Raw genomic sequence first — 133532 nt, forward strand, 5'->3', positions numbered from 1 at the left:
GTCTTTCAGGGCGTTCGACAGACCCAACCTAAACTGGCACCTTAAGGCAGGGTCATTCCACCGAGAAGCTACGCACCACTTCCTAAAGTCAGAGCAATACTCCTCAACAGGTCTCTTACCCTGACGTAGGGTCACCAGCTGACTCTTGGCAAAGGCAGTCCTGTCAGTCTCGTCATAAATGAGTCCGAGAGCAGAAAAGAAAAGATCAACGGAGGAAAGTTCAGGGGCGTCAGGAGCCAAGGAGAAGGCCCATTCTTGGGGCCCTTCCTGGAGCCGGGACATAATTATACCCACCCACTGGCTCTCAGAACCTGAGGAGTGGGGCTTTAAACGAAAATAGAGCCTACAACTCTCCCGAAAGGAGAGAAAAGTCTTCCGGTCCCCTGAGAACCGGTCAGGCAACTTGAGGTGGAGTTCAAGAGGTGAGGTGAGGGGCACTACCATGGTAGCATCAGGCTGGTTGACCCTCTGAGCCAGGGCCTGGACCTGTAGGGAGAGACCCTGCATTTGCTGAACCAGGGTCTCAAGGGGGTCCATAGTAGTGTGAGGGACCAAGGTAGAGTAGGTATATGGGCTTGTGATTATGTAATGATGGGTGTAAGGAAACAGACAAGTGAGCCCTAATCTACCCGCCACTCAGTCCCTGCCTACTTGCAACGACCCGCCCTAGGCGACGGTGTACAACTGGGCGACGGTCCCTACGCTCAATAAGTGCACGACAGACAAACAGACAAGGGTACTGTAACGGCAGGGGGTAGGGAGACGGACAAGTGAGCCCTAATCTACCCGCCACTCTGTCCCTGCCTACTTGCAACGACCCGCCCTAGGCGACGGGGTACAACTGGGCGGCGGTCCCTGCGCTCAGTAAGTGCACGACAAACACGACAAACATACAAGGAACACAAGCAAGGAAAAGGGGCCGTTGCCCACGGCAACACCGTGAGCAACCAGAGTGGTGAACGAGCCGAGTCAAGCCAGGAGTGTGCGAGGTACAAAACGAAAAGCAGAAGAGTAGTCGGTAAGCCAGGGTCGGTATGGAGCAGGATCAAAAATAGCAGGAGCTGTAGCTGGGCCAGGAACCACAAGGAAGGAAACAAAAGCAATAACAAGCACCGAGGGACAGGAAGTGCAGGCTTAAATAGACCGAGGGCGGGAGCTAGCTGAGTCTGGCCAGGTTACGATAGGCTCTCCCACTCCTAAGCCTGCCAGCCTGAATGGTGGAAGCAGGAGTCAGTCTCAGGGATGTATTCTCAGGTGCTGACTGATTAGTTCTGGGAGTTAACCCAGCAGTGCCTGGCAGATCCTTTACAGTACCCCCCCTTTTATGAGGGGCCACCGGACCCTTTCTAAGTGGACCTGGCTTACTGGGGAAACGCAGGTGGAACCTCCTGACCAATACCCCAGCGTGAACATCCCGGGCGGGTACCCAAGTCCTCTCCTCGGGCCCGTATCCTCTCCAATGGACCAGGTACTGGAGGGAGCCTTGGACCATCTTGCTGTCCACAATCCTGGCCACCTCGAATTCCACCCCCTCCGGGGTGAGGATGGGAACAGGAGGTCTCCTCGAGGGAGCCAAGGACGGGGAGCAGCGTTTGAGGAGGGAGGCATGAAACACGTCGTGTATCCGAAAAGACGGGGGTAACTCCAGCCGGAAGGAGACAGGATTGAGGACCTCAATGACCTTATACGGCCCAATAAACCGGGGAGCAAACTTCTTGGACGGAACCTTGAGACGCAAGTTCCTAGACGACAACCACACCAGATCCCCGACCATAAACAGGGGGTTAGCAGAACGTTTTTTATCAGCCTGAGTTTTTTGTACGCTCTGGGACACCTCTAGGTTTTTCTGAACCTGGGCCCAGACTGTGCACAGTTCCCGATGAACGACCTCTACCTCAGGATTGTTGGAACTACCAGGTGAAACGGAGGAGAACCGTGGATTAAACCCAAAATTACAAAAAAAAGGAGAGACCCCAGACGAGTTACTGACCCGGTTATTAAGGGAAAATTCGGCGAGGGGAATGAAAGAGACCCAATCAAATTGACAGTCAGAGACAAAACACCTTAAGTATTGTTCTAGAGACTGATTAGTCCTCTCCGTTTGGCCATTGGTTTCAGGATGGAAGGCAGAGGAGAAGGACAGATCAATCCCCAACTTCATACAGAAGGCTCTCCAAAACAATGAAACAAATTGTACCCCTCTGTCCGAAACAATATTGACAGGGACCCCATGGAGACGCAGGATGTGTTTGACAAACAAGGTAGCCAACGTTTTGGCGTTGGGTAGTTTCTTGAGGGGCACAAAGTGGCACATCTTACTGAAGCGGTCCACCACCACCCACACCACCGACTTGCCTTGGGATGGAGGCAAATCGGTGATAAAATCCATGGAGATATGTGTCCAAGGTCTCTGGGGAATGGGCAACGAACGCAGTAAGCCCGCTGGTCGGGACCTGGGAGTCTTGGACCTAGCACAAACCTCACAAGCGGCGACGTAGGCCTTAACGTCTTTAGGCAACCCAGGCCACCAATAATTTCTGGTAATGAGGTGTTTGGTACCCAGGATGCCTGGATGGCCAGATAGTGCGGAGTCATGATTTTCCCTAAGTACCCTTAGCCGGAATTGCAGGGGAACAAACAGCTTGTTCTCAGGAAGGTTCCCGGGAGCTGCACCTTGATCAGCAGCAATTTCAGAGACTAAATCAGAATCGATCGAGGAAATGATTATACCTGGAGGCAAAATACAAGCAGGATCTTCCTCCGAAGGAGGGCTGGCCATGAAGCTACGCGACAGTGCATCAGCCTTAATATTTTTAGACCCAGCCCTATAGGTAACCAAAAAATTGAATCTGGTAAAAAATAACGCCCATCGAGCTAGTCTCGGGTTTAGCCTCCGGGCAGATTCTAGGAACACCAGATTCTTGTGGTCGGTAAGGACCGTTACCTGGTGCCTAGCCCCCTCCAGGAAGTGGCGCCACTCTTCAAATGCCCATTTAATGGCTAAGAGTTCGCGGTTGCCAATATCATAGTTACTTTCAGTTGGCGAAAACTTCCTGGAGAAGTAGGCACAGGGGCGGAGATGGGTGAGGGACCTGGTACCCTGGGACAACACAGCCCCCACTCCCACCTCAGATGCGTCAACTTCCACGATAAATGGCTCCATTTGGTTGGGCTGAACCAGCACCGGGGCCGAGACAAAGCACTTCTTAAGGACCTCAAAAGCCTGGACAGCCTCAGGAGGCCAGTGGAGGAGATCAGCACCTTTGCGAGTGAGGTCCGTAAGGGGCTTAGCGATGACCGAGAAGTTAGCAATAAATCTCCTGTAATAATTAGCAAACCCCAAAAAACACTGTAACGCCTTCAGGGAGGCAGGTTGGACCCATTCCGCCACAGCCTGAACCTTGGCGGGGTCCATGCGGAATTCATGAGGAGTGAGGATTTGACCCAAAAATGGAATCTCCTGTACCCCAAACACACATTTTTCGGTTTTGGCAAACAGTTTATTTTCCCGAAGGACCTGGAGCACCTTCCTGACATGCTCCACGTGGGAGGACCAGTCCTTGGAAAACACCAGTATGTCATCAAGGTACACTACCAGAAAAATCCCCAGGTAATTTCTCAAAATCTCATTTATGAAATTCTGGAAGACCGCAGGGGCATTACACAACCCAAAGGGCATGACGAGGTATTCGAAATGGCCTTCGGGCGTGTTAAACGCAGTCTTCCACTCATCCCCCTCTTTGATGCGAATAAGGTTACACGCCCCCCGTAGATCCAATTTAGAAAACCATTGGGCCCCCTGAACCTGATTAAAGAGATCAGGAATCAAAGGAAGGGGATACTGGTTCCTTACCGTGACCTTATTCAGGCTACGGTAGTCAATGCATGGCCTAAGACCACCATCCTTCTTCCCCACGAAGAAGAAGCCAGCACCTACCGGAGAAGAAGAGGGACGAATGTAACCCTTGGCCAGGGATTCCTGGATATACACTCTCATAGCTTCACGTTCGGGACAAGAAAGATTAAATATCCTACCCTTAGGAAGCTTAGCTCCTGGTACCAATTCGATAGCGCAATCGTATTCTCTATGAGGAGGTAACACTTCGGAGGCCTCCCTAGAGAAAACATCAGCGAAGTCCTGAACAAACTCGGGTAGCGTATTCGCCTCCTTAGGGGGAGAAATAGAATTAACAGAAAAACATGACGTACAACATTCATTACCCCATTTGGTTAGCTCCCCAGTATTCCAGTCAAACGTAGGATTATGCAACTGCAACCAGGGAAGACCTAGCACCAAATCGTACGATAATCCCTGCATCAACAGTACAGAGCATTGCTCCAAATGCATGGAGCCAACAAGGAGTTCAAAAACAGGGGTATGCTGTGTAAAATAACCATTAGCAAGAGGAGTGGCGTCGATACCCACTACCGGGACAGGTTTAGGCAAATCAATAAGAGGCATAGCAAGGGACATAGCAAATTCCACAGACATGATATTAGTAGAGGACCCTGAATCCACGAAAGCACTGCCGGTAGCAGACCTACCACCAAAAGAGACCTGAAAGGGAAGCAAGATCTTAGTACGTTTCATATTTACGGGAAATACCTGTGCGCCCAAGTGACCTCCCCGATGATGACTTAGACGCGGAAGTTCTCTGGCTGCAACCTTACGCTTAGGACAGTTGTTCACTTGATGCTTGTCGTCCCCACAGTAGAAGCAGAGACCATTCTTCCTGCGGAATTCTCTACGTTGTTGGGGGGACACGGAGGCCCCGAGTTGCATAGGTATCTCTGAATCTTTCGGGGAGGAACGAAGCAACGGAGCTTCGGGAGGCATCATGGGGGAGTCGGAGGAGAAAACACATAAACGTTCACGTTGTTGTTCCCTGAGACGTCGGTCAAGTCGTATCGCTAAAGCCATAACCTGGTCTAGGGAGTCAGAAGAGGGATAGCTAACTAGCAGGTCTTTCAGGGCATTCGACAGACCCAACCTAAACTGGCACCTTAAGGCAGGGTCATTCCACCGAGAAGCTACGCACCACTTCCGAAAGTCAGAGCAATACTCCTCAACAGGTCTCTTACCCTGACTTAAGGTCACCAGCTGACTCTCGGCAAAGGCAGTCCTGTCAGTCTCGTCATAAATAAGTCCGAGAGCAGAAAAGAAACAATCAACGGAGGAAAGTTCAGGGGCGTCAGGAGCCAAGGAGAAGGCCCACTCTTGGGGCCCTTCCTGGAGCCGGGACATAATTATACCCACCCGCTGGCTCTCAGAACCTGAGGAATGAGGCTTTAAACGAAAGTAAAGCCTACAACTCTCCCGAAAGGAGAGAAAAGTCCTCCGGTCCCCTGAGAACCGGTCGGGCAACTTGAGGTGGGGTTCAAGAGGTGCGGTGCGGGGAACTACCAGGGTAGCATCAGGCTGGTTGACCCTCTGAGCCAGGGCCTGGACCTGTAGGGAGAGACCCTGCATTTGCTGAGCCAGGGTCTCACGGGGATCCATAGTGGTGTCAGGGACCAGGGGTAGACTAGGTATGGGCTTGTTATTATGTAACGGCAGGGGGTAGGGAGACGGACAAGTGAGCCCTAATCTACCCGCCACTCTGTCCCTGCCTACTTGCAACGACCCGCCCTAGGCGACGGGGTACAACTGGGCGGCGGTCCCTGCGCTCAGTAAGTGCACGACAAACACGACAAACATACAAGGAACACAAGCAAGGAAAAGGGCCCGTTGCCCACGGCAACACCGTGAGCAACCAGAGTGGTGAACGAGCCGAGTCAAGCCAGGAGTGTGCGAGGTACAAAACGAAAAGCAGAAGAGTAGTCGGTAAGCCAGGGTCGGTATGGAGCAGGATCAAAAATAGCAGGAGCTGTAGCTGGTCCAGGAACCACAAGGAAGGAAACAAAAGCAATAACAAGCACCGAGGGACAGGAAGTGCAGGCTTAAATAGACCGAGGGCGGGAGCTAGCTGAGTCTGGCCAGGTTACGATAGGCTCTCCCACTCCTAAGCCTGCCAGCCTGAATGGTGGAAGCAGGAGTCAGTCTCAGGGATGTATTCTCAGGTGCTGACTGATTAGTTCTGGGAGTTAACCCCGCAGTGCCTGGCAGATCCTTTACAGGTACACAGAAGCAAGGGAAAAGGGGCAGTTGCCCACGGCAACACCGTGAGCAACAAGAGTGGTGAACGAGCCGAGTCAAACCAGGAGTGTACGAGGTACCAAACGCAGAGCAGGAGAGTAGTGAACAAGACGAGTCAAACCAGGAGTGTACGAGGTACCAAACGCAGAGCAGGAGAGTAGTCAGTAAGCCAGGGTCAATATGAAGCAGGGTCAAATGGTTCAAGAAGCTGCAGCAGGGCCAGGAAACAAAACGAGAAGAATCACAAGCAAGGAGGAACAGGAAAGGCAGGTATAAATAGACAGAGGGTGGGAGCTAGCTCCGTCTGGCCAGGCTGTGATAGGCTCTCCCACTCCTAAGCCTGCCATCCTGAGTGGTAGAGGATGGAGTCAGTCTCACAGACATAGAAGCAGGTGCAGACTGATTACCTATGGGCGTGGATACAGAATCTGTGCCTGGCAGATCCTTAACAGGAGAATTCAAAGGCAGGTATCAGCCGTACAATGTGCCCTGCGTTGAGATGAGAAATATGTATTTACTTCTTATTAAAACATAATGTAGTTCTGTTCTTGAATAATTAAGAAATTCTTGTAATATATAACACAATCTATTTTCACTGCACAGAAAAAAGACCCACCTTGTTTATTAGATAACACATCTTACAGCGAAAACCACATGTGATAAGATTTCTATTTTGGAATATACTGAATTACCAGAATAAAATGAGCTATTGTGGATTCTGAAGAAGGATTTGCCTGATCCCTGTTCATAAAAGATGTCTCAGCTGATGTTGGCCATTATCCAATTGATGTACTTGGACACATCAGTATATACACCGGGCTTATTTTCCTCCGCACAGCCAGATCCCCAGCTTACAATGCCAAATACATTAACTCTATCATCTACTTCACATACCAGAGGTCCTCCTGAGTCTCCCTATAGGGAAAAATGGAAATAAAGTAATTTGTTTATTGTGTTACACTTTTATAGAAGGATATGGAGGACATTTAAGACAACATAGATAAGAGGAACTGAACTGTCCCTTCAAGATTCATGATTTTTTTTAACATAAATGTAAAAAATTTCATATTTGTGCAGAGCTGGTCTCTTTTATTAATATAGCGTTGTTTTTAGCCTACTCCAACTTCATTAACAGTGTGCACCATGATGATGAATTTGTCGCCCACTGTAGAAGGTATACCGGTATTAAATCTCTCCCATTCTGACATTCGTGTTTACAGGGAATGTCTCATGAATTTCATTTATTGGATTTAAATCTGTAGAATGGAACTAATGTAAGTCCTTTTTTTTGTTTAGTATTGTAGACATTACAGCGGGGTGCATACTAAACAACTTTTGACAAGGGACATCAGGGAGACTATGAAAAGTAATGTATGCAGCGTTGCATGAAGCTGCAAGGATTTTTACCATTTTCTCCACCCATTTAAATAGGGCATGACCCAAACCTACGGCATTTGAATCCCAAATAATGCATATAACCCTTATCACATCCCATAATAAATACCATACCCCTAAACAATTACAAACTCACAGACCTCTTAAACCATACCTTTCTACTTTAAGGCTGGATTCAAACGACCTATTTTCAGACGTAAACGAGGCATTTTATGCCTCGATTTACGTCTGAAAATACGGCTCCAATACGTCGGCAAACATCTGCCCATTCATTTGAATGGGTTTGTCGACGTACTGTGCCGATGACCTGTCATTTACGCGTCGCTGTCAAACGACGACACGTAAAAAGGATGGCTCGTCAAAAGAAGTGCAGGACACTTCTTGAGACGTTATTTGAGAAGTTTTTCATTGATTCCAATGAAGAACAGCTCCAAATTACGGCCGTAATTGACGCCTCGCAAAACGCGAGTACATGCAATTACGTCTGAAATTACGGAGCTGTTTTCTCCTGAAAACAGCTCTGTAATTTCAGCCGTAATTGTCCTTATCATGTGCACATACCCTAAGAAGAGAAGTAATGATCCAGCGCTTTAGAAGAATTTTAAAAGGAAACAATGCTCCAAGATTATTTCCGATGATATAAAAATAATTAAAAGTGCATGGGGGTTGTGACAGCAGCCTACGCGTTTCAGACAACACTCTTGTCCATATTCATGGCTCATGTCTATCTGTGATGTGATCAGTCAAGTTTTTATATCCGGTAAGACGGAAAAGGAATTAATCATTTTACACCTGGATTAAGGCGGATTACACTAGGGATCGGCACGTCATCTGCATAAGGTAAGCTAATGAATATATATATACCATATAAACGCTCTTCATAAAGATAGTAGCTTGTCTGTATTCCTAAAATTTAAAATTTACAAAGAATATGCATTTGATCTTAATGTTTTATCTATATATAGCCTAAATTTAACTATTTTAGATTAAATTTATTTAATTTGACAGTCGCATCACAGAAGGCATATAAAAGACAATACAAAGTATGAAGTGCATAGTGACTTTAAAACAACTATTTAAAATTAAAAAAACTATTCTGAAATGATCTAATTATAACAACACTTCCAGATATATAATACAACATGTGTCAATATTATACCCTGTCGAAATTTCATTTGGAAGTCAATTAGAATAAAGTATACATTCACAAAATAGAGGTTTTGATTAATGTAATAGCTCTCTCTATTTGTATAGTTGCATTTTTATATTCTAATAATTAATTGTAACTTTGTTAGAATTTTCTTATAAAGTATGTATAATCAGGGCCAGAACTGCCAGACCGGCCACTGAGCAGTGGGCCGCCTGCTGGCCGTCCAAACGATCATTTTCAGCTCAGGCGGCATGGTACAGCATTTGTAAGGGGGCGGCCGACACAGCAGCTAAGAACTGCCATCCCACTGTAATAGCAGCTGTGGTCTGTGCTGCTATTACTAATCTCCCTGTGTAAAATCTCCCCCTCCGGCCCCCCTTCCCTGCTCTTCACAAAACCTCTCCTCCTCCTGCTGCTGCTGGCGTTACCAGTCGGGACGTGAGGGAGGGGAGGGGAGACTGTCGGCGGGCTCTGTATTGGGCTGTGAGCTAAAGTGCTGGAGAGAAGACCATCACACCATCAACTGCTGAACGCCCTTCACAATTATCCTACATAAAAGTAAGTGCATGTGTGTTTACAATGTGTACTTTAAATGTGTATAATGTGTGCATGAAATGTGCATATTTGTGTCTGTGATGTGTACATGGGTGTGTATATATATATATATATATATATATATAGTGTGTGTGTGTGTGTATAAATAGTGTATGTGATGTGTACATGTCTGTATATATAGTGCATGTGATGTGTGTGCGTGTGTGTGTGTATATAGTGTATGTGAAGTGTACATGTGTGTATATATTGTGTGTGTATATAGTGTGTTTGATGTGTATGTGTGTGTGTGTGTGTGTGTGCGTGCGTGCGTGCGTGCGTGTGTGTGTGTGTGTGTGTGGATATATAAGTGGTGAGCGCTATAGCTGTATTTATTTCACTCATAGTTTAAATACTTCAGATTTTACCAATGGATTCCGTTGTGGTAAGGGCTCGTCCACACGCTTCTGAATTGCTGCGTTTTTTCCGGCAGTAGTAGCATAGTGGATGAGATTTAACAAATCTCACCCACACGCTGCGCAAAATTTCCGAGCCTAAATTAACCTGCGGTGAATAATTTACAGACCGCAGAATGTCAATTCCCGCTACGGAAATTATTCGGAGTTGTGGATGGAAAATACGCAGAATACAGTAGCAGCAAAGTGGGTGATACTTATCAAATCCTATCCACACGCTGCGTAAAATTTCTGACAAGAAGTTTACCTGCGGTGCGTATTTTTTGTACTGCCGCATGTCAATGACTTTTGGTAAAACTGCACGTGCTGCGTGTTGTACTGGACGATGGTTGTTGGTAAAGATCTGATTGTTTGCATTAAAGGCTGTGTAGCCCTTTGTAGTGGATCCTTTTATATATATAAACATATATATATATATATATATATAGATATATATATATATGTATATATATACATATATGTATATATATATATATATATATATATATATATATATATGTATATAGATACATATATGTATATATATATATATATATATATATATATATATATATATATATATATATAAATGTCAGCCAGTGTGTTTTGTGCAACTTTATAATTCGTTTTCATTAAAAAAATCTTTTTACTTTTTGAGATACAGCTGCTCTGTATCCTGTATTCAGAGCAGCTATATCTTACGCTGAATCCTGAACACGTCAGGTGCGTGGGACTGACGGGTTCAGTGTCAGCGTGTCTTGTGTGTCTCTGACACGCAGGTTCTGTCAGGGATCATTACTATGTATATTGTCTGAAAAATATTATCTTCACATATATGTATATACATTTCAGTTCTTTGTGTAATATACTGATATATATAACAAGTTCTTTGTTCATGTCGGACACACCTATGGAAGACATCGCCCCCTGGAATGCAAAGAGGAGTGTGCAGAAGAATGTATTGGAAAACTTATAGGGAGGGGCATGTGTCTTCTCTGTGTGTGTTTCTTTGTTCTGAATAAAGTTCAGTTCCTCCTGGCTGACATTGAAGCTGTACCTCAGACATTTGTGTGGTGTACTTCTCTCCAGGCATGCCTTCAGCTTTCAATTTACAGAGGTGGTTATTCGGTGTGAAATACGGACCTGACATTTGGTGCCGAAACCCGGATCTCACTCGAGGAAAAATCAAAATCCGGACAGTCGACAATCACAGGGTGAAACAGAGGACTCAAAGTTGCCCACTGAAGGAATTTGGTCACCTCCGCAATAACACGGTAAGCGAATTGATTTTATAAATCTTCGTCTTATCTGTGTTAGTGGGCAGTCTTGTGGCGATCTGTAGAACCCTTTTGTTGATTTCCTGGATTATCTCAGGCGACAGAGGTGATATTTTCCGCTGTGAGGTTGAAAACCTGTGAGACCTTAGTCGCGCCCGACTAACCATCCTCTGGGTAATTAGAGTCTAAATAAAAGATTATATAACCGACCAGAGAGCTGCAGACTGTGGAATATTTTAATATTTCCAGCGAGGCCAGAGAGTCTAATTAAATATTTTTATATCCTAGCGAGATGTAATAAATTACATTGCAGACTAGAGATGATACTATTTCGGCGAGACTTAGCGTTGGAGACTGTGAAATTATATTATTTCCTGCCAGACCAAGAGTTGCAGATCGAAAATTGTTATATAAATTACGTGTATAATATGGACTGTTAGAATGGATGGTTTACGGTCCATATTCAAATCAATGGAAATGAATGGAAGTTAGGAATAAGAAAGGTATTGTATGTATTAGAAAACACAGGACCAGCCGACGCCCGGTAATGGTTTCCGTACCTCATGTTGAGTGTGTCCTCATTGTTGGTGGGAAACCACCCCCCCTTCACAGCTGCGCACTGTGTTTCCAATGGGAGAGGCTGCCCCCCCTGCCCCTGATGTGGCCATGCCCGGCCCAACCAAATCAGTATGAAATAATCACCTTGTTAATTTTGTCATTTGTAGTGTTTTTTCTATTTACAGAAGTTCCAGTCTTGTTCACTGATGAAGCAACACGTCATAATATAGAGATGGTGGCCGACAGATTGTACGGTTACAAATTATATGTTTGATGTTTTGAACGTAGATAATTCCTATACAATGGTGTGATGAATGATTGCAGATACGTATGTAGTTTTGCCGGCATTGAAAGTGTTAAGATTGTGAGACTAGAAGTTGTGAGAAATGAGTGTGTGACCCCCCTCCCTCTCCCCTGTAGTGTGCTATGTTTGGTAGGAGGAGGGGGGCTGACTGGGTGCAGTCTGCAGGGCTGATGAGACAAAGGGATTTCAATATGCACTGCTGAGATATATATCAGTAATGTCTACAAACCTAAATAAATTTCTTCTCTTTTGCGCATGCGCTGTTGTTTATAAAAGTTACGATATTTATGTGTTCTGATGTGATCAGATTTCATGTGTTTTGATGTTAATTCAGATGTATTAAACTACAGATACTGTGAGACACGGGGTTTTGAAAATGTATGTGCCCCCACCGTTCCCTATTTATATATACAGTTTTTTGGTTTGCAGTAATTAATGTTATCAGAGATAATATTTTTTTGTTTTATTGAATAACTAACTACAATTGTTTTGTTTTTGATTTCACACATAAATTATGTCATTGTAAAGATCAAATGTATTTTCGTCAGGAAAAAGTCATTTTTGTTTCAGGCTGTTGCACATTACAGGGGGTTAAACTAGTGCCGCACAGATAGAGTGCCAGACTTTGTTATGTTGAGATGTAGTTTTGAACTCTGCTACATTACTTTCGCAGAGTCCACAAAGGGGGGAAGGGTGAAGGAACTGATCAGGTACAATTTTGGTTTGATCAGGTACAATTTTGGTTTGTTTTGAGTTAATTAATTTGGTTTCAGAAGATCTAAAAATGTGTAAGAGACCCCAATGAGTAATCCAGATTAGATGTGTATGAGAGTAACCTACATTTTGAGGTTTTTCTGTGTAGATGGTTGTGTAAGAGACCATCCCCCTCCAGCAAATTTACACAGGAGGCAGAGGTGACGTCACTCACACGAGTCTTTATGGATTTAGATGAGGGAGAAGGCAAAACAAAAATTGTCTGGACATTGTTAATTTGATGTAAAGTTTTTAGGAATGTTTTCTTTTTATTTGTTTTTGTATTAATCAAGTATTTGCAGAACCTGATAAAAGTGAGATTCTCAAAGTGCTCGTGATTATCAGATGAGTGTGGAGAAGTGTATAACATTTGGTTTTATTTTAGAGAATGAAGACGCCACCCCTTTGAGATGTTCTATCTATATGTGACATGGGTTTTTAATGTAAATTTGTAATAAAGAGATATTTTATTATACAATATGTACAAGACAGGATACGAGGCACCAGGTAAATTACCCAGAAACCACTCTCACCTTCTTGTTCATCTCAAGGAGCGGAGCTGGAGGTGCTCGCTGAGGCTTGTAACCTGGCAGAAGGTAAGACGGCCGACATTTACACTGACTCTAGGTACACTTTTGGCATCGCCCACAATTATGGGCCCATTGGTAGTAGGAACTTTATTGGATCATCGGGTAAGCCAATTGAGAGAGCGAGAGAAGACAGACCTGACAACAAGAGTATGTGCGGCCAGGTGTCAGTAAATTGGCTTGTCCCTGGATACAATAATGCCACCACTAGATTTGTAGCAGCCGGCATGATGTGCGCACGGCATGACATAGGTAAAACAGCAAAGGTACCTGTGAAAAGTGCAGCCCGGCCAGATTACCCGTCCCAGCGACTGCAGAACATACAACTACCCGAGGTAGAAGTGTATGACAAAGTGCTCATGTGTGTAGACCTGTTCTCGGGGGGCCTGAAGCCCGGCCTGTATTTTCCCCACTACAGACGTTGTGTGTAAGTGACAGGGGAACAATGTTATCCCAAGTATTGAACTGGTGTTTGTACAATGATAAGATGTCAGCAGTTCTCTAGACATTGTCCCAAGGTTAGTTTGTTTAATAACTGTATTTAACAAGGGTTGTGGGAATATTAAATATTGAGGTTAAGTTTTATGTAAAGTTCTGGACCAGCCTTAGCATTGGACTATTAGAGTCATGCGTCAGATAAAAGGTAAAGAAGCGGAATATTCCCATTAGAAAACATTTTTATTTGTTTATTTTTGTTGTGAAAGGGAAATTTTAGAGCAGAGAATTCTGTGCAGTGTATATGTGTAAGTATAGATATGTATATAAAGAAGAAGAATCAGTTTGTAAGTTTTAGTTACTGACCAGTGTGAACATTTAAAATAAATCTGTCATTGTTAATGTTCTCCTTCAAGTTAATTATCTGATTAAGATCAATTACTGATTAGGCTATGAAAAGCTTGTTCTTCACAGGAAGAGTCCAACTGGGAGCGGAAGGCGTGAGAACCAGATTCTAACAGAATGTGGACGGATAAGGGAAGATGAACCGGTACCACCCAAGGCACTCTTGATGGCTTTTGCATTGATGGTGTATGACCTCACATATGCCCCAAGACTGCAAGGATCGATTTGGTAAGATCTAATTGGTATGTCCCAGGTTTTACAGCTGTCGCTGCTAAATTCTGTTAGAGCTGTTTGATTTGCCTACAGAACAGTCCTGGCAGACCGGTGCCAACCTTATCATACCCGCCTCCCACGAAGAGAACCGACCTTGAGAGGCCTTCCCAGGTAGAACGAACCAGATTAGAGTAAGAAAAATAGGTTTAAGACGCTTGTCAGATAAACATGTGGAATCTGTGTATCTTTCTGTGAGGTGGAGATGTTCCAGGCAATCAGCTGAGATCAAGGTACAAATCCTGCTGAAAGGGTATCACCAAGTCCAAATGAAATGTACCCAATAAGTTACACATCTTCTAGGTGCCCTGTCCATTGTAACAGAGAAGTTTTTCCATATATATATATATATATATAAAGGTGTTTGATGTTGTTTAAGGGCCTGACATTATTGTATGTACTTAGAACAACGTTTATAATGTATGAGGATGATGTTATCACCAGATTAGTATTTATTTTAACAATTGACAAGAGTTGGGGGTCCCCAGAAAGTGCCAGTAAATATGAACTAAAAGACTTTTAACACGATGAACTCCATCACTGAGATGCGGCAGGCGCAGCCTGAGCCAGTACAACGCGTTTATCATGAACTGACGGCAGTGTCACAATTCTAAGCGGCCGCCCAGACAAGTAACTTGCCAGAGGAAGAGTACAGATGCGGAGGGTTTGATAGTCACAATACAACTCCACTAATCCGCCTACGTGGGATCTCACCCCAGGCTCACAACATGCGGTGCTATGTACAGCCTGATCACGTAAACTAAAGGAGACGGTGTCGGACAGATGAGAAGGACCAAACCAAGTCCTGATGACATCAGCAAAGTAAAGACCAAAGACCTGAGTGAATCCGTCAGCAGGATCAAGTGTTTTGATAATTAAGTGACCAGGAGGGGGTAATAATAACTCCCCCACTGGACACCAACGTAGTCTGACTCCACAATTGTGTGGGTTACCCTGAGGGTGACAGTCAGTGAAGAGCAGAAGACAGGAGAAGGAGAAGAAGAAGACGATGGTGTACAGGACTGGCAATGAACTGATGGGACCCGAGACCTGAGGGTGATAGCATGAGATTGGTGATAGCATTATGTTATTAGCTGAAGCCCTATTGTTTATAATGTCTGAGGTTTATAATTATAATGTGTGTAAATATGCCACGGTGCTGCAAATTACAATCTGAGGAGTTTTATGTGAAGGTGTGAGGTGAAGGTCACTGTGCTGCCCATGACCTGTCATATCTGCAGGGGTAAAGTCCCATTAGGACAGTAAGTGACAGTGCGACAATTATTACTGTTAATAAAAATGTAGACCGGATTAATATATATATATATATATATTACAACCAGCAGTGGTTTGTAGATTATATCAAGACAACCATCCTGTATCCAGAGGAGAATAGGGAAAGTTAGGACCACTCCGACACCTTGGAAGTCCAGGTACAAAGGGGGGTTACTCATCAGGAGTAGCTCGTCTCAAGCTGATGAAGAAATCCAAAACCCCTACCCGCCTGGTTCGAGTGGTCAGTGGTAGGTTGCTAGGCAAGACTCAGGGATAGAATAATATTTTTAGGGGGGACTGTCAGGGATCATTACTATGTATATTATCTAAAAAATATTATCCTCACATATATGTATATACATTTCAGTTCTTTGTGTAATATACTGATATATATAACAAGTTCTTTGTTCATGTCGGACACACCTATGGAAGACACCGCCCCCTGGAATGCAAAGAGGAGTGTGCAGAAGAATGTATTGGAAAACTTATAGGGAGGGGCATGTGTCTTCTCTGTGTGTGTTTCTTTGTTCTGAATAAAGTTCAGTTCCTCCTGGCTGACATTGAAGCTGTACCTCAGACATTTGTGTGGTGTACTTCTCTCCAGGCATGCCTTCAGCTTTCAATTTACAGAGGTGGTTATTCGGTGTGAAATACGGACCTGACAGTTCCACCTATAATAGATCACATCTAAGTTACTTAAATGTGATAGATTACAGTTGGATACAGTCGACTACTCTATTGATTCTGCCAAAAAAATGGAAACCTTGCGAAACGGAGACAAACGGAAACCATTAGCAATGGAAGCATTACCATTGAAAGCAATGGTAATGGTAACGGAAAGCTATGGTTTCTGTTTGGTTTCGGTTCGTGGGTTCCACTGATGGAAAGGTCTGACGGAATCCATGAACGGAGTCCCGACGCAGGTTTGAATGAAGCCTAGTTATTACTGTATGATCTATACAGATGATGGAGGGTACTATTTTTTGGGGTATAAGCAAATCCTAGTATATCATTACCATTGTTCAGGTCATACTGGAAGCTGCTAACCTGACTTTGCAAATGATCTCTGTACTGAAATGTATTTGTACAGAGCTTTGTCCTGGTGCTGTATATATGTATAGTTATGGTGTTGTATATATGTACTGAGCTTGGTTATGGTACTGTATATATGTAATGAGCTTTGTTCTGGTGTTGTGTATATGTAATAAGCTTGGTTCTGGTGTAGAGCAGATGGAATTGTTGCAATTCATTGTATGTTTAATCAGAACCTGTCTGGTAGTTTTAACCCCTTGAACCGCCCCCATGTGGTAATACATGACCTGACAATATTACAATACATGACCTGACAATATTGACGGAGCAAGTCATTCTGCCCTGCCAATCAGCGCCGTCGTTTAGCCCCAGCAGACCTGCTCAGAAAAGAGCAGGCCTGCATTGACATAGGATGACGTGCGAACGGGATCGAGGTGAGTATGTAAAGTTGTGTTTTTTTTGGTCTTTTTTTTTCACTTAAAAGTGTGAGCGGCATTATCTACGGGGGGGGCTATATGTGGGCCACAATCTACAGGAGAGGCTATATGTGAGGCACTATCTACAGGTGGGGCCATATGTGGGACACCATATACAGGGGGGCTATATGTGGGGCACCATCTACAAGGGGGGCTATATGTGGGGCACTATATACAAAAAAATGCTCTAGAATAACGAGCATGTACATTATTCTCGTGGAAAAGCAGTGGACTCGTTGGAGTTGGGGCTATCAGGAACTATTCCTCTTTTCATTTACACCTGTTTTAATAAATCTCCCCATGTCTTGTATAGATGAAAGGTGGTCCCATGTACTCCAGCCCAACACTGGTAGCTGCATATGGCCTGCGGTTGGCCTGTGTGCTTAAAAATGCCAGGGCTGATTTTAAGTCCCAGTCCGGCCCTGTGTATAATTATATTATTCCAGATGGTCATTATGGACATAAGATGTAATATTGTATTTTGTATAATCATTATTTTGTAAATCCTGATGCATTTTATGTACTCTCTATTCAATGATCAACGTCAGGAATTTCTGTATGCATCAAGACCAAAAATGGAAGAATCTTGAGCATATATCATATATAAGACCTACATCTTTCTATCCTACAGATAGTAACTGTTCGCTATAGTAGATATTGGAACATATTCAATAGTGGAACATTAATTCTTTGCGGAGATTCAGGCCCCTTGGGTATCTAGTTTTTAAGCTATAGATCCAGAAAGCCTCTCTATCCAAGAATATGATTCCCAGGGGCTTACGAATCAAAAAGATTCCTACTTTCAACTATTCAGAGGAATTCAATGATGATTGGAACTCAATATTAACTGAATGTTCGTTAAATCTGATGAGACTTATCACCAAACATGAAGAGGTTAAAATGTCTGAGTTGCAAACAGACATTAATAAAATAAAGGAACAGCTTAACATTTCTTCTGACCTACCAGAATTCATGGTTCTAGAATTGTGAACCAATAAATATATAGAGCAATTGGAAAAATCAATAACTGAGGTCAAAATTTCAGCGTGATTTACACGACTATGCCAACAACGAAGTGTATGCATGGCACAAACGAGACAGAGCACAGAGAATTAAACCAATATTGAAAAACCGCAAAAAATCCAGAAAACACAATACATGTGTGAACAGGGTAAGCTTCAGTTCCACAGACTTGGACTCAACAGATGGAGGTGTAGATGGACCGGATTGTGAGAAACTGAGAATTCAATATTCATGTGAAACACAACATAGTAACACATATCATGTGTCAAAAAACGGGGCAAGAGAGGTAGGAGGAAACATAATAAAAACTCAGAATATGGAAGAACCACACCGTCTGCGGAATCGCAGGAACTGAACAAAAACTTGGATGTGATTAATCTCTCAGGGACTCACCTCAAACCGGCAGAAATTGAGGTCCTTTCTCTGGGTCTCAACTTTGCACCAAAACAAAATTTTTACAGATTCAGTACATTACTGGATATCAATAAGTTTGTTTGCAATCTTACAGTCAAGAGACACTTTTCAACCATACAGGACCAGAATATCGTGCCTACTGATACAAATTCTGACATAGATTACTGTAATACGAATGAGTATCGATCCCTTATGTTCCAGGAACAAACCACATTATTATACATAATGATCTTTATTTATACAGAACATAAAACATATATCACACATTAAAATCAAGGATGATTGCCACAGTGTGGAAATGTTTGGAAGCCAGACAGGTATAGATCACAGTGTATAAATATAGAGGTATTATACTCAAAAGGATAACATGGAAGGGGACTGAAAAGTCAATTTCAATTAGTATACACAGTCCTAGATCATAGTAGATGGTTGTAAATATAAGGGATAGGGCAGAAATACCTAGCCCATCCACAAACTGGTATAGAGGAAGGTGTATGAGTGACATGTAAGAGTCTTACCCATGGTATGTTATCCTGCTGTCTGGCGTCACACCCGACGCGCGTTTCGGCGGAAAAGCCTTCGTCCGGGGGTGGTGCCAGAGAGCTAAGAGGAGGAATTTATACAGATAGAACACCAATCGCGTACGCAGCTGATAAATAGCCTCATCACTTACAGCTGACCGAAGTAATGAGGCAAGTGACGAGGCATTCGAGACGCCAATCACATCACATGCATGACACATCACAGAGTTCAAGATGAAAAAGGTCAAAAGCCTGCGCGTGCGCAGGCGATGATCGGGACAAAACACAGCCCGCAAGTAGACTGCCTGACCAGCTGACACATCAGAACTGAGCGGTCACATGACCGAATCAGCCGTGGAAGTCACATGATCTGGCGGATGTCAACAAGGAAACATCGGAGCTACAGACAAGTGCGTAGATACACTGCTGTGTATCCCAGTTTCAGAATGTAAATGCATGTGATCGCATTTTGGGAACCATTATATATCATTGTATACAGATATAAAAATACATTTACTATCCCTAATCTTTCCCTATTTCATAATATACAGTGTACATGTGTACATATAAAAACAAAAACAACAATGAATGAATACACAATATATATGAAAGATATATACATATATAAATATATACATATATATATAAATATGTGACAGACAGGTAATGCATTTGCGAAATATATAAATAAATAAGTAATACATAACATACAAAACACATTTACTATGTACAATAGAATAAATTAATCATTACACTATGTGGGTAAAATATGCATATATATATATATAACCATATATAAAGAAATATACACACATACATATCAACACATGCACATAACTTATATTATAAAAACTAAAATTTATTAATATTGTAGATATAAAAATAGTGCTACATCGACCATATATCCAAAAGTATATGATTAAAAATGAAAATAGTGTGTGCAAAGTGAATTGTGAATAATAAATTAAATTAAATTAGTGTATTGACTCCAGTTTTTAGGTTTTTGTTCTTGATATTTTAGGAGTCATAGCTACCTGTTATTTACAGTCATAGGCATCATTGTACGCCCCTCTTTTTCCTTGTCTATACGACATTACTTATGGACACAATTTTAAGGGGAATTTAGGTTGTCCTCCAAATTGGTTGTGTAAACCACATTATTATGTCTGGAAGAATTAGCCGGACAGAAACTCTCTCAAACAGATGTGGCGAAAAAAATTTGCACACCTAACCCTAAGTTCTATCCCATCCAGTCAAGGACTGAGTCTATGGACAAATTTCAATCTGTTATAGAGAGCTACAGATATTATCAGATGTTAGTAAACAGGAGAAGATAAAACACAATATCTCAGCTAGACATAATGCTGCTATTAAATCCCTGCAAGATAATCATGAAATTGATATAAAAATGTAAGACAAGGGAGGCATTATTACGGTAATGGATGCACATATGTATCAAACATAAATTCTCCATCTATTGTCAGATACAGAAATATACAGACGCCTAGATAGTAACCCTACTGATATTTTTTACACTAGCCTAAAGAAATTGTTGAACAAAGGTTTTTTGGGAGGATTGCTAACAAAAAACTGTTTTGATTATATTTTGGTAACATTTACTGTTATTCCCATTATGCATGCTCTTCCCAAAACACATAAGGGTACATATCCTCCACCTATGCACCCTATAGTGTCAGGAATAGGATCCCTCTCCGAGACACTATCCAAATGGTTGGACACACTACTGCAACCACTTGTTCTCAGGGTTCCTGGTCACCTTAGGGATACAAGTGATGTCCTATGTACGTTTTTTAAAGAAACTTGGTCCTCAAAATATACATGGCTTAGCTGTGATGTGGTATCGTTATATACCAGTATACCACATCCAGTGGCCTTGAGGTTGCTGGAACACCATCTCATACAATATAGTGTCTACAGCCATGAACTACAATTATATATATTGGATGTTCTCATTTTTCTTATAACACATAATTATTTTCAGTTCGACGGACAGTTTTATCTCCAGTTAAGGGGAGTGTCAATGGGGGCGAAATTTTCGCCATCATTGGCAAACCTCATCATGGCATGGTGGGAAGAATATACCATCTTCTCAGTAGATAACCCTTACGGTGGCCACGTCCATTGGTGTGGCAGATACATCGATAACCTCCTACTTATATGGGAAGGCGATGTATCTGCCATACCTGGGTTTATAAGATACCTTAATGATAATGATTCTAATCTTATATTTACATATACCCGTTATTGGGACACTATCCAATTTTTGGATCTGGAATTAACAGCACAAGAGGGAATGGTTATCTGTACTAAAACTTACAGAAAGCCGATTACGGGCAATACCATACTGCATACCCAGGGCAGCCATCCAAAACAAACCATTTCTTCAATTCCAGTAGGAGAGATGATTAGAGCAAGAAGAAATTGCAGTAGTGATCATAGTTTCAATTTAGAACAAAAAAATGGACACTTGATAGGGCAAGATCCATAGTAAAATCTAAAGATCGTAAGAAACTGTTATTTGATAAACATCAGTCGCCACATACAATTAAATCAGATGTACCAACTCTGGTCTTGCAGTACAGTGAACAATTCACACAAATCAAACAAATTATAACCAAATATCTTCCAATATTGTCAGATGATGTACATCTTCAATACTGAAACAAGGTTGTCGTGTGGTTTCACGCAGAGCACCAGCACTTGGTAATCTGCTGTCTCCTTCTCTCTTTTCTTCATGCAAAAGTAAAACTACCTGGCTACACCAACAGGGTTTCTATAGGTGTGGGTCCCATCCATGCAAAGTATGCTCATTTACACAACCCAAGAAAGATTTCCATGATTCAGAAAACAGCAAAGTGTTCCCCATTAAATAATACATCAACTGCAACAGTGAATATATTATTTACATCATTGAATGCACTGATTGCAGTTTGATGTATGTGGGATGTACCATTAGGAAATTCCAAACAAGGATTTTGGAAAATCTAGGATATGTTAGGAACACTGCTATCTGTAGCATCTCTAATGTGGCTAGACATTTCATTACAGAACATAATAGGATCTTTCAGAACGTATGCCGTGTTAATAGGTCTATCAGAGGAGGGAATCTTAGACATACTCCTCTGGATAGAGAGGCTTTCTGGATCTATAGCTTAAAAACTAGATACCCAAGGGGCCTGAATCTCTGCAAAGAATTAATGTTCCACTATTGAATATGTTCCAATATCTACTATACCGAACAGTTACTATCTGTAGGATAGACATATGTAGGTTTTCTATATGATATATGCTCAAGATTCTTTATTTTTTGGTCTTGATGCATGCATAAATTCCTGACGTTGATCATTGAATAGAAAGTACATAAAATGCATCAGGATTTACAAAATAATGATTATACAAAATACAATATTACATCTTATGTCCATAATGGCTATCTGGAATAATATAATTATACATACTTTATAAGAAAATTATAACAAAATGACAATTAATTATTAGAATATAAAAATGCAACTATACAACTAGAGAGAGCTATTACATTAATCAAAAACTCTATTTCGTGAATGTATACTTTATTCTAATTGACTTCCAAACGAAATTTCGACAGGGTATAATATTGACACATGTTTCCTTATATATGGAAGTGTTGTTATATTTAGATCATTTCAGAATAGTTTAATTTTAAATAGTTGTTTTAAAGTCACTATGCACTTCATACTTTGTATTGTCTTATATATGCCTTGCGCATTGCCTTCTGTAATGCGACTGTCAAGTTAAATATATATAATCTAAAAGAGTCAAACTTAGGCTACATATAGATAAAAGATTAAGATCAAATGCATATTCTTTGTATACTGTAAATTTTAGGAATACAGACAAGATACTATCTTTATGAAGAACGTTTATATGGTATATATATATTCATTAGCTTACCTTATGCAGATGACGTGCCTGGCAAATTTTTAACAATAAGCCACACCTCTAACCCGTGGGTGTGTATGTCCAGTCCCTGTCCATATACACCAAGTTCCCTTTGTTCCCAACACACAGTATAATTCCTTCAGAGTGCCCCCACACCGTATCATAACCCCATAGTGCCCTCAAACAGTATCATGCCCCTTAGTGACCCATGTAGGGAAGGGTTAATTTTATTTGGTTCGGCCAAGCAGGTAGATGTTATAGATTCCTAAGAGTAAGAGCTCAGAGCATGCATGCACATCACACACTTGTTGATAATAATTGCTCTTACTTATTTTTTTTAAGAATGTCTATTAATTTAAGAGGACCTGTCACTAGGTCATATAGGTTTAACTGGTTAACTGACCTTAATAGCGCTGTCTCCCTTTTTCCAGCGCTGTTTTTCTTTTTTTTCTGTACCCTCCCCTCCCCCCATTCAAGAGACAGGGAGCTAGCTCCACCCTGTTGACTACATCAAATTAACATATAGGGAGCCAACACAACAGTGGACAATATCTCTGGAATGGGGAGGGGTCCAGGAAAAAACAGCGCTGGAATCAGGGAGAAGGCGCTAATCAGGTCAGTTAACCAATTTAACTTATACGACCTAGTGACTAGTCCTCTTTAAAGTTGGGTGGTCTTGAAATTGCTAGAATCTGGGGATTTGACTTGGTTTGTGCTTGGGGAAACTAGAAACTGTCAGGATAATAGCAAACATTGGATAGGAAAAAAAAGCAGCGCTCATCTGAAGCTGCAAGTGTCCGGGACCCCTACTTTCAGCGGAACTTCTGTGTGACATACAACAGCGGGCTCTCCCTAGATAAGGCTGTGTTTACATCAGCGTCGGGTTCCATTTGGGGTTTCCGTTAATCCATTCTGTCAGAAGAACAGATAATTAGAAAGCCGAACAGAAACTAAAGCTTCTGTTTGCAGTACCATTGATTTTAATGGTAATGCTTCCGTTGCAGTTGGTTTCCATTTGTTTCCGTTATGTAAAATGTTCATTTTTTTCACAGAAACTGTAGGGTAGTCGACTACACTATTGTTTCCGTTAAAAAAAAACGAATCTTTACGTAACTGAAACAAATGGAAACCAACTGCAACGGAAGCATTATTAGAGAATAGGAGACCAAACTTTTGTTTCAGCGCTGACTATTTGGAACAGAACGGAAATTTAGATAATGTTCTATTTGGGTATAAATGCACAGTCATGTGATCTTTTATTTGAAGCTCCGGTTCATATTCAGATTTGAAAAGAACTCATATATGTGAATGAAAAAAACCTGTGTTTCCTGAGAGTGTATGATATGAATGGGCCGATTTTTGTTTGTAAGTTTGTTTATATTGTTATATGTCAAGACCTTTAGTTGGCACTAGTGACCTGCTGAAAGACGTTACAAACAGCCAGCCCAAAGGAGGTGATAACAGGTGACAAAGAAGGCGGGACCTTAAAGGTAGGCACATACTGCACTCAGCCCCTTGTGCTCCTCTCCTAACACAAACAAGATCACCTGCCATGACGCCCTAATGTTAAAAAAAAAAAGAGATAAACTTTCGTTCTGAACCCCCAGACGAAGGCATTTGCGCCGAAACGCGCGTTGGGGTGGATCTTAGTTGTGGCTCTTCCCGAACTTTACCATGGGTATGTTAGATCCCCACGATATGCTTTACTAACTCTTCTAACATATCTCTCTTATCCCTTCAATGCATGTTGAATCATTTGCATGCACACTATATGTATGTTGCTCAGTATCTTGTTTGTACACTCATTAAATATTGCTTATTGTTGTGATCTACTAGTCATCATCCTTCATGAAATGCATATATGCTTCTTTAGTACTTTGTGTATGCATTCACTGTGTCCACATTATCTAAAGGCAATATGTTCATATGTGGTATTTACCCCATGATTATATTACGCTGATGGGCCATACTTGTATTTGGTTAAATTTATCATCCTTTTGACTATTTGCATACACTTCATATTACCATTTACAAACTTATGTCATAGTCATTGATTGGTCATCTTACTAGCTTCACATATCATTCTTATTGTAGGGCTAATATATATTTAATTAGCTATCTGTGCATACTTGGGAAATACCTAGTTGAGTTTCCATTTTTTAACTGTTGGTCTATGGATTTTTTATCTCTACTGTACTGTATCTTTCATGTCAATAAAGTATTTTTGTATTTTTCACTACTTTTCTGCTTCTCAGCATCCATCTTTTTTTCGGTTAAAAAAAAGACCATCAATGTTGTAACAGGCAGGGAAAGATTCCTCCTTAGGGTCTGTTCTTTGGCCAACCAGGGAAAGTAGTGGAATCACCTTGGTAAAAGACCATAGGTGATGAGGGGCACAATAATTACCCATACTTCCGTGAATCAGTAGCCTTAGGGCCTCAAAAGATCAGAAAATTGAAGACCTCTACAAATAAGAGACATTTGTATTTCCAGATATTTACATTTCTGTGCTTGTTAGTCCAACACACACACACAGGTTTTTTTATTTTTGTGTCTTTCTTTTTGTTTTAAGTCTAGTCATGACCAAATTGGTTTTCTGTTAGAAGCAACAGGAAAATAAAAGAATCAGTATAAAAGCAGATATCTGTGATAGATAGATAGATAGATAGATAGATAGATAGATAGATAGATAGATAGATAGATAGATAGATAGATAGATAGATAGATAGATAGATAGATAGATACAGTGAAGGAAATAAGTATTTGATCCCTTGCTGATTTTGTAAGTTTGCCCACTGTCAAAGACATGACCAGTCTAGAATTTTTAGGCTAGGTTAATTTTACCAGTGAGAGATAGATTATATTTTTTTAAAAAACAGAAAATCACATAGTCAAAATTATATATATTTATTTGCATTGTGCACAGAGAAATAAGTATTTGATCCCTTTGGCAAACAAGACTTAATACTTGGTGGCAAAACCCTTGTTGGCTAGCACAGCAGTCCGACGTTTTTTGTAGTTGATGATGAGGTTTGCACACATGTTAGATGGAATTTTGGCCCACTCCTCTTTGCAGATCATCTGTAAATCATTAAGATTTCGAGGCTGTCGCTTGGCAACTCAGATCTTCAGCTCCCTCCATAAGTTTTCAATGGGATTAAGGTCTGGAGACTGGCTAGGCCACTCCATGACCTTAATGTGCTTCTTTTTGAGCCACTCCTTTGTTGCCTTGGCTGTATGTTTCGGGTCATTGTCGTGCTGGAAGACCCAGCCACGAGCCATTTTTAATGTCCTGGTGGAGGGAAGGAGGTTGTCACTCAGGATTTGACGGTACATGGCTCCATCCATTCTCCCATTGATGCGGTGAAGTAGTCCTGTGCCCTTAGCAGAGAAACACCCCCAAAACATAATGTTTCCACCTCCATGCTTGACAGTGGGGACGGTGTTCTTTGGGTCATAGGCAGCATTTCTCTTCCTCCAAACACGGCGAGTTGAGCTAATGCCAAAGAGCTCAATTTTAGTCTCATCTGACCACAGCACCTTCTCCCAATCACTCTCAGAATCATCCAGATGTTCATTTTCAAACTTCAGACGGGCCTGTACATGTGCCTTCTTGAGCAGGGGGACCTTGCGGGCACTGCAGGATTTTAATCCATTACGGCGTAATGTGTTACCAATGGTTTTCTTGGTGACTGTGGTCCCAGCTGCCTTGAGATCATTAACAAGTTCCCCCCAGTGTAGTTTTTGAATGAGCTCTCACCTTCCTCAGGATCAAGGATACCCCACACGGTGAGATTTTGCATGGAGCCCCAGATCGATGTCGATTGACAGTCATTTTGTATGTCTTCCATTTTCTTACTATTGCACCAAGAGTTGTCTCCTTCTCACCCAGCGTCTTACTTATGGTTTTGTAGCCCATTCCAGCCTTGTGCAGGTCTATGACCTTGTCCCTGACATCCTTAGAAAGCTCTTTGGTCTTGCTCATGTTGTAGAGGTTAGAGTCAGACTGATTAATTGAGTCTGTGGACAGGAGTCTTTTATACAGGTGACCATTTAAGACAGCTGTCTTTAATGCAGGCACCAAGTTGATTTGGAGCGTGTAACTGGTCTGGAGGAGGCTGAACTCTTAATGGTTGGTAGGGGATCAAATACTTATTTCTCTGTGCACAATGCAAATAAATATATATAATTTTGACTATGTGATTTTCTGTTTTGTTTTTTTATATAATCTATCTCTCACTGGTAAAATTAACCTAGCCTAAAAATTCTAGACTGTTCATGACTTTGACAGTGGGCAAACGTAAAAAATCAGCAAGGGATGAAATACTTATTTCCTGCACTGTAGATAGATAGATAGATAGATAGATAGATAGATAGATAGATAGATAGATAGATAGATAGATAGATAGATAGATAGATAGATAGATAGATAGATAGATAGATAGATAGATATAGGCATATACAGAGTCAGGCAGCACTGGCAGCGTGTGGGTGCAGGCTCTGAGGAACAGACCAAGTTCCAGGTACATACAAATCGAAAAATGAGCAGCAACTCCAAGGATCAAGTGAAAAAATGGGTACTTTAATTCCCGTGCGACGTTTCAGCTCCGTCCACTGGAGCTTTTCTCAAGCTTGAGAAAAGCTCCAGTGGACGGAGCTGAAACGTTGCACGGGCATTAAAGTACCCATTTTTTCACTTGATCCTTGGAGTTGCTGCTCATTTTTCGATTTGTAGATAGATAGATAGATAGATAGATAGATAGATAGATAGATAGATAGATAGATAGATAGATAGATAGATAGATAGATAGATAGATACATAGATAGATAGATAGATAGATAGATAGATAGATAGATAGATAGATAGATAGATAGATAGATAGATAGATAGATAGATAGATAGATAGATAGATAGATAGATGTCTCTATATACGTCTCTATCTTTGCCCCATGAGCCATGGCTGTATAAACACAGCCCTGGCCATTGGAAAATGCCCCAGGTATGACAAGACAAGACAGCTGGCTCCAGCTAGCTGCATTGTCTTGTTTACAACCTGGGATCTTCGATCCTATGTCTCCTACCCAGGGGGTATCACCGCGCCAACAGATGTATGCCAGGTAAGAGTGGTACTATTGTGCCTGCGCCTGGCTCAGAAATTAGCACACCCACTGGGCTTATATAGCCCAGTGCTGGTCCACTGGTTCTGAGACACTCCCCCCACCAACGAAGACATACTCACCGCTCCACCAACGCACCGCTCACCGCTCCACCAACGATCTGGTCTGCTCACCGCACCTCCAATGCTCCACCAACAATCAGACCTCCACCAGCCGTCTCCTCTCTGGCCGGTTGAAGCACTCTCCCCTTGACAACGAGCAGACTAAATATCCTCCCCATCTTCTCCACGTGCAGCAGTAGCTCCACTTAAACCTATCATTCCCTTCTCCCCTAGAAAACGAGCATTCATTAATCCTTACCTCCCCTATACAATATCATACCCTTCTCCCCTTACCTTCCCCTGGACAACGAGCAATAAGCCCTAATTTCCCTGGACAAACCCTTGCCTCCCCTAGCCTACACATTAACACTGCACTATACCTCAACCTCAATAGTGGGGGACACTAGCCCAGTGAACCACACAAAATACCCACCCTTTTACAGGTTGTAAGCTCTTGCAAGGCAGGGCCCTGACTCCTCTTGTGTGAATTGCTAACTCATTTTGTTAGTATGTAATGTCTGATATTTTCTGTACGTGTTCCCTCTGAATTGTAAAGTGTTGCGGAATTATGTTGGTGCTATATAAAGATTATTAGAGTTATTGCTGCTATTATTATTATTATTATTATTATTATTATTATTATTATTATTATATAGGGAAATTTTAGATGTTGCATAGATAAGCCACATGAACTACTTTTGTGTTAAGTCTCTAAATTATGTGTTGTAGGTTGATTAATACAACTAAGAGGCAATTTCCAATGAAAATTATCATCATGACACCCCCATGGTTATGTTTTAACCCCTTAATGACAAGGACAATTTTCATTTTTTTCATATTCGTTTCTTCTCCCCACATTCCAAAACCATTACTTTTTTATTTTTATGAGAGCTTGTTTTTTGTGGGACAAGTTGTAGTTTTTCATGGCACCATTTCATGTACCACATAATGTACTGTGAAACTCCCAAAAATATATTTCTGGGGTGTAATGGGGAAAATACGATGATTTTGCCATTTTTTGGTTGGTTTCGTTTTTACAGAATCCATCAGGTGGTAAAAACTACATTTTCACTCTATTCTATGGGTTAATACGATAATGGCGATACCAAATTTATATATTTTACCACTTTTATAAGTGGTAAAATATACACGGCCTGATCCCACTCAACATGCCGCGGGCATCAGCTGTATATTAACCCCTTTCCTCTTTAGCCACTTTTGACCTTCCTGACAAAGCCTCATATTTCAAATCTGACATGTTTCACTTTATGTGGTAATAACGTCGGAATGCGATTCTGAGACTGTTTTCTCGTGACACATTGGACTTTATGTTACTGGTAAAATTTGCTCGATATGTTCAGTATTTAATTGTGAAAAACACCAAAATGTAGCGAAAAATTACAAAACTTTGCATTTTTCTCAATTCAAATGTATCTGCTTGTAAGACAGGCAGTTATACCACACAAAATTGTTGCTAATTAACATCCCCCATGTGTCTACTTTAGATTGGCATAGCTTTTTGAACATCCTTTTTTTTTTCTCTGACATCACAAGGCTTAGAACTTTAGCAGCAATTTCTCACATTTTCAAGAAAATTTCAAAAGGCTATTTTTACGGGGCCAGTTCAGTTGTGAAGTGGCTTTGAGGGCCTTATATATTAGAAACCCCCAAAAAGTCACCCCATTTTAAAAACGTCACCCCCTCAAAGTATTCAAAACAGCATTTAGAAAATGTCTTAACCCTTTACACATTTCACAGGAATTAAAGAAAAGCAGAGGTGAAATTTACAAATTTCATATTTTTTTGCAGAAATACATTTTTAATACAATTTTTTTTAGAACACAGAAGGTTTTACCAGAGAAATGCAACTCAATATTTGTTGCCCAGTTTCTGCAGTTTTAGGAAATATCCCACATGTGGCCGTAGTGTGCTACTGGACTGAAGCACCGGCCTCAGAAGCAAACGAGCACCTAGTGGATTTTGGGGCCTTATTTTTGTTAGAATATATTTTAGGCACCATGTCAGGTTTGAAGGGCTCTTGCGGTGCCAAAACAGTGAAAATCCCCCAAAAGTGACCCCATCTGGGAAACTACACACATTGAGGAAATTATCTAGCGGTATAGTGAGCATTTTAACCGCACAGGTTTTTTACAGAAATTATTGGAAGTAGGCAGTGAAAATGTAGGTTTAGCAATTTTTTTTCTCATTTCCACAAGGACTAAAGGAGAAAAAGCACCACAAAATTTGTAAAACAATTTCTCCCGAGTAAAACAATACACCACATGTGGTAATAACCGGCTGTTTGAACACACGGCGGGGCTTAGAAGGGAAAGAGCACTATTTGGCTTTTGGAGATCACATTTAGCAGGAATGGTTTGCGGAGGCCAGGTCACATTTGCCCCATAGGAGACAAAACAATGAAATTGCCAAAAAAGTGACTCCATTTAGGAAACTACACCTCTTGAGGAATCCATCTAGGAGTGTAGTCAGCGTTTTGACCCCACAGATGTTTCATAGAATTTATTAGAATTGGGCAGTGAAAATAAAAACAATCCTTTTTCTTCAATAAGACGTAGCTTTAGCGCAAATTTTTTCATTTTCTCAACAAATAAAGCAAAAAAAGAACCCAACATTTGTAAAGCAATTTCTCCCGAGTACGGCAATACCCCATATGTGGTCATGAACTGCTGTTTGGGCAATCGGCAGGGCTCAGAAGGGAAGGACCGCCATTTGGAGTGCAGATGTTGCTGGATTGGTTTCTGGGCGCCTGTTGGCCAAAAATAGTGGAAACCCCCCAGAAGTGACCCAATTTTGGAAACTCCACCCCTCAATGCATTTACCTAGGGGTGTAGTAAGCATTTTAACCCTGCAGGTGTTTTGTAGAAATTAGTGTGCACTCGATGTTGCAGAGTGAAAATAGGATTTTTTTCCATAGATATGCCAATATGTGGTGCCCAGCTTGTGCCACCATAACAAGACAGCTCTCTAATTATTATGCTGGGTTTCCTGGTTTTAGAATCACTCTACATGGGGCACTAATCTTTTGCCTGGACATTTGACCAGGCTCAGGAGTGAAAGCGTCCCATGCGAAATTGAGACCTAATTTGGCGATTTACAAAGTATTGGTTCACAACTGCAAAGGCTCTGATGTGAAATAATAAAAAGGAACCCCTGAGAAGTGACCCCATTATGGAAACTGCACCCCTCAAGGCATTTATTAAGGGGTGTAGTGAGCATTTTCAGCCCACAGGTCTTTTCCATAAATGATTGCACTGCGGATGGTGCAAAGCAAAAATTAATATTTTCCCAAGATATGCCATTCAGTGGCAAATATGTCATGCCCAGCTTATGACGCTGGAGACACACACCCCAAAAATTGTTAAAAGGGTTCTCCCGGGTATGACGATGCCATATATGTGGAAGGAAACTGCTGTTTGGGCACGCTGTATGGTTCAGAGCGGAGGGAGCACCATTTGTCTTTTGGAGTGTGGATTTTGCTTGGTAGTAGATTTGTTTGATTATTGCTGGTGTTTCCATTTATAATGTGGGGGTAAATGTAAGCCGGGCGGAGTATATAAGGGGCATAGTCAGGTGGTATAATAATGGGGTAAAAAAATATTCCGTGCTCGCTCCAGCACAAAAAACCCAACGCGCGTTTCGCAAGAAGGTGCTTCCTCAGGGGGGGATGTGTTGTGTATGTTCTGTAAAATGCTGCCCTTATATATTATCACGTGAAACATGGCGCAGTGTGATGACTGTCGGCGCATCTACCGTGATACAACCAGAAGCGAGGACCGCCCCACTTCCGGCTCCAGGCGCTGGAGCGCACGGAACACTGTCTTTACATCTAAGGGTAAGCTATTGCCATCTGCTATAAACACCGTATCTATGCATTAGCACTATACTTTAATCATTGGTCTATCTCACTCTTCTACCTTATCACTTGACGTACTACACTGTTGTATGGTTTACTAACGTCTTAATATGGGAATCTACTCTATTAGAGTGTATATATGACCATTATTCGGTGATGCAGATACCCACTACACTACACTGTGAGTGTCAGTAATCGCTCCTATTTTTATACTAGGGTCTTGTCCTTTCATTCATTTTTAAACCTTGTTTTGTCATATGTGTCAATAAAATTATATCTTTTACATAATAATGGCTATAAGCTCTTCTTTCTTCTTTGTGGTTGTTCATATATTATGGAGCTGCCTTTGTGGTAAATTATGGGGGGACGCTTCTGTTTGGAACCGTGCCCAGCCCACAGTACTAATGCTCTTGGAGTGCACATATTGATTATAGTTTTTATAGGTACCATTTTTGGATACGTGCGACTTTTTGATCACTTTTTATTCCAATATTTGTAGGGCAAAGTGACCAAAAAACAGAAACTCTGGTAAAGTTTTTTACGTTTTTTTTTTACGCTGTTCACCGCGTGCAATAAATAATATAATATTTTGATACCTCAGGTCGTTACGGTCATGGCGATACCAAATACGTATGGTTTATTGTTCTTTTTCAATAATAAAGGACTTGATAAGAGTAAAAGGGGGATTGTGTTTTATTTTATTACTTGAAACTTTTATTGTTTTCAAACTTTTATTTTTTGCACTTTTTTTTATACTTTTTTTATACTTTTTTTTTACACTTTTTCTCAAGCACCACTAGGGGACTTGAAGGTCCAACTGTCAGATTTATTTTTTTCTAATACATTGTACTACCTACATAGTGCAATGTATTAGATCTGTCAGTCATTCACTGACAGCAAGCCGATTAGGCTTCACCTCCCGGCGGGGCCTAATCGGCTTCCGTAATGGCAGAGCAGGAGACCATTGTGTCTCCTGTTGCCATAGCAGCAGTCGCCAGTCCTGATTGCCTGTCAGGGCTGGCGATCTGCTAGTAACCGCTACGATGCAGAAATCGCTTTCAATTTCTGCATCGATGGGGTTAATGGCAGGGATCGGAGCTAGCTCCGGTTCCTGCCATTACAGGTGCATGTCAGCTGTAACATACAGCTGACTTCCACCGCTGATGACGCCGGATCAGCTCCTGAGCTCCTGAGTGTTAGGCCTCCGGTTGCCATTGCAGCCACCGGAACCCCGGCAATTTCATTGCTGGGGTTCTGATGAGCTGCAAACACCTTAAGTGCAGCACTCGCGTTTGAGCGCTGCACTTAAGGCGTTAATGGCGGGGATCGAAGCTAATTTCGGTCCCCGCCATTACAGCCGGATGTCAGCTGTCAGATACAGCTGAGATCCGGCGATTATGGCACCGACTCAGCTTCTGAGCCGGTGCCAAAGATTTGTCGTAAGTATACGACATTTTGCGGGAAGCACTGGCTTTCCATGAGATATACTTACGACAAATGTCGGGAAGGGGTTAAGAGGTGCCGATGGTTGTCATGGCAGCCTAGGGGGCCTAATGAAGGCCCCCAGGTCTGTCATCCTGGTCCTCCTATGCTGCCCCGTCCAAGAAGCAAAATACACTGGAATACATAAGTCAGTGTTCAGGAAACTCATCTCTTAGCCAGAGTGGAGAGTGGTTACAAAGAGCATCTCTTGCTCTGGAGGACCTGTTCTCTCCTGCATTATAACAGAGAACGTATTTATTTGAATGGGCACTGTGTAATGCTTAGTTTCCCCTGTGGTGGCGCTGCAGGGAAAGAGAACAGTAACTGTCAGGTTTCCCCACAAATTACAGCTGATTGCTGGGGGTCCCAGCAGGTGGACACTTTGTGATCTGCTTATTGTCAAAGGGACCCTTATAACAAGTAAGGATTTCCCAAAGTGGACATCCCCTTTATTCACCAAAGATGTATGTCTATATGAATATAAGGACTAAAGATAAGATCTTGGTATGATATTAAAGCACGAGTGCAGCACTAGTTTAAGTTGGAGAGCAGGATGAAAAGAGTATAGTAGACATAAGTGGCCTGTATAAACTCTGAACATTTTGACTTATTTTTAGGAGGTGTTATGCATCTTAGGCTCTGCTTGGGTCAGACTTTAACAATAACACCCCCAGTTTCTCCTTTAACCCCTTAATGAAAGCCGATTAGCCTTTTCACGGCGGTCATTAATGGGCTTTATTCTACAGCGCCGCTATTCCACGACGCTGCTGTAGAATAACGTAAACAGAGCAGGGAGCCGTCAAATCTCCCTGCTCTCAGCTGCCAGAGGCAGCTGAGGGCTGGGAGCGTCCCTGCTCTGCCGGGTGAGATCGATATTAGTATCGATCTCACCCGTTTAACCCTTCAGATGCGGTGCACAATAGCGTGCACCACATCTGAATGGTTTTGGAGAGAGGGAGGGAGCTCCCTCTCATCCCACCGACACCCGGCGATAAAATCGCCGAGTGTCTGTGTCTTCTATGGCAGCCGGGGGTCTAATAAAGGCCCCCAGGTCTGCCTGGAGCGAATGCCTGCTAGATCATGCCGGAGGCATGACCTAGCAGATGCCTGTCGGTTTTAAACGGACAGGCAGTAATACACTGCAATACAAAAGTTTTGCAGTGTATTATAATAGCGATCGGAGGATAGTGAAGTCCCCTAGTGGGACTAGTATAAAAGTAAAAAAAGTTTAATAAAGTTAATTTAAAAAAAAAGTGAAAAAAAATGCTTACAAAATGCTTTACTATTAAAAAAAACGACAATAAAGCAAAAAAGTCACACATATTTGGTATCGCCGCGTCCGTAACGACCCAGACTATAAAGCTGTTACATTATTTAACCCGCACTGTGAACGCCGTAAAAAATAAAATAAAAAACAATGGAAAAATTGCTGTTTTCTGTTAATCCTGACTTAAAAAAAATGTGATAAAAAGTGATCAAAAAGTCGCATCTACTCTCAAATGGTACAAATAAAAACTGCAAGTCGTCCCGCAAAAAACAAGACCTTATACAGCTATGCCGACGCAAAAATAAAAAAGTTATAGCTCTTCGAATGTGACAATGGAAAAATTAAAAAAATGCCTTGGACATTAGGGCCCAGAATGCAAGCAGGGGGAAGGGGTTAAACAAGGCAGTGTCCCTTTTAGCAGAGCCAGTGTCTCCCTTTAGCAGAGCCAATGATCTGTACAAATCACTTTTGCGGGTTTCCAGGTCACACTAGAGATGCTGCTTTTTTCAGGAGGCACTGCTAAAATAGCATGATATTAGAAATTAAAAAAACTGGTATATTGTTGTGACCAAGTATTATGGTGTATCAGCCATACCAGTATACTGCCTAACCCGATATACAGTGCATACAACCCTACTTCCTCAGACTGTTTCATTGCTTAGCAAGTGTGCCATTTTTCATAGTTATTCAAAATGTTTCTCAAAATGTCCCGCTGGGCGCTGCAGCTGTATCAAAACAGCCGATGAACAACACTTGTTGTTTTGCAATATTATATATAAATAATAGTACCATACAATATTAACATAATATCACCATGCATGACACACATAATAATTCCAATGTCAATGATCAAATAATACTATGTTTACATCAAGGTTTTTTTCCTATGTTTAATGTATATGCCGGGAAAAGCTCACAACAGTTACGTTAATGTAGGCTGTGAGGGATGCCTAACAGTGGCATCCGTCACCCATAGGCTATAATCGTATCGTGTGTTGCAGTGACACTGGTTGCCATGCGATACTGCACTTGATAGAGTAGGGACCCACTTTGAAGAGGTCGCTGTGAAGTGCAAGTGGGCTTATACAGTTTGATCAAAATGTAAACTAATAACCCTATGTTCATACATTTTTTAACCCCTTAGTGTCTAAGCCTGTTTTGGCCTTGTGGACACAGCCGATTTTTGCAAATCTGACATGTGTTACTTTATGTGGTAATAACTCCAGAATGCTTTTGCCTATCCAAGCGATTCTGAGATTGTTTCTCGTGACATGTTGTACTTTATGATGCTGAAAAATTTTTGTCGTAAATTCAATATTTATTTGTAAAAAACACCAAAATTTAGAGAAAATTTGCAAAAATCTGCATTTTTCTAAATTGTAATGTATCTGCTTGTAAAACAGATAGTAATACCACACAAAATAGTTACTAGTTAACATTTCCTATATGTCTACTTTATGTTTGCATCGTGTTTTGAACGTCCTTTTATTTTTCTAGGACGTTACAAGGCTTAGAACTTTAGCTAGAATTTCTTGCATTTCCAAGAAAATTTCAAAAGGCTATTTTTTCAGGGACCAGTTCAGTTCTGAAGTGGCTTTGAGGGCCTTATATATTAGAAAGTGCCCATAAATAACCCCATTTTAAAAACTGCACACCTCAAAGTATTCAAAATAGCATTCAGAAAGTATTTTAACCCTTTAGGCATTTCACAGGAAATAAAGCAAAGTAGAGGTGAAATTTACAAATTTAATTTTTTTTTTATGAAATTCATTTGTAATAATTTTTTTATGTAACACAGAAGGTTTTACGAGAGAAACGCAAATCACTACTTATTACCCAGATTCTGCAGTTTTTAGAAATATCCCACATGTGGCTCTAGTGCGGTAATGGACTGAAACACAGGCCTCCGAAGCGAAGGAGCACCTGGTGGATTTTGGGGCCTCTATTTTATTAGAATATATTTTAGGCACCATGTCAGGTTTGAAGAGGTCTTGTGGTGCCAAAACCGTGGAAAACCCCCAAAAGTGACTCCATTTTGGAAACTACACCCCTCAAGGAATTTTTCAAGAGGTATAGTGAGCATTTTTAGCCCACAGGTTTTTTGCTAAATTTATTGGAACTGGTCTGTGAAAATGAAAATCTACTTTTTTTCTGAAAAAAACATACAATGTTTTCGTTTTTACAAGGAATAAAGGAGAAAAAGCACCCCAACATTTGTAAAGCAATTTCTCCCAATTACAGCAATACCCCATATGTGGTAATAAACTGCTGTTTGGACCCACGGCACGCCTCAGAAGGGAACGAGGGCCATTTGGATTTTGGAGCACAGATTTTGCTGGAATGGTTTTCGGTGCCATGTCGTGTTTGCAAAGTCCTGGAGGCACCATAACAGTAGAAACTCCCCAAAAGTGACCCCATTTTGGAAACTACAACCCTCAAGGAATTTTTCTAGGGCTATAGTTAGCATTTTTACCCTACACAGTTTTTGCTGAATTTATGGGAATTATGCCGTGAAATTGAAAATCTAAACTTTTTCTAATAAAATGTAGTTTTAGCTCAGATTTTCTCATTTTTACAATAGATAAAGGAAAAAAAACACCCCAATATTTGTAAAGCAAACTCTTCTGAGCACAGCAATACCCCATATGTGGTAATAAACTGCTGTTTGGACACATGGCGGAAGTTAGAAAGGACGGAGCGCCATTTGACTTTTGGAGCTCAAGTATTGCTGGAATGGTTTGCGGTCCTATGTCATATTTGCAAAGCCACTGAGGGGCCAAAATAGGGCAAACCCGGCAAAAGTGACCCCATTTGGGAAACTATACCCCTCGTGGAATTTATCTAGCGGTATAGTGAGCATTTTGACCCCACAGTTTTTTTTGCTGAATTATTGGAATTATGCAGTGAAAATGAAAATCTACATTCTTTCCACTAAAATGTTGAATTTTTTTCATTTTCACAAGGAATAAAGGAGAAAAAGCGCCCCAACAATTGTAAACCAATTTCTCCCGAGTACGGTAATACCCCACATGTGGTCATAAACTGCTGCTTGGATACACCACAGGGCTCAGAATGGCAGGAGTGCTACTTGGCATGTAGATTTTGGTTGATTGTTTTTTGGGCGCCATGTCGCATTTGCAGAGCCCCTGAGGTACCCGTACAGTAGAAACCCCTGAGATGTGACTCCATTTTGGAAACTATACCCCTCAGGGTAATCATCTAGGGGTGTACTGAGCATTTTGATCCCACAGGTGTTTCATAGATTGTATTAGAATGAGGCAGTATGAAAATGAAAAATTATTTTTTTTTCCCAAAAATATGTCGTTTTGCACCCAATTTTTTTTCTACAAGGGGTAATAGGAGAAAAAAACACACAGAATTTGTTACCCAATTTCTCCCGAGTACGGCAATACCCCATGTGTGGCCCTAAACTGCTGTTTGAGCACATGGCAGAGCTCAAAATGGAAGGAGTGCCATGTGGCTTTTAGAGCACAGATTTTGCTGGACTGGTGTAGGGGCGCCATATCGCATTTGCAGAACTCCCTTGGGTACCAGAGTAGAGTGTAAAACCCTGAGAAGTGACCCCATTTTGTAAACTACACCCCTCAAGGCATTTATCATTTGCCTGGACATATGACAGGGCTTAGGAGTGAAAGGCGCATGTGAGACCTATTTTGGTGATTTTCGCAGCATTAGCCCACAATGGCAGGGCTCTGGGGTCAAATAGTAAAACAAACCCCCAAGTAGTGACCCCCATTTTGGAAACTGCACCCCTAAAGGCATTTTATTAACGGGTGCAGTGAGCATTTTGACTACACAGGGTTTTTTTTTCTATAATAAATGAATGCTCAGTGGATGGTGCAAAGTGAAAATTGCAAATTTCCACAGGTATGTGCCATTTTAGTGCACAATATTTTGTGCCCAGTTCATGCCACTGAAGACAAATACCTCAAACTGTTAAGCGGGTTCTCCCGGGTATGGCGATGCCATATATGTGGACGTAAACTGCCCGTTGGGCACACTGCAGGGATCAGAAGGGAGGGAGCGCCATTTGACTTTTGGAGCGCAGATTTTGCTTAGTGGTAGTTTTGTTTGGGGTTTTGCTGGTATTTCAGTTTATAATGTGGGGGCATATGTAATCTGTGCGGAGTACATCAGGGGCATAATAAGAGGGTATAATAATGGGGTAAATAAATAATAATTCATAGATATGTGGCCGGTGTCGCACTGATAAATGGTGCCAGATCTTATCCGCTTTTGGAAGACTGCACATTTTGCATCGCCATATTCTGAGAGCCAGAACTTTTTTTTTTCTCCACCAGAGCTGGGTGAGGGCTTATTTGTTGCGGGACAATCTGTAGTTTTCATTGGTACCATTTTGGGGTACATGCGATTTTTTTGATCACTTTGTATTTCATTTTTTTGGCAAGCAAGGTGACCAAAAACCTGCAATTCTGATGTTTTTTATAAAAAAAATGTAAGGCGTTCGCCATGCGCTATTAATGTCAATTTTACTTTATTCTGCGGGTCGGTACGATTACGGCGATACCAGATGTATATAGTTTCTCTTATGCTTAGCAGCGTCTGCACGATAAAATCACTTGTTTCAAATTTATTTTTTGTGTCACCATATTCTGAGAGCCATAACTTTTTTATTTTTCCGTCAAAAAAGCTGCGGGAGGGCTTGTTTTTTGCGGGACGGGCCTCAGTTTTTAATGGTATAATTTTGGGGTACATGCAACTTTTAGATCCCTTTTTTTATTCTGTTTTGCGAGGGGTAGTGACTAACAAACAGCGATTCTGGAATAGTTTTTTATTAAATTTTTTTACGGTGTTCACTGTACGGGTAAAATAGCGTGATATTTTTATAGTTTGGGTCGTTACGGACGCGGTGATACCACATATGTGTCCTTTTTTTCTGTTTTTCTGTTTTTCCTATAATAAAATACTTATTATAGGAAAAAAGGCTGTTAGTGTTTTTTGAAACTTATTTTTTTCATGAAACTTATTTTTTTTTTACTTTTTTACAACATTTTTATTAACTTGTTTTACCTTTTTTTTTGTGTCCCACTAGGGAACTTGAAGACATAAAGCCCTGATCGCTATTCTAATACACTGCACTACCTACATAGTGCAGTGTATTAGAGCTGTCAGCTATTCACTGACAGCAAGCCTGACATCCGCGCCCGTGGCAACCATCGTGGTTGCCGACAGGCTACAAGACACTTCGATGCATCGATCGCGTTGATCGATGCATCGAAGAGGTTAATCGGCCGGATCGGAGCCTAGCTCCGGTCCTGGCCGTTGCAGAGGGGTGCCGGACATCTGATTACTGGCGGTGATAGCGCTGGCTCAAGCTGAGCCAGCACCATCACATGCACTACGTCATGGAGCTGTGATTGGTCAGTCTGCTTTGACTGACCAATCACAGCGATCGCCAGCACAGTTCTGTCACCTTGTCCTTTGACAGGGTGACAGTTTTTAGCCAGGACGCACCGATACGTCCCTGTGCCTTAAAGCACTTCAATGCAGGACGTACCGGTGCGTCCTGGTGCGTTAAGGGGTTAATTTTGCTGAGCCGCAATAGATCAAATATAGCAAAGTGGATGTGCGGTCTAGATTTACTTCTCGCCCATTGCGGATACTATAATCGCGACTGTTTAACACATACGTCATGTACTCTCATGACGCTTTTCATTACCTATTCATTAAATTGATGACATTATAGCCACTGTTAGGCATCAGTTTAACGTATCCGTCACTCAAAGGCTATGATGGCATCCGTTTCATGTCATGAAAAGCTGTTGAACCACTCATGATGTATCCGTTTTATGGATGCTTGTGATGGATGTCATACAGTTGCATATATTACCCATGGGTTACCATGCTAAAAAAAAATTATACGTTTAATGTAAAAAAAAAGTAGTCTACTACGCTATTTCATACTTTTTTATTGGTATTAAACTGACATATAACACCAGACGGAGGCCAAAAGGACACACTTTTGGCATGTGTCCGACATCAGAGTACTATGGACACGTCTAACATGTATGTTAGGAGCTTTCCCGCTGCACACGCCAAACGTAGGGCCAAAATATGATATGAACAGTTTAACTCCAATTGTTCAATGCCAACAAAACAGTGCCAGAGGGTGCTCAAGTAATACTACATGAAAGTGTTAAATACTGCTATAGAAGGCTCGAACATACAATGCTCAAATAATACCTCCAGATAGTGCCCAAAACAGTCATAAAATGCCCAAATATTACCTGCATACAATACCTGAATAATACTACCAAACCACACACATGCACACATGTGTATGCACCATCACTACAAACAGACACACACGTACACAATATATATATATATATATATATATATATATATATACACGCAATCACTACATACATACATACATACATACATACACATACCTCCCAACCATCCCGGATCCAGCGGGACAGTCCCGGTTTCTCAAAATGTCCCGCTGGGTGCTGCAGCTGTATCAAAACAGCTGATCGCTGCTGACAGGCGCCCTGCATGCCAGACGACTGCAGCAGCAAACAGCGTCAGAAGAAGGCAGGAGTCTTGCGGCGGTGTTCTGACTGGGATCGATGCCGGCCCGGGCGTGGACCAGTCCAGTCACCTGACCTGTCAACTGATCTCACCGGGCCGGTATCGACACCAGTGAGACTCCTGCCTTCTTCTGACGGTGAGTGATGTCAAAGCAGAGCGGAGAGTGGCAGCAGTAGGCTACCTCTACCGCTCTCCGCTCTGGCGGCATTACGGCACAAAGTATAAGGGGGTTGTGTGGCACTATGTATAATGGGGAGGGGGGGTTGTGTGGCACTATGTACAAGGGGGAGGGTGGTTGTGTGGCACTATGTATAAGGGGGAGGGGGGTTGTGTGGCACTATGTACAAGGGGGGAGGGGGTTGTGTGGCACTATGTACAAAAGGGGGGCTGTGTGTGGCGCTATCTACAGGGGGGCTATGTGTGGTGCTATCTACAGGGGGGCTGTGTGTGGCGCTATCTACAGAGGGGCTGTGTGTGGCGCTATCTACAGCGGTCTGTGTGTGGAGCTATCTACAGGGGGTCTGTGTGTGGAGCTATCTACAGGGGGGCTGTGTGTGGAGCTATCTACAGGGGGGCTGTGTGTGGAGCTATCTACAGAGGGTTTGTGTGTGGAGCTATCTACAGGGGGTCTGTGTGGGGAGCTATCTACAGGGGGCTGTGTTTGGAGCGATCTACAGGGGGCTATGTGTGGAGCTATCTACAAGGGGGCTCTGTTGGATGATTTTTCCATTGACCGGTAGCAGAGTTACACAACTGGGAAAAAAAATCCCTATCATGTCAATTGAAAAGTCATCAACCACAGGGTCTCCCTCTTGACTTTCATTGTTCTCAGCCTTTTTGTAAAGGATTTGCCCGACACAGGTTCTGTGTCGATGCCCGTGGGCAATCAGTCTGCACTTGCTCCTATGTCTGTGAGACTGACTCCATCTTCCACCACTCAGGATGGCAGGCTTAGGAGTGGGAGGGCCTATCACAGCCTGGCCAGACGGAGCTAGTTCCCGCCCACTGTCTATTTATACCTGCCTTTCCTGTTCCTCCTTTGCCTGTGATTCTTTTATGCTTGTTTCCTGGCTTGCTGCTGCTGCTTGTACTACTGATCCTCTGCTTGTTATTGACCTTGGCTTTCTGACCACTCTCCTGCTCAGCGTTTTGTACCTCGCTCTCCTGGTTTGACTCGGCTCGTTCACCACTCTTGTTGCTCACGGTGTCTCCGTTTCCCTGCTTCTGTGTACCCCTGTCTCTTTTGTCTGTCTTGCACTTACTGAGCGTAGGGACCGTCGCCCAGTTGTACCCCGTTGCTTAGGACGGGTCGTTGCAAGTAGGCAGGGACTGAGTGGCGGGTAGATTAGGGCTCATCTGTGTGTCTCCTTACCCTGTCATTACACTTTTGGTTTGTCCTGCAGCTGCTGCCGCCGTGATGAGCATATGTTATACCCAAGTTAGGAAAAGTAACATAAAAATGATATAACCTGATCCAAAATATTGGTGATATCCATAGTTTTTTTTGTAATTGTAAGTCTAGAAATCCGCAGTGAGAATATGATCTTGTTATTTAAAGAAGGATCTGGCTGTGATTTGATGTGTTTATGCGGGATATTGGGCGTGGTTAGGGGCGTGGCTTAAAATGTCCCTCTTTTCCGAATTCAAAAGTTGGGAGGTATGCATACATACGCGCACACACACTGACTACATGACTTCTCGCAACATGCAGACATGCACATCTTTGCACACTTGCTAAATACTGGCATGAATGCATATGCACATTTGTTACATACAAGCATGCAAACATACGTACGTACGTAGGTACGTACGTACGTACGTACGTACGTACGTACGTACACTACCGTTCAAAAGTTTAGGGTCACTTAGAAATTTCCTTATTTTTTAAAGAAAAGCACAGTTTTTTTCAATGAAGATAACATTAAATTAATCAGAAATACACTCTATACATTGTTAATGTGCTAAATGACTATTCTAGCTGCAAACGTCTGGTTTTTAATGCAATATCTACATTGGTGTATAGAGGCCCATAGAGCAACCATCACTCCAGTGTTCTAATGGTACATTGTGTTTGCTAACTGTGTTAGAAGGCTAATGGATGATTAGAAAACACTTGAAAACCCTTGTGCAATTATGTTAGCACCGCTGTAAGCAGTTTTGCTGTTTAGAGGAGCTATAAAACTGACCTTCCTTTGAGCTAGTTGAGAATCTGGAGCATTACATTTGTGGGTTCGATTAAACTCTCAAAATGGCTAGAAAAAGAGAGCTTTCATGTGAAACTCGACAGTCTATTCTTGTTCTTAGAAATGAAGGCTATTCCATGCGAGAAATTGCCAAGAAACTGAATATTTCCTACAACGGTGTGTACTACTCCCTTCAGAGGACAGCACAAACAGGCTCTAACCAGAGTAGAAAGAGAAGTGGGAGGCCCCGCTGCACAACTGAGCAACAAGACAAGTACATTAGAGTCTCTAGTTTATGAAATAGACGCCTCACAGGTCCTCAACTGGCAGCTTCATTAAATAGTACCCGCAAAACGCCAGTGTCAACGTCTACAGTGAAGAGGTGAATCCGGGATGCTGGCCTTCAGGGCAGAGTGGCAAAGAAAAAGCCATATCTGAGACTGGCTAATAAAAGGAAAAGATTAATATGGGCAAAAGCACACAGACATTGGACAGAGGAAGATTGGAAAAAAGTGTTATGGACAGACGAATCGAAGTTTGAGGTGTTTGGATCACACAGAAGAACATTTGTGAGACGCAGAACAACTGAAAAGATGCTGGAAGAGTGCCTGACGCCATCTGTCAAGCATGGTGGAGGTAATGTGATGGTCTGGGGTTGCTTTGGTGCTCGTAAAGTGGGAGATTTGTACAGGGTAAAAGGAATTTTGAATAAGGAAGGCTATCACTCCATTTTGCAACGCCATGCCATACCCTGTGGACAGCGCTTGATTGGAGCCAATTTCATTCTGCAACAGGACAAAGACCCAAAGCACACCTCCAAATTATGCAAGAACTATTTAGGGAAGAAGCAGGCAGCTGGTATTCTATCTGTAATTGAGTGGCCAGCGCAGTCACCAGATCTCAACCCCATAGAGCTGTTGTGGGAGCAGCTTTACCGTATGGTACGCAAGAAGTGCCCATCAAGCCAATTCAACTTGTGGGAGGGCCTTCTGGAAGAATGGGGTGAAATTTCTCCCGATTACCTGAGCAAATTAACAGCTAGAATGCCAAAGGTCTGCAATGCTGTAATTGCTGCAAATGGAGCATTCTTTGACGAAAGCAAAGTTTGAAGGAGAAAATTATTATTTCAAATAAAAATCATTATTTCTAACCTTGTCAATGTCTTGACTAAATTTTCTAGTCATTTTGCAACTCATTTGATAAATATAAGTGTGAGTTTTCATTGAAAACACAAAATTGTCTGGGTGACCCCAAACTTTTGAACGGTAGAGTACGTACATACTCATTTACACTCACAACAAGCATGCACACATACGCACACTTACTACATGCATACACACATACGCACACTTACTACATACATGCACACTCACTACACAGGAACACACACATATTACATTTTACTACATGTAGGCGCACACATACACTATATACATGTAGACACAGACTACATACAGCCACATGCAAACTCACTACATACAGTCAAAGATACATATATACATACATACTCTCAGTAACTACATACTTGTATACTTGGCACACACATATATACTAGTATATACACTCATGTACACACACAAATAATAGCCCATAATAGAGAAGTGCTCGAGAGCCGTGTGGATAGCGGACATCATGGGGAAATAAATACTGGGATAGGCTGAGGCATTGTAAAGATATATTAGAGTATATTATACACCACATGAAGGATCTTGGGTTGCTGACGTGGCTGATTGGCTGTGATGTGTAATGCTTCCATTCACCCGTCCCAGGTCATGTGTGCAGTGTATACTCCACAGCGACCTATGTAATATCTACACACATACAAGTTGCCTCTGCGTATATCAGACACCCCAAACACCACCCACCCTTTACACCCCACTCCACTATTTTAGCAGATTACGAATTTAGAATCAATTCTCTACATGTGTTTGCGGAATTTGTTTGTTGTTGCAATACAATATTCACATTCGCTTCTATAGGAGTGGGACTGTTAGACAATCCTGCCATGCTTTTGCAAACTTTGTGGGCAACTGCATCATCTCACAGGCACACTGGGTTGCATGCCATTTGGTTAATGCATTTCTATGGATGCAATATTATATAATTGTAATGTTACTTTAGCTTCAATAAAACATACCAAATTCAAATTATTATGGGTCTGAATAAAATGACTTTATTTCGAACCCAACATACACATGATTTACCAGAGACTATGGAAATATTATTTTAATGCACATCTTCACTCACCTGGCATGCATCAACACCCCCTTCTATGAAGCCAGCGCACATCATTCCGGGTAAAATCTTATTACCAAGGACAGAGCGAGACTGGCACTCTGAATTCGGTATAATTGGCACATGAGCTTCCTGCAGAAAAACTGCATAATGTTCCGCTCCTGCAGATACAAAAGAGGTTTCAAGTATGAACACATGCAAAATTCTGTAAGTGCATCATTGCTTTATGGCCAGTGATCTCCTTACTCTCGTACTGATGGCCCCAACCAATGATTTCACAATGTTTTGTGCTTGTTTTGTTGGCCTGTGGTAAACAGGCAGGCTGCACAAACTGTGAGAACTGAGCACAGGTGCCTTTTACATCCTGTAATTTGACTAAAGCTGTAAAAAAAAAGGAGAAAAAAAGGCAAGCGGTCAATACAATGTATCGGACTTCAAATCCCCATTCTATTATCTGTAACAGTTTTATCTAGTTTAGGACAAAGCTCCACTTTAGTAGAGTTCTGAATTGTGAAAATTAAGACCCTGTTCACACGGCAGATTCTGTCGCAATATTGGGCCTCCCATTCCTTTCAATAGAAGGCGGACGCTTCTTTTTCCCGCTAGCTGATTTTTTCAGCTAGCGAACAGAAGATGCGTCCTGCCCGATCTCCGGGCCGTTCTGCCCAAACCTCCCGTTGAAGTGAATGGGCGTCGGATTATGCAACGGATTTTGGATCCGCCGTTGTGAATATAGCCTTAAGAATTGCCATGGTTGCTCATTAGCCACTGTCAGCAGTGTCATTGCCTGGCCATTCATATTGCAACTGCTAACGGCTATAAAGGAACAACCCTGAAAGTTTTAATAGTCATCATAGAAACCTTCACAAAGGTGGAGATTTAAGAAAGTGGGAGAATTAAATACAGTGGAATACCAATAATCCAGCATGTGGGTGATTATCAGGACTTCTGAATTAGTAGGTTGACATAAAGCACTTAAAATAACTTTTACATGATCCAGTGATGATTTATACATATTCATCCTCTTATATTGCCCTACCACCAGAGGTAGTAATGAAAAAAAAAGATAACACAAAAAAAAAAACAACATTTATCTAATATATTTGATTTGATTTCTTCGTGGGGAGAATATGTTTTTCCCTTGTGTGATAAAATTGAATACGATTATCAAAGTGGGTTTTGTTTTGTTTGCCGCTGGATGACACAATTGGGTCTGAGAAAGGTTGAACATCACACACTTTTTGTCAGTGTTTTAAATCACAGTAGAAACCGCCATGCGCTCCAAGCATTTTTAATTGCATTTCTTACATGCTTTATTTGGTGGTGTTTTTAATTTAGCATCATTGTGTACAGATATTTTTTTGGGGCATTTTTTTAAAGTTCTATAGAAAAGCCTATGACAAAAATGCACAAAAACATGGTTTTGCATTTGTATTATGGGCATAAATAAGCACCCGTATCTCTCCCCTCCACTGTGTTTGGCTGCGTGTCACGTGTGTGATCCTGGCGTAACTATGTAACCACTCAGAAGTGCTTTATACACATTTTCTGATGTTTCCAAAGGTTTCAAGAATTGGATTGCCAATCCTGGGTTCTAATAAACCCTCAAACAATTCTGGATTAAAACAGACTTGAAGGGGTTCTCCAGGTTTCCCATTCATTAGCTTCATGGTTCCCTATTTAGCCCTGTTTCTCTTTTTGTATTTTAATATTTAATTAATAGTTATGATATTTCACTACATAAAGTAGCCTTACCGTAATTTCCACTAATCGCACTGGAGGACACTGGCCCCTTAAAAAGTACTTTCTAGCAAAATTCAAACCATATATTCTATATATTCTTTAAGATACATCTTTTCTGTCATATTGCTTTCTACCTGACTCTTTACATCATACCTATATCATGCTGAATTGTTTCCTCAGTATAGGATTCATGAAGAATGTATTTCTGTACTGGGAACATAACAGTCCGCTGATCTGAAGTGTTAAACAGACTCTGTCCTAGCACCACAGTGATCTTCTTCACACTTGGTCTGTAGAAAATGACAGCAAACACTACATCAATATAAACATAACTATCAGCCGTTTGGTGCTGTGGGCATCAAAGTCAGCTTATGCCTTAAACTTGAAGTGGTTGTAAAAAAGAAAGACCTTTATGTCAAATCATAGACTATTTTTACACAGGGCGTATACACTGCGTAAAAGTACACAGTGTATTCGCCGTGGAACACACAGGGAATTAAATCTCCGCTGCGGAAAGACTGCTGGAAAAAAGCTAATACTTACTCCGTTCTTCATTGTCACAGCGACACTTTCTTCTATTTTCCGAGCAGCCGGCTTCCTGGGGTGACGTTGCAGGCTAAGTGACCACTGCAGCCTGTGATTGGCTGTAGCGGTCAGCAGTCACATGAGATAAAAGTCATCCCAGGAGGACGGCCTGGACGGGAAACAGAAGAAAGTGTCGCTATGACAACGGATGACAGCTATCTCTGTATGCACACTTAAACAGGAAAGGCTGTCAATCATTGAGTAGGACCACCTACTGGACTACTAAACCCAAAATGAGCAGAGATTTACATAATTAGGCCACATTCACGTCACGTTTAGGCCTTTCGTCTGAGGTATACATCGGGAGGACGCCCAACATATACCTCAGATGAAAGGCCAAAAGGAACCCACTGTACGGATAAGTTGCCCGGGGACCAGCCCTGGGGAAACTCCTGAAGTCACTGTCCAGATATGGACAGTGACGTCAAGGAACAGTGCTGGAGTCCTCGGACAGAGCGCTAGCTGATGCTCTGCTCTGGATCTCCAGCAACAGGAGACTCCTGATATCACCGTCTATATATGGATAGTGACAAATGAATCGGTACTCTGCCCCAGTGCTGTCAGACAGTGATAATATATGGATAGTGATGACTGGGAGCTCCCCGTGGTATACGTTTAACATATACCTGTGAAGGATGCCATATATTGACATCCGTCACCCATTGGCTCCCATGGTAAAAAATTTATACATGTGGTATACAGTGTTTATTTTTGTAGGATCCCTCAGGATGAAATAGCCTAGTCCAATACGCTATTCCATCCTTCAAAAAAAAGGTATACCAACGTATACCAGCCGGATGGAGGCCAAAAGGACATTCTTTTGGTATCCGTCGGGATAATGGAGCCCTATGAACATGCCTATTGTGTACATCGGGAACTTTCCCGACGTACGCGATAAATGTAGGGCAATAACGTGATGTGAATGGGGCCTTTATTCATTCTACTGAATCTTTTCCCACAAAGCTATATATAAATCTGCTCAGCTCCTCCTACTCTATAACATGCTGCCTATAGGTAGGATTGTGTTTTCAAACTGACAGTTTCCCTTTAAAGATTTTCATTGATCATAATAAGTGATTAAACCGTATTAAACAATTTGTAGCTACAGCCCATGTATTTTGAATTGTCATGGTTGGATAATTTGAGAATGAAATAGGAGCACAATTATGTACTCTTCAGCAAAATAACTCAATGTAGATATGTTTTAAACCTTACCGACGATCTAAACAGTGAGCTGCGGTTAAAACCCAGCAGGAGGAGATAAGAGTCCCACCACAAAAGCTGTTCTCAATATAGATAGCTGCCATGTAAGGATGAGATGCAGGGAGTGCTACCAGTCCACCTACAATACGTGGTGTTATAGATGGACTTTTACGAAATGTCACTCCACAGTCCCCAGGTATTCCTCGTGTGAGGTCCTTATGAGCTTCTGACGTGGCTGGAGTATTGGAGGCGTTGACTGGTATGAATACAATCCGTGTTGTAGGGTTTGGTTTATGGGTTGGTGGAGGTGAAGTAGTAGCTGCAAAGACACAAACATCATTATTTCCTCAAGAGACATGCTACTTTGTCAGAGATAGTCTTTATAAGTTATCTTGGTGAACTTCAGACCGGAGTACAGTTGTCATTTTGGGTTTGATTACTTTAACCCTTTCCCGCCGCAGCCATTTTTCGGATTTTCACTTTTGGTTTTTTCCTCCCCACCTTCCAAAAGCCATAACTCTTTTATTTTTCCATCAATATTGGCGTATGAGGGCTTGTTTTTTGCGGGACAAGTTGTAGATTTTCACAGCACCATTTTTTGTACCATATAATGTAGTGGGAAACGAGTGGGGTGGAATAGGAAAAAAACAGCTATTCCTCAACCTTTTGGGTGGTTTTGTTTTTACGGTGTACACCGTACGGTAAAAACAGCATGTTAGCATTATTCTGCGGGTCAATACGATTACAGTGATACAAAATTTATATAGTTTTCTTTATGTTTTACTACTGTTAAAAATAAAATTTTCGTTTTGTTGCCACATTCTGAGAGCCATAACGTTTTTATTTTTCTGTCGTTTTAGCCATGTGAGGGCTTATTTTTTATGGGGCAAGCTGCAGTTTATATTGGTACCATTTTGGGGTACGTGAGACTTTTTGATCACTTTTTATTTCATTTTTTGTGGGAGAAGAAGGGACCAAAAAACAGCAATTCTGGTGTTTTTAATTTTTTATTTTTTACGGCGTTCACCGTGCGGACTAAATAATGATATGTTGTAATAGTTTAGACTTTACGGACTAATGTATTACAGTATATCACGTTTCTGAGCTTCATAGGAGTACAAAGATGGCGGACCTGGGGGACTTCGTCAGGCCACCAAGCAGCCGTGCCAACCAACGGCTCCCCCCGATCTCGCCGCGGGGGGCTGTTGGGACGTTACAGTGGGTCGCCCCCCTGTTTTTAGTAATTTAAATGGCGCGATCGCTATTGAAAGTGGTATTTAATGGGTTAAACAAGCGGGCTCGCGCTCGACCGGGATCCCGCTCGTATATATACGCGGATGTCGGGAAGGGGTTAACAGTACCCATTAGCTTTGTTTCAGTAAAATACACAGATTGTGGCTAATGCCATCATTCCTTATTCATGATCTTAAAGTGTCTGTTTAGGCTCCTTTGTCTTTCACTTTTCACAGTGTTGGTCATCTTTAGCCTTTCAAACAAGTTTTACAGCAATTCTGACATGACAGCTTTGTTTGACCTATGATTAAAAATGTCACAGCATTCTGTTTTTTTGTTTTACCTGTGCATCCATTGTTCAGTTCTAGGTTTTCATTGGTTCATTGAAACAATTCTGCCATGAGGCAATACCATAAATATAATATCAATATTCTTTGGATTAGACCCTGTATTGTTTAAAGCCTACCTAACTTTTCAGGGGACTTTTCAGAATAAGCTGACATACATGTGTACATGAGGAAAAACACTATTTCTGGTCATTATATGACTTGTATTCTGCATTATCTAGATTTTTTCCCCTCTGAAGATATTATCTCTAATTCTCAGTTTTCCAGCACTGGGGTGACATAGAAGTGTTACCAGCAGCCTAGGTCTTTCTCAATTTGCTCCTGCGCCCTCCTCCTGCAACCCCCTCTCCTCTACATAAGCTTGTATGCAACTCGTCTGTTTGCTGACCCACTCTCTCTCTCTCTGCTCCCGCCTCCTGCTCCCCCTTCCTTATCCATAGACTTATATGCAGTGGATCTGTTTGCTGACTCACTCTCTCTGCTCCCTCCTCCTGCTCCCCCCTCCCCTCTCCATAGACTTTTATGCAGCATATCTGTTTTCTGACACACTCCCTCTATCTGCTCCCTCCTCCTGCTCCCCCCTACCCCCTCAATAGACTTCTATGGGCAGGCAGTAAAGTAACAACCACCCATTTTCTGCATCTCGTCAATTCTGTCTGTAACCAGGGAAAGAATTTGCTTGATAACAGGGGGTGGACCGCAGATTACAGGAAGGGAGACACCTGGTCGTAGTAACTTCACACATAACTTGCATGGATAAAACAACTGAATTCTAACAGTAATTAAATTACAAAGATGACCTATATCAGGTATACTATTAAATTGTCAAAGTTGTTTGAAAGGTTAGTGTCCATTTAATTGTCTAATTTTTGCATTTTATTGTTATATGGCCTGACTTTTCAAATCTTTAACGGACAATTACTAATGGAAAAAGTCGACCAGCGAGGATCTGATGGTCATTTCCACCAGAATGATCCACATGAGGTGAGGAGAGTAATTGTTGCTTAGCAACAGCTCTCACGAGAGTTGTCCTACCTTCAGTAAATGTTGTTACAAGGGGCATTTATATTTTTTAGCCATTACCAATGCTTTTTACAAGGGCATGATCGATCAAGATTAATGATAATTTTATAATTTATTTCTGATATATACGAATTAAACAAACAAAAACATAACATTATTGTCCAGTGTAACACATACACTACCGTTCAAAAGTTTGGGGTCGCCCAGACAATTTTGTGTTTTCCATGAAAACTCACACTTATATTTATCAAATGAGTTGCAAACTGACTAGAAAATATTGTCAAGACATTGAATTTTCTCCTGCAAGCTTTGCTTTCGTCAAAGAATGCTCCATTTGCAGCAATTACAGCATTGCAGACCTTTGGCATTCTAGCTGTTAATTTGCTGAAGTAATCGGGAGAAATTTCACCCCATGCTTCCAGAAGGCCCTCCCACAAGTTGGATTGGCTTGATGGGCACTTCTTGCGTAGCATACGGTCAAGCTGCTCCCACAACAGCTCTATGGGGTTGAGATCTGGGACTGCGCTGGCCACTCCATTACAGATAGAATACCAGCTGCCTGCTTCTTCCCTAAATAGTTCTTGCATAATTTGGAGGTGTGCTTTGGGTCATTGTCCTGTTGTAGGATGAAATTGGCTCCAATCAAGCGCTGTCCACAGGGTATGGCATGGCGTTGCAAAATGGAGTGATAGCCTTCCTTATTCAAAATCCCTTTTACCTTGTACAAATCTCCCACTTTACCAGCACCAAAGCAACCCCAGACCATCACATTACCTCCACCATGCTTGACATATGGCGTCAGGCACTCTTCCAGCATCTTTTCAGTTGTTTTGCATCTCGCAAATGTTCTTCTGTGTGATCCAAACACCTCAAACTTCGATTCGTCTGTCCATAACACTTTTTTCCAATCTTCCTCTGTCCAATGTCTGTGTGCTTTTGCCCATATTTAATCTTTTCCTTTTATTAGCCAGTCTCAGATGTGGCTTTTTCTTTGCCACTTTGCCCTGAAGGCCAGCATCCCGGAGTCGCCTCTTCACTGTAGACGTTGACACTCACGTTTTATGGGTACTATTTAATGAAGCTGCCAGTTGAGTACCTGTGAGGCGTCTGTTTCTCAAACTAGAGACTCTAATGTACTTGTCTTGTTGCTCAGTTGTGCAGCAGGGCCTCCCACTTCTCTTTCTACTCTGGTTAGAGCCTGTTTGTGCTGTCCTCTGAAGGGAGTAGTACACACCGTTGTAGGAAATCTTCAGTTTCTTAGCAATTTCTCGCATAGAATAGCCTTCATTTCTAAGAACAAGAATAGACTGTCGAGTTTCACATGAAAGCTCTCTTTTTCTAGCCATTTTGAGAGTTTAATCGAACCGTCAAATGTAATGCTCCACATTCTCAACTAGCTCAAAGGAAGGTCAGTTTTACAGCTCCTCTAAACAGCAAAACTGTTTACAGCGGTGCTAACATAATTGCACAAGGGTTTTCAAGTGTTTTCTAATCATCCATTAGCCTTCTAACACAGTTAGCAAACACAATGTACCATTAGAACACTGGAGTGATGGTTGCTGGAAATGGGCCTCTATACACCTATGTAGATATTGCATTAAAAACCAGACGTTTGCAGCTAGAATAGTCATTTAGCACATTAACAATGTATAGAGTGTATTTCTGATTAATTTAATGTTATCTTCATTGAAAAAAACTGTGCTTTTCTTGCAAAAATAAGGAAATTTCTAAGTGACCCTAAACTTTTGAATGGTAGTGTACGTAAGTAAATAAGAAAATTCATTGACAGATATTCAGTATAAGCTGTAGATGAGCAGAAACAGGTCACTGTATGCATGGCCGGCCTCTGCAAAATTAACTTTCGGCGCCCCAACCTCATCATAAAAAAAATTGCCGCATATAAAAGTATAATGCCCCCCACAGTATAACGCCCTATATAGTGCCCCACAGCCCCTTTAGTGACCCACATATAGTATAACATTAATATTTAATAATATATTATAACCACTTCAAGGACACAGTATTTTGTCTTTTAATTATGCCCACACAGTATTATGTCCCCCTAAGTGGCGCACACAATATATTGCCCCTACACAGTATAATGTAGGCTTAGTGGCCTCCACACAGTATAATGCCCACTCCCCTGGCTGCCACACACAGCCCCCCCCCCCGTAGATACTGCAGCCCTGTAGATTGTGCCATAACCGCCCAACTCCCTCTTGTAGACAGTGCCATACAGCCCCCACCTTCCCCCTTGTAGATAGTGCCATACAGAGACCCTCACCACCCCCATGTAGACAGTGCCCCCCAAACAAACTAAATTGTACCCACCTAGGCCCCGTTCCCACAATGAACTGAGTTGCTCCACAACACCGACAACGGGATCCTTGTGTAGGCCGGCGTGATCCTGTAGCGCAGTACAGAGTTTCCCAACCTTTTCCCTGGAATAAAAATATATCCTCAGGGCACCCCTATCATAAATTATTTAGAGAAAGACCGAAAACGTCTAAAAACCAGCACTACACTCTTAGGGTATGTTCACACAGCGTTTTTTGTAAGGCAGATTTTGAATTGACAGCGTTATTTGATGGGTTTTGTTTTATGCCGTTGAAGCTAATGCAGAACACGCAGGCAAAAAAGCACTCCAAATAAGCGCCGCAGGTATTTTCTGCCTCCTATTAATTTCAATTGGAGGTCAGAGATGGAAACCACTTGAAGACCATCAGCCCCCCACTCACAGTAAAATGACCATCAGCCCGCCACTCTCACTAAAATGACCATCAGCCCGTCACTCACAGATGCCCCCTGTAGGTAGTGCCACACAGCCCCTTGTAGGTAGTGCCACACAGCCCCCTTGTAGGTAGTGCCACACAGCCCCCTTGTAGGTAGTGCCACACGGCCCCCTTGTAGGTAGTACCACACGGCCCCCTTGTAGGTAGTGCCACACGGCCCCCTTGTAGGTCGTGCCACACAGCCCCCTTGTAGGTCGTGCCACACAGCCCCCTTGTAGGTCATGCCACACAGCCCCCTTGTAGGTTGTGCCACACAGCCCCCTTGTAGGTTGTGCCACACAGCCCCCTTGTAGCTTGTGCCACACAGCACCCTTGTAGGTTGTGCCACACAGCCCCTTTGTAGGTCGTGCCACACAGCCCCCTTGTAGGTCGTGCCACACAGCCCCCTTGTTGGTCGTGCCACACAGCCCCCCGAAGGAAGCGCAATCCCCCTGTGGCCGGAGATTCGCTCCTGGACAGAGCGCTTGATGTCTCTGTCCATATATGGACAGTGACATCAGAGGCAACTCCTGAAGCGGAATCACCAGCCACTGGACTGGGATTCCGCTTCAGGAGTTGCCCCTGATGTCACTGTCCATATATGACATCAAGCACTCAGTCCAGAAGCATAATCCCTTGCCACAGGGGGATTCCGCTCCTTCAAGGAGCTACAGTGGCCATAGTAGATAGCAGAGCAGGGGGATACCTCCCTGCTCTGCTGTAGTGTTAAATAGTATCTGCGTCCTAAGGACACAGATACTATTGAATGTGGCATCGCTACCGGTGTAGCAGCCACAGCGGCTGCTAACAGCGCCGCCGGCCAGGCTGGGGCTCGTCCGACAGGCAACATGGGTGCCCTCATGCCCGTGTCGCCACTAGAAGCCGCTATGGCAGCTGCTGAGTAGCCAGGCGTTTCTGAAACACAAGCGGGGGAAGGGAGCCAGCGCCCCCTTCCACCTGCTGGAGTGATGCGCCCTGTGCAATGGCACAGGTCGCACACCCCTAAAGCCGGCCCTGACTGTATATAACAGTGGGCGACATGGACTTAAATTACATATACTTTTGTCTACTCTACTGTATATACAACAAGTTGCTTTTAGATCAAATGTATTTTATCAGATGTATTCTTGTTCCGCTAAGCCATTTGGCCATTCATCTCCAGTACCTGGTAACTGGTGGCAGGGGGGGATAAGACAATGTTCCCAGCTTATTATTTCCTTCTTCATCGTGAAACACCAGGGTTGTGAATCTCCATCTGGGTTCCTGAGGATTGAGAAAACAATGCAATTAGAGTATTTTATGTCTATAGGTGCCAGTCTGTACACTGATACTATCCTGGTTTCTAGAATACCAGATGGTACCGTGCCAAAGAGGTCATCCTTTAATCAGGGTAGGCATCACTTCACCCAGATGACTTACTGTAGGTACTCTTTATTGACTTTTTTTTACATCTCAACTAAAGTGCCTGGTAGATTAGACTATGAAGCCGGTATAAATGCCAAAATAAACTGCGGTAATAATTCTTAAGTGATTTTCAAAGAAATTGTAATTTCAATAATGAATTAAATGATGAGTCGTGGTAGGGTTTCAAATGAAAGCCTGATAATATAAGTAATCTAACTATAGCGGCTCTCTGCTCTGGACTATAGCGTGTGTTCCTGAGCGGGACATAGGGAATATAGAATATTAGACAACCGCTTAAAAATGGGTCAGCATGGAGAACCCAATGAAATAAATCATCCCAGGGGAAAATAATTTCTTGACTACTCGAAAAATTGGGAATACGTCAATTTGCTTTCATTTGTAATACTTCTGGATGAATTTATCACAATATGATGCTATAGTATAATTTGCTTCTGGTATTACCTGCAATAAGAGTGAGGTCCTAGGCAATGTTTCTGTGCATTCTTCCCACTATACAAAGAAACCTCATGTTGTATGATGTCAGACTCCCAGTTTATGCAGGTTGTTCCTGTTACAGTGACACTTGCTGTGCCCCTGTAGCTGGTGCCATTGCCAAGATAGCAAGTTTCTTTGTGATCTTAAAAGAAAACATTTTCAAGAAAAGTTACAGGCAAACATTGAAGCATGTCATGTATATGCCATGTTAATACTTACCTATTTCACAGTGCTCTCCTGAATATCCCTGGGCACAGCCACAAACCCTATTTTCTTTGTGTTTGATGCAGTGTCCACCATTAAGACATGGGTTGGTAGCACAATCTGTAAATCCAGAGCAGCAGGACATCTTAAAACCTTAATATTTTAACACCGAATTAGTCTATACATTTTTAGATCATAGGGCTAAATGAACACGTTGCGGAATTTGGTGCAGAAAATCTGCATCAAAACCGTAGGTATAAGCAGGTGGTTCTGCAGGTAAAATCTGCATTTATGCGTTTTTAGGTGCATTTTTTACATTTTGATGCGGAAATAGGTGTGTTTTTATGCTGCGGATTTTGGTGCGCTTTTTTTTAACCTAGTCAGATACAATTCGCATTAATTGAGATACGCACCGCAGGTCAATTTACGTGCAGAAAAAAACACGCAACGTGTAGATGAGATTTCTTGAAATCTCATTAACTTTGCTGGTACTGTATTACACCGCGGATTTGCCGCACTGAAATCCGCATGGCAAATCCGCACGTAATACGCCTCGTGTGCATTTTGCCTATAGGGGTGATTGGGTGGCCATGTTCCAACTGCCACTACTTTTATTATACTAAGAGGTAAAAAGCCCTAGCACTAACTGATCTGTGATGTGTTTGCAATGTTGCCTTCCAGCAAGGACCAACATCTGCATGTATGTTTTCCCCGTTTTTCTGTGGGTTTTCTCTGGGAACTCTGGTTTTCTCCCAAACGAAAAAAAAATACTGATAGTTATTTGGCTTCTCATGAAATTGGCCCCAACGTGTTCAGGTGACAAAGCAAAAATTAGATTGAGAGCCCCATTGGGGACAGAACTGATGTGAGTAATGACAATCTCTGTACAGTTCTGCAGAATTTGTGGCTACTATATAAGCAACAGTAACTAAATAAACAGTAAACCTGTCATGTATTGCTGGGCTGTACATAGTTTATATTATTAGTGGTTCACACAAGGCCCCCTGGTCCCAGCTGAGATATAAACTACTGACAGCCAAGGACTCAACCATCAGTGATGCGACCAGGGATGAAATTAAACTTTCTGCTAGGCACTAGGGCCAGGGTATTGTACTATGTCAGTGTCCAACAACCAGTGGTTGAGGTGCCACAAGTGGCTCCATAGCGGTTTGCAGCTATAGAGAGTATTGTAATAGGACCAGGGAAGTCAAAGCATTACTGACAATTAGCTCCAGCGTTAGAACCATATAACCATAAAGCATTACCCTATCACTGGCAGCCAATGCCAGGCTAAGACTAGATTACTGGCACGTATTCAGGACTGCAGAACTAGACTTTCACCAGCAAAATTTAACTGCCAATAGTTGGTATTTTCACACTGACAATATCTTTTTGGATATTTCCATAGTTCTTCTTAGCAATTTGTCCTAAGTTGTAAATGAAGTTGCATGTATTTATTGTAGGCCATTTTAGAGAAGTGACAGACATTTCTTTAAGACATAATGTGGTTTAACACCAACTCGTAAATTGTAATGTTGTTCTCAATCTATAAAATGTTCGGGATCTCTGTACTGTGGTATTTGGTATTGCAATATACTCCTTTCCAACCACTTTTATATCATTTTGTATGTACCACTGAACACTAGTTACCATGTAGGGACCACTGAATATTGTATACCATTATTCATATATAGAACTGTATGCCAGGAGTATGGCACTGAATATATGGCACCCATGGACTGTGCTTTGTTTTTGCTATAGGGTACTCACAGACGAAAGTCAGTGTATATATGTATATATATATATATATATATATATATATATATATATATATTACTAGACACTGTTCACTATATACCACTGGTCGCAAGCAAATGGGCACTGTTAATTCTAGACACCATGAACTGTTTATATTATAAACCTTTGAGTACCCTGGAACACCACAGTATATGTCCGTGGATTACAAGAAATAAATAATAATACTATAGAGTCACCAAGCTCTGTATATACATTCCACCACGGCACTGGATCTAATTTCTTAAACAAATATTAAATGTGCAGGGACAATGTGGCGGTATTGACAGATTGTCTAAGAACTGGGTAGCACCTACTGTATATACTTTCCAGGCAATCCCCAACCACCCACTGACGCAGAATAGACTTGATAGGTTTTTTTTTTCAAAGGATGTTTGCAACTCACGTTTCCCAGTCGTTGTTTTACACACTTTTCCTTTCTCTTGGCAAGTGCATTCTTCCAAATTGGGGGTGATATACCTTAGCCACTTTTCCTTGGGTTCAAAATACGCTTGCAGCTTTTCATCAAAACACTTGTCTAGAAGAAGAAAACATGTTTCTATCAACAAAATTATGTCACCATAGAGCATCTGTCACCAGATAAAGCTTTCATTTTTAGGGCATCTATAAGAGATGTTACTGGATCCATCAGCGCCCACTAGGTGGCCTCATTTTTGGAGAGAGGAGTCAAATGTGTTACACACTCAAAGTAAATTAAAGAAGCAGTCCGGAGTAATTTTATTTCTCCCTCCATTTGTAAACTAGGTTAAGTGAAATGTATTCTCTTACCAGCACTTTATTTTAAAGTTAGTCACCCCGTACAGTGCCATGGTCCTGTCACGTGACCCACAATCTGACGCTGAATCCAACAGCATCTGCTTTCTGGACCAGAAGTCAGTGTCTCGATGCAAGTCTATGAAAGCTTCAATGTGAGTCTTACAGACTGACCTCCAGTCCACACAGCAGACGATGTAGGATTCAGAGAGTCTGAGTGCGGATCACAAGACCAAACGGCGACCACGAACAGAGCGGTTATTAAATTACCCTACTTTTTGACCTAACCTAGTTGACAAATTAATATATTGCCTGTATTGGTCCCAGCGGTCATGTGTGTGGTCACATGATCGTTGGTATGCCAGTAGCAGGAGGTTGAATTCAATGGGGAAATCCCGCAACATATAAGCAGTGTTTACGTAAAGACAATTGACATGCTGCGGAATGAATTTCCGCACCGCAGGTCAATTTCTGAGCGGTATTTCCGCTCAGTATTTACGCAGCACGTGGATGAGATTTGTTTTACCTCATCCACTTTGCTGCTACTGTATTTGTTGCGGATTTACAGTGGAAAAGTATGTTGTAAAGAAAATATAATTACATAATAAAGTCCCCCAAAGGTGTTTTCTGACCTTTGACGGACAGGACATGATTAAAAAAAAAAAAACGAAAGTAAAAAAATAAAATGTGCATAAAAATGATAAAAAAAAGAGACCTGCATTGATCAGAAAAAAAAAAATCACAAATATAACATTGCTAATCCAACAAATAAAAAAGTTATAGCCGTTTACCTAAGGCCTGATTCACATTGAGTTATTTTTCTTCGATAGAAGGTAGTGACTTATCCCAGTGTATAGGCATACAGTGGGATACATTGCCCGAACTACCCAGGCAGACTACTACTTAAAGGGCTTCATAAAGTTGAGCCCCGGCCAGAGCATCGCAAGTGCTCTGGCCGAACACTCCTGTCTTGGGAAAGCCCTTTGAGCTATGGGATCCCGGCATCCTTGGCCAGATCGTCGGCAATGCTCTGGCCAGGAATTACGCTCCTGGAGGAGCCCCTAGCATCACTGTCCATATATGGACAGTGATGTTAGGAACTTTAATATATTGGAATCGCAGGCCAAAGTGTCACTCCTGGAGAATCCCTTGAAGTCACTGTCCATGTAAGGATGGAGTAATGTAAAGCATGTTGCCATTGGAAAGACACTTTATACAAATTCATTACTAAATCTTCAAGAGACAGCTATACTCTTTAAAGAGGTTATCCTCTCTTTGCATATGCCTTGTTAGGGTATTTAAATGTAGGAGAGGAGGGTCCCCAGGGACTGTATGCATATAGCAACATTTAACCCATAAGTCTCCCCTCCCCATACTAAAATTAACATCACACCGACACATAACTCTCTTTTAAAGTGGGGTTGACCCGGGGGTCGGCCACAGCTTTATTAACACAATAAATGTAAATAACAAATTTACCAAATATAAAATGCAATGACCTTAACGTAGGTCAATAACAACCTGTATGCCTGCCTAACCAAGGACATGTAGGTAAATCCCCTTCTACTACCGCCTGCTGTGACATAACACCGTAATACCACATATCTCACCCATACATCATTGTCCAAAACAAACCAATAACCACCGCATTGAGAACCATGTGAAACACATTGTTTCCTCCTCCTTTTTCTTTTTTTTTTTTTTATAAATTTTCAAATTTTTTTTTTTATTTTACTTTTTTTTATGCATTCTCCATTTATTTTCCTTTTTTTTTTTTTTATATCTCCATCCAAATAACCGGAAATATTGAGGCCTCTTTGGTTGCCTTTTTTTTTTTTTTTTTTTTTTTAATCACATACACGTTCCACCACCCCCCAACTAACTCGTACCTTTAGATTAACCATACCTAAGGGAGGGAGGGAGGGAAAATTTCTGACAAAGAGGCCCACTACAGGTAAGCAGCCCCTTATATAACCCCTTCCCATACACTAAAACCGCCCCCTCTCCTCCTCTAACTCCCCCCCTGCCTAAATGACTCACCCCTGTAACAGAGAGGGGGAGGGGAGCCAACTCCTCAGCCTCACTTAATCCCTTCCTTGCAACAGTCCCTGGCTCAGCGGCTAAATGCCTGTGAGCCCCCATGACATTTCTCTAGCCAAACAGATCATCTGAAGATAAATGGGGTGACATCGCAGCCAGATCTCCCTGTCATCCAGTACTTGCTGCTTCATTTATGTGGCCTGGAGAGGCTCCATTTTGCCTTTACTTTGTTGAATGCTGTATAGATGTTTATTTCATTGCTTTACCTGTAGGATTATTGTAATTTGCATACTATCATGTTTGTTTATATTTGTGTAAATTTGTTAAAACGTACAAATTCTGTAAATATTTTGCTAAATTACATGTCAGCATTGTCCGTCTAAGCCCAGGGAAAGGGGAATCCTTCAACCATGGTTCCCTAGAGGTTTCCTCCACAGGGGTTTTTTCCTCTCCTGTGTGCTGGAGGGTGACTCTTCATGAGCCAGGTAATTTACCATTTTCAGTGTAGTCATGTGAATAAAGGTGAGACCATTTAACACCCAATTAAAATGCTTTGTTTCTTTATTTTCTTCATTCTTGGTTTGATTTATTTTGTTTGGGAGTCAGGGTCCCCATATCACATTGCAATAAAGCCAGACATGTGCCTCCCACACAGCCCAATGGCCTACCCTGTGTTTGTATTTTTGCCCCAGTGGTTGCCTCTGCTTGGGTAAATAGAAGAGAGCAGAGACAACAAGCATTACACTTGCCCATTTTTCCTGCCAACACATCAACTTCAAGATCTGACTGTTCACGTGCTGCCTATTATATTGCACTAAAAGAAAAGAGAATTGAGAGCTACATCAATAGACCAGTCAAGCAAATATCGAAGAGGCAATCTCTATGTGGAGCTCAATATCCAACTAATTATCATATCAGAAAAAAAGAGAAAAAGAAAGAGTAAGGGTTGGGCCTAAACCATAAGGCACTCAGATCACATATTTTTAGAAAATATATATTACATTTTTCAAACCACATAATTGAATTGATTACTTAAAAAATACATAAAAAGTGCATTCATGATACTACTACAACCACGTCAATACACACATAGAGTACTGGCCAGTAAGTACAGATCAATATATTACAGTAATATCCCAATTCATGAATACAAATATATAAATAGTTCATAAATCTAATAATTATCTGAGTATTATAGAGAATACAGGAAACATAAATATATAAATTCATACACGATTCATCATCAGATGATACCTAGGCCTACAAGAGATGTGCATCATTTAGGATATTGTCCGATACTTACAATACTGGCTAAAGTGAGTTTATCAGTATAACGGTTCTCACCGGTTTGTTCGTGGATCCTCGGTGTCGTCTGGGAGATTGTGCGTGGAACCCAGGCAACACTTGGCACAGCGGGTAGAGACGGTCGGATGGATAGGCAGAAGTCAGGACAGGCAGCAGAAGTCGTAACGGGTATGGCAGCAATAGGTCAAGGCAGGCGGCAGACGTCGTAAAGGGTATGGCAGCAATAGGTCAAGGCAGGCGGCAGACAAGGATAGTCAAGTTCAAGCAGAGGTCAGTAACGGGAAATCCAGACAAAAGGCAGAAGGAAAGGAAACAGGGATCTAGGGCACAGGGAACTCACGGGGAACTTGGTTGAACTAGCAGGGATGGAAGGGAGGAGGAACCTTAAATAGGAAGTTCTGGGAATTAAGGTGCGCGCTAGCCCTTTAAGGCAGGACGAGTCAGCGCACGCGCCCTCTAGTGACTGCAGCCGCACATCGAGGATGCCGACCGCGGAAGCAGGTAATGGCTGCACTCGCCTGACGCCGTCCAGGGCCAGCAGAGCGTCCGGACCGGGTAAGCGGAGCTCGGGACGAGCAGCTGATGAGGGAGGGCACCGGAACTGGAGCAGAGGCAGTGGGAACGGCGGGGAACGGTGCGGCAGCCGTTACAGTACCCCCCCTTTACGCCCTCTCTTTTTAGGCTTGCTTGGAAACCTTCGCTCAAAGTCCTTGATGAGAGCTGTGGCGTTGATATTCTCCACGGGCTCCCATGATCTCTCCTCAGGGCCATAATCTTTCCAGTCCACTAGGTACCATAATCTCCCACGTGATCGTTTGACATCCAGGATCTATTGAATTTCAAATTCGGCATCAGCCGCTGGTACAGGATGGACCGGTTGAGTATGGTGAGTTTCAGAAGAGAAATGTGGAAGGAATTAGAGATTTTTAGGGACTGAGGAAGGCGAAGTCTGAAAGTTACTGGATTAATTTGTTTAGTTATTTCATAGGGGCCCAGAAACCGAGGAGCTAGCTTGTAACAAGGGGTCTTCAGACATATGTACCGGGTGGACAGCCAGACTTTATCCCCAGGAACTACTATACCTAAATGGAGGACACCAAACAGTTCCCTAGAAGATCACTGGTAAATAACCCTTCATAGTGATGTACGGGCTCTATAGGGAACCGGGCCACAGGCCCATAGTAAGCATGGTGGTAACGGTGAACCCGCTGGATATGCAACACAACCTATAACTTGGAGTCTGACACACGAAAAGGTAAATTTAAAACAATGAAAGTTTATTGATCAAATTAAAATAAACACATATGTTAAAACATAGAGATGATAACCACAAAGGAAAAATGGACAACCAGAACATGTGTCACAGAGCAGCACTGTGTGAACAGGCTGAGCACACCTATGTCAAGTAACAATACATAATACAGAGGTGATATGCAAACAGCCACTGTGTATGAATACAAAGTGCTTGGAGATTAATGCATCAAAGATGTGTACATTTTGTCGTTTCTCTTCTTAATGTATCTAGGACAGCAGTCCATGCACAGTTACAGAGAATAACAAGACATATATACACATCTCAGTGTGTAAGAAAAAACTCTTACCCATCTCCCGGTTAATGTGACTGGCGTCCACCCCGACGCGCGTATCGGCCCGGAAGCCTTCGTCTGGGGGTCAAGGATCATCCAGGATCTATTGAATTTCAAATTCGGCATCAGCCGCTGGTACAGGATGGACCGGTTGAGTATGGTGAGTTTCAGAAGAGAAATGTGGAAGGAATTAGAGATTTTTAGGGACTGAGGAAGGCGAAGTCTGGAAGTTACTGGATTAATTTGTTTAGTTATTTCATAGGGGCCCAGAAACCGAGGAGCTAGCTTGTAACAAGGGGTCTTCAGACATATGTACCGGGTGGACAGCCAGACTTTATCCCCAGGAAAGAGCTGCGGCGGTATCCTGAGTCTTTTACCCGCGTCTCTTTTAAACCTGGCTATGGCTCTGTGGATGGAGTCCTTGGCCATCTGCCAAATCTGTAGAAAGTCACGGCGGACGGTGTTAGGAGCTGGAACCTCAGAAGGCACAGAGACTGGTAGGGGAATTCCTGGGTGCTGGTCGTACACCAAGAAGAAGGGAGAAGAGCGGGTAGATTCCCCCGTATGGTTGTTGTAGGCAAATTCGGCCCATTGAAGCAGACCTGCCCAGTTGTCTTTTCTCGGAGACACGAAATTCCTGAGGAAACCTTCAAGTATTTGGCTTATCCGCTCTACTTGACCATTGGATTGGGGATGGTATGCGGAAGAGATGTCTAATTTGACCTCCAGCAGTTTGCACAAGGCACTTCAGAACTTGGATGTGAACTGAACTCCTCTGTCAGAAATAATGTGCTTAGGAAGACCATGCAGGCGAAAGATGTGCTCGACAAACAGCGTTGCCAGTCTGGAAGATGACGGAAGGCCTGAGAGAGGTACGAAGTGCGCCATCTTGGAAAAGCGATCCACCACAACCCAGATTACGGTACATCCAGCAGAACTAGGCAGATCGGTGATGAAGTCCATGGCAATGTGCAACCAGGGAGAGTCAGGCACAGGCAGGGGGTGCAAAAGGCCAGCAGGTCTTGAATGGGAGACTTTATTTTGAGAGCAAGTGGAGCAGGCAGAAACAAAGTCTTTAGTGTCTTGGGACATGGAAGGCCACCAGTACTGACGACCAATCAAATCGAGAGTCCTTTTGATGCCAGGGTGCCCAGAAACCCTGGAGACATGACCCCTATGCAGAACACAATCCCTTTGTTTCCGGGGTACGTAGGTCTTACCTCTGGGAATGTGTACCACTTCGGCAGGAGCAGCGTTCACAATACGTTTTGTATCTATAATAAACTGGGGGCTGGGCTCTTGGTCTGTGGGGTCAAAACAGCGAGATAAGGCGTCAGCCTTGGTATTCTTTCCAGCAGGTCTGTAATGAAGCTGAAAATCGAATCTGGAGAAGAATAATGCTCACCGAGCTTGATGAGAATTTAGGCGTTGAGCAGTTTGTAAGTATAGGAGGTTTTTATGGTCTGTGTAAATGATGATGGGGTGCCGTGCACCCTCAAGCAGATGTCTCCATTCCTCCAGGGTCAATTTAATAGCTAAAAGTTCCTTATCTCCAATTCCATAATTGACAGAATAGCTCAAACTCCCACAGAAGAAGCATCGACCTCCAGAACGAAGGGTTTGGTGGAATTCGGTCTATGTAGGACTGAGGCAAAAGAGACTGCAACTTTAAGAGCTTGGAATGCGGCTTCGGCCTTCGCGGTCCAGTCTTTAGCATTAACCCCTTTTTTGGTCAGAGCAGAAATAGGAGCCATCATAGAGGAGAAATGAGGAATAAACTGGCGGTAATAATTTGCGAATCCTAGCAGGCGTTGGACCGCTTTGAGTCCTTGCGGACGAGGCAAGTTGAGAATTGAGGACAGCTTGGCTGGATCCATTTGAAGACCCTGGTCGGACATGACATACCCCAAGAAAGGCAGGCTGGTTCTCTCAAAGAGGCATTTTTCTAGCTTGGCAAACAGAGAGTTCTCTTGCAGACGTTGTAACACTTGGCGCACATGCACACGATGGGTTTGAATATTGGGAGAGAAGATTAAAATGTCATCCAGGTATACCACCACACAGCTGTACAACAGATCTCGAAAAATGTAATTAATAAAGGCCTGGAAAACCGCAGGAGCATTACAAAGTCCAAAGGGCATGACGAGGTATTCAAAATGCCCATCACGAGTATTGAAGGTTTTCCATTCGTCTCCCTCGCGGATACGGATGAGATTATAAGCTCCACGAAGGTCTAGTTTGGTGAAGATTTTCGCCCCCTGTAGACGGTCAAAGAGTTCTGAGATCAATGGTAACGGGTACTTGTTCTTTAACGTGATATTGTTTAATCCTCGGTAATCAATACAAGGACGCAGGGAGCCGTCTTTTTTTCCCACAAAGAAAAACCCTGCGCCAGCAGGAGAGGAGGACTTACGGATGAATCCTCTCTCCAGATTTTCTTGGACATACCTAGACATAGCCTCAGTCTCGGGCAAAGACAATGGGTAGACTCTACCTCTGGGAGGCGTGGCGTTGGGGACCAGGTCTATGGCACAGTCGTATGGCCTGTGAGGAGGCAGCGATTCAGCTTGTTGTTTGCAGAAGACATCCGAGAAGCTTTTGTATGGAGTAGGAAGTCCTGCTGAGTTAGATTCTGCAGACTGAGGCATAGGTGGGCGAATAGATAGCGGACAATGTTGGTGACAGAATTCACTCCTGTGGGTAATTTGACCTCCAGTCCAGTCAATAACAGGAGAGTGCTTCTGCAACCATGGTAGACCTAGAAGCAAAGGGTTCAGAGAGTTCTTTAACACATAGAAGGAGATACGTTCCTGGTGCAGCGCCCCTGTTAACAGGAGAATGGGCTCGGTGACGAGATAGATAGTTTCTTGTAGGAGCCTCCCATCTACAGAAGCAATGGACAACGGTTTGGAGAGTCTTTGCACTAGGATTTGGTAGCGATTTACCAAGGACTGTCACAGAAAATTCCCAGCGGATCCGTAATCTAGGAAGGCTGGAACGTCAAAAGTGGTTCCTGCAAAGGACAGCTTCGCTGGTATGGTCATCTTCTGAGAGATGAGGCTAGTCGACGTCAGTCACTGTCCAGGGTGCTGAAAGAGTTAACTGATCGGCAGTTAACTCTTTCAGCCCCCTCGACAGTGAATGGCAATCACAATATCGAGCAACCTGTTAAAAAAAAAAGAAAAAGTTTGTACTTACCGAGAACTTCCCTCCCGGCCGTTGCCTTGGTGACGCGTCCTTGGTGACGCGCCTCTCTTGACATCTGGCCCCACCTCCCTGGATGACGCGGCAGTCTATGTGACCGCTGCAGCCTGTGCTTGGCCTGTGATTGGCTGGAGCTGTCACTTGGACTGAATTGTCATCCCGGGAGGTCAGACTGGATGAAGAAGCAGGCAGTTATCGGTAAGTCAGAACTTCTTTTTTTTTTTACACGTTCATGTATATTGTGATCGGTAGTCACTGTCCAGGGTGCAGAAACAGTTTAACTCTTTCAGCACCCTGGACAGTGACTATCTCCTGACGTCGCGAAGCGGAATTTTTTTTGCCGGGTTCGGTCAAAACGAGTTCGGCCGAACCCGGTGAAGTTCGGTTCGGTTGTCCGGGTTCGCTCATCTCAAAGACACTCCGTTTGGATGTTTGTAAACAGAAAAGCACGTGGTGCTTTTCTGTTTACATTCATCCTTTTGACAGCTCTTGCGCGAATCACGCAGTTCGCACGGAAGTGCTTCCGTGCGGCATGCGTGGTTTTCACGCACCCATTGACTTCAATGGGTGCGTGATGCGTGCAAAACGCCAAAAGAACGGACATGTCGTGACTTTTTTTCAGCGGAGTCACGCTGAGGAAAAATCACGGACATGCCAGCACGGCCCCATAGACACATATAGATCCGTGCAACGCGCGTGCAAATTACGCGCGTTGCACGGACATTTTTCCCGTTCGTCTGAATAAAGCCTTATGCTGACTAATCCAAACCTGTAACTGCCTCTTTGTTTTCCCTACATAGAATTTCATACAGGGACATCTTATAATATAATTGGAGAAAGTAGGACATACGAGGCACTCACCGCAGTAGCAATAAAAAGATTTATTGAGGTTGATCTCGGTCTGTAATCAAGGCTCGACAAAGCGCTTGTAGCATGAAACGATCGTTGGCATCATCCACATCATTACAGACCGAGATCAACCTCAATAAACCTTTTTATTGCCACTGCGGTGAGTGCCTCGTATTTCCTACTTTCTCCAATCAAGTTATACATATGTGCTGTTTTCTACCGATGAGCACCCCACCAGCAACATTTTGACAGCTGTATTTCCACGTGTTTTGAGCCACACAGCTTTCATACGCAGAGACTGTGTTTTTCCCTGCATTGGGGCAGTGCCAGCCTTCTTTCTCTTCCATTTAAATAATCTTATAATATAAACTACCATGCTTGTCCTGGCAAATTCCAAAAGTTTATTACCCCAAAAATGTTTTGCCACTGTGAATCAGAGAAAGTGTTTACTATCAAAACATAGTTGCACATCGAGCAACTGCCACATTTGAACATTCCCATTCAATGGGAGCCAAGCCATAAACGACATGGGGCTTTTCGTCTGTACTCACTTTTTACTAACATGTCTCTTAAATTGGGGGCTCCCTTTGCTACTAAACTGGGACTCTCACCCACTATACTCTTGATATCATCACTTAAAATCAGATGATTCCAATTCTTTCTGAGAATCTGTTGTAAAAACCTCCTAATGGCTCCCAAATTATGTAATGAGTCGTAACCGATTATCAGGGGTCTTTTTTCCTCTAAGAGATATCCTAAATAGGAGGTCCCTACTATTGCCTCCCAATGTTCTCTTAAAGTCCATCTTGACAATCCGTTTGCTATAACCACATTGGGAAAAGTGATCAGAAAACTATCTCTATACAAATCTCCCACGGATTATACCAGCTCCTTCATATCAAGCAGCTATGTCAGTGGCTACTGGCATTTTGGGAAAAATATTCAACCAATACAAATTTTGAGACATTATATGTCTTTCTATCATTGACAGCTTCCCGTATCTTTAGTCAGTTGTAAGAGAACCGATCAACTCACTTTAGCCACTATTGTAGGTATCCGCCGATATTCTAAATGATGCACATCTCTAGTAGTCCTATGTATCATCTGATGATGAATTGTGTATGAATTGATATATTTATGTTTCCTGTATTCGCTATAATACGCAGATAATTATTCGATTTATGAACTATTTACACTCCTCAACTTTGAAATTGCAACACCAAGAAGGAAAAGTTTTGGAATTGTAGAAATCACAGGATCGATAGACATATTAATAATATGCAAGTAATAAAAAAATGGGAACAAAATATTCCAAACAACTTGATTTATTCAATATAGAGTATGAGCTCCACGCGCAGAAATACATGCACTTGCACGCCTTGGCATGCTATCAATGAGGTTATTAATGGTTGTCTGACTAATGTTATGCCACGCTGAATGCACTTGAGCACTTAAATCATCAAGATTGGCTGCTGGCAGCTCCCTTTGCAATTGCCAACCAATGACGTTCCAGATGTGCTCGATAAGAAACAAGCCCAGAGATGCTGCCATGGTAGCATGCTTAGGCCATGAAAGCTGCTCACAGTAGCACAAGCAACATGCGGCCTGGGGTTGTCCTGTTGAAAAATGGCTTCTCGGACACTTTGGAGAAATGACCTAACCACTGGTTCCACAACCAAATTGTTCACCGTGCGGGTTAAATGATATAATAACTTTATAGCTGGGGTCGTTATGTCACATCATCACGCCGGTCTGCACATGCGTCCTGCCGGAGAGGCAGTGTAGCGCACTGTCTGTCGCTGGAACGGGGCAAGGTAAGTACAATTTTATTTTTGTTTTTAAGGAACTGTGTTGCAGTATATACAGGGGGAGGGGGGCTGTGTAGCGCTATATACAAGGCTAGGAGGGGGCTGTGTAGCGCTATATACAGGAGGAGGGGGGCTGTGTAGCGCTATATACAGGGGGAGGGGGGCTGTGTAGCACTATATACAAGGGGAGGAGTGGGGCTGTGTAGCGCTATATACAAGAGTAGAGGGGGGCTGTGTATCACTATATACAAGGGGAAGAGGGGGGCTTTGTAGCGCTATATACAAGGGGAGAGGGGGCAGTGTAGCGCTATATACAAGGGGATGAGGGGGCTGTGTAGCGCTATATACAAGGGGAGGAGGGGGTTGTGTAGTGCTATATACAAGGGGAGAGGGGGGCTGTGTAGCGCTATATACAAGGGGAGGAGAGGGTCTGTGTAGCGCTATATACAGGTGGAGGGGGGCTGTGTAGCGCTATATACAAGGGGAGGAAGGGGTCTGTGTAGAACTATACACAAGGGGAGGAGGGGGGCTGTGTAGCGCTATATACAAGGGGAGAGGGGGACTGTGTAGCACTATATACAAGTGGAGGAGGGAAGCTTTGTAGCGCTATATACAAGGGGAGAGGGGGCTGTGTAGCGCTATATACAAGGGGAGGAGGGGGCTGTGTAGCATTATATACAAGGAGAGAAGGGGCTGTGTGGTGCTATATACAAGAGTAGAGGGGGGCTTTGTAGCGCTATATACAAGGGGAGAGGGGGCAGTGTAGCGCTATATACAAGGGGATGAGGGGGCTGTGTAGCGCTATATACAAGGGGAGGAGGGGGTTGTGTAGTGCTATATACAAGGGGAGAGGGGGGCTGTGTAGCGCTATATACAAGGGGAGGAGAGGGGCTGTGTAGCGCTATATACAGGTGGAGGGGGGCTGTGTAGCGCTATATACAAGGGGAGGAGGGGGTCTGTGTAGAACTATACACAAGGGGAGGAGGGGGGCTGTGTAGCGCTATATACAAGGGGAGAGGGGGACTGTGTAGCACTATATACAAGTGGAGGAGGGAAGCTTTGTAGCGCTATATACAAGGGGAGAGGGGGCTGTGTAGCGCTATATACAAGGGGAGGAGGGGGCTGTGTAGCATTATTTACAAGGAGAGAAGGGGCTGTGTGGTGCTATATACAAGGGGAGGAGCGGGGCTGTGTAGCGCTATATAGATGGGGAGAAGGGGCCTGTGTAGCGCTATATACAAGGGGAGGAGGGGGGATGTGTAGCGTTATATACACGGGGAGGAGGGGGGCTGTGTAGCGCTATATACAAGGGGAGAGGGGGCTGTGTAGCACTATATACAGGTGGAGGGGGGCTGGGTAGCGCTATATACAAGGGGAGGAGGGGTCTGTGTAGAACTATATACAAGGGGAGGAGGGAAGCTTTGTAGCGCTATATGCAAGGGGAGAGGGGGCTGTGTAGCGCTATATACAAGGGGAGGAGGGGGCTGTGTAGCGCTATATACAAGGAGAGAGGGGGCTATATACAAGGAGAGAGGGGGCTGTGTGGTGCTATATACAAGGGGAGGAGGGGGGCTGTGTAGCGCTATATACAAGGGGAGGAGGGGGGATGTGTATCGTTATATCAGAGGCGTAGCTAGGTTCTCCTGCACCCGGGGCAAAGATTCAGATTGGCGTCCCCCCCCCCCCAACTTATTTCCCGACATCTCCTTCCCCCTCGCCATGTTTTCTTTCCCTACCAATCAATGAGATGTAATTTTTTGTTCACAATTTTTATAATGTAACTTGAGTATAAAAGCATTTCTACATTTTACAAGCGATATAGTTCTATAATGTAATTAACATAAAAATAAATTAAAAGAAAATAAATTAAAGAGGCCACACACAGCCCCCTGTAGATAGTGCCACACACAGCCCCCTGTAGATAGCGCCACACAGCCCCTCTCTTGTAGATAGTGCCACACACAGCCCCCTGTAGATAGTGCCACACACAGCCCGTCTCTTGTAGATAGTGCCACACACAGCCCCCTGTAGATAGTGCCACACACAGCCCCCCTTGTAAATAGTGCCACACACAGCCCCCCTTGTAGATAGTGCCACACACAGCCCGCTTCCCCCCTAGTAGATAGCAGCACACACCCCCCCTTGTAGATAGTGCCACACACAGCCCGCTGCCCCTTTGTAAATAGCGCCACACTCCCACCCCTTTTAAATAGCGCCACACTCCCAACCTTTTTAAATAGCGCCACACTGTGAACAGACCGGTGAGCAGTAGCCTACCGCTACCACTCTCCGCTCTGCCTGGTGTGACTTACCGGAGGAGCCGAGGAGGTAATTCGGCGCAGGCAGCGACGGAGTTCCTTCTGACTAGGGTTGGTGACAGCCAGGGCCGGCCTTAGGCTGGATGACGCCCTGTGCGGGACTCTCTATTGCCGCCCCCTACACAAACCAAAAATTAACCACATATATAGATACGCTGGAACATACGCTGGAACATACATAAAGACAGATATTTAGACATACAGGCAATTATACATACACACATTCTGGAATATATACAAATAGGGAAATATATAGACGTACAAACACATATATATACACACACACACCGGCAGATAAATACACAGACCGGAACATATAAAAATACATAAAAGGCACAAATATACAAGCACAAAGACACATTCACAAACAGACCCATATATACCCACACAGGCACATATGTACACAGCACAGATAATGTAGTAGATGTTACCTGCAGTCCTATGTAACACCACAGATAACACAGTGATAACTCTCTGAGTACAGATAATGTAGTAGCCACCGATAACAATGTAGTAGCCACAGATAACACATTGTAGCAGAGCTGAGATTGTAATTTAGCACAATGTGTTATCTGTGGTGTTACATAGGACTGCAGGCAACAGCTACTACATTATCTGTAATCAGAGTTATCACTGTGTTATCTGTGGTGTTACATAGGACTGCAGGTAAGACTACTATCTGTATTTAGAGAGTTATCACTGTGCTATCTGTGGTGTTACATAGGACTGCAGGTAACACTACTATCTGTATTTAGAGAGTTATCACTGTGTTATCTGTGGTGTTACATAGGACTGCAGGTAACACTACGACATTATCTGTACTCAGAGAGATATCACTGTGTTATCTGTGGTGTTACATAGGACTGCAGGGAACATCTACTACATTATCTGTACTGTGTAGCAGAGCTGAGATTGTAATTTAGCACACAGTACAGATAATGTAGTAGATGTTCCCTGCAGTCCTATGTAACACCACAGATAACACAGAGATAACTCTCTGAGTACAGATAATGTAGTATATGTAAGAGACACACACACACACACACACACGTCTCCTTGCTGACAGGTCAGGACGGGCTGTGGGCGGAGCTTCCTCTCTGCTTCTCGACAGAGCACAGGCAGGAAGGCTGCAGCACGGGAGTGGACCTGCCCCTGACCTGAGTCATCTGACCTCATGTCACTGACGTGAGGTCAGGTGACTGGACTGGTCCACTCCTTGGCCGTCACAGACCCCAGTCAGAACGCCGTAATGTCCTGGCTCTTCCTAAGCTGCTGCAGGTGGCCCACATACGGGGCGCCTGTCAGCAGCGATCAGCTGCTCTTCGGCGCCCCCCTATCCGTATCCTCCTGGTTGCGCCCGGGGCACATGCCCCGCCTGCCCCCCCCCCTAGCTACGCCCCTGGTTATATACAAGGGGAGGAGGGGGCTGTGTAGCGCTATATACAAAGGGAGAGGGGGCTGTGTAGCGCTATATACAGGGGGGATTGCTGTGCAGCGCTACATACAAGGGGAGAAGGGGGCTGTGTACCACTATATACAGGGAGGAATTGCTGTGTAGCACTATATACAAGGCGAGGGGGGCTGTGTACCACTATATACACAAGGGGAAGAGGGGGCTATGTAGCACTATATACAAGGGGAGGGGGCTGTATAGTACTATATACACAAAGGGAAGAGGGGGGCTGTGTAGCGCTATATACAAGGGGAAAGGAGGGCTGTGTAGCACTATATACAGGGGGAATTGCTGTGTAGCACTATATACAGGGGGGCTGTGTGGCAGTATCTACAGGAGGCTGTGTGGCACTATCTACAGGGGTCTGTGTGGCACTATCTACAGGGGTCTGTGAGACAGTATCTACAGCATAGCTCCCAACTGTCCCAGATCCGGTGGGACAGTCCCATTTTCTCACCGATGTCCCGGGCGGTCTGCAAAACGTCCCGCTGGGCGCTGCAGCTACATCAAAACAGCTGTGTGTGGCTCTATCTACAGGGGGCTGTGTGTGGAGCTATCTATAGGGGGGCTGTGTGTGGAGCTATCGACAGGGGGGCTGTGTGTGGCGCTATCTACAGTGGGGCTGTGTGTGGAGCTATCTGCAGGCAGCTGTTTGTGGAGCGATCTACAGGGGGGCTGTTTGTGGAGCTATTTACAGGCAGCTGTGTGTGGATCTATCTACAGGGGGGCTGTGTGTGGCGCTATCTACAGGGGGCTGTGTGTGGAGCTATCTACATGAGGGCTATGTGTGGCGCTATGTACAGGGGGCTGGCTGTGTGTGGAGCGTCTGTGTGGCACTATCTATAGGGGCTGTGTGGCAGTATCTACAGGGGGGTCTGCGTGTGGCGCTATCTGCAGGGGGCTGTGTGTGATGCTATCTACAGGGGGTGACACTATTTACAGGGGGATGTGTGTGGCACTATCTACAGGGGCTGTGTGGTCCTATCTACAGGGGCTATGTGGCGTTCTCTACAAGGGGTCTGTGGCACTATCTACAGGGTGTGTGTGTGTGTGTGTGTGTGTGTCGCTATCTACAGGCAGTCTGTGTGGCGCTATCTACAGGGACACTGGTGTAAGAGGGGGATTCTTTCATTGATGCCTATAATTGGTGTTTATAACTGTATATTTTACTGCTGTACTTGTAATATTATATCATTTAACCCCTTAGTGACCAGCCTATTTTAGGCCCTAATGACCAAGCTATTATTTTCTTTTTCTATAGTCCCATTCAAAGAGCTATAACTTTTTTATTTTTCTGTCGACATAGCTGTATGAGTACTTGTTTTTTGCGGGATTAGTTGTAATTTTTAATGGCACCATTTTAGGGTACATATAATTCTTTAATTAACTTTTATTAACTTTTTTTGGGGGGATTAGAAAAAAACCCTGAAATTCCACCATTGTTCTATGCGGTTTAAATTGACGCCGTTCACTGTGCGGCGTAAATAACACGTTACCTTTATTCTATGGGTAGGTACAATTACGATGATACCACATATGTAGAGGTTTTTTATGTTTTACGACTTTTGCACAATAAAAACACGTTTGAACTAAAATTATTTGTTTTTACATCGTCGCGTTCCAAGAGCCGTATTTTTTTTATTTTTAGTCAATATACTGATTTGTTGGGCATGTTTTTTGCAGGACGAGTCGTAGTTTTTATTGGTACTGGTTTGTGGTACATGGAACTTATTCATTTGATTTTTATTATGACTTTTTTGGGGAGCAATGGAAAAAAATAGCAATTTTACCATTTTTTTGAGGGTTTTTTTACGGTATTCACCTTGCGGTTTAAATTACATATTAACTTTATTAATTGAGTCATTACGGTGACGGCGATACCATATATGTGTACTTTTATTTATTTTTTACACTTTTACAAAATAAAACCACTTTTTATGGAAAAAAAATGTTTTTATTTATTTTTTTACTCAAATGTATTTAATAATTTTCATTTCACATTGCTTACTTATTTAAACCTGACAGGCAATCTATTAGGACGTGCCTCTGGCGCGTCCTAATAGGCATATGCCCAGGGCAGACCTGGGGGCTTTTATCAGGCCCGCGGCTGCCATGGCACTCCATCGGAGGCCCTCAATTGCATTTGCTCCCTCCCTCTGTAAACAAGTTAAATGCTGCGGTCGCTATTGACAGCGGCATTTATCGAGTTAAACGGCCCCTATTGAAGTAAACTTCGATCGCGGGCGTTGGAGCAGGACCCCGACTGTCATCAGACAGCTGAACCCCGGCTCCAGCCTGCATTGGAAAACCCATGCAGGACTTAGACTGGGCCGCTGTGAAATGGTGGCGGCCTAACCTAAGGCCCCTTAGTGACCGGCGTATTGGCGGTGTAGCGTCCATGGCCGCGGGCCGTCGGGTATACTCACCTCCCGACGCCCGCAGCCATGGATCCGTGAGCGCTGGTCCCCATCTCCTTCCTAGGAGACGCCAGCGCTCACTTCCGCTCCGTTCTGCTGTGTCCCGTAGGGTGCGCGCGCACGCTCGTGCCCGGCCTTAAACGGCTAGCGCGCTCACAAAGCAAATCATCATCATCATCAACTGCCATGATTTCCTGGTCTATAAGAAGGCCCCAGGCCTTCTGATCCTTGCCTGAGCATTGTTAGTTAATCCCAGTCTGTCTTGCAAATGGTCCCTTAGTGTTTCCCGTTCCAGTTGTTACCCATGCCCTGTTTCCTGTTCCTGTGTCCCGTACTGTTCTTGTTCCTGTGCATACCAGTGTTGAAGTCGTGCCTACTGCACCTGCTGTCGTTTACCACGTCCAGTGTCTTCTGCCACGTCCAGTGTCTTCTGCCACGTCCAGTGTTTTCTGCCACCTCCAGTGTCTTCTGCCACATCAGATACTGCTCGCCACGTCTGGTGCTACCTGCTGCACCGGTCTCCATCCGTGCTGAAGCCACAGCCGCCGTCCGGACTAATTCAGGTACCCAAGCGTTAGTATCTACTATTGACTTTCATATAGACTGTGACCCGGTCAGCTGCCTCTCCGCTACCCTGTGACCGTGACAGGCGGTCACTAAGTGGTTAAAAAAGTAATTTAAAACTAATTTCAAATAAGTTTTCTTATTCTCTTATTTAGACGCTATATTAGCGTTTACTCTTGGTCATCAGATCGCCCACCATTGATGGAGACTTGCCCTGCTCCCTAACTGCCCCGCTCAGGAGCTGCCAAGACTTAGAGGGAACATTGGTCATAAGCCTAGTGACCCTAATAATAGGAGGCAGTAATAGTGGGAGAAGCTAGCCCAGTGAACCCCATTAAATACAAACCCCTTTTACATATGGCGAGCCAGGACCATACTGTTTATTAATTTATGTTTGTATTTTGTACAATAGAATTATGTTATACCGTGAACTAAGATAGGCAGAGAGGCACAGATGGGTAACATATGTACACAGTGTTATGTTATACTGTGCGTCTATACCTTGAAATTTGGACGGGTAGCACAATTTTATTTAAGGTTTAATACAGAATACAATTAAAAACAGCGAACCTAAATTATTATTGTTTTTCTAAAGTATTAATGTTTTATATTTGCCTTGATGCGTGCTGTTCTACGGTGACAATTTGTCGGGCAATCGAGTGGCACAGATCCAAGATTGTTCTGAAGTATCGACATGGTGTTCCTTTGGGTTAAGTCCAGCTGGTCGGGAAAAGGCGTTCCGGTATAAAAAGGACCCTTTTCAAGCAGCGCAGAAGGGACAAGGAGGACAACGCAGACTGAGAAAACTTCAGAGAGTATGAACTTCTACCCACTCAAACATCTTGCAAAACACAGTATATTTAACCCAATTACAACCCACCACATAAAATACAGCAGAGATTCTGTGGTCCACACTTCTGAACGAGGCTTATGCACATAATAAGATGTGTATTAGCAAAAGGAGTGTTTTTAATAAAACATCCTAACGGCTCCACGTGCCCACTAAACTGATCTGTGTTTATGAGGAAATGTGGAAGCCTGAACACTCAGAAGTGAAGAGTGATTCCCCAAATTTTCACCGCCAGTGTAGTGTAATTTGAAGCGGGTTTGTGCTTTGCAGACACAACTGGCAGAGAATGCCCAATCTGGCATTAATAGAGATAAGCAAATTTGCATGCTGCAATCGGAGGTGATAGATTTGAGAAATTATGGTGATGATGTTGATGCACAGCTGACTGAGTCTTATGCTGTGATCAATGCATTTAAAGATATGGCGGCATCTACAGATGCGATCATTGCCAAGTTGAATGATTAGCTTGCTGCTAGGTCACTGTCACGAGGCGGGGTGTGGACCCACTGGGCCGTACCACATAGAAGGATGGCAGCTGGCCAAACAGGTATGGTACAGAGTCTATAGTCCAGAAAAGGGTACCTGAGGCAATGTAGACAGTAGCAAGGAAGGCTCGGCTGGGACCAGGCAGCAGGTAGACATCAGGCGTGGAGTAGTAGAACAGGCGTGGAGATGCAGCACAACACGACAACAACTCAGCACGGCAGTAGACCAGGATGGTACAGATAGCACGGGAAACAGCATACAGGTACGGGGAACAATGGGAAGCTGGAAGACACTTAGGAGGCCATTTGCAAGACAGACTAAGGGAAACAACAACAACACTCAGGCGACGATAAGAAGGGCGTTGACCCTCTTATAGTCCAGGAGTTCATGAGTTGATGATGATGATTTTCAGGAGACAGGCTCGATACCCGGGAATGAGTGCCGGCATCTCACAGGGGGGGGATGCAGCACAGCAGCAGGACGTCCATGGCCGAGGTCATCAAGTGGTAATTTAGATTGACACACCGTTGTCATAGACGGTACAGTATCCCCCCTCTTACACCCCCTCTTCTTGGGACCAGAGCGGGAGAGAAACTTCCTTATGGGGACAGGGGCATCAATGTTCTCCTCTGGCTCCCAAGACCTCTCTTCTGGGCCGAATCCCCTCCAATCCACCAAATAAAACATCCTTCCTCCCACCTTCTTGGTGGCTAGAATCTCCTTTACCTCGAAATTCCCCAACGAACCGCCAGGAGCCACTGCGAAACTAGGAGTCCTAGAGTAGCAGTTCAGGACTAAGGGTTTCAGCAAGGAGACGTGGAAGGAGTTAGGAATCTTGAGTGTAGGAGGCAGCCGCAGCTTGTACGACACCGGGTTAATTTGTAGCAGGATCTCGAAGGGTCCGAGGAACCTGGGAGCAAATTTGCAGGACGGTACCCTCAGCCAGATATTCTTTGAGGACAACCAGACTCTCGTACCTAGAAGAAACTGAGGAGGATCCAGTCTTCTAGTATCTGCTTTTCTCTTCATGCGATCCACCGCCAGCAGAATAGAAGATCGGGTCTGTTGCCATAATTGCAGAAAGTCCCTGAAGGTCGAGTCAGCTGCAGGCACCTGGGACATAGTAGAGTCAGGAAGAGGAATTCGAGGATGTTGGACGTAGACTATGAAGAACGGGCTGGAGGTAGTGGACTCACTAGTATGGTTATTATAGGAGAATTCTGCCCACGGGAACAGCTGCACCCAGTCATCATGTCGTCTGGAAACAAAGTGCTGCAGATAGTTCTCCATAATGTGGTTAATTCTCTCGACTTGCCCACTGGACTGGGGATGAAAATTCTAACTTTACACCAAGGAGACTGCAGAGTGCTCTCCAAAACTTCGAAGTGAACTGGACCCCTCGATCCGAAACAATATGCAGGGGCAAGCCGTGCAGACGAAAGATGTGTTGTATGAAGAGGTCAAGCAGCAGAAGGCAGGTCAGTCAGGGGAACAAAATGAGCCATTTTAGAGAATCGATCCACCACCACCCAGATCACACTGCAACCCAAAGAGAGAGGGAGATCCGTGACAAAGTCCATTGCAACATGCTGCCAGGGGGCATCGGGCAGAGGCAGTGGTTGGAGCAGACCGGCTGGTATGGAGTGGGCAACTTTATTAGCTGCGCATACCATGCATGAGGAGACGAAGTCCCTGACATCTTTGGGCAGCGTGGGCCACCAGAACTGATGGGCAATTAGGTCTTGGGTCTTACGAGTCCCTGCGTGACCTGCCAGCTTGGAGCTGTGACTCCAGTGAAGGATTCTTCCACTGTCTGCCAGACGTACAAAAGTTCTTCCTGGAGGAATGTCTCTAAACTGCAGAGGGTTCACAGAGAAGATGCAGGAAGGATCAATAATATTCTGTGGAGACTCCACAGTATCCTCTGTTTCGATGACCTAGACAAGGCATCGGACCTCACATTCTCGTCGGCAGGTCGGTAGTGGAGTTCGAACCGAAATCGAGCAAAGAATAACGACCACCTGGCTGGACGAGGATTCAACTGGTGAGCCATCTGTAAATAGGTCAGATTCTTGTGATCCGTGAAGACCAGTATAGGGTGGACTGCGCCTTCCAGTAGATGTCTCCACTCCTGCAGGGCCAGCTTGATGGCCAGTAACTCCCGATCCCCAATCGAGTAGTTGCGTTCTGCGGAAGAAAACAGTTTGGAATAGTAGCCACATACCACAGTCTAGAACCTCTCTGGAACAACAGTGCACCTGCACCAACAGAGGAAGTGTCCACCTCTAAAGAAAACTGTAGGGACACATCAGGGTGGTGAAGAATAGAGGCTGACGTGAAGGCTTTTTTCAAGGTCTCAAATGCGGCTTCAGCCTCCGAAGTTCATATTTGTCACGGTCACAGGGTATGTGGACCCACTAGGCCGCTCCGCCATAGCACGGGATACAGGAACAGCACGGGATACAGGAACAGGTAACAGGGCACGGGTAACGACTGGAACGGGAAACACTAAGGGACCATTTACAAGACAGACTTGGGATAACTAACAATGCTCAGGCAAGGATCAGAAGGGCGCGCCCCCTACAGGTCACAGCAGACTGGAGCGGAAGTGAGCGCTGGCATCTCCTAGGAAGGAGATGGGGACCAGCGCTCATGGATCCATGGCTGCGGGTGTCGGGAGGTAAGTAAACCCGACGGCCCGTGGCCATGGACGCTACAATATTTTGGCATTCATACCCTTCTTTGTGAGGGAAGAGATGGGGGCTGTCAAAGACGAGAAGTTGGGAATGAACAGCCGGTAGAAGTTGGCGAATCCCAGGAAGCGTTGTATGGCCCTTAAGCCTTGGAGGCGTGGCCACTCCAGGACAGCCTTTACCTTCTCAGGGTCCATCTTGAGGCCCTGATTGGAGATGATATAACCCAGGGAGGGAAGTGATCTTTTTTCAAACATGCACTTCTCCAGCTTGGCGTAAAGATGATTCTCCCTTAAACAAAGCAACAACTGGCGGACATGACTCTGATGAGTTACTGGATCTCGGGAAAAAATCAAAATGTCATCGAGATTGTTAGGGATCTGCCAGGTACTACGTCTAGGTATACTCCTGGGATTAATCAATCCACACCTGAGGCCAGACCTGTTCGACTGACACCATCTCCCACCAACCAGGGTGGCAGGCTCAGGAGTGGGAGAGCCTATCGCGGCCTGATCAGTCGGAGTTAGCTCCGCCCCCTGTCCTTTATTACCTGCCGTGTTCTCTTCCTCAGTGCTTGTAATTCTTCTGGATTCCTGGCCTCACTGCTGCTTGCTCCAGCCTGCTTCTGCCGTGCTTCTGCCTTGCTGCAGTTCCGCTTAACCTGCTTTGCTTTGCCCCTGGCTTGCTTCCTTCTCCGTGCTCACTTTGGTATACTCCACTTCATCCTGGTCCTGACTACTCATTCACCGCTCCGTTTCCTCGCGGCGTTCCGTGGCTACTGCCCCTTCCCTTGCGTGTTCCCTGTTTGTTCTCCCGTGCACTTAGACAGCGTAGGGACCGCCGCCCAGTTGTACCCCGTCGCCTGGGGCGGGTCGTTGCAAGTAGGCAGGGACAGGGCGGTGGATAGATTAGGGCTCACTTTCCCTTCACCTCCTTCCTGCCATTACATAATTACAAGCCCGACAACGTAGGGAGTTTCGCAGAATGAATGGTCTCTGCTTCTACTGTGGGGACGACAAGCATCTACTGAACACCTGTCCCAGGCGCAAGAATAAACAGCCGGAAAACTTCCGCGCCTAAGTGATCATCGGGGAGGACACTTGGGCGCACAGGTATTTCCTGTTAATGTGAAACGCAATAAGATTTTGCTTCCCTTTCAGGTCTCGTTTGCTGGCCGGTCTGCCACGGGCAGCGCTTTCGTGGATTCTGGCTCATCTGCTAATATCATGTCTGTGGAATTTGCTATGTCTCTAAAGATGCCTTTTATTGATTTACCTTATCCTATCCCTGTAGTAGGTATCGACTCAACTCCCCTTGCTAATGGTTATTTTACTCAGCATACTCCTGTTTTTGAACTCCTTGTTGGCTCCATGCATTTGGAGCAGTGCTCTGTACTGGTGATGCAGGGATTATCGTCTGATCTGGTATTAGGTCTTCCCTGGTTGCAGTTGCATAATCCCACGTTTTATTGGAATACTGGGGATCTCCCCAAATGGGGTAGTGAATGTCTTATGTCATGTCTTTCTGTTAACTCTATTTCTCCCCAGGAGGAGGTAAACACGCTTCCGGAGTTTGTTCAGGACTTCGCCGATGTGTTTTCTAAGGAGGCCTCCAAGGTGTTGCCCCCCCCATAGAGATTACGATTGCGCCATCGATTTGGTGCCTGGTGCCAAGCTTCCTAAGGGTAGGATATTTAATCTTTCATGTCCTGAACGTGAAGCTATGAGGGTGTATATCCAAGAATGCCTGGCCAAGGGTTTCAATCGCCCCTCGACTTCTCCTGTATGTGCTGGTTTCTTCTTCGTGGGGAAGAAGGATGGTGGTCTTAGGCCGTGCATTGATTATCGTAACCTGAATAAGGTCACCGTAAGGAACCAGTACCCACTTCCTTTGATTCCGGATCTTTTTAATCAGGTTCAGGGAGCCCAATGGTTTTCTAAGTTCGATCTACGGGGGGCATATAACCTTATCCGCATCAAAGAGGGGGATGAGTGGAAAACTGCTTTCAACACACCCGAGGGTCATTTCGAATACCTGGTCATGCCCTTTGGGTTGTGTAATGCCCCTGCTGTCTTCCAGAATTTTATTAATTAAATCCTGAGAGATTACCTGGGTAATTTTCTTGTTGTGTACCTTGATGACATACTGGTGTTTTCCAAGGACTGGTCCTCCCACGTGGAGCATGTCAGGAAGGTGCTCCAGGTCCTTCGGGAGAATAATCTGTTTGCTAAGACTGAAAAATGTGTCTTTGGGGTACAGGAGATACCATTTTTAGGGCAAATCCTCACTCCTCATGAATTCCGCATGGACCCTGCCAAGGTTCAGGCTGTGGCGGAATGGGTCCAACCTGCCTCCCTTAAGGCGTTACAGTGTTTTTTAGGGTTCGCCAACTATTACAGGAGATTTATTGCCAACTTCTCGGTCGTCGCTAAGCCTCTTACGGACCTTACTCGCAAGGGTGCTGATGTCCTCCATTGGCCCATTGAGGCCGTCCAGGCCTTTGAGACCCTCAAGAAGTGCTTTATCTCGGCCCCCGTGCTGATTCAGCCCAACCAAGAGGAGCCATTTATTGTGGAGGTTGACGCATCCGAGGTGGGAGTGGGGGCCGTCTTGTCCCAGGGTACCAGCTCCCTCACCCATCTCCGCCCCTGTGCTTACTTCTCTAGGAAGTTTTCGCCCACGGAGAGTAACTATGATATTGGCAACCGCGAACTTCTAGCCATTAAATGGGCTTTTGAAGAGTGGCGGCACTTCCTGGAGGGGGCCAGACACCAGGTAACGGTCCTTACGGATCACAAGAATCTGGTTTTCCTAGAATCGGCCCGGAGGCTTAATCCTAGACAAGCTCGGTGGGCACTATTCTTTACCAGATTTAATTTCTTGGTTACCTATAGGGCTGGGTCCAAGAATATTAAGGCTGATGCTCTGTCACGTAGTTTCATGGCCAATCCTCCTTCCGAGAAGGATCCTGCTTGTATTTTACCCCCTGGTATTATCGTTTCTGCCACGGATTCTGATTTAGCTTCTGATATCGCGGCTGATCAGGGTGCAGCTCCCGGGAACGTCGCTGGGGACAAACTGTTTGTTCCCCTGCAATACCGGCTAAGGGTACTCAGGGAAAACCATGACTCCGCTCTATCTGGTCATCCTGGCATCTTGGGCACCAAACACCTCATTACCAGAAACTATTGGTGGCCTGGGTTGCCTAAAGACGTTAGGGCTTACGTCGCCGCTTGTGAGGTTTGCGCTAGGTCCAAAACCCCTAGGTCCCGACCTGCGGGCCTACTACGTTCCTTGCCCATTCCCCAGAGACCTTGGACCCATATCTCCATGGATTTTATCACCGATTTCATCTCAGGGCAAGTCGGTGGTGTGGGTGGTAGTAGACCGCTTTAGCAAGATGTGCCACTTTGTGCCCCTTAAGAAGCTACCTAACGCCAAGACGTTAGCTTCTTTGTTTGTGAAACACATCCTGCGTCTCCATGGGGTCCCAGTCAATATCGTTTCTGACAGAGGGGTACAATTTGTTTCCTTATTTTGGAGAGCTTTTTGTAAAAGGTTGGAGATTGATCTGTCCTTCTCCTCCGCCTTCCATCCCGAAACTAATGGCCAAACGGAAAGGACTAACCAATCCCTGGAACAATATTTAAGGTGTTTCATCTCTGACTGTCAATTCGATTGGGTCTCATTCCTTCCCCTTGCTGAATTTTCCCTGAATAACCGGGTCAGTAACTCGTCAGGGGTCTCCCCGTTTTTCTGTAATTTCGGGTTTAACCCAAGGTTCTCCTCCGTTTCCCCTGGTTGTTCCAATAATCCTGAGGTAGAGGATGTTCATCGGGAACTGTGCACGGTCTGGGCCCAGGTTCAGAAGAACCTAGAGGCGTCCCAGAGCGCACAAAAGATTCAGGCGGATAGTAGACGTTCTGCTAACCCCCGGTTTGTCGTCGGGGATTTGGTCTGGTTGTCGTCCAGGAACTTGCGCCTTAAGGTCCCGTCCAGGAAGTTTGCTCCCCGATTTATTGGACCTTATAAGATCATTGAAGTCCTCAACCCTGTATCCTTCCGTCTGGAGCTGCCCCCATCCTTTCGCATACATGACGTCTTCCATGCCTCCCTCCTTAAACGCTGCTCCCCGTCCTGGTCCCCCTCGAGGAAACCAGGACAGTAGGATGGTCCAGGGCTCCCTCCAGTACCTGGTCCATTGGAGAGGATACGGGCCGGAGGAGAGGACTTGGGTACCTGCCCGTGATGTTCATGCTGGGGTATTGATCAGGAGGTTCCACTTTCTCTTCCCTACTAAACCGGGTCCTCTTAGTAAGGGTCCGGTGGCCCCTCATAAAAGGGGGAGTACTGTTAGGGATCTGCCAGGTACTACGTCTAGGTATACTACTGGGATTAATCAATCCACACCTGAGGCCAGACCTGTTCGACTGACACCATCTCCCACCAACCAGGGTGGCAGGCTCAGGAGTGGGAGAGCCTATCGCGGCCTGGTCAGTCGGAGTTAGCTCCGCCCCCTGTCCTTTATTACCTGCCGTGTTCTCTTCCTCAGTGCTTGTAATTCTTCTGGATTCCTGGCCTCACTGCTGCTTGCTCCAGCCTGCTTCTGCCGTGCTTCTGCCTTGCTGCAGTTCCGCTTAACCTGCTTTGCTTTGCCTCTGGCTTGCTTCCTTCTCCGTGCTCACTTTGGTATACTCCACTTCATCCTGGTCCTGACTACTCATTCACCGCTCCGTTTCCTCGCGGCGTTCCGTGGCTACTGCCCCTTCCCTTGCCTGTTCCCTGTTTGTTCTCCCGTGCACTTAGTCAGCGTAGGGACCGCCGCCCAGTTGTACCCCGTCGCCTAGGGCGAGTCGTTGCAAGTAGGCAGGGACAGGGCGGTGGGTAGATTAGGGCTCACTTTCCCTTCACCTCCTTCCTGCCATTACAGAGATATACCACAACACAGATATAGAGAAGATCACGAAAAATGTCATTGACAAATTCTTGAAACACTGCGGGGGCACTACACAGGCCGAAGGGCATCACTAGGTATTCGTAATGCCCATCACGAGTATTAAATGCGGTCTTAGACTCGTCACCCTGTCTAATCCGAATCAGGTTGTAGGCCCCCGCAAGTCCAGTTTAGAAAAAAAAATTGCCCCCCGTATGCGATCAAAGAGTTCCAAAATGAAAGGCAAAGGGTACCTGTTCTTTACCGTGATCCGATTGAGGCCTCGGTAGTCAATGCAGGGACGGAGGGATCCATCCTTCTTCATGACAAAGAAGAACGCGGCTCCGGCCGTAGATGAGGATTTACGAATGAAGCCCCTCTCCAGATTCTCCTTAATATAGGTCGACATGGACTGAGTCTCTGGCAGGGAGAGAGGGTATACTCTACCGCGAGGAGGGGATGAATCAGGAACCAAGTAGATCGGACAATAATTGGCACGATGAAGCGGCAAGGTCTCTGCTTCCTCCTTGTCGAAGACATCAGCGAACTGAGAGAAACACGGAGGCAACCTTGCCAATGACTAATGCGGAGAAGGCTGCGGTGGATGGATATTGAACCAGACAGCGGTCGAGACACTTGGAACCCCACTGGGGAACCTCTCCGGAGTTCCAATCCAGGACTGGGGCGTGCAAACGGAGCCAAGGCAAACCCAGCAGCATGGGGTTGACGGCCTTGGGCAGAACAAACAGGGAGATGAGCTCAGTGTGAAGAGCTCCCACTTGAAGTATCAATGGCTTCGTAACGGAAAAAACTGGATCAGGCAAAGGCAGTCCATCTACCGAGGCAACGATCAACGGCCTTTCCAAGCGGACAGTGGGCAACTGGAGAAGATCCACAGGGTCTTGACGGATGAAATTAGCTGCAAGGCCAGAGTCCAGGCAGGCAGACACTGGATGGATCCTCTCGCCAGCGACGATGGTCACGGCAATAAACAGTTTGGAAGAGAGTTCACGATTAATTGCAGTAACGCCCAGGGTTGTCACTCCAACCAAACCTAGGTGTTGGGGTTTTTTGGTTTCTGTGGACGCAGACGCACGACATGGCCAGCGAGGCCGCAATACAGACCAGAGGGGTGTCTGCACTGTTTCTCTTGTATAGACAATTTTAGGCGATCCGCTGTAATCTTGGCGGGTAACCGCTATAGTGAGGTGCCTCACTAGAGTGGTTACCCGCCATGCTTACAGCGCCATCCACACAGGATAAAGCATTGACAAAAGTGCCTGAGGAAGGTCATGGTATTGACCGAAACATTGCACTGTCACTGGCTATAAATAAATTATTTGTTTGGATAAATAACTCCATTTTGGTGTGCATAGTACTTTTTCTCGATTGGATCGGGTTGGGCCCCTACTAATGCACCCACGCCATTACCTAGTGCTATCCGAACCTTGTAGCTAGGATACAGTATACAGGTACGGGGAACACTGGGAAGCTGGAAGACACTTAGGAGACCATTTGCAAGACAGACGAAGGAAAACAACAACAACACTCAGACGAGGATAAGAAGGGCGGTGACCCTCTTATAGTCCAGGAGTTCATGAGTTGATGATGATGATTTTCAGGTGCGCGCGCTTGCCCTTTAAGAGCGGGCACGAGCGCGCGCACCCTCCGGGAGACAGGCTCGATACCCGGAAGTGAGTGCCGGCGCCTCACAGGGGGACGATGCAACACAGCCACGGTCATCAAGGTGTAAGTTAGAACGACAGACCGCGGCGATAGACGTTACAGTCACAATTGGTTACCAGTATGCAAAACATCATAAAGGATTTTTCAAAAATGTTACCGGCCTTGTCTTTTTCACTAAAGTCAAGACCTGATTCCACAGTAAGTTTGCCTTCTACAGGGAAAAAAGGGGGGAGTAGAAAGAGTGATGGATCAGATGTCCCAAATCGTGATCCCATCCAGAAATCTGAAAACAAGAATATTGCCAAAGTGCTACGAAAATGTAATAATTAAAAGTGCATCCCTAGCCATGCAGTAGTTTAGAAGATCATGAACTGTTGACGGCCCTAAGTCCAACAGATCATGTGATAGTAAATGTTTTGCATGAGCTGGCGCAGGCCATATTGCAAATATTTGGGTACCGAGATGCAGAGGAAAAGTGGTCCTGTTCAATGTTTTAATTGTGGTCATGTTTGACATATTGCAAGAAATTGCCACTGCCACGGTATAAGCAACCGTGGAAAGCCTAGTTAAATAGCGATAGAAAATGGTCACATTACATGAAATGGTGGATTTAGGCACAGACAAAATGGCTGTATAAGAGTTTCCCAGCCTTAGGTGCCTCACCATGTGCTGAAGGGTCAAAATGACTAACCACAACTGGGGAGTATAGGTGTGAATTTTAAGTAGGCCATAAATGACATGTTCACAGCCAGGTAAAATCTCTAAGACGCCTGTACTGTGTGTTTGAGGTCTATATTATTTGTGTTTGTAACTAAGGTTTCCCCAGTTATTCTTTTTGTTTTCATTTGGTTCCTATTCAAATTCTATTGTGGTATATTCCTTCTTATCAGTAATATGTATTTATACTATATGGGTGTTGCCCATATTTATAATGCATAATTAAAAAGTAATTCCAGGAAAATAACTGGAGAATCAGCCATTGGATAGCGTTGTATTTGCTTGTTCTGTGAACTAAGATAAGGTAGAGAGGTGCGAACGGGTAAAATAAGTTCATGGTGTAGTGTTATGTTATACTGTGCACCTAGACCTTGAAGTTCAGGCAGGTAATACATTTACATCTATAGTTGCAAAATGTTTTAATTGCGCTCTATTTGGATATAACATTGAAATTGTTATTATACTGTGAACTCAGGTAGAGAGGTGCGGGCAGATAACGTAAGTTCACAGTGTAGTGTAAGGCCCTATTTACACGACAGGGATTCTCGGCTGTGTGATAGACATTCTTTGAACGACCGTCACACGGCCGCAGTGGGAACAATAGACCCCAAATCGGGCCGTCAAAAAATGGAACATGCCCTATTTTGGGCCGTTCTCCAGGCTGCATGACTCCCATAGAAGTCTATGGGGCCGTGTAAAGCACGGCTGTCACTCGGATGTGATCCGAGTGACGGCCGTGCATTATGCCGAAGCTGTGGCCGGGGATTCCACTTCAGGAGAAGTCCCTGATCTCACTGTCCATATATGGACAGTGATGTCAGCCACTTCTCCTGGAGCGGTCCCCTACTCCTGAAGTGGAATCCCTGGCGCTGTGGCTGGTGATTCCGATCCAGGAGAAGTCCCTGACTTCACTGTCCATATATGTGTATATGGTTTTTTATATATATATATATATATATATATTTATATGTACAGTATATTGTCCCATTAGACATAGGTGTGTACACACATTTGCCATGGGGAAAATGCCCCAGGTGTAATGAGACAGAACGGCTCATTTGATCCTCTTCTCTCCTAGCCTTCGGGGGGGAAGCAATAACCAGTGGACACATCCTCTGATACATTCCCATGTCACAGGATGTTTCCATGGCCTGCCCTCCCTGCACTTATTACAACCCCCATTTGCCTTTTCTCTTTCCCTACAGCCTCTTATTGTATTAACCCCTTAGTTACAGGAACAGTTAGAGTCAGATGGGGGAGGGTCACAGAAGTAAGCGTGAGTGAGTGTATTGTATTCTATATGTGTATTTAGGTACGTGGATGGGTACTAGCATAGTATAGGATTGTACGGGTACTGTTAAAGGGAATGTGTTGCTAGCAAAAAAATTTTTTTTTTTAGTTAAACAATTAGTGTGTAGGTGATTAAACATTGTTCTAATTTTTTTTTTTTTTTTTTCACGAGTCAGGAAATATTATAAATTAGATTCTAATTTATAATATTTCCCAGTGCTGGTCACTAGATGGAGCAATTCCCAAAATTGCAGCATTGCATGTGGTAAAGCAACCACATTGCTTTATGCTGCAAAATTGGAAAAAACTCACTCGCCCTAGTGAGCTCTCAGAATCCCCCCCTCCTTTATCCTGGCTAGTGCCGGGAGAAACGAGGGGATTGAACGGTCAAACCTCCTACACTGTGTGTCGCCATTTTTTGAGCTAACACACAGTGTAGTAGGTTTACATACAGTAGTAAACACACACTGAAACACGAACATACATAGAAATAACTTACCTGCTCCAGTCGCCGCCGCTCCGTCCGCTCCGTCTGCTGCCGCTGCTCCAAGTGCACAAGTCCGGAAGCCGCGACCGGAAGTAGTAATCTTACTGTCCGGCCGCGACTTCCGGTCCACAGGAAAATGGCGCCGGACGGCGCACAGTTCAACTTGGACTGTGTGGGAGCGGCGCATGCACCGTTCCCACACAGACGGTGTACACCATAGTGGATGGAACGGGCCCCGTTCGCATTCACTGTGGGACTGTATGTGCCGTATTCCATGTCTGTATGTGTCGTTAATCGAAAAAGTAAAAAAATAAAAAAATGTAAAACACAAACACACAAATAAATATAAAAGTTTTTAATAAAACACTAAAATCAAACTGATATAAAAAAATTTTGGGGGTGACACTGTTCCTTTAATGTGTTGTTGATTTATTGTACCACGTGTAGTGCTAGCATACTTGATACATATTGATAGTTATTACATGTATTGAAGTATACTGATACTATATTGTGAATATATATATTTTGTGTTTACTGTGTTTCATAGCGGAGTGTGATTTTGTGTTAGCAATAAACCTTGCTGTAAAGGATCTGCCAGGCACAGCTTCGGGGTTAACGCCCATAGGTAATCAGTCGGCACCTGAGTCTATGTCTCTGAGACTGACTCCAGCTTCCACCACTCAGGCTGGCAGGCTTAGGAGTGGGAGAGCCTATCGCAGCCTGGCCAGACTCAGCTAGATCCCGCCCTCGGTCTATTTATACCTGCCTTTCCTGTTCCTCCTTTGCTTGTGCTCTTCTCGTGTGGTTTCCTGGCCCAGCTACAGCTTCTGACTAGTTGATCCTGCTCCATACTGACCCTGGCTTACTCACTACTCTCCTGCTCTGCGTTTGGTACCTCGTACACTCCTGGTTTGACTCTGCTCGTTCACCTCTCTTGTTGCTCACGGTGTTGCCGTGGGCAACTGCCCCATTTCCCTTAGCTTTGTGTACCCTTGTCTGTTTGTCTCGTGCACTTACTGAGCGTAGGGACCGCCGCCCAGTTGTACCCCGTCGCCTAGGGCGGGTCGTTGCAAGTAGGCAGGGACAGAGTGGCGGGTAGATTAGGGCTCACTTGTCCGTTTCCCTACCCCTATCATTACACTTGCTTTATTATACACTTGTGTTGTGAATCACCTCACACACACACACTTAGTTAATAAGGCAAATATAAAGCGTAATACAAGGGAAAAGGTAGGAGAGCTAGGCATAACCCTAGTGACCCTACTAAAAGGAGGTAGTAATAGTGGGGGACACTAACTCAGTGAACACCATTAAATAAGAGCCCCTTTTACAATCACTATGCACCATTCTTCCAATCAGTTCAAGGATTCTGTCCCTCTCAGTTTGCGACTAGTGGCGATAACTGGCACGTCGATGAACACCAGGCATCGCACAATCATCCCACACCACTTGACCTAAGGTTTCATGTGGCTAAAAAATTTTGCTTTCAATCTGGCTTTTATGCCACTTCCACGTGCCACAGATTGGAGATAGGTGCTTGAAAATGTGATCACTTGCAGATCTTAGTAATACCTGCTATTTCCTCAGCTTGACAGGCGCCATTGAAAAGAGATAATCAAAGTTATTCACTTCATATATCGGTTGGAGCTCTATTTTCACACGAATAGTGATATTCATGGAAAATCCGCACCAAAATCTTTTTCAAAATCTGCATGTATATATTGGTTTGAGCTCTGTTTTTCTAATAAAGAGCTCCAAATCCCGTGCATAGACATATAGTTAAATTGTAACATTCTGGATAGGTGAGCATAGCCACATACTGTTTTATTATTGTGTCCAATGTAAATACAGTATATAGTTTGCTCCTAAACTCCTCCTAGTGGGGTTTGCAACCAGACAGAATTGTATATCCTTTAACAATAAGGATTTGTCTGCATATAACGGAATTGCCTTGTATTTTCCGTCTGGAATTGCAGACAGAAAATACTCAGCGGAATACAGTAGCAGCAAAGTGGGTATGATTGAACAAATTGTATCCACATGCTGCGGAAAACTTCAGTCCAGAAATTCAGCTGCAGTGCGTAATTTTAGTACCGCAGCATGTTATTACTGCTGCGGAAAGTGGACTGATTTCCAGCGTTTTTCTGATGCACTGCGTGATTTGCTGCGGACATGCTGCAGAATTTCTTACAGGAGCTGAAAATTACATCACAGGAAGAAGAAATAACATCATCACACAGCCCTCCAAAAATGCACACTATTTTCCGCAGTAAAAATTGCATAAAATGGTGCAGATTTTCCGCAGTGGATTGTCTGCTAGTTAATGCGTAAATGCTGCGTACCTTTTCTGCAGCAAATCCGTTACGTGTAAGCAAGCCCTATTTAGCAAATAAGTCAAACTGGTTGAAGCCACTTATAAACTGATCAGAGAAATGCATTGTGAGAAATTTGCTTGTTATTATTGTAATCGCTCTTTAACATCTTCCTGACATTTGACGTACATGTATGTCATAGTGGGGAGTGGGGGTGTTTGTTATTATAAAGTTTTTTGTAATATAGGAAAAATGTGAACAAAGAAAAAAGAAAACATAATTGGTATTGCCGCAGCTTCATTTTAACCATACCTCTCAACCATCCTGGAATCTGCGGGACAGTCCCGGTTTCGGCGCGGTGTCCCTCTGTCCCGTGCATCCGGGGTTATGTCCCGTTGTCAACTGTATCTGCATCCTCAGGACGCAGTTACAGTTGAACCCAATTCTGAAGCAGGGAAACATCAGCTCCCTGCTTCAGAATTAGTTCCTCACCGAGGACTCTCCGGGCACAGCGCTACTTTAAGCGCTGTGCTCGGGGAAGCCCTTGATGTCACTGTCCATATATGGACAGTAACGTCAGTTGCTACTACTACTTGAGCGGAATCCCCGTTGCTGATGATCTGGTCGGGGATTCCGCTCCTTGAGGAAACCGCTGCGGTCACTGTCCATATATGGACATTGACATCAGGGGCTCCTCCTGGAGCCAGAGTCGGCAATGGGGATTCCGCTCAAGGAGTATCCACTGACGTCACAGCCCATATATGGACAGTGACATCAGGGCTTCCCTCTAGGAGCGGAATCCCCGGCCTATGCTCTGGCTGGGAATTCCGCTCATAGCAGTAGTCCCAATGGCACTGTCTACAGGGGGGGTGGCACTATCTTCAAGGGGGTGTGGCACTATCTACATGGACACTGGGCCCTATATAGGGGCACTATCTACAGGGGACACTATGGCGCTATCTACATGGGCACTATCTACATGGGCACTGGCACTAGGGGCAGCTTAGGGGCCATTAAACTGTATGAGGCAGCTATGGGGGGTACCTTTAGGGGTATAAGCTGTATGGGGAGAGCTATGGGGCAATATACTGTATGGGGCAGCTATGGGGGCATTATACTGTATGGTGGCATCTGTGTGGGCATTATACTGTATGGGGCATCTGTGTGGGCATTATACTGTATGGGGCAGCAACGGGGTTTTAAACTGTATGAGGCAGCTATGGGGGTATTATGCTGTATGGAGCAGCTTTGGGGGCATTAAGCTGTATGGGGACAGCTAAGGGGCAATATACTGTATGGGGCAGCTATAGGGACATTATACTGTATGTGGGCATCTGTGTGAGCATTATACTGTATGGAGTAGTTATGTGGGCATTATGCTGCACGGGGGATTTTTTTTGGGCCATTATACTGAATGGGGGCATCTGTATGGGCATTAGACTGTATGGGGGCAACTGTGTGGGCATTATACCGTATGGGGGCATTTGTTTCGGCTTTATACTATATGGGTGCATCTATGGGGCAGTATACTGTATGGTGGCAGCTATGGGGCATTATACTGTGTGGGGGCAGCTTTTTGGTATTATAATGTGTGGGAGGCACTTTGGGAGCATGATAATGTGTGGGGTGAACCGGGTCTGTATGGGCGGTGATTGGGTGAGATTGGAGGCGTGGCTTAAAAGAAAAAAAATGACCACGCTGCGCTCGCCGCATCGATTGTCCCTCTTCGTGATACTTGAAAGTTGGGAGGTATGTTTTAACATCTAAGCTTTTGGAAGGAATTTTCACCTTACCTTTCTTGCAATCCTTGCCTGTGTATGGCTCATTGCATACACAGCTATAACCCCTTAATGATCTTTCACACACACCTCTCGGCTCACATGGGTTGTTCTCACAATGATCTGTAAAAAGAACATGTATTATGGCATTATATTAATGAATAACATCAAATACTTAAAGGCTATGTAAACCTTCTAAAGCGATTTATTATGAACTTAGATGTGATTGGTAACAGCTCGATTTTGCATGTCAGAGCTAAATAAAGCTGCTCTGTTTACTGGATAAAAGGAGCTGTGTCTCAAAAAGTATAAATAATTTTTAATAAAAAATAATTATGAAGTTGCACCAAACACACTGATACACATTTTTATTAAAAAAAACAACACATTTTCAAAGGTATACATAGCCTTTAAAGTTAATATCCACCTTTTATCGTCATGTCGTATTTGGGTCCAAAAGTTTGTGCTTATCATTCCCTTACTATATTTTTATAGCGGTCAGCGCTTAAATTTTCTGAATCAGAGCTCCAAATGCCCTGCAAAGTTATAGATTTAGAACATTTCATGCTGGCTGTCTGAAGGCGCCACTTGTGGGAGCTTACTGCATGCTGTACTGCGTTATTTAGTTCAATGTATAATAGTGTGCTGTAAGCAACTACGCTCCCTCTAGTGGTGGGTGCAGGAAGCCAGCATATCTTGTAAATCAATGTCTATGCTGCGGATTTGAAGCTATGGATCAGAGGAAAAGAGCTCTGACTACTCTAAAGAAATATTAAGAAATTAATCCGAGCAGAATTTGAAACAAAAAAAATGGTATTCAAGAGTGGAAACTTACAAGAGATGGGTCAAATATGTGGTTGAAAGTTACATTGGGCAAAAGACTAGACATACCCTCCCTCCAATGGAACTTTCAATAACACACATCACCGACAAAGAAGGCATTGAAAAAGAAGAGTTGGGTACTTCAGTAAGCTTAACTCTACAGTTATATTTTTTAGTAAGCCTATCTCGGTAGATCTGTTTCCAAGGACTCAAGTGTCTAAATTTTGTGTGTATATCCATACTGACATGAAGGTTTGATTGGAATTAAGCAGAATCCTCCTCCCCCTCATGTAACTCATAGTGTTAAAGCTCAGATTTAGTGCAATATTTGAAAGGGTCCTCATTCTGAACATCCTTGACCTGCAGAAGTGAAGTAAAGTAACATTGTGGTCACTGGTATATTTAATTCCATTACTAACATAATAATCGCTTTGCAAGATTAAAGGAGTTTTCCAGAATTCATGTCTTTGAACTAAATAGAGGTTCTGCTTAAATGGACGCTAACTTTTCAAGCAACTTATACTAATTTCATATTATGCCTGGCTGATATAGATCAACTGTGTAATTTACTTACTGTTAAAATGTAGTTATTTTATTCATGCAAATTCTGTGTAAAGTTGTGAAGGATGGAGTGGACAGAAGTTAATGTTTATAATAATTTTCTTTCTTTAATAAAATATAGACTATAGAGTTGTGTACATAATTGTGATGAAGCAATAGTAATAGGATTAGATAAGTATACGTGGCAAGATGGCCCCTGAACAGGGACTACGCACTAATAAAATAACAAGTCACTTCCTGGTATGAACAAACTATGAACTATGAAGACATATCTAAAGGACCAGATAAGGGTGAACCTATCCAAGGATGACACAAAGTAACAAGAGGCTTACAGTGATACGTGCTTTTATAAAAGTGTGATAACATGTACCCACCCCCAGGAGAAAGGAGATATAGAACAAATGTGTGTAATAAATAAATCAGTGACGCCTGATGCTGAGTGAGGAGCTTTGTACCAGACTCTGTGTGGTGTGATTCCTTTCGTACGAACTCAGCGTATTATCCCTGCCGGTTGAGACTGATTAGTACCCGAACATTTTGGCGCTCGACGTGGGGCCACACTCGAGGGATAAGCCGTGTCCGTGATCGACGACCCCCAGACGCCTCAACATCGAATCACCAGCCACGCTCCCAGGAAGTCTGATCAGCTTCAAATAAAACACGGTAAGGTTAAGTTCATGTTTATGAATATTGGCTCTTATCCGTGTGGGAGAGTGAGCAGGTGATAAGATACCGAGGTATTTGGAGTCGATCCCGGCCACACTCTCAGCGACAGAGAGTTAACCCGCTGTGTGGTTCCAAGAATCATAGTATAGATAGTCGCGTCTCGCCGGCATAGGTGATAAGTATAAGTGTAATAATTTAATTCGTCGCAGGGTATAGGTTGATACCATTAAGTCGACAGAGACAAATAGTCGCAGGGTATAGGTTGATACCATTAAGACGACAGGTGTAAGTGTAATAATTTAATTGGTCGCAGGGTATAGGTTGATACCATTAAGACGACAGGTGTAAGTGTAATAATTTAATTGGTCGCAGGGTATAGGTTGATACCATTAAGACGACAGAGACAGACAGTCAGTTATAATTGTGTTAAAAAAAAATAAAAAAAAAATTGTGTTTTGTGTTCAGAAACATCGAGAATAAGGTTTCATTCTCAGGACGGTGTTAAATATAGAACAGTATGTTTAATGTGTTTAAAACAAAGAGACAGGCAAAGGAATGTGGTTCATTAACCGCAAAAGAGATAGTAGAAAAAAGAGAAGGCAAGAAGAATGTAGAAAATAGTAAGAAAGTTATGCACATAGGTGGCATATTTATAGATGGAAGAATGGGCTGCAGCTCTTAGGGAAAACAAGGGAAGATTAAGTGACGAAGGAAAGTTAGATGAAGCATTAGCTTGGCAAAGAACAGCCATAGCCATAACTAAAGACAAGTTTACTGAGCAAGAAATACGAGACAGAAAGGGTAAAATCATCAAATATGTGTATTACAAAGAACGTGTCCAGCCACCGCCCTATAATGGCGACGGTGGAATTCTAACTTCGTGGGAGTGTCCCAGTTGTGGTTAACAGAACCCGCCCCAAGTTGAATATTGTGTATCATGTCACTTTCCACGCCCCGATCCTCCCATATATGCCACGCCTTCGGCACCACTCCCCGCCCCAGGAGGCCATCTTGGTACACCTAAACCTGTTGTTCCGTTATATCCGGTACTCACACAAGAAGGTGGATTTTATAAGCCCCCTCCGTAGGATGTGGCCACGCCCGGCCCAACCAAATCAGTATGAAATAATCACCTTGTAAATTTTGTCATTTGTAGTGTTTTTTCTATTTACAGAAGTTCCAGTTTTAGTTCACTGATGAAACAACACGTCATCATAATATAGAGATGGTGGCCGTCAGATTGTACGGTTAAACATTAACGTAGATAATTCCTGTACAATGGTGTGATAAATGATTGCAGATACGTATGTTGTTTTGCCGGCATTGAAAGTGTTAAGATTGTGAGAAGCTGCGAGTTTGTGACCTCCCTCCCCCCTAAAGTGTGCTGTGTTTGAGAGGAGGAGGAGGGGGGCTGACTGGGTGCAGTCTGCAGGGCTGATGAGACAGAGGGATCTCAATATGCACTGCTGAGATATATATATATCAGTAATGTCTACAAACCTAAATACATTTCTTCTCTTTTGCGCAAGCGCTGTTGGTTATAAAAGTTACGATATTTATGTGTTATGATGTGATCAGATTTCATGTGTTTTGATGTTAATTCAGATGTATTAAACTACAGATACTGTGAGACACGGGGTTTTGAAAATGTATGTGCCCCCCACCGTTCCCTATTTTTATATACTGTTTATTGGTTTGCAGTAATTAATGTGATCAGAGATAATATTTTCTGTTTTATTGAATAACTAACTACAATTGTTTTGTTTTTGATTTCACACATGAGTTATGTCATTGTAAAGATCAAATGTTTGTCAGGAAAAAGTCATTTTTGTTTCAGGCTGTTGTACATTACAAGGGGTTAAATTAGTGTTATGTTGAGATGTAGTTGTGAACTCTGCTACATCACTCTCGCAGAGTCCACAAAGGGGGGAAGGGTGAAGGAACTGATCAGGTACAATTTTGGTTTATGTGTAAGAGACCATCCCCCTCCAGCAAAGTTACACAGGAGGCGAGGTGACATCACTCACACGAGTCTTTATGGATTTAGATGAGGGAGAAGGCAAAACAAAACTTGTCTGGACATTGTTAATTTGATGTAAAGTTTTTGGGAATGTTTTATTTTTATTTGTTTTTGTATTAATCAAGTATTTGCAGAACCTGATAAAAGTGAGATTCTCAAAGTATTCTGGATTATCAGCTGAATGAGGAGGAGTTGTGTTTGGTAGCGGCTTGTGACACCAATCCATGGAGTACCTCTACGCAAGCATATACTTTGTACTGTACTGAACAAAATGGACATGACACTGCGGTTCTCACACAAAGTCATGGACCACAGCAGAGCCCGATAGTATATTATTCAGCTAGACTAGACCCTGTGGCCCGAGGTTCCCCATCATGTGTGAGAGCTATCATTGCTGTAAATTCAATGTTAAACAAGGCCTCAGATTTGGTCCTGGCATTTCCACCACATGATATATATATTACTGCTATTCTAACTCAAGTACAACCTAAGCATTTGTCCACTGCAAGACATTTGAGATTAACCTGTGCGCTTCTTCTCCCTGAGCAGGTTACTTTACACCGCTGTACTACATTGAACCCAGCTACCTTACTGCCTTTGGAGCAAGGGGGGAGAAGACGTAGGTAAAGTATGGTCACAATTTTTGTCTGAAACTGATGAACATGATTGTATGGCCCTTATGGCCCAGGAAACAGTGGGCTTCGCACATGTAAAAGATACCCCACTCCAAAACCCAGACCTAAATACTCTTTGTGGATGGTTCAAGGTATTTTGTAGAAGGATCTTTTCTTACAGGATATGCAGTAACCACCGAAGATGTAGTCCTAGAAGCAGCCTCCTTACCAGCGTCCCGCTCAGCACAAGAAGCGGAGCTTAAGGCCCTGGCAGCAGCATGCCAACATGCAGAAGGAAAGACAGCAAATATATACACTGACTCTCGATATGCATTTGGGATTGCACACGATTATGGCCCCATATGGAGGGCAAGACAATTTTTGACCTCTGCAGGTACACCTGTAAAGAATGCAGACTTTGTAAAATATTTGATGGCGACCCTGATGTTACCCACAGAAGTAGCAGTAGTAAAGATAAAAGCTCACACTAAGGTGAGTTCACCAGAGACAAAAGGAAATGCCCTGGCAGACGAAGCGGCAAAGCAAGCAGCACAGAAGCTACCCGTGTTAGCAGCCGTATGTCAGATAAAAGATCCAGAGGAAACAAGACCAGCTGTAAGCCCGGAACTACGGCAAAAAACTTCAAGGACAAGCAACAAAAGAAGAAAAAGACAAGTGGACGGCCCAAGGAGCAACGCTACGAAAAGATGGCCTCTGGCAATGCCAGAATAAACTGTGCCTGCCTAAGACAATGTTCCCAATGATGGCCCAGATAACACATGGAGAGACACACCAATAAAAAACGGCAATGATGGACTTGGTAAACAAGGTGTGGTATGCCCCAGGGTTTAGTGTGATGGCCAGCAGTTTTACACAAGGATGCATGATCTGTGCAACACATAATATTGGAAGAACTGTAAAAGTACCACAGAAGCACACACCCAGACCTATATATCCGTTCCAGAGACTGCAGATAGACTATATTCAACTACCCAAAGTTGGTACCTAGGAGTATGTGCTTGTTTGTATTGATCTCTTTTCAGGATGGCCAGAAGCTTTTCCAGTAACCAAAGCTACAGCCGTAGCCACAGCAAAGAAACTGATCAACGAGGTGGTGTGCAGATATGGAGTTCCAGAGGTGATCGAGAGCGACAGAGGAACTCATTTTACGGGTGAAATCATGAACCATGTGTTGTCAGCTCTAGGCATAAGTCAAGCCCTACATACACCATACCATCCACAAAGCAGTGGGAAGGTTGAGAGACTAAATGGGACTCTCAAATTGAAAATCCAAAAAGCAATGGTAGAAAACGGGAAACCATGGACCGAGTGTCTACCATTAGCCTTGTTCTCAGTAAGATACACGCCCACAAAAAGAACAGGTCTCAGCCCATATGAGATCTTATTTGGGTCGGCTCCCAGATTAGGATGTTATTTTCCACAGGTGCTCCAAATGCAGTATGGTAGACTAACAGATTATGTATCAACGCTTGACAAACAATTGACCAAGGTGCATGCACAAGTATTTGCTTCCATTCCAGGTCCTGATTCAGTTGACGTATAAGCTAGAACCAGCAGATTGGGTCGTTGTTAAAAGACACGTGAGGAAAAGTCTAGACCCAAGATTTGATGGTCCTTTTCAAGTCCTACTCGTTACAAGCACCTCAGTGAAGCTCGAAGGAAAGGCAAGCTGGATTCACGCCAGTCATTGTAAAAAGGTTCTTCAGCCAGAAGAATGAAGATCTTTGCGGTTGTTGCGGCGGTTGTTGCGTGTGCTCTTATACAAAAAGGCAGAACTGCTACTCCTGTACACGTAATCAGTACAGAATCACTGGAACAGTTCAGGACAGGGTGGGCGAATGCCACAGTGGATAGAAAGGAGGGTAACTACACATGTAAGGCCAATGCCCCGTGTTATACTACAAATGTGACTACAACCGAAGGGACTTGGAAAAAAGGACCACATGGAGGGACTGTGTACCTTCACATAGACAAAACAGCCAACATTAGCATACAAGAAGAGACGCCGGGGCTGTGGTTTTGTTGTTATGAACCAGATTTACAGTATCGACAGAAATATACAACCAGTAAAAATAGAAACGAAATGATAAATAAGACTTATGAAAGATGCAACAAGGAGAGGCTCAACTCTACGATTGTAATAAAAGAAACTGATGGGATGATATTATGTATGAATAATAGCCAAATAAGAAATAGGAGATATTTTGTATTCTTGATAACAATTTTAAGAGATATTTAGGAGTATTGAATGGTATACAGTTAGAAACCCAAGAGACCATCTCTCAAAATAGTCACATATTTACAAGGGGAAAAAAGAGATCTGAAAGGAAGTTTTGACCCCCATGTGTATATAGATGCTATAGGAGTCCCAAGGGGGGTCCCAGATGAATTCAAGGCCCGGGATCAGGTAGCAGCTTGATTTGAATCATTAATCCCTATGATCACAGCTAACAAAAATGTAGATTGGATAAATTATATCTATTACAACCAGCAACGGTTTGTTAACTATACTAGGGACGCTTTACAAGGTCTAGCTGACCAGTTAGGACCCACATCTACTATGACTTTCCAGAACCGTATGGCCCTTGATATGATACTAGCAGAAAAAGGAGGCGTTTGTGCCATGATAGGTACTACCTGTCGTACTTTTATTCCAGATAACACAGGACCAAACGGCAAAGTAACCATGGCAATCAAACAGATTGTTTCTTTATCCGAGGAATTAAAACGAAATTGAGGTTTCACAGACCCATGGGATCAGTATTTCTCATGGTTAACCGGATGGCAGAAAATTCTGGCCCAAATTGGGATTGTAATCTTAATCTTTCTAGTGCTTTTCGCAGTTATTGCTTGTTGTGTATTACCATGTATGAAGAAATTAATGACTAAAACTATAACTGAAGTAACTCCCACTTTTATGTTTTCTTCAGAAATTGAAGGACTTTTACCAACTCCATCCATGAAAACAACCACCCTTTATCGAGACTATTGTTCTGAAGATGAATAGATAGTGTAGGGTGTGCACCGACTCTTTAAGTCCAGCTACAAAGGGGGGTCTCCTAATAGGGGAGGCTCGTCTCAAACTGGTGAAAAAATCCTTTTACTCCCCTTTCCCAGAGCACGGACACACTTAGGTTAAGAAATGAAGAAAATAATGATAAAAGGGGGGACTGTGAAGGATGGAGTGGACAGAAGTTAATGTTTATAATAATTTTCTTTCTTTAATAAAATATAGACTATAGAGTTGTGTACATAATTGTGATGAAGCAATAGTAATAGGATTAGATAAGTATACGTGGCAAGATGGCCCCTGAACAGGGACTACGCACTAATAAAATAACAAGTCACTTCCTGGTATGAACAAACTATGAACTATGAAGACATATCTAAAGGACCAGATAAGGGTGAACCTATCCAAGGATGACACAAAGTAACAAGAGGCTTACAGTGATACGTGCTTTTATAAAAGTGTGATAACATGTACCCACCCCCAGGAGAAAGGAGATATAGAACAAATGTGTGTAATAAATAAATCAGTGACGCCTGATGCTGAGTGAGGAGCTTTGTACCAGACTCTGTGTGGTGTGATTCCTTTCGTACGAACTCAGCGTATTATCCCTGCCGGTTGAGACTGATTAGTACCCGAACAAAGTTACTGCCACTAAGTGTCTCCCTTTCTGTAATCTGCTGTCCACCCCTTTTGTCAAGCATAATTCCTCCTTAGTTATAGAGCAGAGGAGACTGACTGCAGAAGGTGGGGTGTGACTCTACACAGCCTGCCAATAGAAGTCTACAGAGAAGTGAGGGGGGAGAAGGAAGAAGGAGCAGGGAGAGAAAGACACAGACACGCTGCCCACAGAAGTCTATGGACAGAGAGAGGGGAGGGGAAGCAGGAGTAGGAAGCAGATTGAGAGAAAAAGACACAGACACACTGCCCATAGAAGTCTATGGAGATGGGAGCATGGAGCAGGAGGTGGGAGCAGAAGAAGAAAGAGAAGACACAGTCATGTTGCCCATAGGAGTCTATGGAGAGGGAAGGGGGGCAGCTAAAAACAGAAGCAGGTGTCCAGTTGTTGGAGCTGCGGCCGCTCATAGAGATAACCTGCTGGAACCGTTTAAGGTGCGTAACAACACACCTTCCTTAAGTAACCTCTCTCTAAAAACAAAAAAATAATAATTTATAGCCCACAGATTAGTCCAGTGTAATGCACCAATAGACTAAACATGGCGTCACTCATGTGACCCACTACCTACACATCATGAGCCCCTACTACACATCATGTGACCACTAGTATTCCGTTTACACTGTCCAGGTACATAACAGGTAATTAGTCGTTTATTGAGAAGCAGAAGTTATAAAGTATTTCTACATGTAGCACCATCTTAGAATCATGTCAGTCAGTATCTGTGTAGGAGCAGAGCTTACATTCTTCACCCTGTCTCCTTTGTGTCTGTTGTGAGTGTTATTTCAATCAGTTAACTTTATTAACATCACCTAGAGACAGGCAGTCATGTTATAAAGTACACAGAGACAAGCTTCTAAGTTATATAAGTAAATACACACACACACACAGTGAAGTAGTTGTTCTTCATTATTCCACCATTAGTGCTATTCACTTACCTTATGGATATGTCCTCTATGTGGCCCCAGCGCGTGAACGTCATATAACCGTATTGCTAACTGAATGCGAAGGGTCAAAGGATGTGTGTGGGGGAGGGGTTTCGATAACTGGCGCCATGTTTAGTCCTATTCCGTTAGCCCATGGATGTATAACATAGAACTAATCTGTGGGATATATCATTCTACATGTGTATTACAAATGTCCTATTTTATAAATAAATTCATTATAAAGCTAACAAAAATGTACAACAATATTAAGGCATAAACAATAAAAAAAAATTACCCTGCAGGGCTGTTATTAAGTTAGCATGCTATTTCATGTAGCAGTGTTGACAGCCTTGGGCATCCAGGGCCCAAGCCCAGAATATGTACAACATTTTAGAGGTTCATGACTCCCTTAACACACTGCCAGAAAAACTGATAAAAAGATCTGGTATAAATAAAGCATGGAGCCCACAATACACTCAGTATATAGCTCCTAGTGTGATGGACAACAACTTGTGACATGTAACAGTATTTACAGTCTTCTGTTACAAGGTCCAGGACAGCAGTGCGGCAGCAGTATGGGCAGTTGGCAGTTACCCATAGTAGATGCAATGACTTTTATATAGACAATCCATGCCAGTAATATTTTAGCACTTTACGGCGGAATTAAATGGGTAGCACAATTATTTGGACACGACATGGCAGTATTATTTAATGGGGTATTCCCAACTTAGACATTTATAGGCATATCCACATTCATGGCTTATCCTGTCCCCAAGCACATAACAGCATCATACACTCCTCTGTATAACGCCGACTTGGCCAAAAAGTAAAACACGCCCAGTTGTCCATTGAGAAACTCATTAGCATAAAGCTAAAATAGGTCATAACTCCGTCAAAAATGATCGTTTTTCTAAATAAAAAACACTGCTGTAATCTACATTACAGCGCCGATCACATCATGTACAAGATAGGCCACTTATAATGTGGTGACACAGCCTCTTTAAACATTATATGATACTGAATATAAAGCAGCAGCAAAGTTCTTTTACCCCTGAGGAAGCCACGTTGTGGCGATACGCGTGGGGAGCTTCATACCTTTTATACTTCTCTCTATGGACACTCCATGATGCTTTAGGACATGTTCATTCATACGGTTTGATGTAATATTCTCTTTACCTGTGTCCTTACCATTGTTATCATTATTTGAGGGGTATCTAGGTAGGTCTTTTTCTGGGGTTGTTTGTATTGGGCTGCATATCAGGGCGGCATCCCCCAGTAAGACCAGTTATATCAGCCATTTGCTTTTTTAAGTGATTTTATCATGTTTTTGTGGAGTACTTATTTTCAATAAACATATATGTTTTATCATATCTTCAGTGTCTATAGACTTTTTTGCCATATACATACCTGTGTTTGTACTCTGTCCCTACCTACTGAATATAAAGTAGCAGCAAAGTTCTTTGAGACATTATGATGCATTTTTTATTTTTTTATATACTAGAGTTTCATCATTATCACTGATGATTTCATGGCTGAGGGTCTGTGCCCTGGATATTTTAATACCTTAAAGGGATTGTTCAGTTTAGGAAACCCATTTTAAAATACCCTATTAGGGAATTCTGAGTTAATAGAGGGGGGTTCCTGGTTTATGACCTCATCTCTTGGGCAAACCAGAGGGTGGTTACAAAGAGGTTCTCTCACTTTGGAGGACCTGTTCTCTCCTGCATTACATAGACAACCCATTGATTTGAATGGGCACTGTGTAATGCAGGGGTCTCAAGCACGCGGCCCGCGGGCCGCATGCGGCCCCTGGGGCTGTCATCTGCGGCCCGCGGGACACAGAGCCGCTAGTATCGGCTCTGCTCCGAGACTCTGGAATTCCCTGACATCGCTGTCCACATATGAACAGCGATGTCTGGTGCTTCCCCAGAGCCGGAGTCCCGAGCAGAGCGCTGGTGTCGGCTCTGCTCCGAGACTCTGTGGAATTCCCTGACATCGCTGCCCATATATGCACAGTGTGTCAGGGTCTTGCCCAGAGCGGAGCAGAGCGCTGGTGTCGGCTCTGCTCCTGGACTCTGTGGAATTCCCTGACATCGCTGTCCACATATGAACAGCGATGTCTGGGGCTTCCCCAGAGCCGGAGTCCCGAGCAGAGCGCTGTTGTCGGCTCTGCTCCGGGACTCTGTGGAATTCCCTGACATCGCTGTCCACATATGAACAGCGATGTCTGGGGCTTCCCCAGAGCCGGAGTCCCGAGCAGAGCGCTGGTGTCGGCTCTGCTCCGGGACTCTGTGGAGTTCCCTGACATCGCTGCCCATATATGGACAGTGTGTCAGGGTCTTCCCCAGAGCGGAGTCCCGGGCAGAGCGCTATTATCGGCTCTGCTCCGGGACTCTGGGGAAGCCTCTGACATCGCTGTCCATACATCGACAATGATGTCAGGGGCTTCCCCAGAGCAGGAGTCCCAGTGATGTCAGCAGCACAGTTGGAGTCCCAGGAAGAGCCTACTAGCGCTCTGCCTGGGACTCCAGCTCTGGGCAAGCCCCTGACATCACTGGGGCAGCCTCTACAGAGGGCACTGGGGCAGCCTCTACAGAGGGCACTGGGACAGCCTCTACAGAGGGCACTGGGGCAGCCTCTACAGAGGGCACTGGGGCAGCCTCTACAGAGGGCACTGTGGCAGCCTCTACAGGAGGCACTGTGGCAGCCTCTACAGAGGGCACTGTGGCAGCCTCTACAGAGGGCACTATGGCAGCCTCTACAGAGGGCACTGTGGCAGCCTCTACAGAGGGCACTGTGGCAGCCTCTACAGAGGGCACTGTGGCGTTATCTACAAGTGGGTGTGTGACAGTATCTGAAGAGGACACTGGCATTATCTACAGAGGGCACTGTGGCCTTATCTACAGAGGGCACTGTGGCCTTATCTACAGAGGGCACTGTGGCCTTATCTACAGAGGGCACTGTGGCCTTATCTACAGAGGGCACTGTGGCCTTATCTACAGAGGGCACTGTGGCCTTATCTACAGAGGGCACTGTGGCCTTATCTACAGAGGGCACTGTGGCCTTATCTACAGAGGGCACTGTGGCCTTATCTAGGGGTGTGTTGCATTATCCACAGAGGGCACTGCGGCAGCATCCACAGAGGGCACTGCGGCAGCATCCACAGAGGGCACTGCGGCAGCATCCACAGAGGGCACTGCGGCAGCATCCACAGAGGGCACTGCGGCAGCATCCACAGAGGGCACTGCGGCACTATCTAAAAAGGGGCTGCCCAATCTTGACATGTGTGCTAACTGAGCCGCCGGACTGCATTTAGCGACACTTAAACTGGAAAGCTGGATTGTTGAAATAAACACTTGGAGAAATATTTCAAATTTTAAACCTAGCGGTATTATTATAGTAATGTAGTATTATTATTCTAGTAATATAGTGTTATAGTAGATCAAATAACGAATTGATTAACAATAATTTTGTATTGTATCAAATTTGAAAGTAATGCGGCCCGTCAACTTCCCATTTTTTCTATATGCGGCCCACTTACCCGGCCGAGTTTGAGACCCCTGGTGTAATGGTTAATTGACCCTGTGATGGTGATGGTGCTGCGAGGAAATAGAACAGTTACTGACAGGTTTCCCCACATATTACAACTGATCACTGGGGGTCCCAGCAGGGGGATACTTTGTGATCAGCTTATTGTCAAGAGACCCTTCTAACAAGTAGGGATTGTGCAAAACGCATAAACAATCTCCCTGTTGTCATGTTCCTTTCATGTCAGTTCTGCAAGCAGAACTCAGCTCTCCAGTGTGAGGATCAGCAGAAGAACTGCTCAGACATCAATGGACGTATTGTTTTTCCTCACTCCTGGAGAACACATTCTGTTTTATTTTTATTTTTTGCTTTTTATTTTAGCACATAAAAAGCTACACAGAAGACCATGTGGCCCACATGTCTACAGAATTACATTTTTTGCCAGAAGGTTACATAGTTACATAGTTAGTACGGATGAAAAAAGACGTGTCCATCAAGTTCAACAAGGGATGGGAAAAAGGTAAGGGATTTCTATAGAACTTTGTTTTACCCCAGGTTTAAAAAACAAACAAAAAAAACACTAAAATTAACAAATAAATAAATATAAAAATTACCCATAAGGCATTAACCAATCTTCCCTAAAAAGGAAAAATTCCCTTCTGATCCCAATTGGCAATCCGACTGGATGAACAATCAAACAAGAATTCTACACATTGACATAGGAGCTGATATTTTTGCATTCTAGGAAATTATCTGAGCCTTTTTTGAAGCCATCTACTGTTCCTGCTGTGAATTAATTAATTCTGAAAATGTTATCTTTGTTTTTGGCAATTCATCTTTGTGGGAACATATGTCAACATTAATATGTTTCATAAAGCATCCTTTCAGTTTGAGAAACCTTTAATGAGCCATTTCATAAAATAAAAATAAGTGTATAATACTTAAGATAGAAGCTTTGCAGACTGTAGGCTGCAATAATTACTAAGAGCTCATCTGGAGAAAAAAGCATAATGGAATATTAAGACGCTAATAATAGTACCTGCGACTTTATGACTCTCCACACAGTAGGACCAAAGCTTGTCTTTATCAAAATTCCTTGTGAGGGAGCACCTAAGAGAACAAAAATCTATAATAAAGTATTGAATTATAAGGTATAGCATTGATAAATAGCTGTAAAGAGTAAATTTAGTAAAAAAGTAGTCAGTCAATAGAAAATAATTCCCCGTATAGTCATAGAGGGAATTTATGAAGGACTTTACACCAGCCTTCTGGCTTTAAAATGTTGCAAATTTTGTCACGTACCATAGTCGCGCTAGTGCAACTCTTTAACTTTTTTGCCACTTTTACTCTCTAAATACCAATGCACACAGTCGGATGTATGCGTCATCAGTTTTTCCTGACATATGCATTCAAATGGAAACCCTAACGCATGGTGAAAAGAGCTTAATATAGGCAATGTTATGTTGATTTGTGACAAACCTTATTTCCATAGCAAAGAGACTTTTAGAAACTTTACCAGAAAATATTCTGAAACTTAATTTTAGTCTCAGAATGTCAAGTGGAAAATCCCATGTAAACTTTTTTGAACAAACAGGTTTTGGTACAACAACCATAATACCCACCCATTCATAGTACTCTGGCACAAGACTGATACCTATAGTAGGTGCAGGGGGACATAGATAGCAGTGCTCCAGCAACAAAAAAGTATGTGGGCCACTCTTGACAGAGGTTATTTCTAGCATGTCCTTCAATGTAGTGTCAATTTCGCTGGTGGATTGTTATCCACCAGTAATTATAAGCCACGGCAATCATTCACAGTCCTTACATGTAGAAATCAATGTTATTTTATTTTTAAGATGCCTTGCCTACGGGGCACTGTGCAGCTGTACAGACTGCACACCGGGTATATCCATCTCTGAGTACATAAATCGATGAAACTTTGTTTAGGCTGGATTCACATACTGTATAGCCTTTAGATTATGTTTTGTTTTTTTCATTTTTTTTGTAAGTAAAATGCAGATGTTTGCTGGAAGAATATAGAGAATATGAAGTCCTCAAAAATGCTTTAGGTATGAAGTCTTTGAGAGTGTTGCTAACCTCTAGACCTCTATTTTAAGAAAAATTACACCAAGAACTGCAACAGCTTTTGTAACTTCTATAGTATGTAGCTATTGGCAGTTAAGAAGGGCTTTAAGGGAACCTGTCACCAGCATTTCACCTATTGAACTCTACCCTCGCTGGCCGCTGCTGTCAAAAGTTCATTGTCATTATCCCCCTCGCCTAAACTCCTCCGACCGTAAATAATGGTCTACAAACATTTTGCGCCTTTTATGGTAATATTTTGGCAGTTTCGTTCATCCTCTTCTTATGCCCGCACACCGCCGAAAACTGGCCCACCTTGAATGCCGAAATCTCACCCAAGATAGCGCGCGTGCGCTCGTAATGTGTGGTCTGATACCCTTCCTTGCTTCGTCTGGGCATAACAAGGAATGAAGATATGAGTCTTTTTGACTGAAGATATGACTCTTTTATGCTCATTAGCATACGTCGCAAGAACACTAAAAATTGGAATACTAAAGGTACAGAGCCGACTTAGAAGATAATTAATTATACGTTACATAAAAATGATGTTTCCCCCACTACCACCAGATATTGCTGGTTATTAGGTAAAATGCAGGTTCTCTTTATGCTCCTGAAAATTATTTGATCGAAGGAACAAAATTAGAATAATGGGTCAAAGATTTGTCCAAGTTCACTAAAATTACATAAGTTTGGGCCAAAAACTTAATGTTATTCATCACATACATTCTTTGATCTTTTATCCTAAAGACAAAACATATTTTCACAAAAAATCTATATGGTAACTGACACACAAAAAAAAAAACAAAAAAAAAAACAAGGCAAGCAACATTCTTATGTGAACATAAGCCTTACCATGGCCTGAGTCCATGCTTTCCTTTTTTGATACAAGTGTGGTGCATCATGCGGGCATGGTGAAATGGGAAATGGCACAGCTGCCCGCTCTCTGTCAGAACTGAAGATTGCATAAGGGGATACTGTTGTCATTCTTACAATGAAATAGTACGCAAACATACAGTAAAGGCTTTTTAAGAAGAGGAGATAGAAAAGAATAGGAACAAAATTTGTTACCTAACCCAGATTTCTGTTTCTGTTTTTCTTTGTGTTTCTGAAACAATAAATGTATTTTTACTAATTTAACAGAATTAATAATTGACGGACTGCAAAATAAAATATGGCTCCTGTCGGAAAACCACTGCTTATGTTTTATGTTTTCCCTTTATATTTTCAAAAGGGGTTGTACTATCAGAGCAATCTATTTTCCAAATGCAAAGCCAATGGTCATCAGCTGATCACTACACGTCTGGTATCGTAAACCCTGATCATTTTGGCTTATGCAAATACTTAGGGCAACCCTGCTCATTAAAGAGGTTTTTCCATAAATAAACATTTTTCAACTGCACAAATAAATGTCTGCTCGCTGGGGGTCTGACCAATAGGACCCCCGACGATTACGAGAATGTGGTTCATCGAATTCCCAGTGTGAATGGAACAGTAGGGGGTAAGCGTAGCCACCGCTCCATTCACTTTCTATAGCACTGACGGAGATAGCCAAACGCGCTACCCCTTCATTTACACAAGGGACTCCGGTACCCAGCAGGATGACCCCAGTGATCGGACATTTATCACCTATCCAGTAGATAGGTGCTAAACATTGTTTATGAGAATACCCTTTTTACACATAAATACATGGAATTCAATAACCTATAAATACCCAAATATTCTTCATATACATACCTAATATTTGCATTGGGCGTTCATAAGCTGATAAGTATGAATTAGCAATAAAGTTAGGTTTTATACAAATAGCGCTTAAAAAGGGACCTGTCATATGATTGGACAGTGTCACAATGTGTAGGGACACGCCCCTTTGACAAAGGAAATGGTAACACCCAGTTGTCAATTTATTTATACATTTCACAGTGCAATGCTCTGACTCTGACACTGTCCAATTAGCTCTGAGAGTTTCTGACTGTGCAGCGACACACTTTACTAATAAGGAGAATAGTAACGCCCAAGTGTCAATTTGTTCATACATTTCAGGAGGAGTAACAGAGGAACGACGCAATTTCTAAGGAGGGATCCTTTCCGAATTTTAATTTTATGGGGAAGGCAAATATTCACTAAAACATACATGTCAGAAGAGCTGACAAGTCCGCTCCAATCATTTTATAATCATAATTAATGCAACTTACTAATGTACAATTAAGCATAATTTCCAAGAACTCTGCTTGATGTCAATGAATGGAGATATCCTTGTTTACTTTCAGAGAAAGTTTGCTCCAATTGTATACAGTCTAGGCAATCCTCTGTGAACCAAATGTATTAGTAGAATATAACTCTCCTGCCCTGATTGTTTACACAATGTATGTAAAGTGTTCGGTGTAAAATCTACATATACATCCGCACTACATAAACTTTGGCAGGTAAATACAGTATGTTGTTGGTATATTGTTGCCTTAGACTTTGTTCACATCTGCGTCAGGACTCCGTTCATGGGTTCCATCTGAGCTTTCCGTCAGGGGAAGCCATGAACGAAACCCTGACTGAAACAAACGGAAACCATAGGTTTCCATTTGCATCAGTATTGATGTCAATGGTGATGGATCCGATCCAAATGGTGTCTGTTTGTCATCGTTGTTTAAGGGTTCCGTAGTGGACTGCGCTATTCATTCCGTCAAAAAGATGGAACCCTTGAACAATGGTGACAAACGGAAACCATTTGCACTGGATCCGTCACCATTGAAATCAATGGTGATGCAAACGGAAACATTGAGTTCCATTCATGGGTTCTCCTGATGGAAAGCTCCGACGGAACCCCTGAATGGAGCCCTGGCGCAGATGTTATCAAAGCCTTAACTGTACTGAAAAGTGCATTCGACTCAATGGCAGATGTATTTTACTGTCTAGGCATACAGTTCGATATGTCTGGGATAAACGTTCAGTGGACCGTTTGAATATGTATCAGTGTCAGATATATGTAAATTTGGCATAAGCACCAAGCCTTTACAAAACTTTTCAATATTGTATGACCAGTCTGCGTGGCGGTTGTTTCGATTAGAAAATGCTGCACGCATGTTATAAATTTTGCACACATTTGTAACACATTAGACCATGTCCCAAAACACCCTGAGACCTGTAGAAAAGTTAAAAAAGGTTGAAGCATGTGTTTCAAATTGATGAAGCAACTGGACCCATTTTTTTTTTTTGCTGTCCGTTTTCAAATTTCTAAAGTGCATGTAACAGATTGTGCGGCAAAAATTTTTTTGCCAGACCATTGGACACGTTGCAGAAGGGTTTTCTGCAGAGAAGTGTGCACCAAATATATACCCATGCAATGCTTTAGTGAATTTGGAAATTCAGAAAGTTACACTTTTTGAAAATGTGTCCTAATGTCTATTAAAACTTGACCCCTAGTTGTATCAAACATTGTATCCGTCCGGACAACCCCTTCATAAGTTTCTTGCCTACATTTAGGCTGCGCTTTCCCTTTTGCTACCGTGGTTCTGCATTTAGAATATAATATTCATGTGGTTTCTTAACCTCATATTTCACCATGTTTGACATCGAGCAGTAGGCTGTTGTTTAGGTTGTTTATGTGTATTTCCTCCTGCAAATATGAAAAGGTGCGTGTCTGTAAAACTATCTGTTTGCTCTAATCATAAGTGTCATTGTTTAAAATATTAGGAAACATGAGATAAAATTGCGATGGTGGTGCCAGTATCCAAGTCAGTGGCTACAAGTCTAACAAGTCTAACATTTCTAGAAGCCGAGGGACTTAACAAACCTGCTTATCCAGGTTCCTATAGTTTGGAAAAGAAGGCATACATTTACACTAAATGTGACCTCCGCGCTTCAGCATAGCTTACATGTTTCAGACCTTTCAGCAGCCCTCCTTAAATGTCAGTGAGCACATCCTAGGCATCATAAGTATTTTAGTGACGTGATTTTTCACTCCATAATCGCCTGTAAGGGCATGTTCACATGTGGCGGAATTGCTGTGGAATTCCGCTGCGGACAGTCCACAGTGGAATTCTCCAGCAGCCGTTTTTTTACATTTGTTTCAATACATTTTTAGGCAAGTTAGTTCAGACATTGCGGAAAACTCCGCTGCGGACCATAGGCTGCGGTGCGGAATTTTCCCTCCGCAGCATGCACTGTCTGTTGCGGAGAAGAAGCGGAATTTCACTGCGGATTTCAGCCTTTGCAATGCAAAAACTGAAATCAGTGGCAAGTCCGTTGTGATATCTGCAACGTCTGAATTACCTGTCAAATATGCAAATGTTGGTGCAGATTCGTTGCGTAATTGCCCCAAATCTGCACCAACATTTGCAGCGGAAAAACTCTGCCACATGTGAACATGCCCTTATGCTACGTTTCACACACACGTCCTGCCAAACAGTTCACAACTCAGGTGGCACAACTCATAGAAGGTACGGTACTTACTTCTTTGGCCTGCACAGTTCCTAGAAAAACTAGAGAGAAGAGCAGAGAGGGAAGCTTCATGATGTCTACACAAAATGCTACTAAGCTCAAAGAGAAAAGGCAAAGGTTAGGAGATAGCACTTTTGAAAAAAGGACATTGCCCCTTGACCTCTGTTCTGCACAGAAGGTTTGTTTGTTCCCAATATCATCTCTCTTGCAATTTGAGAATCGGAGTATACTTGTAATATGCCCTGTGTTATATGAAATAATATACCTACTGTATACCTTTTGTTTGGAGACCTTTAAAGTGAAGCTTTTGCCCAACATTTTGCTACATACATGTATTTGACGGCAAAAACGTACAAGAACTTAACGGGTAGGTCCACCTTGGAACCATTTTGTTCTTATATTACTCGAATGCATCTAAAAAAAATGAAGCATTGATGCTGTACTACAGTTTTGCTAACATTGTGTAAACAGTTAAGGTAATGCACATTTACATGGGTCGGATTTGTTGCAGAAGATACCACAGCAAAGTCATACCCGGATTCCGCAGGGAATCACTGGTATGTATGTACTGTGGCTATCACTGGTATGTATGTACTGTGGCTATCACTGGTATGTATGTACTGTGGCTATCACTGGTATGTATGTACTGTGGCTATCACTGGTATGTATGTACTGTGGCTATCACTGGTATGTATGTACTGTGGCTATCACTGGTATGTATGTACTGTGGCTATCACTGGTATGTATGTACTGTGGCTATCACTGGTATGTATGTACTGTGGCTATCACTGGTATGTATGTACTGTGGCTATCACTGGTATGTATGTACTGTGGCTATCACTGGTATGTATGTACTGTGGCTATCACTGGTATGTATGTACTGTGGCTATCACTGGTATGTATGTACTGTGGCTATCACTGGTATGTATGTACTGTGGCTATCACTGGTATGTATGTACTGTGGCTATCACTGGTATGTATGTACTGTGGCTATCACTGGTATGGGTGTACTGTGGCTATCACTGGTATGTATGTACTGTGGCTATCACTGGTATGTATGTACTGTGGCTATCACTGGTATGTATGTACTGTGGCTATCACTGGTATGTATGTACTGTGGCTATCACTGGTATGGGTGTACTGTGGCTATCACTGGTATGTATGTACTGTGGCTATCACTGGTATGTATGTACTGTGGCTATCACTGGTATGTATGTACTGTGGCTATCACTGGTATGTATGTACTGTGGCTATCACTGGTATGTATGTACTGTGGCTATCACTGGTATGGGTGTACTGTGACTGTCACTGCTATGGGTGTACAATTGCTGTAAAAATGATGGAGGTTTTGTGACTCCAACAATTATAGATGTTCTTTGGCTGAGATTAGGGGTGTACTATGGATGTCACTGGTGTAAGACACCGACAAGCCCTGGTATGGGGTTCCTGTGGCTGCCTGCTTTAATGTGGGGCAGTGTAGTGTCTGAAAAAAGATAATGTGATCTATTTAAAGCCGCATTTGCCTGTCCATCTTTCTCATCTGCTAAATGTGGGAGTTGTGCAACGATGCAGTCACACTAGACTGATTTATCTCACTATATCAATGAATAGTTCAATATATATTCTTTGGTACTGAAATTATTGATACCAACATTCCTGGGGGTTTAGGGAAGTGAAGGGGTAGCAAAGCCAAAATGACATGACAAGAGATTCTAAATGGCCATCCTGTGTTTGAAAAGCTGTCTTCCACTCATCCCCGGGTCAGATGCAGATAATATTGCAGACCCCTTGCAGATTAAGATTAGAAAATATCTTGGCTGACTATACTCTCTCAAGTAATTCTGGAAAATCTGACAGTTATTTCAATGCAAGTACGTAAAGTGCCAACCTTCTTTGGAAAAAAGAATAAACTCGCCCCTGCAGAAGAAGTCGAATGGTGTACGAATCCCCAGGCTAGATTCTCCTTAACATACTATACTCAAGAGCCTTTAATTCCAACTCTGGATAGATGCATTCAAAAGGTATAGCAGCACTGGGAATAAGTTCAATAGGACATTCTTAAGGACGGTGAGAAGGTAGTTGATCATCATTATTCTTGTCCCAAACATCTTGAAATTCTTTATAGGACTAAGGCAGTTCTATTTGAATCTCCAGAAAGTCCCACATAGAGAAAGAATAGGGTTTTTCAACTGAAAATTCAGTTGACAGTATTCTAAAGTAAAAACTAGACCTCTTGACTATTCATCTATTGAGACACTATGGATACCAAGCAATGGAATGTCACAAATTACTGGAAATTTTAATGGAGAGATTAAAGTGGTATTTTCATATTGGACATATTCGTTTGTTTCGGTCCGAATAAATTTGCTGCGAATGAAAAGTGCCCCAATTGCTCTGAAAAGTCGTGTATGACACTCTGAGGTCTTCTAATACTTTATCCAACCCCTTTCATGAACTTGAACTCAGAGATAGCGTTAGCAATATCAAAATTACAACTACATAAATGGTTATGTGTAAACGGGTGTTAGCCAGTGGTAACAAAACAGCCTGTTTAAAAACACACTGAATAGTCCAAAAATGATAACTTCTTGGTGGCAGGTGCCTGCTGCTGTTTATACACACCCTGTGGTATCGGAAGACGCAATGACTTTTTAACAAGCGGTTCAAATATTATCCCTTTTTAGAGACTAGCAACCGATTTGGTGTTATTTGAAAGATAATACAGTGTGTGTATATATATATATATATATATATATATATATATATATATAGAAAGGCAGAAAGCGGCAGCACTCACATGCTAGATAAAGGTCCCAGGTTGTAGGACAGAAACGTTGCTTTGTATTTGACTGAATAAACCATCACTTTTTTTCATATCGGAGTGCTGCAAGTTTTCTCTTTTTATATATATATATATATATATATATATATATATATATATATATATATATATATATATATATATATATATATATTTACACACAGTACAAAGATAGGTAGGGAAGCAGCATTCCAAATGTAAAAAACGATTTATTTCACCAAATTTCTCACTGCAACGTTTCACACTCTCTATGAAGAATGCCTTCATAGAGAGGGTGAAGCGTTGCAGTGGGATATTTGGTGAAATAAATCCTTTTCTACATTTGGAGTGCAGCTTCCCTACCTATCTTTGTGTTGTTCATGCGGAAGGGTTGCTCCTTGGAAGTCTTGCACCGACCATGAGGTTACCTGGCTACAGTACTGCTCCATATACTTGTATTTTCTTTTATATATATATATTTATACCGCTTGAAAATGCTCTCATTGTGAAACGTTGTATGATTGATATCTGGTGAATACATTTCCCATTTGCTTGAGTGCTGCTTCCTTGCCATTTCTAAATGGGAAATTTATTCACCAGATATCAATCACCACAATGTTTCACTCTCTCTATGAGCATTTTCAAGCGGTATATATATATATATATATATATATATGAAAATGCAAGTATATGGAGCAGTACTGTAGCCAGGTAACCTCATGGTCGGTGCAAGTCTTCCAAGGAGCAACCCTTCCGCATGAACAATACAAGGATAGGTAGGGATGCAGCACACCAACGTTTCACCCTCTCTATGAAGCATGCCTTCATATATATATATATATATATATATATATATATATATATATATATATACAGGGCCGCCAGCAGGGCAGTACTAGTAGTACTCCCCTCAGGGGCACGGCCACATGGCTGAAGAAAAGGGGTCCAACGGGCTGTCGTTGCCTCCCCAATGGACTGTCGGCCCCTCCTCGCATCCATCGTGGGCCCCCCCTTGCAACCCTCGCGGGCTCCCCCTTTTAATTTCATGAACTGGATGGGGAAGATGCAGCATGTGGAGATCCCGACTGGACCTGCAGGCTGGTGAGTGTTTCCCCCCTCTGCATCTTGCTTGCCATCCCTGCTGACACCACTTGGAGAATATATAAAGTATGTTAAAAAGTTTTTGTTTGTTTTTTCATTTTCCTAGCGTTTTTTTTTTGCCGTGATTATATAAAAATCACGGCAAAATCGCATGATTTGTGCCGCAATTACGAAAATTGCATAATAAAAAGGATACAAAACATGAAAAAATTGTGCTATATTCTCACAGTGCGGTCAAATCACGTTTTTGCCGCGATTTTGCAAAAATTGTAGCAAAAAAAATGGTATTTGATCGCACTGTGTAACTAGACTAATTCAGCCTTATTCAGACAGCTGTGTTTGGTCCGTGATATACGGAGAGTGTATCGGCCGTTTTTCCCAGGCCGGCCACAATTCATGGAGCCAGACTCCTAGCATCACAGTTATCAATGCTGCTAGGAGTCCCTGCCTCTCCACGGGAATACTGTCCCGTACTGTAATGATGTTTTCAGTACGGGACCGGGGACAGTATTCCCACGGGACGGGAGGGACTCCTATTATTATAGATAACTGTGATGCAAGAAACCCGACTCTCTGAACTGGGGTCTGTCTGGGAAATATGGCCGACACGTGGTCCGTATATCACAGACCGAACATGGACGTCTGAATAAGGCCACTTCCTTGTCTCCTGTTTTTGGTGCGGATTGCGCACTGAAAATCCACTACAAATTACAATATAAGCCAATATTCAGACGAACGTGTGTGAAATCAGCCGTGAATAACGGCCGTTTTTCACAGCCGATTTGCACCCATGCAGGACCCGTTTTCACAGATCCCTCATAGACTTGAGTCTATTGAGGGAACTGTGAAAATGCACAAAAATAGGGCATTGCCTATTTTTTTTACAGGCCCTTCACACGGTCCGTTAAAGCAACGACCATGTGAATAACTCCATAGAAATACATGCAGCCGTGTGATGGCCATTAAAAAACCTGTCCTTCACACGGGCGATTAACACGCTAGTCTGAATAAGCCCTAACTCGTGTGAATGGGGTTTGTCAAAACCTCATGCACATGCACAGAAAAAAAATCTGCATGGAATTTAGGACGTGCTGCTGATTTATAACCCCATAACGCAATATCACGTAACTGTACTACACCGGGGCCAGGACCTTCCAGCTGTGTCTGAATTAGAGTACACTAGGGCTGGGACCTTCCAGCAGTGTGTGTACTAGAGTGTATTGGGGCCAGGAACTTCCAGCTGTGTCTGTACTAGGGTACACTGGTGCCAGGACCTCCCAGTTGTGTGTTTACTAGAGTATACTATAGTCAAGACCTTCCAGTTGTGTCTGTACTAGAGTACACCAGGGCCAGGACATTCTAGTTTTGTCTGTATTAGGGTACACTTGGGCCAGGACCTTCCAGCTGAGTCTGTACTAGCGTAAACTGGGGCGTGGACCTTTCAACTGTGTCTGTACTAGAGTATACTGGGGACAGGACCTTCCAGCTGTATATGTACTAGAGAGCACTGGGGCCAGGACATTCCTGCTGTGTCTGTACTAGAGTACACTGGCGTGAGGACTTTCCAGCTGTGTCTGTACTAGAGTACACTGGGACCAGGACCTTCCAGTTGTGTGTGTACTAGAGTACACCCTGGCCAGGACATTTCAGTTGTGTCTGTATTAGAGACACCTACAAACACAAGAGGTCAAATAATAACACAGACGTAATCAGTACTAGAAAAATTGTCTTACTAACAGACAGATACAAAATTTTTTAAAAAGATGAGTCACACAATGAAAAGAGGCGTCAACCTATTCAGGACACACTCAAGTGTAATCAGGGTATGAACATGTAAAAGAATTCAGGCATGTGAATGAAGATATGTAAAAGTATGCTGATTGTGCCTGGCATGCACCAAGGGAGCAATATACAATTAAGTGTTAATGCAATATAAAGTGCTAATGTAACAAGAAGCCACTATAGTCTATGTCTATGTAGCGAACATGCTAATCCTAGGCAGCAAATTGGAAGGCCAAGCAACAAGGGTTGCATGCAGCCCTAGGAAAAATGAAACAAATGCCTGTACAAATGACGGTACATACCAAGGTTCATGATCCTGCACAGAGGAGACGCCAGTGCCCGATGCGCGTTTTGGCAGATGCCTTTGTCCGGGGGTGGCGTCATCCTGGCGGGACCCTCCCTTTTATAGTAAATTGACAGGCGTGGGATCCAATCATAGGATCCCATCAGAAGGGAAACAACGGGGACAAGCAGTGGGTACAAAGATGGCTGCCGCCCCACTTCCGGAACCGCGTCATCAGAGAGGATGTGAGGCGGCAATGTCTGACAACGCCGCCCCCATCCATCCCCGATAGGAGACAGCGGGTGAAATGTGTGTAAGCCACTCCCCCCCCTTTGCAAGCGCACCGTCCCTCCCATGGGACCTACAAAGTGGGGCCCACATAGGCAGCAAGGGTACAAGAGACATTTGGATGTATGTCTGCATAGAAATAGACATCGACGCTCATGACGTGGGGATGTTTATAACAACAAATGGTAATGTGATATAGTACTGGCAATTGCCCAAAAAAAACCAAGAATGAAAGATAACTAAAAAGAGGGCTATAAATGAGGATGGATGTAAAGTGACGAGGAGATAAGACGGTCCAATGCAAATAATAGGAAAGGGGCCGATGAGTGATAATAAATGTAAAACAGGTGAAACAGAAAAAAAGGGGGGGGAAGGGGGACACATTAGTGCAGTGACCACATGCAACTACAAATTATAATATACAGGTGAATAATATATAAGGTGTGTATATACCATGCACGCGCACTACATGCACGTATGGAAAAACATAAGTAAAGATGTGTCCATGTGTCCGTGCACACGCAGAACTTGTGTGCAAGGACACATGAGCAGAAGAGTATGTGCTAGTGAAAACAATGATGAATACACAAATGTGATACAACGCAAAAAAAAATGGGGGAGGGGAAAACAAAAAGGGGGGGAAAGGGGGGGTGAAAAATTGGAATGCACAACATGTATATTGAAACATAGTTATAAAAAAGTGTATAAATACACAAAACCATAAAATATGGTAAGAAAAACTTCGTACTGCCCGTACCATGCATAGCAGACACATAATTCATAGTCCATTCTGTTCGATTTAGTGTCCTCCCACATCCTTCTTGTATGGCCGATCACTCGATACCTATAAGGGCTGCCTATATAAAAATCTTGTAACAGAAAAAAGGAGGGTAGTTACCAATTTGAAAAATTTAATAAAATACAAATAAAAACATAGACCCGCAAGGAGTCAATGGTTATAGAAACGGAGCGAAACTCAAGGACTCATTCAGACCAAATGTAAGCATTGTCCCAAGGGTCCATATCAAGCAGGCTTCGCATTGTGCCAGTTTTTATTTAATGGCCCCTCCCCTCATATCAGACACAATGTGATCGATCCCTCTCACCTTCAGTTGGGATGGGTCACAGGAATGATGCACCTTAAAATGTCGAGGTATTGGTTTCAGAGCTTCCATGACAACCTCGTCTGCTGCTCGTCTTGTCAGGGATCATTACTATGTATATTGTTTGAAAAATATTATCCTTACATATATATATATATATATATATATATATATATATATATATATATATTCAGTATATTACTCAAAGAGATTGGATTCATGGAGCACAAAGAGCCTGCATAACACGCCTATGGAAGACACCGCCCCCTGGAATGCAAAGAGGAGTGTGCAGAAGAATGTACAGGAAAACTTACAGCTGAGGAGCCAATGGGACTTAAGCAAGTCCCACATCTCTAGGGAGGGGCATGTGTCTCCTCTGTGTGTTTCTTTGTTCTGAATAAAGTTCAGTTCTCCTCTTTTCTGATGAAGGGAAAGTTGTGTACCAAACATCTGACTGGTTTACTTCTTTCCAGGCATGCCTCGAGCTTTCAATTTACAGAGGTAGTTATTCGGTGTGAAATGACAGGGAGAAAGGAGCTTCCCTGATATACGGACCAGACAGTCTGATGTCAGATAAATGTTCTCTTACGCATACCTTCAATTCCCTAGATGTAAGACCGACATAGATTTTAGGGCATGGACATGTCGCGTAATACACCACTGCTTTCGTTGTGCATGTTATCGGGAGGGTAATAGTGAATGTTTTTTTGTCGCATTAGAGAACATGGCTGTTTTTTCTATGTTAGGACGTGCTACGCAATCTCCGCAGGGGGTACAGCCCCATTTGGGGCCCTTGATTCCAAAATGATATTTTGTTTTGATAGGGTCATAATGGCTCCTCACTAGGTGATCCTTCAAGTTTTTTTAACGTCTCGCTGTGATGCTGGGATGACTAGTGATATAATTTGCAAGTGTGGGATCTATCAATAGTATTGGCCAATACCGTTTGAGAATTTCCCTCATCTGTGGCCACCTAGAGTGGTAATTAGTTATAAATCTCACCTGTGTTTGTGTATCTGTTCTTTTTTTTGGGGAAAAGAAGATCATCTCTAGTTGTATATTTCGCACTATTATATGCTTTTTTTAACCCCTTCCCGCTCCTGGACGTACTATTAGGTCATGGCAGCTGTATCGTTCGCGCTCCATGACCTAATAGTCCCCGACACATACAGGAGCTGTGACAGCTGCTGTCTCGTACAGCAGCTGTCACAGCTCCTACAGCGGGGACCGATCGCTGTGTCCCCGCTGATTAACCCCTTAAAAGCCGCGTTCTATAGAGATCGCAGCTTTTTAGGGGTTAAGCTGCCATCGCCGGCCTGCTACACGATAGCGGCCGGCGATTGTGACTATGGCAACCGGACACCAAACAATGGCGTCCGGCTATGCCATAGACGGAAGCCTAGTGGGTCCTGACAAAGTCAGGACCCACTATGCTTGCTGTCAGTGAATAGCTGACAGTTCTAATACACTGCACTACGCATGTAGTGCAGTGTATTAGAATTGCGATCAGGGCCTCCTGCCCTCAAGTCCCCTAGTGGGACAAAGTAATAAAGTTAAAAAAAAGTAAATAGAAGATGTGTAAAAATAAGAAAATAAAAGATTTAAAAGTATTAAAAGTAAAAATCCCCCTTTTTACCTTATCAGTCATTTATTATTAATAAAAACATATAAGCAAACAAATAAACTATACATAATTGGTATCGCCGTGTCCATAACGGCCTGAACTACAAAATTATTTCGTTATTTATCCCGCACGGTGAACGCCGTAAAAGAAAATAATAATAAACCGTACCACAATCACAATTGTTTGGTCACTTCACCTCCCAAATAATGGAATAAAACAAGATCAAAAAGTCGCATGTACCTAAAAATGGTACTGATCGAAACTACAGTTCGTTACGCAAAAAATAAGTCCTCGCACAGCTTTATTGATTGAAAAATAAAAACGTTCTGGCTCTTAGAATAAGGTAACACAAAAAGTGAATGATTTTTTACAAAACGTATTTTATTGTGCAAACGCCATAAGACATAAAAAAAAACTATAAACATCTGGTATCGCCGTAATTGTATCGCCCCGCAGAATAAAGTGAATATGTCATTTATAGCGCACGGTGAACGCTGTAAAAAAAAAATAGAATAAAAAACCAATAGTAGAATTGCTGTTTTTTAGTCACCACGCCACCTAAAAATAGAATAAAAACTGATCAAAAAGCCGCATTGCACCCCAAAAAAACTACAATGGATTCCTCAAGGGGTCTAGTTTCCAAATTGGGGTCACTTTTGGGGGGTTTCCAATGTTTTGGCACCACAAGACCTCTTCAAACCGGATATGGTGCCTAATAAAAAAGAGGGCTCAAAATCCACTAGGTGCTCCTTTGCTCCGGAGGCCGGTGCTTCAGTCCATTACCGCACTAGGGCCACATGTGGGATATTTCTCAAAACTGCAGAATCTGGGCAATACGTATTAAGTTGCGTTTCTCTGATAAATCCTTTTGGGTTATAAAAAAAATGGTATAAAGAGGATTTTCTGACAAAAAAAAATATTTAAATTTCACCTCTACTTTGCTCTACATTTCTGTGAAACACCTAAAGGGTTCATAAACTTTCTAAATGCTGTTGTGAATACTTTGAGGGGTCTAGTTTCTAAAATGGGGTGTTTGATAGGGGTTTCTAATATATGGACCCCTCAAAGCAACTTCAGAACTGAACTGTAACCTAAAAAAATAAATAAATTAGGCAATACTTCGCTTCTTATATTATACTGATAATGAGCCGTGCCCACCCCGAGATTACCCCAGTTTTGACCGTTTGTATAAACGGAGACCCCTATTAGACCGTTTCAGTGCCCGGTTTTCCCAAGCATACACCCCCGAGAAGTGTATTTCTATTGATGAGCCCCTGGTACATTTTAAAGGGAGGGTTCAATTCCGCAAGTACCTGCCGGGTAAGAGGGCAAGGTATGGCGTGAAGATGTATAAGCTGTGCGAGAGTGCATCAGGGTATACCTACAGATTTAGGATATATGAAGGAAAGGCACCCCCAAACCAGACTGCATCCTGGACTACAATAGGTACATGGGAGGGATGGACTTGTCAGATCAAGTCCTGAAGCCCTACAGCGCCATGCGGTGTGGTAGAAGAAGCTGGCCGGGCACATCATACTGATGGCATTGTACAACGCGTACGTGCTACATCGATGTGCAGGCCAGAGGGGAACTTTCCTGGAATTTCAAGAGGTGGTTATCAAGAACCTAATCTTTAGGGACCAAGAAGGGGGGGCACCCAGTACTTCTGGAAGCGAGGCCACACGCATCGTACCAGGGCGGCAACACTTTCCAGGAGAAGTTCCCCAAACTGGCAAGAAGGGAAAAAGTCAAAAGAGGTGCAAAGTCTGCTATAAGAGGGCGATAAGGGATGACACAATATATCAATGTGACACGTGTCCCGAATAACCAGAGCTCTGTATGAAAGAGTGTTTTAAAATGTATCATACATTCCTTGGTTTATAATTTACCCCAATTTTACTTACCCTGATGCACTCCGCACAGCTTATCCCCCCTCGTCTTTCCCCTCTGGGCCCTGCTGTGTGCCCAGGCAGCTGATAACAGCCACATGTAGGGTATTGCCATACCCGGGAGAACCCACATTACAGTTTATGGGGTGTAGGTCTCCAGTCAAAATGCTCACTACACCTCTAGATGAATGCCTTAAGGGTGTAGTTTTTTAAAACGGGGTCACTTCTTGCGGGTTTCAACTGTACTGGTACCTCAGGGGCTTCTGCATACATGACTTCGCACTAGAAAATCCCCAGTAGGCCAAATGCTGGTCCTTTCCTTCTGAGCCCTCCCATGGGCCCAAACGGCAGTTTATGACCACAAATGGGGTATTGCGGCACTCAGAACAAATTGCGCAACAGAATGGGGTATTTTGTTTCTTGTGAAAATAAGAAATTTTCAGCCAAAACTACATATTATTTGAAAAAAATAATTTTGTTTTAATTCCCAGCCCAATTCAAATAATTTCTGTGAAAAAACTATGGGGTCAAAATGGTCACAACACCCATAAATGAATTCCTTGAGGGGTGTAGTTTCCAAAATGGGGTCATTTGTGGTTGGTTTCTATTGCTTTGATACCTCTGGGGCTCTGCAAATGCGACATGGCACCCGAAAACCAATCCAGCAAAATCTCGACTCCAAAGAACAAATAGCGCTCCTTTCCTTCTGAGCCCTCCCATGGGCCCAAACGGCAGTTTATCACCACAAATGGAGTATTGCCGCACTCAGGACAAATTGGGGAACAAAATTGAGTATTTTATTTCTTGTGAAAATAAGAATTTTTGAGCTAAAACAACATATTATTGGAAAAAATATATTTTTTTTGAATTCCCAGCCCAATTCAAATAAGTTCTGTGAAGAAGCTATGGGGTCTAATTGGTCACATTACCCATAAATGAATTCCTTGAGGGGTGTAGTTTCCAAAATGGGCTCACTTCTGGTGGGTTTCCATTGCTTTGGTACCTCTGGGGCTCTGCAAATGCGACACGGCACCCGAAAACCAAACCAGCAAAATCTGCACTCCAAAGAACACACAGCCCTCCTTCCCTTCTGAGACCTCCCATGGGCCCAAACGGCAATTTATCGCCACAAATGGGGTATTGCTGCACTCAGGAGCAATTGGGCAACAAAATGGGGTATTTTGTTCCCTGTGAAAATAAGAAATTTTGATAAAAAATTACATCTTATTGGAAAAAATGAATTTTTTTTCATGTCACAGCCCAATTCAAATAGGGGCTGTGAAAAAACTGTGCGGTCAAAATTGTAACAACAACCATATTTGAATTCCTTGAGGGGTGTAGTTTCCAAAATGGGGTCACTATTGCGGGATTCCTACTGTTTTGGCACCTCAACACCTTTTCAAACCTGGCATGCTGCCTAAAATATATTCTAATAAAAAAGAGGCCTCAAAATGCACTAGGTGCTTCTTTGATTCTAGGGCTTGTGTTTTATTCCACGAGCGCAGTAGAGCCACATATGGGACATTTCTAAACACTGCAGAATCTGGACAATACATATTTAGTAGTGTTTCTCTGGTAAAACCTTCTGTGTTACAGAAAAAAATTGAATAATATTGAAATTCAGCAAGAAAAATGAAATTTGCAAATTTCACCTCAACTTTGCTTTAATTCCTGTGAAATGCCTGAAGGGTTAAAAAACTTTCTAAATGCTGTTTTGAATACTTTGAGGGGTCTAGTTTTTAAAATAGGGTGTTTTATCAGGGTTTCTAATAGATAGGCCCCTCAAAGCCACTTCAGAACTCAAGAGGTACCTTAAAAAAAAAGGCTTTTGAAATTTTCTTAAAAATATAAGAAATTGCTGTTTATGTTCTAAGCCTTGTAACATCCAAGAAAAATAAATGAATGTTCAAAAAACGATGCCAATCTAAAGTAGACATATGGGAAATGTGAACTAGTAACTATTTTGGGTGGTATAACCATCTGTTTTACAAGCAGATGCATTTAAATTCTGAAAAATGCTATTTTTTCAAACTTTTCTCACAATTTTGCAATTTTTCACCAATAAACCCTGAATATATCGACCAAATTTTACCACGAACATGAAGCCCAATGTGTCAAGAGAAAACAATCTCAGAATCGCTTGGATAGGTTTAAGCATTCCGACGTTATTACCACATAAAGTGAAATATGTCAGATTTGAAAAATGGGCTCTGAGCCGTAAACAGGCTCTGTCACCAGATTTTGCAACCCCTAACTCCTATTGCAGCAGATCGGCACTGCAATGTAGATAAGAGTAACTTTTTTTTTTTTTTTTAAACAAGCATTTTTGACCAAGTTATGACCATTTTTCTATTTATGTAAATGAGGCTTTCTAAAGTACAACTGGGCGTGTTTAAAGTTAAAGTACAACTGGGCGTGTATTGTGTGTGTAAAAAATATTTAAATTTCACCTCTACTTTGCTCTACATTTCTGTGAAACACCTAAAGGGTTCATAAACTTTCTAAATGCTGTTGTGAATACTTTGAGGGGTCTAGTTTCTAAAATGGGGTGTTTGATAGGGGTTTCTAATATATGGACCCCTCAAAGCAACTTCAGAACTGAACTGTAACCTAAAAAAATAAATAAATTAGGCAATACTTCGCTTCTTATATTATACTGATAATGAGCCGTGCCCACCCCGAGATTACCCCAGTTTTGACCGTTTGTATAAACGGAGACCCCTATTAGACCGTTTCAGTGCCCGGTTTTCCCAAGCATACACCCCCGAGAAGTGTATTTCTATTGATGAGCCCCTGGTACATTTTAAAGGGAGGGTTCAATTCCGCAAGTACCTGCCGGGTAAGAGGGCAAGGTATGGCGTGAAGATGTATAAGCTGTGCGAGAGTGCATCAGGGTATACCTACAGATTTAGGATATATGAAGGAAAGGCACCCCCAAACCAGACTGCATCCTGGACTACAATAGGTACATGGGAGGGATGGACTTGTCAGATCAAGTCCTGAAGCCCTACAGCGCCATGCGGTGTGGTAGAAGAAGCTGGCCGGGCACATCATACTGATGGCATTGTACAACGCGTACGTGCTACATCGATGTGCAGGCCAGAGGGGAACTTTCCTGGAATTTCAAGAGGTGGTTATCAAGAACCTAATCTTTAGGGACCAAGAAGGGGGGGCACCCAGTACTTCTGGAAGCGAGGCCACACGCATCGTACCAGGGCGGCAACACTTTCCAGGAGAAGTTCCCCAAACTGGCAAGAAGGGAAAAAGTCAAAAGAGGTGCAAAGTCTGCTATAAGAGGGCGATAAGGGATGACACAATATATCAATGTGACACGTGTCCCGAATAACCAGAGCTCTGTATGAAAGAGTGTTTTAAAATGTATCATACATTCCTTGGTTTATAATTTACCCCAATTTTACTTACCCTGATGCACTCCGCACAGCTTATCCCCCCTCGTCTTTCCCCTCTGGGCCCTGCTGTGTGCCCAGGCAGCTGATAACAGCCACATGTAGGGTATTGCCATACCCGGGAGAACCCACATTACAGTTTATGGGGTGTAGGTCTCCAGTCAAAATGCTCACTACACCTCTAGATGAATGCCTTAAGGGTGTAGTTTTTTAAAACGGGGTCACTTCTTGCGGGTTTCAACTGTACTGGTACCTCAGGGGCTTCTGCATACATGACTTCGCACTAGAAAATCCCCAGTAGGCCAAATGGTGGTCCTTTCCTTCTGAGCCCTCCCATGGGCCCAAACGGCAGTTTATGACCACAAATGGGGTATTGTGGCACTCAGAACAAATTGCGCAACAGAATGGGGTATTTTGTTTCTTGTGAAAATAAGAAATTTTCAGCCAAAACTACATATTATTTGAAAAAAATAATTTTGTTTTAATTCCCAGCCCAATTCAAATAATTTCTGTGAAAAAACTATGGGGTCAAAATGGTCACAACACCCATAAATGAATTCCTTGAGGGGTGTAGTTTCCAAAATGGGGTCATTTGTGGTTGGTTTCTATTGCTTTGATACCTCTGGGGCTCTGCAAATGCGACATGGCACCCGAAAACCAATCCAGCAAAATCTCGACTCCAAAGAACAAATAGCGCTCCTTTCCTTCTGAGCCCTCCCATGGGCCCAAACGGCAGTTTATCACCACAAATGGAGTATTGCCGCACTCAGGACAAATTGGGGAACAAAATTGAGTATTTTATTTCTTGTGAAAATAAGAATTTTTGAGCTAAAACAACATATTATTGGAAAAAATATATTTTTTTTGAATTCCCAGCCCAATTCAAATAAGTTCTGTGAAGAAGCTATGGGGTCTAATTGGTCACATTACCCATAAATGAATTCCTTGAGGGGTGTAGTTTCCAAAATGGGCTCACTTCTGGTGGGTTTCCATTGCTTTGGTACCTCTGGGGCTCTGCAAATGCGACACGGCACCTGAAAACCAAACCAGCAAAATCTGCACTCCAAAGAACACACAGCCCTCCTTCCCTTCTGAGACCTCCCATGGGCCCAAACGGCAATTTATCGCCACAAATGGGGTATTGCTGCACTCAGGAGCAATTGGGCAACAAAATGGGGTATTTTGTTCCCTGTGAAAATAAGAAATTTTGATAAAAAATTACATCTTATTGGAAAAAATGAATTTTTTTTCATGTCACAGCCCAATTCAAATAGGTGCTGTGAAAAAACTGTGCGGTCAAAATTGTAACAACAACCATATTTGAATTCCTTGAGGGGTGTAGTTTCCAAAATGGGGTCACTATTGCGGGATTCCTACTGTTTTGGCACCTCAACACCTTTTCAAACCTGGCATGCTGCCTAAAATATATTCTAATAAAAAAGAGGCCTCAAAATGCACTAGGTGCTTCTTTGATTCTAGGGCTTGTGTTTTATTCCACGAGCGCAGTAGAGCCACATATGGGACATTTCTAAACACTGCAGAATCTGGACAATACATATTTAGTAGTGTTTCTCTGGTAAAACCTTCTGTGTTACAGAAAAAAAATTGAATAAAATTGAAATTCAGCAAGAAAAATGAAATTTGCAAATTTCACCTCAACTTTGCTTTAATTCCTGTGAAATGCCTGAAGGGTTAAAAAACTTTCTAAATGCTGTTTTGAATACTTTGAGGGGTCTAGTTTTTAAAATGGGGTGTTTTATCAGGGTTTCTAATAGATAGGCCCCTCAAAGCCACTTCAGAACTCAAGAGGTACCTTAAAAAAAAAGGCTTTTGAAATTTTCTTAAAAATATAAGAAATTGCTGTTTATGTTCTAAGCCTTGTAACGTCCAAGAAAAATAAATGAATGTTCAAAAAACGATGCCAATCTAAAGTAGACATATGGGAAATGTGAACTAGTAACTATTTTGGGTGGTATAACCATCTGTTTTACAAGCAGATGCATTTAAATTCTGAAAAATGCTATTTTTTCAAACTTTTCTCACAATTTTGCAATTTTTCACCAATAAACCCTGAATATATCGACCAAATTTTACCACGAACATGAAGCCCAATGTGTCAAGAGAAAACAATCTCAGAATCGCTTGGATAGGTTTAAGCATTCCGACGTTATTACCACATAAAGTGAAATATGTCAGATTTGAAAAATGGGCTCTGAGCCGTAAACAGGCTCTGTCACCAGATTTTGCAACCCCTATCTCCTATTGCAGCAGATCGGCACTGCAATGTAGATAAGAGTAACTTTTTTTTTTTTTTTTAAACAAGCATTTTTGACCAAGTTATGACCATTTTTATATTTATGTAAATGAGGCTTTCTAAAGTACAACTGGGCGTGTTTAAAGTTAAAGTACAACTGGGCGTGTATTGTGTGTGTACATCTGGGCGTTTTTACTTGTTTTACTAGCTGGGCTTTGTGTATAGAAGTGTATGATGCTGACGAATCAGCATCATCCACTTCTCTTCACAACGCCCAGCTTCTGGCAGTGCACAGACACACAGCGTGTTCTTGAGAGATCACGCTGTGACGTCACTCACTTCCTGCCCCAGGTCCTGCATCGTGTCGGACGAGCGAGGACACATCGGCACCAGAGGCTACAGTTGATTCTGCAGCAGCATCAGCGTTTGCAGGTAAGTAGCTACATCGACTTACCTGCAAATGCCGATGCTGCTGCAGAATCATCTGTAGCCTCTGGTGCCGATGTGTCCTCGCTCGTCCGACACGATGCAGGACCTGGGGCAGGAAGTGAGTGACGTCACAGCGTGATCTCTCGAGAACACGCTGTGTGTCTGTGCACTGCCAGAAGCTGGGCGTTGTGAAGAGAAGTGGATGATGCGGATTCGTCAGCATCATACACTTCTATTCACAACGCCCAGCTAGTAAAAGAAGTAAAAACGCCCAGATGTACATACACAATACACGCCCAGTTGTACTTTAACTTTAACTTTAAACACGCCCAGTTGTACTTTAGAAAGCCTCAATTGCATAAATATAAAAATGGTCATAACGGCCAAAAATGCTCGTTTTTAATTTAAAAAAAAACGTTTCTCTTATCTACATTGCAGCGCCGTTCTGCTGCAATAGGAGATAGGGGTTGCAAAATCTGGTGACAGAGCCTCTTTAAGGCCAAAACTAGGCTGCGTCCTTAAGGGGTTAATGGACCTCATACTGTAACCACGGTTAAGAAAGCGGTTCTTTAAATCTTTTGCCTGTTCCTCAAAAAGTGTATCTGAGGAGCAAATTCTCCTGATCTACAAAAATTGTCCGATGGGGACCGCCTGGATTGTCTGTGGGGGATGAGAAGAGGAAGAATGTAATAATGAGTTTACAGATGTCCCTTTGCGATATACATCGCTTTGTAAGAAACCATGTATATCCTTGGTAAGTTTGATATCCAAGAAGTCGATACATTGCTTATCAAATTTAAAAGTAAACCTGAGGTTGAGGTTATTATTATTCAGGTTACCCATAAATATGTCAAGGTCAGATGGTGTACCCTTCCAAATGACCAGGATGTCATCGATGTACCGAGCCCAAAAAAGGACTCGATCCATCGAATCATCCTGGTCATTCGCCAGCAAGTCTCTCTCCCACAGCCCCAGGAACAAATTGGTATATGAGGGTGCACACGCTGCCCCCATTGCCGTGCCCTGGAGCTGCAGGTAGAAGTGTCCATTGAATATGAAAAAATTGTGTGTTAAGGCATATTCCAGCATGTTGACCAGAAACGCATCGGGGCCAGGACCTTCCAGATGTGTCAGTATTAGAGTATACTGGGGCCAGGGCCTTCCTGCTGTGTCTCTACTAGAGTACACTGGGGCCAAGACCTTCCAGCTGTGTCTGAATTAGAGTACACTGAGGCTGGGACTTTCCAGCAGTGTGTGTACTAGAGTGTATTGGGGCCAGGAACTTCCAGCTGTGTCTGTACTAGAGTACACTGATGCCAGGACCATCCCGTTGTGTGTTTACTAGAGTATACCATGATCAAGACCTTCCAGTTGTGTCTGTGCTAGAGTACACCAGGGCCAGGACATTCTAGTTTTGTCTGTACTAGAGTACACTTGGACCAGGAACTTCCAGCTGAGTCTGTACTAGAGTAAACTAGGGCATGGACCTTTCAACTGTGTCTGTACTAGAGTATACTGGGTACAGGACCTTCCAGCTGTATATGTACTAGAGAGCACTGGGGCCATGGCATTCCTGCTGTGTCTGTACTAGAGTACACTGGGGTCAGGACCTTCCAGCTGTGTCTGTACTAGAGTACACTGGGACCAGAACCTTCCAGTTGTCTGTGTACTAGAGTACACCTGGGCCAGGACATTTCAGCTGGGTCTGTATTAGATTACACTGGGGTCAGGACCTTCCAGTTGTATGTATACTAGATAACACCGGGGCCAGGACCTTCCAGCTATGTCTGTACTAGAGTATACTGGGGACAGGACCTTCTAGTTGAGTCTGTACTAAAGTATACTGGGGTCAGGACCTACCCGTTGTCTCTGTCTGTACTAGAGAACACTGGGGCCTGGACCTCTCAGCTGTGTCTGTACTAGAATACACCAGGGCCAGGACCTTCCAGCTGAATTTGTACTAGAGTACACTGGGGCCAGGGCCTTCCAGTTGTGTGTGTACTAGAGTACACTGGGGTCAGGACCTTCCAGCTGTGTCTGTACTAGAGTACACTTGTGCCAGGACCTTCCAGCTATGTCTGTACTACAGAATACTGGGACCAGGACCTTCCAGTTGTGTCTATACTAGAGAACACTGGGACCAGGACCCTCCAGTTGTGTCTATACTAGAGAACACTGGGACCAGTACCCTCCAGTTGTGTCTGTACTAGAGAACACTGGGACCAGGACCCTCCAGTTGTGTCTGTACTAGAGTACACTGGGACCAGGACCCTCCAGTTGTGTCTGTACTAGAGAACACTGGGACCAGGACCCTCCAGTTGTGTCTGTACTAGAGTACACTGGGACCAGGACCCCCCAGTTGTGTCTGTACTAGACAACACTGGGACCAGGACCTTCTAGTTGTGTCTGTACTAGAGAATACTGGGACCAGGACCCTCCAGTTGTGTCTGTACTAGAGAACAATGGTACCAGGACATTCCAGTTGTGTCTGTACTAGAGTACACTGGGGCCAGGACCTTCTAGTTGTGTCTTTACTAGAGAACACCGGGGCCAGGACCCTCCAGTTGTGTCTATACTAGAGAACACTGGGACCAGGACCCTCCAGTTGTGTCTATACTAGAGAACACTGGGACCAGGACCCTCCAGTTGTGTCTGTACTAGAGAACAATGGTACCAGGACCTTCCAGTTGTGTCTGTACTAGAGAACACTGGGACCAGGACCTTCTAGTTGTGTCTGTACTAGAGTAAACCGGGGCCAGGACCCTCCAGTTGTGTCTATACTAGAGAACACTGGGACCATGTTTTGAAGAGAAGCAGTGGTGTAGAGGATTTCACATTGTGTGAGAAATGTTATTTTCAGTGTCTTTCATATTTGGACGGCGCTAATGTACAATATATTATTTAGAACAGCGGCTTGTGATTGCAGGTACGTTATGATGTTATTTCTCACTAATGTGCTCCACATTTCTTACATTTCCTCACTCAGCTCTTCCACAAGGACTTGATGTTATGTAACTAATGATTATGCCGCAGTGCTGCCGGCCAGTGTGTGGCACAGCAGGATATTCTGATATTTGTACATACACCA

At 43.3% G+C, this 133532-nt stretch overlaps 1 protein-coding gene across 2 annotated transcripts; it reads right to left on the bottom strand.

The window, feature by feature from the left end:
- Nucleotides 1-6739: 6739 nt before the first annotated feature.
- F12 (coagulation factor XII) lies at nt 6740-113578 on the bottom strand. 2 transcript variants are annotated; one of them, XM_075856479.1, is made up of 14 exons: nt 113497-113578; nt 110122-110158; nt 109906-110005; nt 108011-108081; nt 94146-94253; nt 58987-59118; nt 56802-56906; nt 56550-56724; nt 55849-55946; nt 49322-49628; nt 47675-47811; nt 46025-46159; nt 45791-45939; nt 6740-7051 (listed from the first exon to the last, which is right to left on the bottom strand). In XM_075856479.1, exons 1-14 carry the CDS (start codon nt 113554-113556, stop codon nt 6896-6898), a joined length of 1770 nt encoding a protein of 589 aa, XP_075712594.1. In that variant the 5' UTR covers nt 113557-113578; the 3' UTR covers nt 6740-6895. The 2 variants fall into 2 exon arrangements, with proteins under 2 accessions (XP_075712594.1, XP_075712595.1); XM_075856480.1 differs by lacking the exon at nt 46025-46159.
- Nucleotides 113579-133532: the final 19954 nt, after the last annotated feature.

The sequence above is a fragment of the Rhinoderma darwinii genome, chromosome 3 (assembly GCF_050947455.1).
Source record: "Rhinoderma darwinii isolate aRhiDar2 chromosome 3, aRhiDar2.hap1, whole genome shotgun sequence".
NCBI classification, from domain to species: Eukaryota; Metazoa; Chordata; class Amphibia; order Anura; family Rhinodermatidae; genus Rhinoderma; species Rhinoderma darwinii.

Bases quoted from the DNA above. Each gene is read 5' to 3' on its own strand.
- F12 (XM_075856479.1), bottom strand. From the start codon at position 113,556: ATGAAGCTTCCCTCTCTGCTCTTCTCTCTAGTTTTTCTAGGAACTGTG. The intron at 94,254-108,010 runs GTACTATTATTA...TTCTTTTTACAG, and splicing joins GGAGAGTCATAAAGTCGCAG to ATCATTGTGAGAACAACCCA. The intron at 59,119-94,145 runs GTAAGGTGAAAA...TTCTTCTTCTAG, and splicing joins AGGCAAGGATTGCAAGAAAG to ACAAGTGTTTTGATGAAAAG.